General features: G+C 41.0%; 10 protein-coding genes and 1 long non-coding RNA gene across 12 annotated transcripts; 5 read left to right on the forward strand and 6 right to left on the reverse strand.

Annotated features, from left to right (window-relative positions):
• Nucleotides 1–24,117: 24,117 nt before the first annotated feature.
• LOC139290531 (zinc finger protein 436) lies at nucleotides 24,118–27,432 on the reverse strand. The gene is made up of 2 exons (XM_070912334.1): nucleotides 27,063–27,432; nucleotides 24,118–25,502 (listed from the first exon to the last, which is right to left on the reverse strand). The coding sequence occupies exons 1-2, from the start codon at nucleotides 27,430–27,432 to the stop codon at nucleotides 24,118–24,120; spliced, it is 1,755 nt and encodes a 584-aa protein (XP_070768435.1).
• Nucleotides 27,433–30,208: 2,776 nt separating this feature from the next.
• On the reverse strand, nucleotides 30,209–48,095 carry megf8 (multiple EGF-like-domains 8). The gene is made up of 44 exons (XM_070912328.1): nucleotides 48,072–48,095; nucleotides 47,143–47,332; nucleotides 46,868–47,031; nucleotides 46,565–46,774; nucleotides 46,211–46,391; nucleotides 45,889–45,977; nucleotides 44,972–45,185; nucleotides 44,670–44,853; nucleotides 44,041–44,186; nucleotides 43,840–43,950; nucleotides 43,565–43,716; nucleotides 43,271–43,372; nucleotides 42,972–43,119; nucleotides 42,422–42,585; nucleotides 41,828–42,031; nucleotides 41,099–41,296; nucleotides 40,618–40,878; nucleotides 40,377–40,495; nucleotides 40,136–40,267; nucleotides 39,758–39,871; nucleotides 39,526–39,609; nucleotides 38,749–38,988; nucleotides 38,413–38,597; nucleotides 38,112–38,325; nucleotides 37,725–37,965; nucleotides 37,468–37,600; nucleotides 36,981–37,231; nucleotides 36,589–36,699; nucleotides 36,360–36,478; nucleotides 36,000–36,225; nucleotides 35,727–35,898; nucleotides 35,350–35,513; nucleotides 35,085–35,220; nucleotides 34,768–34,999; nucleotides 34,558–34,684; nucleotides 34,251–34,461; nucleotides 33,805–34,019; nucleotides 33,522–33,717; nucleotides 33,223–33,391; nucleotides 32,900–33,092; nucleotides 32,640–32,810; nucleotides 32,425–32,555; nucleotides 31,926–32,058; nucleotides 30,209–31,708 (listed from the first exon to the last, which is right to left on the reverse strand). The coding sequence occupies exons 1-44, from the start codon at nucleotides 48,093–48,095 to the stop codon at nucleotides 30,209–30,211; spliced, it is 8,661 nt and encodes a 2,886-aa protein (XP_070768429.1).
• A 1,264-nt stretch (nucleotides 48,096–49,359) lies between these two features.
• On the reverse strand, nucleotides 49,360–54,224 carry trim35-28 (tripartite motif containing 35-28). Its single transcript, XM_070912335.1, has 6 exons — nucleotides 53,607–54,224; nucleotides 52,201–52,296; nucleotides 51,862–52,092; nucleotides 51,716–51,738; nucleotides 51,352–51,470; nucleotides 49,360–51,051 (listed from the first exon to the last, which is right to left on the reverse strand). The coding sequence occupies exons 1-6, from the start codon at nucleotides 54,027–54,029 to the stop codon at nucleotides 50,516–50,518; spliced, it is 1,428 nt and encodes a 475-aa protein (XP_070768436.1). The 5' UTR covers nucleotides 54,030–54,224; the 3' UTR covers nucleotides 49,360–50,515.
• Nucleotides 54,225–61,946: 7,722 nt separating this feature from the next.
• cxcr3.1 (chemokine (C-X-C motif) receptor 3, tandem duplicate 1) lies at nucleotides 61,947–63,744 on the forward strand. Its single transcript, XM_070912340.1, has 2 exons — nucleotides 61,947–62,333; nucleotides 62,449–63,744. Exons 1-2 carry the CDS (start codon nucleotides 61,956–61,958, stop codon nucleotides 63,172–63,174), a joined length of 1,104 nt encoding a protein of 367 aa, XP_070768441.1. The 5' UTR covers nucleotides 61,947–61,955; the 3' UTR covers nucleotides 63,175–63,744.
• A 2,521-nt stretch (nucleotides 63,745–66,265) lies between these two features.
• LOC139290534 (C-X-C chemokine receptor type 3-like) lies at nucleotides 66,266–68,847 on the reverse strand. Its single transcript, XM_070912337.1, has 4 exons — nucleotides 68,811–68,847; nucleotides 68,372–68,560; nucleotides 67,545–67,898; nucleotides 66,266–67,288 (listed from the first exon to the last, which is right to left on the reverse strand). Exons 3-4 carry the CDS (start codon nucleotides 67,887–67,889, stop codon nucleotides 66,533–66,535), a joined length of 1,101 nt encoding a protein of 366 aa, XP_070768438.1. The 5' UTR covers nucleotides 67,890–67,898; nucleotides 68,372–68,560; nucleotides 68,811–68,847; the 3' UTR covers nucleotides 66,266–66,532.
• Nucleotides 68,848–70,442: 1,595 nt separating this feature from the next.
• cxcr3.2 (chemokine (C-X-C motif) receptor 3, tandem duplicate 2) lies at nucleotides 70,443–72,491 on the reverse strand. The gene is made up of 2 exons (XM_070912336.1): nucleotides 72,453–72,491; nucleotides 70,443–72,137 (listed from the first exon to the last, which is right to left on the reverse strand). The coding sequence occupies exons 1-2, from the start codon at nucleotides 72,489–72,491 to the stop codon at nucleotides 71,043–71,045; spliced, it is 1,134 nt and encodes a 377-aa protein (XP_070768437.1). The 3' UTR covers nucleotides 70,443–71,042.
• A 3,594-nt stretch (nucleotides 72,492–76,085) lies between these two features.
• cnfn (cornifelin) lies at nucleotides 76,086–77,159 on the forward strand. The gene is made up of 3 exons (XM_070912342.1): nucleotides 76,086–76,203; nucleotides 76,295–76,431; nucleotides 76,581–77,159. Exons 1-3 carry the CDS (start codon nucleotides 76,086–76,088, stop codon nucleotides 76,668–76,670), a joined length of 345 nt encoding a protein of 114 aa, XP_070768443.1. The 3' UTR covers nucleotides 76,671–77,159.
• Nucleotides 77,160–78,729: 1,570 nt separating this feature from the next.
• tlr21 (toll-like receptor 21) lies at nucleotides 78,730–81,711 on the forward strand. The gene has a single exon (XM_070912330.1). The coding sequence runs from the start codon at nucleotides 78,730–78,732 to the stop codon at nucleotides 81,673–81,675; it is 2,946 nt and encodes a 981-aa protein (XP_070768431.1). The 3' UTR covers nucleotides 81,676–81,711.
• A 4,755-nt stretch (nucleotides 81,712–86,466) lies between these two features.
• Nucleotides 86,467–89,970, forward strand: pafah1b3 (platelet-activating factor acetylhydrolase, isoform Ib, gamma subunit). Of its 2 annotated transcripts, XM_070912339.1 has the most exons (6): nucleotides 86,467–86,494; nucleotides 86,799–86,893; nucleotides 87,424–87,513; nucleotides 87,656–87,772; nucleotides 87,939–88,061; nucleotides 88,465–89,970. In XM_070912339.1, exons 2-6 carry the CDS (start codon nucleotides 86,813–86,815, stop codon nucleotides 88,723–88,725), a joined length of 672 nt encoding a protein of 223 aa, XP_070768440.1. In that variant the 5' UTR covers nucleotides 86,467–86,494; nucleotides 86,799–86,812; the 3' UTR covers nucleotides 88,726–89,970. The 2 variants fall into 2 exon arrangements, with proteins under 2 accessions (XP_070768440.1, XP_070768439.1); XM_070912338.1 differs by lacking the exon at nucleotides 86,467–86,494 and having other exon boundaries at nucleotides 86,568–86,893.
• A 974-nt stretch (nucleotides 89,971–90,944) lies between these two features.
• LOC139290538 (uncharacterized) lies at nucleotides 90,945–92,043 on the forward strand. The gene is made up of 5 exons (XR_011597539.1): nucleotides 90,945–91,095; nucleotides 91,195–91,245; nucleotides 91,349–91,429; nucleotides 91,568–91,651; nucleotides 91,789–92,043. It is a non-coding gene; the product is annotated as an uncharacterized lncRNA (long non-coding RNA).
• Nucleotides 92,044–92,046: 3 nt separating this feature from the next.
• On the reverse strand, nucleotides 92,047–102,284 carry ceacam1 (CEA cell adhesion molecule 1). Its single transcript, XM_070911807.1, has 15 exons — nucleotides 102,259–102,284; nucleotides 101,885–102,151; nucleotides 99,627–99,716; nucleotides 99,107–99,400; nucleotides 97,761–98,042; nucleotides 97,365–97,628; nucleotides 96,319–96,594; nucleotides 95,921–96,172; nucleotides 95,308–95,583; nucleotides 94,861–95,112; nucleotides 94,483–94,752; nucleotides 94,110–94,361; nucleotides 93,739–94,008; nucleotides 93,091–93,348; nucleotides 92,047–92,748 (listed from the first exon to the last, which is right to left on the reverse strand). Exons 2-15 carry the CDS (start codon nucleotides 102,135–102,137, stop codon nucleotides 92,651–92,653), a joined length of 3,387 nt encoding a protein of 1,128 aa, XP_070767908.1. The 5' UTR covers nucleotides 102,138–102,151; nucleotides 102,259–102,284; the 3' UTR covers nucleotides 92,047–92,650.
• Between the last annotated feature and the right edge of the window lie 9,531 nt (nucleotides 102,285–111,815).

A 111,815-nucleotide genomic window follows, 5' to 3' on the forward strand; every position in this document is an offset into this window, starting at 1 on the left:
CCTCTCTCCCCCACTCTCTGACCACAGCGCAGAGGGTGGCCAAACCTGGTAAGTATTGACAGGGAGCTCCAGTGACACGGAGAGAGCCAGTCAATGCCCAGACACGCAGGGCAGGGGTCAATGACAAAAGGTAGGCCGCCTGGAGAGAGGGAGAGAGGAGAAGAAGAAAGAGAAGGGGGAGGCAGTTGATAGATGGTGAGGCACAAGAGATATGCGGCGAGATAGTATAACTTTAAGGCAAGACAAATACAAGGTGAAAGAAAAAGAAGCACAGAGGGACATGCCAGACAGAGGAACAAAGAGAGATGAAGATGAGAGAATAAATGATGAAAAGGTGGTTTATATTTCAAAGATGGCATCTGACGGGCCAAACAAGACAATATTTAATGATGGTTGCATCTGACGGGCCAAACAAGACAATATTTAATGATGGTTTGGTTGCGAAGTTAAAGGCATTCAGCTAATGATAATGTAGAAGAGATCAGAGGCATGGATCAAACTAATGCGAATAGTGGTTGAAAAATGTTAAATAAAGCAGTACTTGTAGATAATCAGTTCAATTCTAATAAGTGCGACTGGAAACTGGAGAAGGCAACGTGGAAGTTCAAGACGAACTGCGACGCAGGGAATGAGTGAGATTGACATGAACGGTCCTCTGAGACCACGGATGGGACAAGTGAGATAGGATGCTAGACTAGGATTAACAGACCTGTGTACACACACACACACACACACACACACACACACACACACACACACACACAGCGTGTTTGTGTATTGATACAGAGAGAGAGTGTCAGTATGTATTGAACGGCGGGCGGTAAGTGAGCCCTCCTCTACCACCCATCCCCTCCTCCATCTCTCCTTCTCTCTATCGGATATCAGTCCTTTCTCCTCTAATCATTTCCTTCCTTTTGGCCCTCTCTTCTTTCTAATGCAATTATCCCTCCGTCCTCCTTTCCTTCCTCTTTTCCCTCTCTATCCCTCTGTTTCTACTACTTCCATCCTTCTCCTCCCATTGGTACTTTTCTGTTTAACTTTGCAAGATTTTTTGTTTCTTTTCCCCCTTTATCTCGCCAGTCATGTCCTGGCTAACAACACTGCGTCTACCATTGTCAGTTGTACTTATTGTTCCTCCTTGTTTGCTCTTACCTGGCTCTCTCCTTTGTTTTGATCTTTAGTGATCAGTCTCCCGTAGCCTCGGCGTGTGACAAAAAGGTTCTCATTAATCAATATCACTCTTCAAATGTGATAACATTCTTCTCCGAGCGTCTGCAATATGGCAAAGAGAAACATACATAATACTCGCAAACAAATACAGGAGTTAGAAAAAATAACCACCACTTTATCATAAAAGACTTTGCAGTAAAAAGGTGGCTTTTATTGGGCTGTCTGGCCATTAGCAGTATTTGTCAAAGAATAACTTGTATATAAATTGTATATGTCCATCATTTTGTGTTTTGTATATTATTGTATAGCATTGTCCAGAGTTTGAAGACTTTTCCTCAACAGCGATCAAATAATTCTGCAGTTTTGTTGACTGATACACTTCCAGTGTTTTCACAAATAACTTGCCTTCTTTTGAGCTCTGTTAGTTGCCTCATGTTACTTTGAAAACTCACAGATCAAAGCGCTAATTGCTAGACCTGTTTGATAGCTGAAGATTGCTGCTAATTGGCATTGTGTCTAACATGATACACCTTTGTAGCAGTGTTTGTAATTGTGATTAAGTTAAAGCGTAAGTTCCAGCGTTCCATAATTAGTTTGCAATATTTTGTCGAAACCCTGTAGTTTATCAGCTCAGAGAAAAGTCAAACATGCTGGAAATGCACACCTGCAAAAAGTGTCCTTTATACTGCAGCTGTTTTCTCTTTAATTTGTGTATCAAAACTTTATTTTTTAATTATGTTCTGTCAGATGGTGTTCTGAAAAAAGTTTTTGTGTCAAACAAGAGTACTGCATTTTACAAATACATTTTGCAAGGTTCATCTCCACAGCCATCCATTACATGTGGGAATTAACATCATGAAAAAGCAGTGAATCAAATAGGGAAAACCATACATATATACGATGGAGAAGGATGATGTCCTGTTCACACATAAATAGAGACCTCTTTGCTCTGCCTCAGGCTATGATCCTGTTAACACTTTCACTCACTGTGAAGTGTCTGCAGGTTCCTTTGGTCTCAGGTGATGCATCTGCAGGACCCATCACCTCACCTTTGCAGGGGTAGGAGAAAGCACGCCCCCTAAAGTGGAGATCTCATCATATTTTTGGATCAGCCCCAAATCCACCAACAGTGTCACCCTGCTAATAACAATACTCTTTAAACCACAGTGCTCGACATTTTCCCCCAAATTTGTACTTCATGCATATCCATTCAATATTTACTATTTGCACTGTTTGTATTGTTTACAGTTTACAGAAACACTTGACATGTATAGACATTGTATGTTTTTCGTCATTGTTGCTGCTTTTAATATATGAATTTATTAATTCACTTGTATGTTCTATGTTTACCTATCTTTGCTCAGCTTTGTTGTCCTTGTTTTTAGCTGCATATCCTGGACATTGTTTTTGGAACTGTGTATAACACTGAGAGCAACTTAAAAGTAAAGGAGTAAAATTCTAAGATAGGGTTAGGGTTAGAAATTAATTAATTTAAAATAAAATTAGGAACAGGCCACGAGGCAGAAGTCAAATTATCGGAATGAGATAACAACTAGAACTGATAGAGTAGAAAGATGGAAAGATCATATCCTCTCCACAGTACAGTATTGCTGCAAATGCCCAGGGCACTTCTCATCAGAGAGGTGGAGATTGGTTTGTCTCTCTGCCAGTTTACCTCGACACTAACTCTCTTCATTCCCTCTCTTTCTCTATCTCCCCCTCTCACAAACACACTAACCTGAACACCTGTGTTCGCGTGGACCTGCCCTAACTGCCATTAATAGCGGTTTACGGCAGTGACAACAGGTAACCCTATAGTGAACTGTTCCACAACCAGTTTCCCAGTCCCTTCATCAGTGATATGTCTCTACAAAGTACACTAATCCGACACTCCCTCCTCGTGCAGAGTTATTAGGTTGGTGTTCTATTCCGTTCTGCAACACTTCATTTCTCCTGTTAGGTGTACACGACAGATAGGAATTCAAGCGGAGGAGGGGGAGGGCGATATTTCACAACAAACGCATTGGCAGACAACCACCTTTCCGCGCAAATTTGTGAGCCTCGCTTCCTGCATGCCCCGCGCCCGGTGCTCTGCCGGAAACAGATGGTTCCCGGAATGTCCTCGAGCAGAGTTCTGAAGAGCTGCTAGTAGCCCGAGAGGCGCGTGAAGGAGGGAGGGGCGCGCGTTTTCTCTCCGACAAACTTAACTTCATCTGCTTCTCTCTCTGTAGCTCTCTGTCTTCCTGCTCGAGTAGGATACTTAATAATAGTTCGATATAATTAGACTGTCAAACAGTTAAAGTAGCTTAATGTAACTGTTACTTTACTCACTCACAGTGAAGAAAGTACTATTGCAAAGACTAATTATGCTGATTTTGATGGTAGGTTTTGCTCTCTTGATTATACGTATAAAGTTATATAATCTGCATTAAAAAATGTCACAAAATCCTCTGAGGCTAAGTGGCTTTTTGTGGGGGTCGTTGCTATGACAAAGCTGGGGAAGCGCCGAGCTAAACGACATGGTTGCTAGTGACCTCGTCAGGATGAATTGTGGTTTTCGGCTCGCTCGGTTACGGATGGGCGTTTATAGGCTATTTTATTAACTTAGCCTATCTAAAACTGGCGAGATGATTTACGCATATACTACGCGTTAGGAGGGGGAGTTTGTTTTCAGTCAATAGAAAGCCTACCAGAGTCCCGATGGGGGGGGGGGGCAGCAAACACGTGTCCACGGTGGCCGTGGTGCTGTGGGCCCAGCGCATTCAGCACCATGGACAGCGAAGCGGTAACACCACGGGACACTGTGCTGAAACGTCCTCGCTGCGATTAAAGTACTGAAGTTGCGTCAGTTCAGGGACATATTGTAGACCACATCCAAGCTTGGGATGATTCTGTGTAGGTGTGTGATGCAAATAAAACCTATGGCTTTGTTTAAAATGACAGAGGGCACAATATAACCAGTATAATATAAAGGAAGCTAATTTGTGAAACTAACTAACGTATAACTTTTGTTGAGACTGTATCAGAAATGTTTTGACCTATACACCCAGCTGTCTTTTTGTCTACAAACAGTGTTTGAGAAGTAACTAGGTGCAAGTACTCTACTTGTGTTTAACTGATACTTTATATTTTCAGAGGAAAATGTTGCACTTTTTACTTTATAGTTACTAGTTACTTTGTGGATTAAGATTTTTCAGAACAAAACATATTATCATCTTAAAATATGATGCATTGTTACAGATTCATCGACCAAACAGTTTATAGCTAAAATTAGCTAAAACAAAACGTTGCTTGTTAATGCGTCTGTGATAGTAAAATAACACTGAAAGGTGGCATTCCACATGAGTACTTCTACTTTTTTATACTTTTTATACCAAGTATTTTCTGGTATTTCTACTTGTAAGCAAAGGTCTGCATGCAGGACTTGCTGTGACTGTATTGCAACTTTTATTTCAGGGTTTCAGTACTTCTTCCTCCACTGCATACAAATGTAATAAGTAACCAACAACTGAATTCAAAATATTGGTCAAAAACAACAGCTAAGAAAACCTAGCCTATATTTGAGCACCCATTAATGGACTGAAAACATCCTTTCCAATTAGCCCGCTGTAATCCGCAGCTCATCCCTGTCTTACGCCCCACTTGTCCTACACCCGATACTTTGATCCAGACTTGGCGGCATCTGACGATCCGTCCCTTTGTTATAGAGCACGCCGGGGCTAATCTCACTGACCCGGCGCAACCTTGACCACCCACTCCCCCGGCATTGGGCTTGGTTCATCGCCGCCCCGGACACACAACACTTCCCGGGAGAGAGAGGGGGAGAGAGAGAGAGAGCCCTCTTGATCGTTTCATCAAACGCGTCCCTGCTGCGAGAGCATGTGCGCGCCGCCGACCTCCCACTCGTCCCAGCATCGGGGATAAGAGGGAAGTCGATGCAACCGTGCCTACGCAGTCAATGATCCATAAACAGGAGCCAATAGGCGAGTGGGTAATGAGGGACTTCATTTGAACTTTATGTAAACAATAAAGAGCAATACTTGCTGGGGAACGGGGCAGATATGAAGGTTGTAACCTAGATGGATGCACAGCTAAAGCATGAAATAATCTGACGTCTGCTTACTCCGTGAGAGATACAGAGATTAGTATTATCATTTTCTTGTGAATGCAAAAAACTATATGAAAATAAACATCCAATTTCGAGGAAGGTGCTTTTACTCCGAGTCCAAAACAATGGGCAATAAAATACACAAACACTTAAACTCAAACAGAGAGAGAAAGAGAGGAGAGAGAGAGAGAGAGAGAGAGAGAGAGAGAGAGAGAAGCACCTTTCACCGCCCCCCACCTCCCCCCTCTATCTCTCGTTTTCACCCCCCACTCCCCCAAACACCCCCTCTCCTTTCTCCCTCCCTCTCTCTCTCTCTGGAAAAAACGGCAAGGAGGCGCGACTCGCAGGGCCGCACATAGCTGATCAATATTCGATTTAGTTGCTAATTTAGGGCCTTTCTATAGCTGTCATCCCGTGATGTATGAGTCCTAACCCGAGGTCGCCGCGGAAAAGAAGAAGAAGAAGAAAAAAAGAAAAAAAATCAAACACCAGTCAACTTTTCACTTAACAATAGAGCGACTTGAATATTATTTATGGGCGAAAGACCCACTTTATGGGTGAATTGCTCCTATCGCTGGTGGGATGATGAAGCGCCTTGTAAGTACATGCCACACAGGCTCTGACACCGGCGTAAACAGACATGCAGGCAGGAGAGAAACATGTAAACACAAGGGGACGTGCACGCTGCTTTTAAAATAGGCGCAAAGCCCCGCAAAGAGGGGAAATATTCATATCAACAGACGTCAATATCTCGGTCTCTTGGAGTTCACAATGCAATTTGAACGCACACATTTGATTAATGGCGTTTGCGTGATAAAGAGACCCCCCCCCCTCCACCCCCACACTTACTCGAACGCACGAGCCACGGACTCGCACGTGCACACAGGCAAGTTGGGAATGACACAAAAGATATCCTATTTGTCATGTGGACTAATATTATGTATTATGGACCTAATTGTTTTTGCACATTGCTTTACGCACACACACACTGGCACCCATCAAATCTGAATGCGGCTGCTTTATTTTGCCACTTAATGTCTTCCCGATCGATCACTGTTCTAAGGATGTTATCAATAATTTGAAAGCTTGATTAACTTCAACGTTTCCATAACAATTCTACCACGTTTATCCTCTCTAGAATTTTTAATTAACGCTTGCTTAATTAGTTCGAGATCGTTTATGAGTGAGATACTTTATTTTAGGGGGAGGGGGGGAGGAAATTAACATAAAAATCTCTGCTGATAAATTGATATATTATCAGGAAAGAAATGTTGTAGGAATTTCTAGGCGGAACGAGTCATAAACAGACATCCATCAAAATAAGACAGCTTGAGACAATGTATAATTCTTTGGCAGTATTTTTTAATTATATAATGACTACACTATTCTAATTTCTCCAAATAATGAGGGTGTACATTCTTTCTGTCTGAATCATTCATAGACAAATAGACCGATTTATAACATGCAGCATAAACAGGAAACCAATTTCCTCAGGTGACAAAGTATTTTAAGGAGCAGTCAGCCTGGTAGCTACATATACTGCATGTATTGTAGGTCTTGAACTTGCTAAAACTGGTATCATCTTGTATAATTAAAGTGTGAGTTGTTGTAACTTTTAAAAAAAACAGCATCTGTACAAATATAAATCTTTGCCAAAAACAGGCAGTCTACTGAAATTGTTGACAGAAATTTCTGTATATTTGTGTGGCAATTGATCCTTAAATGCAAGTAGTAGGCTGCCATGTAAACCATTGAATGAATAAAAGGCATTTTAATTAGAGTGATTAGTTAAGGAATCAATGAGCTGGCACTAGCAGAGCTCACAGGGAGACCTGAGATCAGCTAATGGAGCAGTACTAAAGTAAGCTTTTCTACCCCTGCTTTGACTAGAAACTCCTTTTGTTATTGGCTAGTTCCTGCAAGTCTGACCTTCAAATTCAGGAAGTTTGGGTTGTTCTATAAAGTCAGTCCGCAAAACTAGCAATAAATAATATAAATAAGGGATGAAATCCTGTATTGTTTTTAGACTCCTTTCTCTAATGTATTTGACTAACAGATCATGCAGCTGTTTATGCTATAGGAGCTAGATGTGTGATTCTCACTGAATTCAGAATTTTTATGCAAGCCATACATCACAGATCCAGTGTGTTTAGGAGTCTCTTTGCATATAAACTAGGATATGGGGAGTGGGAGTATGTGCATTGGCTTCTGCCAGCTGCCATGCAGCCTCCAGGTTGTTTGGTGAAAGTGAAAGTGTGATTTCCCCAGACCCTGTTCTCCGGGGACGCCAGGCTCCCCCTGCCATCTCCCCAGAACCCCAACGGTTAAACGGACAGGTCATTGATGCACGCACGCACGCAAGCACACATGCACACACGCACACACACACACACACACACACTCTCTGCTTGCCTTTCAATCTCCTCTCCCTAGATGGACCCCCACTGCCACATAAAGGCCACATTTCCCTGGTCATTACTGGCAAGTCACATAGAATCTTTCACCTCACTGTATGCACGATAATCAGATCAAACCTGGAATTACCGTCATTAGAAATATTGCAGGAGGCGAATCATAAGGAAATAACCTCGTGAATAATAGCCTACACTGCCATTGAGAGTTGTAATTGTAAATCTGATTCTACCCTTCAACCTCATGCTGTAATGAGCACCCGGCATTGTTTAAATGACTCAAATGAAATTGATGCCGATTCACCAAGCATGAATGACAGCTCATATGAAGATGTGTGCTGGGAATGAGATATGATGGGGGTGTGTGTGTGCACATTTTGGTTGTGCGTGTCTGCATGTGCGGATGGTGGCGGCCCTTGAATGGGGTGTTTAACAGTGGTATTAATAATCTCCATGATCTATGAGCTCGTCTGGTGTCACTCAGCCATTAGAGAGACAGCCTCTCTGTGTTCTCCACACCTCGTTTCCTCCCCCTCGCCCATGTCACCCCCCCCCCAAAATAATTGTGTGTTAATGGGTGAGGAGGAGGGGTAGGAGAAGGGGGTATGATGGGGATTAGAGCCCAAGGAGGGAGGACAAAAGGATTATCGGGGAGATGGGTCACTGTTAACAGAAGAAATGATTAGGTGAGATGACTGACCCTTCCTGGTCACAGAGACAGTGCAGGAGATAGGTGGCCATAATTAGGGGACAAACACTGTGCAGGAATGGGAAGAAATTATACAAAATACACAAAAGCGTGAAGGGAGACACCTTTTAGAACAAGATAGATCTGACTGTGTGATAATGAGAGAGTAAAAGGTAATCCTTTGCCTGTATTCCTGTGAGATGGGGAGACCCAAAGCCAGGTGAGGTAGCCTAAAGCCATTTACAGGTCCTAATCTAGGTGGAATGAGCCGTGAGAGGAAGAAGGAACTAAAGTACACTGACTAACAGGTCTCCCCTGACCCCTCTCCAACTCCCACTCTCCCACCACTACTTTCCCTCTCCCTCGTTTCCTCTCTCCTTCCAACCCCGCTTTCCACCACTTCCATCTACAAAACAAAGTTGTCTGGCATTGACGGGACCCTAGAGGCTGTCAGCAAGGAAAGGTGGGAGTCACCCTCAGCCAAGAGAAAGAGGTAGTGAATGAGAGAGAGAGAGAGAGAGAGAGAGAGAGAGAGAGAGAGGAAAGAGGGGGAGTGAGGAGATTGAAGCGTTTCTAATTTAAATAAACCCTTTGGCAGACTGAAACTGGCAGCGAGCTTCCCCTTTGCTCGCAAGGAAAAGAGGGAGAAGAAAGGAAAAGGGGAAAAGAGGGAGGGCAAAAGGAAAGGAGAGATAGATAGATGGATATAGAGATGTCTCCATGCTGGTTTGCTTATCCGCATGGGAGAGTTAGAGGCCAGAGGATGGGGAATGGGGGAATATAGAGAGTGAAGTGGAATAAGATAGGGAGCTAGATGAAGGAGAAAGAGAGGGGACACAAATAATGGGGGAAAACACTGACAAGATACAGGGGTTAAGGGAGGGGTGAATAGGAAAGAGCTGTGAAAGTTAGGTAATAGAGAAATGCGTGTGTGAATAGATAGAGGTGGGATCCATCTATTGGGATGAGTTCATCCATCCTCCCCCTGTGTAGGAAACACACACACACACACACACACACACACACACACAGAAAGAAAGTAAAACAGGGTCTCTCAGCAGTGGGTCCGATCAGTCTCATCTCATCAAAACTTGGCTGAAGTTTTTTGGAACGATCCCAGCTCCAATCTACTCGAGCCGCCACACTCTTCTCCGTCACACTGTCTCCCCCTGTCTGTCCCTTTGGCTCGTCACAGCAGCGGCCTGCTCACCGGGCGATACACTCCTAATAGGCTGCCATGGAGAGAGGAGCTGCAGCAATACAGGCTGTAATCTAAAGTCTCACTACTGAACGCCAGAGGATGCCCATTTTGTTTGTCTGCTGGTTGTTATGTTGGATGGCTAAGAGGTGACAACAGGCAAACCATACAGCTCGGAGATTTGGAGGGGAGAAGTTGCTCAGGGCAGCCCCCCAAAAACACTGAAAAACTACAAAACAACAAATCAAAACACATAATTAGGGTTGTGTGGAGGGCAAACCCACAGAGTTGGCACATGTTTTCTGGAGATGAGTTGACTGACATCTTAAATCTATGGTGCATCAAAGTAATACCAATGTAATTATATAGGCCTATACAGATCTTTTAAGGGAGAAAATGTTATGTTATGAAAATGTCTGACAGTTTGTTTATGTTGCCTGAAGGTCAGCTAGATCCTATTTTTATTTCCCACCACATCACTTAACATAATGTTTGATTAAGTACCATGCTCATATGCATATAGACCGGCTATTACAGGTATATTACCGAGTCAACAAACGAGTCAGGGTTTGACACGCCTGTTGACAAAAAAAATGACAAAATGCGATTACACAGTCTCTGGATTAAAGCTGCGTGTGTGCGCGTAAAGGCGCGACACGCATGTTGTATAGGCCCACAGGTAGGAGCAAAGTATAGGATGGATGGCGAGAGGGGAGAGAGAGAGGGAGGGAGAGAGAGGGAGGGAGGGAGGCGGGGGGGAGGGAGACTCCCGACCCCCTCCTTCAAACATACACACCGAGAACTGGCTCCGGCTCCGGCTTCGCTGGAGTGGAGAACCATAAATCTTCATATAGCGGCTGTTTTGATTAATGCAGCCGAGTCGAGCTAGGGGGCTGGACCTATCCCATTACGGCCTAATGGAAGATGGAGCGGCGCTGTCTCCACCACTAGGCCCCTGTCATTTGTTCCACTTTGCAGTCCATTTGGCCGAGAGACTACAAGCCACTCCATCAAAAATATTTTCAGAGTTAATTTCCGCCCGCTTAATTCGCCTTGATTCGGATTGCGTATCGAATGGCAGGATCGATTTTCGCCTGGCGTCTAAATTAAATAAAAGAGAGGGGGGTATACTTTAAGTCTGCGTTTTCTTTCTTTTCTCCTTTCCATTCCATTCTTCCACCTCTTTTCCAGACATCCTTTACCGTGGGCCAGCTCATTCTTTTTTTGTGATGCATCTCATTTCCTCCTTTCTCTCAGATTTTGATAGACCCATGTTTACAGAGGAGGAGGAGGACGAGGAGGAGGAGGAGGAGGAGGAGGCACAAATCTGATTGTAGTTACAGATTAAGGGAAACCTATTGAAAGAGGAGCTCGGGTGGATGGATTTATGGATTTGTCATAAATTACAAACAGATACATAAAGACTTGGACATGGGGGAAACACCTTTTATGACAGGTAGGTTAGAAAGGAAAGAAAGAAAGAAAAAAGAAATCATATATCCTCACATGACAGCTCCACAATGTGTAGGTCCTGAAAAATAAATTTGGAAAACGTGGAGTGAAGAAGAATTGGATAGGCCTACAAGGGAAAAGTGGGGTAAATTAGGGGCATCGGGGTATCGAGGGGGTGAAAAATAATAGGGGGGAAAAGTACCAAAAAAGAAATGAAAAGAGGCAAAAAGCACAGTGACAAATTGGTCGAGTGTGTCGCGAATTCCCTTTTAGATTTAAAGCCGCGTGTAGCCTATCGTCATATCTTTCCAGAGTAATTTATTTTCTCATTTCTCTCTCTCTCTCTCTCTCTCTCCCCTCACTACCCTTCTCTCTCTCTCTGTGAATTTATCTGGTAGTCACGTGGACAGAGGAGGAGGAGGAGGAGGAGGGGGGGGGGGGTCAATAAAAGTCTCTGGCGACAACTGTTTCCCCATCGGTCTCTTGTCTCCTTCTTGCATTATCTCTCCTGCTTTGCTTTCTATTTGTTTATGCGCCGATGCTGCTTTGCTCCTCCCCATTTCCTCCTCAATCGGCTGTGTTTCCTGTTTCGGATCCTCTCTCATATCATAGGACTACAAGCTATACCTACTCCTCTCCAGAGAGGCCTATTGATTTTACTCTCACAGCAAGCCCCAACGCTTTGAAATTACAAAATCAGGAAGCTGTAGGATCCATCTTTTGTATCCACCTCAGAAATGTTCCGATAAGCGTCAGAAAGTTCTCAGAGGCTTACAAGTTGAAGATGAAGGCCAGTGAGCTTGGGCCTGCAGACATGAAGCCACGTGTAGATTGCTCAAATCAACAAAGGAATTACATTTGAATCAATTTGACTTTATTACACTCGCACGTAAAGACAATGAAGGGAGGATCATACAACATATGAGCACTTTGGAAAACCTGAGTGAGGAGTAAATCCTGAAACCTGGGCTCCACACTCAGCCACATTCATCCAATCCAAAACCACACACAATATATACTTCACATGCTGACCTGAATATACCTATATCAAACACATGGCGATATTTTGATATTTGACATTATTCTCGCTCAGCTAGTCTAAAAATTCAGAAAATCGTATCTTTCCATCACGTAACCTTTAAGGCCACAAAAAGTCAACATTTAGGCTACAGTATATCACAATACTGCAATGACAAAAACAGCAGTTTACAGCAGTGGCAGAAGCACAAGTAGACCATCACAAGTGAAAGTCTTGCATTCGAACTTATATTTGAGTAAAAGTGCATTAGATGTACTAGAGTAGAGTACTAAAGTACTAAAAGTAGATTATGCAGACAGATACTAAAAAGCACATTTTTTAGATAGTTGACTATTTTCCCTAAAAAAAAACACTGATGTTTAGAGAACCTTTACTGTTCGTGTTTTAAAAATATAATTGAATAATGCCAAATATGTGAGTTTATCTGTCCTTCTCACCTTGACAAGCATGTATAAACTACAAAAACATGAGATTAACTACTATTACTTTAAAAATACTACTATTTCCCCTGTTGCCCTGACATCCCTAGTCCGCAGCTATTGTGAAAAGGCTCCACATTATCATACATAATTATCAGCTAGAATTCCCTTATCAGAACAACAACAATAACTGCATTTTCTCATTTATTAGCCCATATTATATCGGCCATTGATATATAGTGCATGTTATAAGCAGCCTTTTAATGTTGAACCAAAATTTGTTGAGTTAATTTAAGCTATATCACATCAGGGCTAGACCGATATATCAGCCAATATTAGCTTATTTTAGATCTGTAATGACGTATATGTTGACAGACAACAAATTGCAGTAGTTTCGCCGCTATAACATAGTTTGTCCACCAGAGAGACTGACAACTTTATTTTTAACTATAGAATGCATCAGTCAGTATATATATTTTTTACAATGCTTAAATAAAACTAATTTCAGAGATCCTTATCACAAATACTTGTTTATGTTTTAAAAAAAAAAACTACTGGCAGACATATCAGATTTCTTAAAACTCTCAAAAATCCAGTATCAATTGGGCTATATATTTATTGTATAATAATGCATCATATCTATGTGCTCAAATAGGTTTTTAATGTTTTAATTTGCAAATGAACTAGTAACTATATCTATCAAATAAACATACTGGAGTTAAAAGGACAATATTTGCCACTGAAATGTAGTAAATTAGAAAAAAAATGAAATGACATGAAAGGACAAGTGACGTAGAACTGTACTTGAGTGAAAGCACTTTCCACATTATAATAATGATATACTGCTAAACTCTAACTAAAACATTTCCATATGTGATATGTGAGGCAACAACTACAACGCTATGTACAGCAGCTTACGGCGCATGCTATCATCGAGCTGAAGGGGTTGATAAAATTGAAGGGTCTCTGTGCTTTGGGTATCCTTGGGGGGTTTACACTTCCACAGCAAACAGGACTGATGGCCGACCCCCCCGGCAATATGACTTGTTCACTCAGCCCCTCCAATATCAGTGTCTCTATTTCAGTCGCCACATCTGTTATTGTCTGATTCTTAAGAAAAAAGTGGCTGAGCAGAGGATAATGAAATCAAAGCCCAACACACACAGTCAAGAAGCCCCTGGTAAGAAACACACTGTGTCAATATTAATCTCTCTGACAGAAAGTCGAAATATGGCATCTGTCACACATCATCTTCCCTCTCTCCTGTCTTTCTGCGGAGTGGAAAAAGATGGAGAGGAGGTGGTTTTGGTGGGAGTGAAGAGGGGGAAGTCGTTGGAAATTGAGGACACGGACCGGAAAGTGCAAAGGACTCTGGGATTTTCTAGAAATATTTTGTTGTTTTTGTCTCCTTGCATTTGGTACATTCAAACCTTAGGTGAAATAACAGTTGTAAGTGATGCCTGTCAAGGGCACTTCCAAAAAAACACATTTGTTACATGGTACTTGACAGAGCGACACTGAACACAAGTAGAGATCATTTTCATTAGTGTTTGAGCAGATATCTGAGAACTGGACTAACCCTATCTAAAAAAGCTCAAAGAATATAATTTGCAGTTTTAATGTCAGTCTTTGTGACCAATATCTTCGACTAAGACTCAAAAAAGCTCAATTGATTTGTTTGCCACTGGAGGTGAGCCAATAATCAAAACAATCAATCACCACAGTAACTACTGTATGTATCTCAGTAATCAAATACATCTTGTGCATTGATTTCAGCCTTTTCCTTGCTACAACTAGGAGACGCCAAAGTCATACATTTTCAAATCCTAAAAATATGGGCTTTGAACTGAACTGCTCCTTTAAAAATAATGTCTTTTTTTGGGAAATCTGTAAAAAAAACAAAAACAGTGGGGCTCAAACAACAGATAACTAATGATTTATTTTATTGCAAAGGATATGTAGGCCTTTTTCTTTATTGTGAGGAAATCTGGTGCATTTGGCTGAAATTAGTAGTGTTTTGTTTATACTGACATTTTTAACACACATAATAAAAGGATAAAACTGGTGATATTCTATATCTTTATTATCAACAAATCCATGAAAAGACCAAAACCAACAATGAATTTATCCTACTAACAAATATTGCCTGTGTAGCCAAAGCCTGGTGTAGTCCGAGTTCCTCCGAGCCATAGAGCTTCATTGTTGTACAAAACTATTAAAAAACAAACCAGTGAGCCATACTCTTGCACTGGGTGACATGCTCCTTCAACACAATGGACATGGGCACTGCAGTTTATTTTGAGTCAACCCTGATACACCGAAGAGCACCAAATTTGTGTGAAAATAGTCCCCAACAAATCCCCGTTTTACTTGTGTTTGAGCATCATTTGCTCATAATTACAAATTTGGTCTTCAGTTGGAATGAGTAGGCCTGGGGCTGAGTGAAGTTGGCAAGTTTTGAGAGATGGACAAACACAGTTGGATTTAGTCTTCTCATGGGATTTGTTGACAAAAAATGTATTTATAGTATCGCTTTAATAACATAGCATTTAACCATAATTTAAATTTAGACAACCATTACATTTTCTCACCTCATACCTAACAGGCACTTTAACTGTAACGTGTGAAAAAACATCGAGTTTGCATTAATGCAACATGACCTCCAGATCCAAGAACATATCCTAGTGTGCATATTCAAGGTCAAAATGGGAAAAGCAACAGGTCCGAGAGAGACATGAGCTTCCCGACTGCAGGGCAGGAGAAACTAATGTTCCTCTCATAACAAGATGCTTAAAGGCATCGATGACAACACAAGATCTCTTGGTGATGAGATATAAAATGTCCTCCGATATTTCATCAGTTTTCTCATGCTTGAGGTTTCTCCTCCCCGTGCACATCCACTATCCTTTATCTATCCTTCAATCATCCAGGACTCTCTCCCCCTTTTCAGCCTGTTATCTTTTTCACCCACTCATTTCACCCAGAACACTTTCCTTTCTTTCATCCTCTTCCTATTCCTCCCACCTCTCTTCTTCCTCCTCTTCCTCCATCCTGCTCTCTGTCTTTTGGACATTTCTCTTAGTCCTTTCTATACCCCTCCACCCTGCCTCTCCACCCCCTTTTCTCCCTCTTTCCCCTGTGATGAATGAGTCTGTCTGCTGGGTGCAGTTCATATTTACTGAGCAGGGGAGCGCACACTGTCAGTCTCTCTCGCCCTCCACATCTCTATCCTTCCACTAAAGAGACAGCGAGAGCAAGAGGTTACAGTGGGATGAGAGGAAGAGGGAGGCCGTGGTCAAGAGATCCACTCCGGGAGTCACCACGATAGCAGCTGGCTTGGTGGGGAACACATTAGTCTTGTCCAGCATAGTTTCTCAGTGCTAGCATTAGAGGTAGTTGAGGGAGAGAGAAATCTTCCTTAACTCTTGACCAACCTGTCAATGTGGTGATACTAATAGGGAATAAACAGCGTCTTTCCATCCCTTTATGTGTAACTCGGCAGCCCACTCTCAGCACTCAATGCAACGCAATTTAATGGCGTTTTCTCTCTCCTTCCTTTGTGTAAGCCATGCTTTTAGGCACATTTGGACTCGAGAGGGAGAGAAGTAAGAGCCGCTACCAGCTGCAGCTTACCAAAGGCCCACAAAATACCCAGTTTCATCTACACCCACACACACCAATGTGTTGTGGGGAGTCAAACGGTGTGTTTTGACCCGTGTGTTGACCCCTTCATGAATAAGAGGAGTGGATGTGGGCCTGCCGGAGCCCAAAGGGACAGGCCAAGAGCCGCTGCAAAGCCCTGCAGAGCCACCATCTCTTCCCACACACTGACCTCCGAGGCCAGCCAACACCAAAACCACTGTAGCGTGACGACACCAGTGACACCCAGCGCCAACGCACACAATGTGTTCCTCTGCCAAATTGACAAAAATATAGACAGTAAATACAAGGAAAATTGGATAGCTCAAATTACATCACAAAAAGAAAATCCCCTCAACTGGACTTCAATATGGGGTAATGTAATTCTCAGACTGCTACCTAAAACACTACCAACTGTCTGTCAAAGGGGGCAGATTGAATTTTTTTTTGCCATTTGGTTTTGGGACAGGGAGGGCTGAATAAATGTAAGGTTTCATGTTTCGATTTGTGAATGATTTCCAGTAGACTCTCAGCCATCGCAGTGTATCTATATCTGCGCTGATTAAACATAATGTCACTGTAAACATTCATATTGTGTAGCTGTATGTCAGAATCTGAGGAGGAGAGTGAAAGAGAAACAGGCGAAATAGGAGCAGGAGAGGAAGAGTGGAATGCTGAAAGGAGGAAAGGAAAGCATCATGCCATAATCATCTGAATATTAGGGAAAATTGGACACGGGAAAGGCGAAAATTGGATATGTGAAAGATTTCTGAGGAGCAGAGAAAAGCCTGAATGCATCAAATGTGAAAACAATGACCGGTATCAAAACGGATGAAACAAATGTAGGCCCCTCCGGATAAATCACTGCTGTAAAATATCCTTTAGGAGGTTCTAAAAGCCATCGTCGGCAGACAAATGACAGGGTCAGAGGTCTTACAAAGGGAGCACTATCAGCTGGAACAACACTGTTTATGATGAGGAGGAGGTATGATGTTGCTTTACAACATAAAAAATATTTTCTATATGCAATGCTGACCACAGGCTTGTTCCATATCACAGTTCTAACAAATTTCCTGAACTTCAGAGCGAGACATTTCCTGAGCTCGCCTATTCCCTGAAGCATCCTTTCCACAGCTATCCATTTCCCCCTGGTGCTTCAAGAGAGGAACTACTGCTGTTTCACTGCGGCCTCTCAGGGAGAATTCATCGGCCGACCCATCTGCTCTGAAGCTGATGTAGGCCTCAAACTGTGATGTATCCGGCTATCAACCGCCAGACGACGATACACACAGACTGCACGGAAAAGGGGGAACAGTAACACCTTTATACGTCAGGATGCATTCTCTGCCACCCTGTGTTTGTGCTGCAGTGCCCCCCCCCCCCCCCCCCTCCTCATCCCCAGATCATATTTGTCCATCTGCCTGCCACGCCGATGGAACATTCCAAAAACGGCGGCTGTGCAATCTATCTCAATTTTCCAAATCTATTAACTTTCTTTGTGTGGCCTGCCTCTCCTCGAGCCCGATCTTTAAAAACCGTGGTTGTTCAACAATTATGATAACTGCAACAGGGGGAATTAGAGAATCCACCCATTCATCTCTCTGCCCCTCCTCCGCACAGACATGACGCGGCTAAATGAAAAATGGACACGCTTTAAGAAGTATTGATTCCAGCTTTAAACAAAGGTACAGTCAATATTATTTACTACTAAATATATCTTTGTTATCTGTGCTGGAGTCGTAGTTACTGCTCTGTCCTCGTAATTGCGGACATAAAAATAATAGACCAATTCCCACTGAATTGACCGGGACAGGTTTGGTTGTGGCCCCTGTCCTAGTGATGCATATCCTGGGTGTAAATGAATGTGTGAGCAAGGTTTTCCTCTGATGACTGCCCTCCCTACTAGAGGCAAATATATACTCCGTTCCAAACAGGAAATAAAATGCAAGAGACAAAGTGAGATAGAAAAAAAATACAATACATTTCAAATGTAACCTCAAACACTAAAAAGACAATTTATCTTCTTTCCATTATTGTTTTTCATGCATTTTATTCTAAAAATTTTCCTCCTCATAGAGTGTTAGTTTTAGGATATTTTTTGAAGGATATATGAGATATTTCCTAAGCCCCCTGGGGTTTCTTTTCTCATATGGAAGATGATTTTTTTTAAAAGAGTAGACTATTTTTTGTGTGCCACTTAACCACGCAAAAATTCTTCCTGACAAAACAGGCCTTTGAGTTTCTTATGCTAGTCTGTTGTTCATCTTTTTGCAGATACACTCAGACAAATTCGATAACTACATGAAATATCATTTATTGGCAATTTTCAGAATACAATTTTCCAAAACAGGAGCATGTAAATATGTTGCAACTAAAACTTGCTTTATCTCTGTGTCTGACAGATGTTAGTACCCTGCCAGTGAATACATTTTTTTTCCCACAAATCCAACAATACAGTTTTTCATATATTCTGTATGCTATCAAAGATGATACTTAGTATTTGTAGTGCATTATGCTGTGTGAACAGTAAGCACCAGTAAAAAGGAAAAAAACAAATAGCTGCAGAACTATCAATGACATTTCTTCACACTTCACTCAGTACTGATCATATTTGTACGGTCTCTCATTAGTGTGGGTGCGCTGGTGGTTGCACAAGTGCTTCCAGCATTTGAATCTTGTTGCACACCTTGCAGTGATAAGGCCTTCCTCCAGTATGTCACCGTGCATGTACCTTCAGTGCCTGCAAGCTGGCCACCCTTAGCCCGCATTCACCACATTGGTACATCTTTTGGGGGATCCTCTGGTGATATTTTAATTTATCCTTGCTGATGAAGATCTTACCACATTCTGTACAACTAAAACCTTCCCCAGATTGCAAATGGGTCTGTTTGTGTTTGCTTAAAGCTCTTAAAGGCCTTCCCACATTCGAAACAGGTGTAAGGTTTCTCACATGAACGCGTTCATGCAAAATACTAATCTCAGATTTCTTTCTTTCACACCTAACATTCATATGGCTGGAATCTGGAGTACATATTCATATATTTACAGAGTGTATTGCTGATTCAATAAGAGCAAATGAGGCCCCTGTCCCCAGGACTTACTGGAACTCCTTTTACAGTCCGGGCATCGCACGTTTGTGAAGTTTCCTGGACGGAGCAGAAGGATGGGCCTGTTTCTTATGGACTGTTAGCTGCATCAAAGCCTGGAAAGTAGCACTGCACTGAAGACAGTTAAGTACTGAAGAGTACTTTGAGGACCGATATCTAGAGGACACATAACTATACCACAGTGCTAATCCCGGTGATGACACTTGACATGCTGCTGCGGGAAGCCAGACTGACTGAAGGACACAAGGGTGAAACTCAGGAGTCTCCTGCCGAGACAAAGCTGGAGAGAGAAAAAGAGTGTATCAATGAATAATAAGTATTTAGTGGAGTTGACAGAATTTAAATGACTGGAACTAATTAATAAATATATGGTAAAAGACGAGGTAGAGAAAACATTCCCCATCCACACACACGCATATTTATATACCTTGCCAAAAACCACACAAACACTTTAAATCCATGTTTAGTTGGTCTTTTTTCGTTTCATTATAATTCTTTGCCCAGTAGACACATCTGACTGCACTGGAAAAATAAAAATGTATTCTTAGTATGACACACTGCATATTCTTATTTCATATTATTTTGTACATTGATATGCCTCAAGACTTAAGTCAGTGACTTGTGTCAATAAAACAGCAAAATTTGAATTAAATACCAGTTCTGGTTTATAGTACGACTATTTACAAAATAAACCCATGTACATTTTCAATTTGGGAAAACTGTGTACAGTTGCTTACCCGTTGTTAATTCAGCTGAAACATGAAAACCTTGGGATGGTGAAGTGATCATGATGAGGTGCTTCAACCCTGAAGGATTTTCAGTAATTCACTTCTGATTTTTAATATGGTGGCAACAACAGGAGCAGTACGAGTCTTCTCCTCAATGCATTTTTGTTGTGTTTTTTTTTTTTACACTGCAACAACGACCTGACAAAGAATTCTTGTTTTCTGGGTCAATAACAGTTAATCAACACAGATCCATAACCCTGCTGTGACTATCTCTTGTAACCATAAAATTTAGTCAAACATCTTTTCAATAGTTGACCATTTCACCAGAAAAGAAAACATATCACCTGTCTGCTTTAAAAACATCTTTTCACTGACCACCGTTAAAGGACACCACAACCCAACATCTGTTTGGCAAATGGATTTCCATGAGAACTCGTGTAATTGTGCATGGTTCAGACATGATGAAACAACAGTTGTGGACAAGGGAATATTTTCAAAAGGTGTTAACTAAGTATTGATGACCACTAGTCTGTATTTATTCTCTCTGGTTTCATTTAAGGTCAGCAGCAGGCTCGTATGTGCCTTGTAGCCATGACAGTACAGCATATCTGAAACGTTATAGTTTTAGGTATGCAGAGATTAATTGTTTGCTACAGCAGCAAAAAAAACAAAAAAATGAACAAAAAACATTATTTTCCTGCCAGAGTTTGGCCTTTTATCAACTTAGATCGTATTTGGTGAGGGCACAAGACAGTGAAGTTATTATAATAAAACATTTTGTTTTAAAATTATCTATATAAAAGATCTATTTAAACAAAGAACACATCCATGTAAGGTTCAATAATCAATGAAAATGACATCCTCAAAACAAATCTGTACTGGTCTGAGCAAGAAATTCACATTCTAATGAATAAACTTAAAAGACTCTTCAATGAAACATCTAGAGGCACTGAGGAGGATTAGTAAAAGATTAGAGGTGAGGTGACTTACTTGTGTTGCTTTCCACTGCTTCAGCTTGTGGTGTCTCGCCATAGTAGTGTCCAGTTCAGCGTGCCTCAGTCTCTCCCTTAACAAATGCCTCCAGGCCTTCAAATTCCCAATTCCCAAACTTTGTTACATGGCATATTTCATGTGTCTCAGGGTCTGCTGGCTCCTCTCTGACTTGTTTACAGCTAATATCATTCCAACTCAAGCTCCCTTGTTCATTTTACTCTTCTCGGACTTCGTGCAGTGCAGTTTTTAGGGCGTCCTCGCCTTCTTTTTGCAGACCTAATCATATTAATAAGGGTGTGTCCCTCATTGGGCTCTAAAGTATTCATTTTCGATCACTTAGGTCCACTTTTGGCGTTCTCTCTTTTCTTGTGTAACAGTCAATTACAGTTATAGTTTATTCCTCTGGCCAAAAACAGTTGTTCCTCATCCACTGGTGTGGTTTCAGTATTCAGTATAAAAGTAAAAATCACGGTCTCTTAAACTGGACTGCTGTGTAAGCTATGATTTAATACCCATCTCTTCCTTGATGTGTCTTGTAGAAATTACCCAAATGCCACTAGAGGTCTCTGTATCTGAGGTTTTATCTTCATCTTGCTGCAAGCTTGCTTTAGAGGTCACAGAATGTTGTACTGTGTTACTATTGCTGATATCATTTTAATATTTCTATGAGATAGTATGTTAAATCATGCAAGCAGTGACAAAGGCCACTCTCACATAAGTGTGAATTAAATGTATTACTAAGTTATATAAATGTCTCACATCCCCTCAATTCATTTTAAATACAGACTGAAGGTTATTGATTATGTGACAAACTGAAGAGGCCAATTCACAGTGAACATGAGATGCACAATGACATACTAGGACATACAAAGATAACCTTAGAGTTGTTTGTCAATAAAGCATGTGAATTACATATATATATATATATATATACATAGATATTTTTTCCTGTTCATTTGTAAGAGCAATTTCAGGTGGGCTGATTGAGAAGACCGTATTTTAAGTTATATCTATCATTCTGTAGAAGGGGCATATTGTTTTGAAAATAAGACGCCAGTTTACATTAAATGATGTTGACCATATAAATTTATGTGTCAGAGTGAAAGTACTAAAACATACATATGCTAACTTCCCTTAGCCATGGAACAGTAAACTGTAAAGTCTATTGATAAACCGAAACCACCCATTTACTGTAACGTCACCAATTGCCGAAAAATGTGAGACGACTGTACTTACGAAACGTGTGTTTGGCGTTCCTTGAATCCATGAGTTATGGTGCTTTTGGTGTGCCTCTACACTTTAAAACTTAACTTAAAACCTGGCCCCAGATAGCACCTCTTGTCTTGAACTTGGCTCTAAACGTTAACTACCGCTTGTTAACATGCTAACAGCTAAATGACGCAGCAACAGCGCTAATTTTACTTACGTTTGTTAGCTAGCTAGGTTAGCGCTAGCTTGTGTTAGCACTGCACCGGCCCCATTGTGAGCGTCATTTCAGTTAAGTTACTAACAGTTAGCTAGTTGGGTCAACCCTGTTTGTGTCTGCCAGGTTATAAATGTTTAAACGTACTGTCTGAGCTCAAATCGTTGACTGTGTCACTGACTTTGTGGCGACACAGACAAAATAAATGTTTGGAAACTTTTACGCGCGTGCTCTGCCCGCTAAAAATGACAATAAGCACGTTTCTAATGTCCGCCTGCCCCTCGCGGGTGGCGCTTCTACGTTGAACGCAATGTTAACGAAAGGGTGATCCGCCCCGCCGGGATACACCGTTCTTGCCATCAACGCTCAGCTAAGCAGCATGCAAACATTAATAAGCTTTAGGCTTTATCATGAAGTCCCACAGTCCCAAGAATTTTATTGTGAATGCTTATTGGGGATTTGTCATACACGTGTAGTCTGTTTTCAATAACATGGTGGGGATCTCCCTATAGAATGATACAACTATTTATGGCTTTATTGTTTTATTTTATTATTGTTATATCAAACAAATAATAAACTCCCGACCCCAAAGTTGAGAAACCTAATGATACACCTACAATACAATTACAGTTGCTATACACTTAAGCTGCTCATTATAAGTAAGATAGTGAACCAATTAAATGCAGAATAAGTAGTCTTATAAGCTAGGGTCATAGATGGAAGACCAACAAAAGACCACTTGCTTTTCGAGTATAACAGGAAACAGGGTCAAATGTCTTTACTACGTAGTAGAAAAAGACATAGAATACATCCCCAAACAACTCTTTTTACCTGAGTCCCCTTTCCAAAGTTTTAGTCCTCACTGTTAAAAGCTAAATATATCCTGCTCCTAAGAGCTGCCCCAGGTGTGTCGTGGTAACAAAAACACCTATTAAACTATGTAAATAAATGTTAAATAAATAAATAATCTCTTATTCTTAGCATTGTTCACACAAGCCAATTCTCCAGTTTTCAGTTTCTGATGAAATATGGCCATCCTTATTGTTCATTTAACACTTCCCTACACAAATGTTTCAAATAATTTGGCCTCTCCCAGTGACTTAAAACACAGTAGCATCACACATCGTGTTCATGCATTCATCAAATAATTTATTACATTTTTACAAATAATACAGCATTGACCTACAATCCATTATCTGCATGTCCCACTGAACTCTGCCTCATACCATGTACTCACACCTCCATTATAATAGTGTCTTGCAAAACCAGTTCAGACCTTCCCTGAAAAAACAAAATGCCTGGGATAGTGCTTTAAAAAAATTCCATGCAATAACAAACATGAGTCATGTGTTCAGTTCACTTTTCATAATAAGTTAAAACAGTCACCTGGGTCACGAGGGTTACAGAAAGTTCATATAAATAATTATATACAGATATGAGTTTTGACTTTAATACACTCATTAAAAAAAATCTAGTAGTAGACTGTATACTAGCTCCCAAAATGACTACATAAAACCAGCCTAGCTTATTTACAGTCATCTCAAGAAAGCTTTTTATAATTTTTTTTTTCCCGGGCATTTTTGCCTTTATTAGATAGTGACAGCTGAAGTGAGACAGGAAAGGCGGGAGAGAGAGAGGGGATGACATGCAGCAAAGGGCCTGGGCTTGAATCGAACCCGGGCTGCTGCAGTAAGGACTCAGCCTTAGTAAATGGTACCAGGTGAGCTACCGAGGCGCCTCGCTCAGCGACATTTAGCCACGTGTCCAGAAAGATGGTGAGAGCGAGCAAACCTGCGGAGGCAGTTGGGGCAGGAGTATGGCTTCTCCCCTGTGTGAGTTAACATGTGAGTTTTCAAATGACCTGATAAGCGAAAGCTTTTTCCACATTCTTGACATGTGTAGGGACGCAGGTTAGTGTGACTCCTCCTATGCTTGCCCAGATCACCAGAGGAGGTGTAACGGCGGTGGCAGTCTGGGCATTCAAAGGGTTTTTCCCCAGAGTGTATCCTCTTATGCTTCACCAGATCGCCAGACTGAGTGAAACTCTTGTCGCATTCAGTGCATTTGTAGGGTCTCTCACCAGTGTGGGTGCGTTGGTGGTTTCGCAGATGTGCAAGGCGTATGAACCTATTGCCGCAGACTGTGCAGTGGTAAGGCCTTTCTCCGGTGTGTGTCCGCAGGTGTATTTTCAAAGCCCCGAGATCTCCTATCTTCAGCCCACAGTCCCCGCACTGGTGAGCTTTCTCATTGGTGTGGAGTTTGGTGTGAACCCTCAGGTTTCTCTGGGTGTTAAAGTTCTTCCCGCACACATTGCAGTGGAAGGGTTTCTCACTGGAATGCGTCTTCAGGTGGAGATCCAGACTTGACTTGAATCCAAACTCCTTTCCACATTCAGTGCAGGAATATTCCTTCTTGCCGGAGTGTGTGGTTAAGTGGCACTTGAGGTGGTGTGATCTTAAAAAGGCCTTCCCGCACACCTGACACTTGTACGGCTTCTCCCCTATGTGTATTTTCATGTGTTGCCGCCAACCGCTGCGCTCCACGAACCTCCTGCCACAATCCTTACAGACAAACGGCCGGTCACCTGTGTGGGTGCGCATGTGATCCTCCAGGCTTTGAGGCGTGCGTAACTTCTTACCACATTCTGGACACTGCACACCAGTGTCCAGACAGATTGGCTTATCTTCAGGTTCTGTGTTATCCGCTTCATGACACAAATGAGGCCCTTGACCCCAGGTAGCTTTGAAACTCTTCCCACAGTCGGCGCAGCTGAGATGCCCTCCTCTGGTAACCACAGACATGTTGTGCCATCGCTGACAGTGATTCTTCAGATTTTTCAGGTACTGGAAGCTGCGTGCACAGGTTGGACATGGGTGGAGCCTGCGGGGAGGGGCAGAAGGGTGGGCTTCATGTACATGGACCCTAAGGTGAACTTTAGAGTTAAAGGTGCTGCTGCAGACAGTGCAGGTGTGTTTGGGGATGAGGTTTAGTGTGCGGCTTGAGAGGCATTTTTTCAGCTTGGCAAGATACTGTTTCTGATGGACCCACTTGACATGCTTCTCCAAGAACTCCAAGTCAGTAAAGGAGACAGTGCAGTGAGGACATGGAAAGAACTCAGACGATGACTCTAAGTAGGAGAGGACACACAGAAAGCAGTGCATTAAAAAATGAAGAATTTATGATTTATACTTCCCTGTCATACTGATAATCTAAAACATAATAATTTAAAGTAATGACAAAAAAAGTAAAGCTATTATAGGTATGCAGAAGAGAAGAGGGTAAATACAAAAGTGCAAAACAGCAAATGTGTATTTCTAACCTGCCTTTCTTGTGATAAGACATACTAGTTTAACTCTGTTATATATATATATATATATATATATATATATATATAAAAAAACAATTGCAGCAAAGCTTGACACTTCTAGTAAGACTTCCACAAAAGCCAAAATACTGGCCATCTTAAAGCTGGCTACATCTGATATCCTGCTTTTGTATTAGTGCATCTAAGCCATCAACCTGTCTCTTAGACCCCAACTAGGCTGCTTAAAGAAGTTTTACCATTAGTTAGCACCTCTTTATTATATATGATCAATCTGTCTTTATTAACATGTGCCCTAGTCCTTTAGCTGTAAGTAGCTGTAATTAAACCTCTTCTGAAAAAGCTCACTCTTGATCCAGTGGTTTTAGCCAACTATAGACCTATATCTAACCTGTCCTTTCTCTCTAAGATGCTTAAGAAAGCAGTTGCCAATCAGTTGTGTGACTTTCTACATAACAATAAGTTATTTGATGGTTTTCAGTGGTTTTCAGTGGTTTTCAGGATTTAGAGTGCATCATATCACAGAGACAGCACTGGTGAAAGTTACAAATGACCTAAGTGCATCAGACAAAGGAGTTGTCTTGTTAGATCTTAGTGCTGCATTCGATACCATTGACCATCACATCCTATTACAGAGACTGGAACATTTAATTGGCATTAAAGGAACCGCACTAAGCTGGTTTAAGTCCTATTTATCAGACGGATCTCAGTTTGTACTTGTTAATGATGAATCCTCCACGCACGCAAAAGTTAGTCACGGAGTTCCACAAGATTCTGTGCTTAGACCAATTCTATTTACCTTATATATGCCTCCTTTAGGCAATATTATTATATAACACTCCATAAACCCTCATTGTTACGCAGATGATACCCAAATACATAGACACCCTCCTGGCATTTAAGAGTACGCTTAAGACTTCCCTCTTCGATAAAGCTTTGATAAGCTTCTAAAGCATTAGGGCTGCCGTCCTTTAGTTATGCTGCTAGACTTCCAATGATGCACTGAGCTCCTCTCTCCCTCCATCTGTACGCATTCTTATCCAATTAATGCACGTTACTAACTCAACATCTTCTCTCTCCTGTTGCTTTCTGCAGGTATTTCTGCCTCTAGAGCTCTAGAGTCTGGTTCTATGATTGTAAGCCACCTACTGCTCCCATTATCCTGGTCAACACCCGCTGCTACAATTATTAAGGGTGTTCTATGTGAACAGTGCCTGAGGTAACTTCTGTTATGATTTGGTGCTATATAAATTAAATTGAACTGAATTAATAACTCACCATGCTGTGTAATGGCACTTAGAATAGAGTATGCAAATAAACAAATAATAAGGGATTGTGTGTTTTTCATTTACTACTGGCTCCTACCTGTGCGAACCCCCTCTCCCTCCTCTTCGTTGTCGCTCTCCTCTTTAATCCATGACTCTGACTCCTCCTTGACAGCAGCTTCACTGAATTCATATTCTGGCTGATGGTCGGAGTCATACTCCTCCTTTATGTGTGCCTGTTGTTGGTCAGGCTTAGTGTCTGACCAGCTTGATGAGTCTCCATTGTGCTGCTCACTGATCTCCTGTAAATGTGGTTCCTCTTTGATTAGGATGTTAAGACCATCTCCATTAGTGTAAACTTCACGCGAGTCTTCCTCAGATTCAGTTTTAACTACGACCGCATCGTGTTGTTTCTCTCCTCTCTTTGCTTTGTTTTGCAAAGACTTCTTCTTGGCAGATTTCATCTTCATATAGTCACCATCAGGAGTTCGTCTCTTTTGGGTGCTGTGGACCAGAGGAACACATTATTGGGGTGAATATCTTGGAAGGCGAAGACAGCTTCATACATGGCAACGTAAGCACTGTAAAAACGAACACAAGCGGTCATCTTCTCCATCTCGGTCCTCTTTCTGTCATCTAACGTTAGCATCATAGCTACGCGACACCAACGGCAGCGTTAGCCTAGCAGCACTGTGGCTCATTTAACGTTACAATAGTTTTCTCGTAGCTATGCAGCTGTCAGTGTCATTCAGCTTTTGTTAGCAATAAAGAAAGCACTTACCGTTGTATATTACGCGATTCAGCCAAAGCAGCCGTTAAATATCTAAGCTAACGTTTACTCTGTGGGTATTAGTGTGTAGAGATAATAACACAGGAAGAGCACCTCACTTCCTGTGGCTCTGGCCAACCAGCTCGGACCAGTGAAGTCCACGTTACATCCCACAATTAAATTAAAGCGACAACAACAAACATCATCATCTTCAGACTACCTACATTACACTGCCAGTCAATCCATCACCATATTTTAATTGGCATCTATCATAGACATGCCTTTACTTTATTGTGATATTAACATTTTATACCCATCACAATTCCTTAGAGGCCAAGGTGTCATATGTCTTGTTTTGTCTGCGCCACAATCCAAAATCCAAAGAGAATCGATTTACTAATAGTTTACTCATATTTATTGGTGAAAGCTGAATTGAAATTTTTCTTTTCTATTTGATGGGAAATTATTTGTGACTGAGATCTTGCCATAAGCTCAGCCTCTCACTCCAACAGACACAATTAATTTAATAAAAATGGTTTCATTCATTCGGACCTACAGTGCTGTAGTTCTGTTGTCTTTTTTTCTGAACAACCTACAGTAGGCCTAGGCAAGTCTCAATTCTGGCCTAATTAACAACTTTTAATTATTATTTTTGTCAAACATGAAATACTTATGTTATAGCATCATCATTTGTATTAACCCAGTACTCACTGTCATTTTTAATCAACTAATAGTATCAATAGTACTAATTGGTTTTCTCTTCTGTACAAAACACACTCCCAATCACGTTCCACAGACTTTATTTCAGCTGACTCAGGACAGAGAATCATGACGCAGTCTTCTGTACAACACTGTTCCCTTCTTTGAAAACAAAAAACAAACACAACACAAGTTATGTACAAAAATAAAGTATGTTAAAAAAAACATACACAAAGATACAATACAAAAAGAAAACTGTAAATAATGCTTATTTGTGGAGGGCTGCTATAAATAGTGACAGTATTCATTTGAGCTTTAGTTTGCTTAACTATGCTGTGAGTTTTCAGTTCATGACAAAACCTCCTATGATTTTGTTCCTTTGATAAGAAGCCAGTAGCACCTTTCTGAGGCTGGACGACATCCCGTCTTAGTGTTTCACATGAATAATGGGGCTCATTGCCTCCATGCAGTGCAAAAAGGAAAACAAAGAGAAAACAAAAAAACACTAACGCCAACACCAACCAGTGAACAAGTAATTCAGTCTCATTGCAAATAAAAAAATGCCTTTGGGAAAGTCTTCCCAAAATCTCTCACCAGGAGGACTTTCTGATGCAACTCTTTCCATTATCACTGTGAGAGCAGAGTAACATTTTTCATACTGTGTTTTCTTCCACATCCAATGTTTTTTTTTTTTATTATCAAATTGTAGCTATGATTGGCTAATACAATCATCTAAGCAGGCAAGTTGCCTAGAAAAAGCAGTCCAGCAAAACTAGCCAAACACCAACATACATTTCATGTCAACAAAATGTTTCAAAAGGACACATAATTTCTTCATTTTCATGGACGAGTTCTGTTTTGTTTTACATTATTATTGTGTCAGGAACTAATATTGAAAACATTATCCTTCTTTCTTTTTTTTTCTTTTACAAAAACAACTCATAAAACAAAATGTAAAATATGTTATTGTTATTAAGTCCTTCAGGAGCTGCACCGCACATTTCCATTAACACACGTATTAAGTGTAAGCCAGTTGACTCACAGACAAGGCAAGAAGTGAAGGCAGATGAGCAGAAAAACAAATAACAATGTAACAGAGCAAGTGAATGAATATGCAAAAACAGGAGCCTGTTTGACATAAACACGTAGCTTAGAAGCCTGCCATATATTGAGTTACAATTATAAATCACTCATATCGACTATGATATAAAAACCATCTCACAAGCAACTTTGACTTTTTTCCTGCGCTGAGCTGACAATCCAAATCTTGCACATTACCAATTTAAAAGTCTTTTGTTCTCAATGGCAATTTTGATTGTCACTTTTTGGGGTATAAAGCACATGTTGGTTGCAAAGAGAGCGGATGTTTTTTTTTTGGTTTTTTTAACACCTCTGTTGGTCAATGAGAAGAATTTCAGTCCAGCTTCAGTCTTTGCATGAGACTGACTGTTGAGTGTGCCAACACCTCTTTAGTGATCACAGACAGGATGCAACATTGTTTTGTTGATACGTATAGAAGTTGTAGTGCATTCTAGAGACAGCTGGCTTGGTCGTGTGAAGCACTGAAATACAGTATAGCCATACATAATACAATAAAAGACACAGAATAATTCATTATACAGTGTATGTACAACTCTGTTCAAAATGCTCACGTTACCGGACTCTGTCATAACTCTTTCTTTTGGACTTTCTGCTGTTTCTTTCAAAATATTAATTTATTATATATCAAACACTTTACAGGTTTATCCCCGTCCTATTTAATTTATATCTTTGCTTCCCTACATAGCCATAGTGGTCAGGTGCTGATGTCCTAGCAGCCCCTTACGCCCCGCTCCCGCCCCTGGGTGCCCCCCTCCGCTGCCATGGCCACAGTATTCTTGCAGGTTCTGACGCAAAGTAACCAGAGCAGAGCCCAGACAGGCACGATTTGGAGCCAAGACTCCCCCAGGCAGCTGGAAGAGGACAGTGGCCACTCCAGCCATGCCGTCATCTGTGGGCTCTAGGGTGATGGGCCCTACCTTAAAGGTGGAATAGGAAAAGCCCATGAGCTGAGAGAGGAAGGGGTCGGAGCGGCAAAAGTGCTGGTAGCCGCTGTACGTGGATGGGTGGTGATGGTGTGAGGCCGGTGTGCCAGCTGTGGTGCTGGCATAGTGGTGGGTGTTTAAGTAGTGCAGCGGCAGGTGCTGACCGCCGTTGCCCCCTCCACCCAGGGTGAGGTGATGGTGGTGGTGGGCTGTGGGTCCGGAGGCCGGGTCATGTTTGTAGGATACAGCTCCTGCCCTGCCCCTCTGGCCCACCACCACTCCTCCTAACTTGCTCGTGCGGGCATGAGCAAGCGATACAGTGCTGCCCCCCACCCCTCCACCAGCTGAAGGCAGGTAGATGAGCTGAGGCTCCTCCGGCTCAAGATATATGGTGAGTTTAGCAAAGGGCCTAGACGCCATCTTGGTCATCTCCTGGATGTGGCGACGCTGCTCCCGACGGAAGTCCAGAAACTGCTTAACCTTCCACAGGAGGACGCAGACAGACAGGAAAAGGAAAAAGCAGGAGAAGAAAACAGAGAAGAAGACAAAAAGATCGATGTGGGCTTGGTCCTGCCGCAGAAACAGCAGGCCCTGGGATTCTCCATGTCTCCTTTCAGTTCCCACACCTCTCAGAGCAATGTAGAAGCGGCTGGATTTCAGGGAGTGCACCTCATGGGGGAATGTGATTACCACACGATCTCGAACACCACGGACAATCAGCACTGTCTGTGGTTTCCACACAGTGATGTAGCTGATGAGTCCTTCAGCCCGCTCTTCCCGAATTTCTCTCTCTGCCCCTGGGGATTTTGCTTGCAGCTGCAGTGGGTTGTGAGAGAGTACGGGACCCCCAAGACTTGATGAGGCGTTGGCAAACACCTTTATAGGGGACGGAGGTGAATCCTTATCTAAACCAGTCGTTGTCCCCCGAGTCACTGATTCGTCTTCGATCTTGATGGTGTGAATCCCCGTGTACCGGTCCACATCCACAATGAAGGTGTCATGAGAGTTGGACACATACACCTCCACCTCTCCAAAGGTAACATCAATGGTGACCCGAATGTCCACATTGGTGAACTTTGGCTGCGCAGCGAAAAACACAGTGCGCCCCTTGGGCAGGTTGCGAATGGTGGGATCATGGAAGCAGTTGGTCTGGGAGGTGGGGTCAAAGCAGCACTCGGTGTCCACGTTGAACTGACGGTAGCACTGACGCCCATTCACCGGTGTGCCATTGAAGGAGTCTTTGCACTTGGCACACTAAATAAAAGAGCACAGCAAATGCAATTTGAGGAAAACCCAGTCACAGAACATGGTTTTCTCAATTCTAAATATTGCTTTCATCAGTGCTGAGAAAGAAAATCCAAGGATATTTTGTGACACAGGCCACCTTCTTTCTGTTGAAAGATATGTTGTAATCATTTTTCAAAGTGAAACCCTTCTTCCATATTTGAAATAATCTCTAGCATGTGCATACCTGTTGCCTGTAGCAGTCTTTCCGGTCACTCTGAGGGCTGCTGAGACAGGAGGAGGTCTCTGTGTTGTTTTGGCAGGGGCAACCTGTACCATCATGTTCATTACACGTGTCTGCATGGCCATTACACTGACACCTACAATGAAGAGGAGAAAATCAGACACGAAAAGAGAAGAAAACAGGAAGAATAAAAAGGATAAAATCAAAATACTGGAGAGTTTTTATCCTATTTATCCAAATTATAGGCATGGAGAGATTTCCATCTTATTACTGGCATTTTTTTGTTGCTGTAAGACCTTTTGATAGCATGGTAAGTTCAAAAAAGAATCATCGTGTAGCCCACATAATGGTGATTGTGGACACTGCCAAAACATATAGTATACAGGCTTTTTTTTTAAAAACATTTAAAAGCCTTATATTGTTATATATAACATATAAAGGCTTTGTAATGTTGGTCACAGCATGGGAAATCATTGACTGCTGAGCAGCAAACATTACTCACTTGTCGCACTTCCCCTGCAGCAGGAAGTAGCCACTGAGGCAGCTCTCACACTTGTCCCCCACGCTGTTGTTCTGGCAATTCACACACACAGCATTCTCTTCTGTGGGACCCTCAGAAACCCAGTTCTGAATCTGATAAATCAGGATAATAACAAATTATTAAAAAAATAGTTAGCATATAATCAGGAGAAGGCCACAAGGACAGCAGAGACTTACGCTGTTGAGGTCCAGAGGGAACAGCCGTGGATTGTCAAAGGCCTTCTTATGTTCATCTCGGGATAAACACACAGCACTGTTTCCCCTGCAAAACTCCCGACATGGACGACAAGTGCCGCCCCCCTTGGCAGAGCCCACAAAGAGAGGCTTACACTTCTCACAGTGCTTACCCTAGAAATGGGGGAAGGAGAAATAACCACCAGTGGACATGGAAAAACTATGTTTTCAGTATTTGCATGTATTTTACTACAAGTACTTACTATGGTGTTATTGTGGCACTCGAGGCAAACATCTGGTTTGTTAACACCAGCACAGTTGCTGTGTTTGTTGCAGCTGCACTGAGAGGAACAGTTATCCCCCACAAATCCAAAGTGACACTGGCAAACTCCTGGGGACACGCACGTCCCGTTCACACAGCCTTGTGCACACACTGGCTCACACTGACCAGAAATACTATACAGGAGAAAAACAAGAAGAAGAGATTTGGGTAAACCTGTCCAGTTACAATGAAAAGAAATACCATATCTGCAACTATCCTCGTGTTTTCAGTGCCTGAGGCATAAATGCCGTCTCCTGATCTTACCTGCTGAGTATGTAACCCTGTTTGCAGGTGCAGTGGTATCCTTGGGGTAAGTCGTGACAGTCCTGGGTGCTGTTGCAGTGGTGATGACCGTTAGCACACTCATCCTCCTCTGGACAGTGGAGGAAGGACCAGCTGCTGTTTCTTAGGGGGCAAACGCCCTCACTCACACCTGGGAGACAAGAATGGAGGAAGGTGAGTGAATCAGGGATAAGAAAAATACGCTTTGATTAATTAAGTGAAAAATGTAACACTGAACTGGTTACATGCTCCTAGAACGCACAAGCTGAAGATTTTCTCACCATCAAGTCCTCCTTGCAGGCAGCGTCCAGCCCCGTTGCCCCCCCGGTTAGCACACCAACCACACTGAGGCCTGGCAATGCACTGGGAGCACTGGGTGAGCTGGGAGCACTGAGGAGAGCAAGAGTCCCCCCCAGAGAGCAGGCGACCACATTGACCCGCCTCACATCGCAGGGGCACGAAAGAAGGGCTCATGCACTAGAGGAAAGGGAGAGAGGTTAGCTGTATTTGAATGTGCTTTTATTAAACAAGACATTCTGTAAAGCTCAAGCAGGGCAGTCTTACCTGCTGCAGAGCCATGCTCCACACACAGTGCTGCCAGCCCCCATCAGAGCCTCTGGAGCCCAGACAGAGGCTGCAGTTATGGAGGCTGTGGCAGGGTGGAGGGCACGGCAGAGGTGGAGAAGACTCCACCTGCATGGGCGAGACGTTGAGCAGGGCGTAGCTGAAACATGTCCAGTCATAGGTGGGGTTCACACTCAGGATGCGCCTTGTCTCACCTGGAGAAATCCCAACACAGTCAATGTATTTTTAGTGGAACACTTCAGGAGAACAACAATGCCCTAAATTTAGATTATTTAACCTCACAATTATCTCCAAAATAATAATTCAACTATATGCTACTACTTTTCTAGTTTCTTTCATTTTTTTTCTTACATGGCCATCTTATCTTTTTTCAGCTATAGACTGAAATAAACAAAAAAAAACACAAAAGTCTCTATTGCCCATACCTGTGCGTTTGAATTGGCGAGTCCACATGCATTTTCCGGAAGCAGTACACTTGGGGCAGTCAGAAGCCTCACAGCTGGTCTCAGTACAGTTGCTGGACAGGAAGATCTCTCTCTGGTTGATCCGACAGTCATGTTCAGATGTACAGCTAACAGAGCTGCTGATACAGGCCCCCTCTGGACAGTTTGTGCACCACTTACACTGAAGAGCAGGCTGGGAATTTCAGTAAAAAACTGATTTTAGTTGACAGACAGTATCTGTCTCTCTTTGAGCTAGTGATTGCGCTAGAGCAGGGATGGTGTATGTTACCTGTGATGGACTGGAGAATGTTTTAGGATGTCGTGCGAGGCATTCACTGCAGGTCTTCAGTCTGCGACACTGGTCTGGCTGGCGAGGTGTCGGGGAACAAGGAGACTGGCCCGTGAAGCAGCCCATTCTGATGGAGAGGTAGGGACGTATTTTATTTAGCTCAAAAACAGACTGCTATTTATTTAGAGTTGTTTTCAGCTAATGCATTACCTCTCAGCAGTATCAGAAGAAGCACAGGTTCCCCTACACCAGACGCAGCTGCCTGCGGTGGTGTTGCAGGCCTCTGGTGTGGGCAGCAGGGCACAGGGGTCAGAGGGCACAGACAGTGTTAGGAGTCTGCCCAGCGTGACACCATTGAAGCCTCCTGACAGGAAGAGACGGCCATCCCAGCTCGTCATGGCAAGAGACACTGAGCGATTTACTGGATCTCCTACAACTGAGACTGAAAGAGAGAGATGAAAAGCGGTTAGGTTATGGGATACTAAGTTATGATTTGACCATAACTGAACCTGTAGAAAGATGGTCACCTGGTTGTATCCAGGTGTTGCAGTTGATCTGGTACAGAGACACTGAGTTACTGTAGTCTTCTGCTTCCGTCCTTCCCCCAACAATGACCATGGTGTCTTTGATCAGGGCTGCAGCGTGGAAGAAACGGGACAGGGGCTGCGTAGCAAAGAGATAAGATAGATAAGTTATATTTACGCAGTGGACTGAAAGAGGATAAATGCTTGGCTTGTCTAATCTACTGGCCTGTAAGAGGGAGATAGAGACTAGATGAGGTCGACCTCTTACCTTATTACCCTGTGAGGGGACCAGCAGAGACCAGGTGAGGTTGGGGTAGTACAGACTATAGAGCTCGCCTGAGGGCTCCACAGTCTCCACGTGAAAACGGTAGCCTCCAAAGATGTAGATGGCATCAGTCTGCTCATGGTAGACTGCTGAGTGGCCATATAAACCTGATTAAAGAACACATAAGGCAAAACAGGGTTAACTGCAAAAGAAGAAAAAATGAGTTTCCTGCATTGGCCTTTGTGTTACCTATCTTTACACATTTTCAAAATGTAGTACTGAATTTCTCCACAGGGTAGATAAATAAGTTAACTATTTATTATCAGTCAATAAGTTATTGACCGAGTAAAAACTATGTCACAACTGATAAGAAACAAAACCTGTAGGTGGTGTGCCAGTGTGGGGGGCAATGGTCCAGTTTCCAGAATGAGAGCTGAATTCCAGCAGATGGTGGTTGAAGCCGTTCTCTGAAGAGTAACCTCCTATCAACAGCACAGAGGAGTCTCGGCGTGCAGTTAAAGTGTGGCCCGCCACTGGGGGCAGCACTGAGCTCTGTCAGAGGTGGAAGACATTTTTATTATAGGAGGTAAAAAAAAAAAGACTTCAGATTTTTTTTAGATATTTTGTGTTTCCATGATAAACCTAATCCTAACCTTGTGTTCCCTCCAGACTAAACTGCTGAGATTGAGACTCCAAGTATCCATGGCAACACCATTTTGAGTGACACCGCCCACCACCAACATGAAGCAGTGGCTTCCAGAGCCAGAATCATGACTGGTCAGCAGTGCAGAGGCGTGGTGATAGCGAGGGCTAGGAGTGGAGCCTTCTTCCACAGAGCTCGTCAACATTTGGGTCCAACGGTGCTCTGAGACAGAATATCTAAACGAAACAAGGACAAAATCCGTTATTATGCACATATAGACAATACACGTCCTGTATTCATACAGTATAATTACACCTTTAAAGTTTCATGACATTAATACTACTCAGAAAAGTCTCAGGTTACACGCTACCTGTAGACATTTCCCAGAATGCCATCTGACAGAGAGAGCCCTCCATACATCCAGAGGTTGCCCTGTGGTCCAGACACCAGAGAGTGGCCCATCCTGTGAAGGAACCTGTGGGCTTGGTTCTGTGGAGAAATAGTGCATATGAATGTGTGTTTGTGGGGTGTAAAATTCATGATTTGTGCAAACTGAAACTTTTTTTTATTTTATTGTTTGTGTTATGTTGTGCCCCTACCACTGTCAGTTGTGTGTCCAGCAGTGTTTCCCACACCAGGCTGTTAGAATCCCGAGGAACAGAGCAGTCTGAGCCAGCCCAGCTTTCTGAACACACACACACTCCTAGAGACTGAGACAAACAAAATATGTCAGTTAGCTATCTAGGAAAATTTGTTCTCGCCTTAAACATTTTCAGCTGTAATTTCTTGGTAACTGGTAAAATGTGATACTGGCTGGGTAACATGATCATCAACAAGACATATTTTACAGCTGAAGATTATTATGAACACATCACAACAAATCAAATGGCAGAGAGTCAGCAACCACAATAAAATTCTTGATCTGTTTCATCCCTGTGCCCAAAGGTCAACAAAATGTAAACTTCTAAATGTAAATTGTCACAACTCTTACTATATTACAAGCTCCTCTTCCTTCTGCTATTCCACACTCCTCAGGGCACAAGGGTCGGTCGCAATGGGGTCCACCATATCCCTGAGGGCACTGACAGAGCCCCCCTTGGCACTGGGCTCCACCTGGACACACAGGGGACCCCTCTTCACCCTCATCAGAGCTCTGGTGACACCGCCGCACCCAGAAAGATGCATTGAAGCCTTGAGGTTTGTTTGAGGAGACGTTGGCCTCAAAGTAGACTGAGATCACACCTTATGGCAAAAGAGAAAATACAGTATTTATAAGATGTTTCAGTGGTTGACAGTGAAATTACTTCCCCAGTGCCCTGAGGTTACACAATCTCCTGGGTAGTTAGTGGTTAATGTGTTTAAAAGGCATGTGTGGTACCCCACAAGTACCATTTTAACTTTTGTAGTGTGCCTGTAATGGACAAAGCAGATTTCTCGAGGCAAAATGTTTATTACTGAATGAATATATGGAGGGATACCTGAGGTGGCCTCGACAGTGATAGGCTGAGTCCTTGTGGTGCCACAAAATGCCCCAATCAGGTTGTGATCTGAATGTACAACTCCATTGCCCAGGAAACGAGGAAGGCCATCAAACACATAGACAAAGGAGCTCTGCAAAACAAAACATAGGGAATGTAAGACAGAGACAGTTATACAATCTTTGATGCTACAGCACAGCTGACACATTCATTTGCATGAGTGCTTGTGTTTGTTATCAGGTCAGATTTGTACTCACTTTACAATGCGTATGGGAGTCTGGGTGTAGAGTGAGGGCTACAGGGGGACACAGCTGTCTGGGCAGGCAAGGTGCCAGGTTCTCAGTCACAGACAGGACCCACAAGCAATGAGAGAGTCCTCCTCTTCCCTCTGTGCCACTTCGCCATCCCAGAGAAGAGGAGAGAGGCATTGCAGAGGAGGAGGTGGAGGAGAGCAGAACAGAACGGCCCTGGCACTGGCGATAGCATGTGCCATTGTTCCTATTGGAAAGGGAAAGATGTCAGGATAGACAAGTCATGATGAAAAGGATCTGAAATAATACAAAAAAAGGTATTTCCAATGTTCAGTTCAGACACAAAATAAATGAAAAGTGTGATTTACACTCATATGATTAAGATCTCCTTACCTGGGGTCTCCGTAGTAACCAGGCAGGCAGGACTCACAGTGTGGTCCCTGAGTATTGTGGGTGCAGTAGCACTGGCCTGTCTGGTTGTGACAGTATCCTCGCAGAGGGTCGCCATGGCCGTTACACTCACATGGCACACAGCCGCCACCACCAGCCAGGGCTGAACCAAAGCTACCTGGACGGCAGTGCTCACAGTGGGGCCCTGTAGTCCAATCTGAAATGAAAAGTTTTATGAATTTTGAGTATGATAAATTGGCCTTATTCAGTATAAGTTAAAATAAGCCATATATTATGGTCTCACCCTGGCATTCGTCACAGATCCCTGGTGCAGTAATACAGGTGGAATGGAAGTTGCAGCCACAGTCCACATCACATTCAACACCACTGAGAACCAGAGTGGTGGGGTCAGACGTCCAGCCGAGGGAACATTCACACTCAAACCGTGGGCTGCCACTACAATGGCCTTCACGACACTCATTGTAGCACCTATGGGAGGGGGGAAAATGATGGGGGGTCAAAATGTCCCTTTCTCCAGATTTACAAAAGCAATCCTGATGAAAGGTAAAGGAGATTTTTAGGTTAAGAGAGTTGAAAGATGAATCAACAGAGGAACACATTTTTAGGTGAAGACTCTTACGTCTGGTTACAGTGCAGCGTGCCATCCCCTGTGTATCCTCTCTCACAGTGGCACTCATAGGAGGTGGGAGTGTTGATGCAGGTGGCGAAGGGGTGACAGTTGTGGAGACCCAGCCTGCATTCCTCTACATCAGGGCAGGTGGGGTAGGACCAGATCGCATCTTGCTCTTCGTCATCCAAGTGCTCCAGCTCCATCTCCATTTCTAGGGGCCGAGGCGGGGCCGAGGTCTGGGGCTCGGGGCTGGAAAAGCAGGATAAGTAGACGTGAAGTCTGACAGGTGTTTTAGTTTGCAAGTTGGTGGGCAGAAAGCAAACCCCAGCCATCATTAAGAAACAAAAAGCACTTCAATTATCTATTTTCAAATGGATATAACTGCTTACAATACACAATACTTTCAATACACAGAGTGGGACAAGTGGATTTTATTTAGTGATTAGTCTTGCAAATGTTAATCAAAATACAAATAAAACGCACAATGTGAGGTCTGTGAGGAGTTAAGAACCTGTTAATATTTGCTAGTTTTATACTCAATTCTTGCATATGCATTTTGTTATATTTAAATTGGTGAACAAGTTAAGGACCCCTTCCAAGCACTGGACAACCACAAATACATTTTCAACCTGTGAGAAACACACCACACCACATATATATATATATATATATATATAAGTATAACATTACCTATATAGCAAAAGCCCTTGTCTTATAAGAAAAAGCCATATGCTTGCAGACAGTTTACTGCATAAAGTCCTGAAAGTGTAATAACAGATATCTCACTTTGCAGCCCGTGCTTCAGCCACAGCCACACTGCAGTTATACACCAAGGGGTCATCCATTCCTGCCCAGTCTCCCCTCAAACATCTGAAAAGGTGGAAAACAATGATTGTTAACATATCAGCAATTTGATAATAAAAATGATTAGTCATTCAAATCAGGCATGTTGGCACTAAATGTACTTTCTCTGTACATTGTATTTGTCGCAGGACTGTTATATGTTTGCCATACTTACTTTCCAATTGTGGGATTGTTGTAGTCACCACACCAGCCACACTGGAACGTCCGCAGGCAGTCTGTGCAAGTGTTTAAAGCTGAACATTCCTTACACTGGGGAACCGAATGAACACTGAGGAGTAAGGGATTAAAGAATGGGAACATCAGATTATTGATCTAAGGTTAATTTCAACTCACTGACCTAATTGCACTCACAAAACTTTATATTTCAAAATTCTTATTCCTACTTTTGCTCACTTAATGTGAGTGTATTACCGTATGTGTTCAAGTTGAAATCATCAAAACTGAAAGGAAAGCAGGTAATTATGTGCAACTGGAAATGGTTATGTGTATTAAATCTCAGCTAAAAATAAAACAAAAAAGGTCCTCATTTTACCTGTCGTACCAGTCCCTGCACTCTCCATAGGGGTATTTTGTGAGGTAGGCAGCAAAATAGAAGCAGGCCTGGGCTGACTCACACCATGCACACTGGCTGGAGTTAGACAGGCACTCACCACACGTCTTTCTCCTTTGCATGACAAAAAGATGAGGACAATAAGGATGAGTGGTAAGTTCTTGTTGAAATCATGTATGATCTGTAATTACCTGTGTAAAAATAATATAGCTTTTCAACTCACTGGTTGCAGACTTTAGGACACCCCGTTGGGTCACGTATGGAACCCTCTAGTCTTCCCCGTCGACTGCACTGGTAGTCACCTTTCTTGCTGGAGTTTATCTGCCACTCACAATAAAGGTCCTGCAGGCCAAAGATAGCTTTGTATGAGTTAGGAATACAGTAGCTCCAAATTAAGTTGTATAATATCAGCAGCATAGTGACACTTTATGTCAAAACTTCTTGAGGTGTTATCTGTGATTCACCTGAGTACAAGCAGAGCAGTCTCTGTATTCTTCACACAAGGTGCAGTGCTGGGGTGCCAACAGCAGATGGCGGTGACCTTCTATCTTGCCTTCCCCCTTCTCTCCTTCAGGGCAGGGCTCGAGGTCAGGGCTGTCCCGCAGCAGGCAGCGGGACAAAGACGGGCACCAGCCACAAGACTGGTCGGACAGACAGGCCAGACAGGACATGTACCCTGAGCAGGAACCTGAGCGGTAAGGCTCCAAGAACAGGAAGGAGATCTCCTAGGAGGGCAAATTATGGGGAAAAGAGGATATGAGGTAAGATAGTTTGTTTCTACTGAAAGAAACTTATTGTGCAGAAAAAAGTAAGAAGAAATGTACAGAAATGTGCAATAAATATGCAAGGAACACCAACACTAACCACTTATTTTTTTACTTTCATTGTTTAAGCAGGTTAAACCTCTTTGCTTTTGAAGAGAAGCACATGTTCAACAGTACTCACACTCCCTCCAGGCAATGTTCTGTTCCATATCAGGGCCATCTCACTGGTCTGTCCTGAGCCCGAGTTGTTAAGGTAGCCTTCAGCTTGAACAAGATAATGGTTGCCCCTGGTCAGGTTAGAGAACAGTCTACTCCCATCTGTGCGAGCCAGCAGCTTCAACTCCTTCTCCTGCTGGGCTGCCCAACGACCCACCACCTCCTGCTCCGAGAAAGAGAGAGAAAGAGAAAGTGGTGAAGAGTTAAGTAAAAATGGCAATAAATAAATGCTGCTAATTAAATAAAGCTCTCATTCATTTAATCTACAGTACATGATAACAATCTATTGCAATATTTGTTCACAATTCCACTATTGTGCGTGGTTTGGTTTTGGGGATCCAACACTTAAACAGCAAAACCATCAAAAAACATGCATGCAGTCTTGCTGTCAAGTAAGGTAGATGTAATTTATAGCAAACACAGATCCAATCCATGCTACAGCAGATATACAGAGAGGTTATTTGTCCTGCACTGATTACTCCTGTGGGAATGCCTGCCTTCCACTAGTCACAATGTTATTCCACAAGGGACTAAAATCACTAAATTATGTCTAGTGAAAATGATATTACAAAACCTCATCTAGAAAATGAATCCCATCAATACTTTCCAATTTCAGATGAGCAATTTGTTCTAAAATAATTTACTGAATTAAAAAAAAACACAATTTGAAGTGTTGACATGCACGCTCCCTCACCAGTTGGCTGGAGTTTGGCCCTGATGCCATTCGAGCCTCAAAGTGGAGCCTCTGGATGCGAGCCCACATGGAGACAGTCTCGGTGGGTGCGGGTGCAGGTGGAGGGGCCCCCCACAATGGGTGGATGAAGCCCCTGAACTGTAGGGCTACATCCATTTCTGTGGTCGGGCTAAGGATGATGGTGGTGCTGCGGAGTATGGACACCTGGCAAAGGGGTGGGGAGGATGGAGGATAGTGGAGGATGGATGGAAGTGGAAACACATCAACAGAAGCACTATTCTCTACAAACTGCGCCACAAGTTTTACACACTACTTGAAAAAGGAATCTTGTCTATGAGCGAATTGCAAAACAGACAGTGAAAAAGAACAAAAGAGACAAGTGAGCATTGGAGTCAAGAGGTAAAAAAGCCAAGAGCACAAACTAGAAATAAACAATAGAAGAGAAAAAATCACAGTATTCAAGTTGGAGAACTGCAGTGGATTCAAAGTGTCAAAGCAATGTTGGAGGAAGGAAGGAGGGATCAGTATAAGCAGAGAGGGAAGTAGTTACAACCACAACTAGTACAGTTAGCACTTGAGATTTGGACTCCGTACCTTGTCAGGCTGGGAGTCGTTGCGGGGGTGCTGGAAGGTGAGCAGGTGCAGTCCCGGGACATAGTTCTCGGTGCGACAGGAGTGGAGGGAGGTTAGGAAAAGGGTACGCTCCCCCCACCAGCCGTACGCCCCTGAGATCTGGTCCACACGGCACGCACTTCGCTCTGTGAGACCGAGAGGGAGAGGTCAGCACACAAAGAACACATCTGACCTCTTAAAATCTCATAATACAGCAGTTTCCTAAAGTGCACTACTGTACTGAAACGCGTCTGATCTGTGACTTTTGTGTGACGTGTGTTCAAAAAGAGTAAAACGACATGACCTCACTGCACCAAAGGAAGTATGCAATTGGACAGGCAAGTCAAATCATGGTCTGAGTAGCATGTCCAATCTCAGCTGGGTGTAGTCAAGCCACTGAGCTCCATCTCTGAAACACGCCCAACATGAGTCTAGTCCCTCCCATGTCAACTCCCAACATCTTTTTTTTTTTTTCCAAGTCTGAGGCTTAGCCCTTCTCTTCTGCCCTCCTTCCTCCCTCCCTGGGTCTCACCTGACACTGGTAGGCAGGACTCATTCTGAACACACCAGCCAAATTCCCCAGGGGCACGGGCCAGAGAAGCTGGAGTGCCACTGAACACCAGACAGGACTGGCAATCAGACAGGAAGCGAGCCAGGCCCAGGCAACCAGTGCTGCCGCACTGTGAACACACAACAGGGTTTATAAACCGCAACGTTAATCCTGACAGATATTCATACGGACACATCAACAAAATGAAAAAAACGTTTTGGGTGTCTCACAACGTGGGGATGGAATTAACAACTACAAGGCTGTGCTATGGGAAGTGTTACCGGATTAGTGGGCTGGTACTCTCGACAGCGGCCTTCACACCAGCTGCACTCTGGGTTCTTAAGGCACATACTTTCGTCTAGTGCCTCAGCACAAACAGCGTCCTGGTAAAGCAACACACACACACACACACACACACACACACACACACACAGTTATTTCACAACAATTCAGTTATCCCTAGTTGCTCTTGTTCAACACAATGTTCCCATCCTTTCTCCAATCAGTCTTTACACAGTCTTCCCAATGATATGACTTCCTGTTCTTTTGTTTTGTTTTGTGACACTTTAACTCACCCTGTCACCTTGATCGCTACTGACGAACAGTGGAACTTTGTAAGCCACCAGGTCTCCACGGGCAACACCACTGTAACCTCCAGCAACCAGCAACACTCGTCCCTCCATCACAGCAGCAACATGCGAGTAACGCCCCCTCACAGCATCCCCACCTTAGAAAAAAATGAAAGTTTTGTAGCCACTGTATGAGTAACAACCATCAAGAAACTAGTTGTAGATGAAAACTGGACTGTGTGTGAGAGTTGTATCAGAAGACACAGTCTACAGGAACTCACTGAGGGACCATCTCTCCCCTGCAGACACCCATTGGTGACAGCCCAGATGGTAAAAGAAGATCTCCTCATCATAGCACTTCTCTTCTTGGTAGTGAATATGTACATTCCCCCCTGGGAGAGAGGCAGGAAGAAAATAGATAAATATGCACAGGAATGCACTGATTAAAATGGATTATGTCTGCTAATTTGCTGGATGCTCACCGTAGACCACCATGTAGTTTCCAATGACGGTGGCTGAGTGGAAAGCTCTCTCTCTGGGGCCTGTTGCTGGGAAACGGGAACGGAAGGATGTCCAGAACCGCCTGTCCACGTGGAACACATCGGTGTTGTTCACCCTCACACTGAACCTTAGAAAAATATACAGCATGTGTACTTTAAGTATCTATAAAATATGCTGTATATTTTTTTATTTACTTGTTGGATTATTCTCAAACTGTTCTTTGGGTAACCACTTTTTTGTTTTGTTATTTTAAACAATTTCTACCTCTGCTATTCTTCTCTTTATCTTTTTCTGGAGTGCTTTACTTTAAAAAGCTTACCCTCAAGAATCACGTCTTACCTTATCTAATCTAATGGGATAAATAGTTTACAATTCACTGTATGTGTATTGGAAAAGACAGAAATATCACATCTGCAGTCCCCAAACAAAGAGACAGATACACTCCAAAAATAAGCTGCGAGCTGTTCTTTTTCCTCATTAACAACCACAAATAGAAAAGTATGTACAAAATGTTGACACACACACCACAGTCTGTATTTTCACTAACTCTTCCTTCTAGCTGTGTGTTTATAACTGTATCCAGTATGCTCATGCACGAGAAGGTGTGTACCTGGCAGTGGTAGGCCTGTGGCCTCCGTAGACCAGAAGTGTCCTGGATGGGCTGTGGAACACCATGGAGTGGCCAGCGGTGGCGGGGGGCTTCCCGCCGGTGGGCTGAACAGTCTCCCACCGTCCGGAGCCATGCAGACCAAACCGATACAGAGAAGAGGAAAACATATCCTCCTCAGTGCGACCTGGGAAATAAGGAGAGAGAAAAGAGAAAGATGCTGCTTAAGTAGGATATTTCTCAATGGATGAACGTATGACAACCCAGACAGAGACTGCAAGGTGACAAGATAATGTGAAACCCACCTCCAAATACATAGAGATAACTGTCTACTACAGCTGCAGCGTGATTGGCCAGTTTAGGAGCACTTTGTGAATTCGAAAAGCCAATCTGTTGCCAGTCATCGTGGAGTGGCCGATACATCCAGACATCACTGGCCAGGGAGCCATTGGCTAGTTCTCCTCCAAAAATTACCATATTACCTGTCCACTCTACTGCTGTGTGGGAATGACGAGCCACCTGAGAACATAGGAGAGCCAAACAGTGCAGGAAGGAAGTGAATGAAAAGGAGATAAAAATGAATACATTTTACTTTGTTTACTGTTTTATAATTGGAAGAAATCAGGAAATAATTATAACACATTTCCATGCACTGCAATAACCTGATTACTATTAAAAAAAAACAACATCTACCCACTTGGCCAATGATCAGATTTCTGCCCTACCATATTTTTTAATCACATTTGGCATATTTCATTTATAAGTGTATTTGTCATATGATACTGTGGCCAGGGTATCAGGACTAACAACACAGTAAGAAAACAGGCTCTTTAATGAAAACAATGTGCATTTCTATCTGAATTTTACAAATTATCTGCTGTTCAGCTGTGGAAACCAGTTTGAGTTTAAGCCTGATCTTGGATTAAATATTTTCAGGAACACTCACTTCCTTGCTACGACTAATTATGTTTCCTTTCATTCCTCTGCCAAGAAATTAAGTTTCTAGTTCTTTAGCAGAATCCTAGCTGTGTTGACAGGATTTCTCTGAATACCTTATCCTGATTAAGGAAACCGGGTTTCTCATTTACATGACATTTAAAGGATCAGGTTACTGCAGAAGGCTGATGATGACCACCTTGCGTGCATTAGAGACACAGCATATGAGATACAAGAGCAGGAGGAAGTGTGTGTTTAATTGTGTGTGTATCCACAAACCACTTACAGGGGAGTGACCATAAGACCGGCTTTCCCATTGGTTGGATGTGAAGTTATATTTGATCAAGTCACCAAGAGCTCTGTTCAGGTCAAACCCTGGGAGTTAAACACACTCATGTCATTAATCATCAAAAACACTATCAGATGCTGGAAAAGAGTAAAAGTCAAATTAGGGACTGCAGCTAAAACAAACAGTGTTACAAGTTAGAGTTTAATAAATCTGCCGAGGAATGGACCATTAACTTACAACAAATGTGTTAAAAAAAAGAGGGGGGGGGGGGTTGTTCACTAAATATTCAATATCAGTGGACAATAAGTGTCACTCTCACCACCAAACAAGTACATGGCTCCAGTGGAGGACAGGTACACGCCAGCAGAACCCGTCCTGGGAGGCGTGTAGGGGTTTTCCTCACTCACACGCCACCACTGCCCTGCACCACTGTCATTACGGAAACCAAGCTGGCAGCTGTGACCCAGGAAGCCTGGGTTACACAGACAGCGCTCTCCTTTCTGAGACAGAACATGGAGAATACGAATAATTTAAGACAATTAATCAATCTTTCAATAAACTTCACAACTGACAGAAATAAAAGAAGTAACAGCTTTTTTAGGGAAGAGTGAGTGACCCTTTGGTTGCAGACTGTTTGCTTTGTATGTGCATTAAACCCCCTCCCTACTCTTACCTTGTCACACTGGCCATTTACAGAACAAGCCTGGGGGCACAGAGGGGTTGTACAAGCTGCTCCTCCCCAACCCTGATGGCAGTGGCACTTTAATGTTGAGAAATCACAGCGACCATGACCACCACAGGCTCCAGGGCACAAAGAGAAGGTGTAGGTTGCATTGAAGCCCAGGAGGTTGTAATTAGCATCACTGAAGAGATGAAGCAGCATCTGGAACAAGGAAATTAAACAACAGACACAAAGTTAACATTTGCCATAGTTAGAATGCTTCAGAGTTTCTTTCATGGTGTCTTAATTGGTTACCTTTCCAGACTTGGCTTCAATCGGTTGAGGCAGAGTGTTGCCACTCAGACTGGCTAGGAGAGGGCTCTGGTAGGAGTCTCCATCATACACAAACAGGTAGTCATAGGTACACTCTGTGTCCATGAAGGTGAAATTTAAGACAATACGGTGACTGTTGCTGGGAGCTGGAAGATTAAAAAGGTGGGAAATATCAGTGAGATTAACTGACTGGCTGCAAGTTACTCATTTCATCTGCAATTTTCGTGTACACAAGACAATATCTTAGCTCTTTCTACCTTTGATAAGCCACTCGCAGTTCCCATTGACAGAGTAGTTTCCTGGCCCATCTGTGATGTAGCCTGGTGGTCCCCTCAACACCTGCCTATGGCCTTTACAGTCTCCTGCCTGGCACACAAGCAACTCAGCCAACAGCAGAACCACCAGGGTGAAGGAGACAGGGAGGGGAGAGGCCATCCCTGGCACCGCCTGAATAATGGGAAGAAAAAGGTGAAAGAGAATCATTTGGTGTGGGTCCTAATAGACACGGTAGCACCACAAATATGCAGCAGCACAGTGCAGCAAATGTGGATATACCTCCTAAATTTAGTTGTCACTTGATATATCACTTGATATACCACACAAAACAATGGAACTGTGCCAGCAGGATATAGAGGATTATTCTATGGAAATCCAAGAGCCACACAATTTCGTGTGGCGCTTTACATAGTTCTCTTTTACTGACTGATTTCACTGCAAACTTAGAGTTTAAGTATGCATGGCCCTTCTGTAAACTGCAATGCCATTCAAACCGCAGAATTAAACAGACAAATTACAATGTTTGATGCGCATTACGAGACTCAGGGGCAGAAAAAATACTGAGTCTGAGGGAGCCAATAACTGTTAGCCCTGTGTACAGTAACGTTAGCTCACTAACGTCACCAGTGCACCAATCCCACAAACACAACAGTGACGTTACACGAAGGTTTTCACACATGTAGCGTTACGCACACACTATGTTGTACACCAACATAGCGTTTATTAGATGCGTTTCTTACATCCAACCAGCTAAAGGATAAACCAACTAGTATCATCAACAAGGGTCTCTCCGCAGGCTATCACAACAAAGCTAGCTAAAGTACAGGGTTGCTAAGCTAGCTACCCGAATACCGTTAACAGCCAGAGGCCGTTAGCTGGCTAGTTTGCAAATTTGCATAATCGTACTCACCAGTTCCCGTCTCTTTGGCCCCATGGTAATTTACATTTTCGGTGACCCTTTAACGCTAGCTACCACATGAGCTAACTAATCGTTTGTGAGTGCACAAAACTGACAGCTAGCTAAATTAGCTAGTAGCTTCGGGATCACCGCAGAGGACAGCCCTGGCTGGAGCTACAAGACCGAGACCTGCTAGCTTGTTCGCTAGCTAGCGGTAGCGGCTAAGCCAAATCCAGATGCGCAATCATCAGTGGCTGAAAAATCTACCTCAAATCTAGCAGGATAAATCATTCCTGAGAGTAATTCATCTTGTAATTACAGAATTATGTTTCTAAAACTCTCCCATTACACTAGAAGGAAATGCTGCCCGCTAACAACGAAACCTTTTAACAGCACCGACTCGATTCCTGCAGTCCATCTTAGGACAGATGCCCGTTGTTTTGGTGTTTATGGCTGGCTAGCAGTAACCGATGGTTGCCAACACAAAAGACAGCGCCGCTAGTGGCATGTCCCACCACTGCCATCCAGTGGAGATGGGAAACAACGTTTAAACATCTGGATATAAACCACACAAAGACAACAATGTATTAACCATGAATGCAAAAGGTTAAGAATGGCATATAGTGTCAATAAACACTAAAACATACACATCCACCTGGAATTTATAGATTATACATTTACAGTTTAAAATACCCTGTGCTTTAACATGTGCATATCATCCATCACTGTCAAAAATAGATCCTGCCAACTGTATATACTGTATGTAGACACGTATACATATATATACTGTACATAATCACCCACTTCACATATATCCATCCACTATTTATTTCTTTGCACTATTTGTAGTAAAATTTACAGAAACACTGGATTTGTATATAGACATGGCATATTTATTTATACGGCTATTTTCTCATCTACTTGTAGGCTATGTACATAATAGTACTATATTTATGTTGAGACTGTGTGTAAGAACATTTAGAGCAACAAAGAACCGGAGTCAAATTCCTTGTATATGTACATTTGGCCAATGTAGCTGATTCTACAATTTGAAAACATGGTCAAAATAAATTCGTAAGATTCACTCAAAATATATTTAGTAACTTTTACATAGTTTGTTACATCAGCTACCTACATCTACTCAATCTACTCATCTGTGAAGGCATCTTTTTCCCAATTAAGTATAGTTCCCATGCAATCTTCATTCAAGTATGTGCCGCAAATGCAGCCTTTCCTTTAATTGTAATTAGTTATGAATCGTCTTATGTTTTTCTAATTAATGAAACAAAACAAATTTGATTTTAACATATTTTATTGAGCAATTATTAATATGGAGACAGCATACACAGATTCAGAGCAGTAGTAGTAGTATATCCTACTTCAAAGTATTGCCTAAACTGTGTCCTGCTGAGCATGACCACTTCCTGACCACACTTTGTGTAGTGAATGATGAACAGCAACCTAATATAATTATCCCAAAACCAACAAACCAGCACTGATTCAGTGAACATTTTGACCACAATATTTGAGCAGAATCAACAAAATCAATAAAATAGTAAAACAATTAATTCAAGTGCATTTCCCAAGCGTAAAGGCATTCTATTCAACTGATTCCTGATAGGATTAAAATAACTCCAAATGTATAGAAAAATTACAAATAACTACAATTATAGCCCCAAAAGCTAGTGAAGCAAGCAACTTCAAATATTATCACACTCAACTTTTTGTGTTTTACTGAAGATATTAAGAGCTGAATGTCAGAGTTTATTTTATCACTTTATCAGAATTGGTCACCAGCATCAGTGATGCTGCCAGTTATTTCTGTGTCATATTTTATTCTGGTCTGTCTCTTCATAGTAAAGTGTCAGACGATTGGTCAATCCAGTTTCTTCCAGCTAAGGCAGATCTAGAAAAATGTGGTCTTCATTATCCTCTGCTGACCCTGAGAAAGTCTTTCATGCTTTTATCACATTTTCAGTTTTTGCAATTCCCTGTACGCGGTCAGTATTCAAAAAGCCATTTCTCAGCTCTAACTTATACATCATGAAGCCGCAAGGCTTTTAAACTCTGAGACCACACTACACCTTTCCTAGCCTTTCTTCACTGGCTGCCTGCATGTTTTAAAGTTGGTTTTATTATTATATTATTATTTCTGACATTAGTCACTTATGCCAATCTTTTCAGTCTTTTCTTAAAATTAATTTTGTTAACTGTGAAGCTTTTGGTTAATGTACTGTGTCTTTTCTTTTGGTAATCTAATGAAGCTGTATAGATGTTTATCTATATTCTGATTGTCTTCCCCAACTTCATAATGTTTCATCTCTTCTCATTGGCATGTTTTAATCTTTTATTTGATGTTCTACATTGATTTTTGATCAAAGTAAAGTGTTGTTGAGTTTTTTTTTTTGGAAAAAGGTTATTATCCTTAGGTCAACAATCTGCAGTACACTGGCCTATCATGAGGTGTGTACAGCCATTTTTCCTGGAGCCAGAATCATTGGCGTACTATAGAGACCAGGGCCAAAAATAGGAAACATCTTCTCATCAAACGTGTGTGTTAAAGTGACCAGGTGCTTTGCTGCTCCCCCATCCCAAAACGACACCTCTCCTTTATCTATATTCAGCTTGATGCGGATCCTTTCGGGACGCTGCTGCACCGGCAGCTCTGTACGCTCAGGTGTTAAGGCGGTGTACACCCCTTTGCTCAGTCCTATGCACCACACACCACGGTTCGTAGAGACCGTGAACTTCTTTTTACGGGCCACTGACTCTTTGCACACTCCCACAATCCATTTGGGGTTGTCACCAACAATGACATCCCATCTGTGTTTTCCAGAGGTGTAACCTTCAACACCCAGGACAAAGACGCAGGGATCAAAGCGCTCCGGGTTGTCCGGGGCCGTCAGCCGCTCCGAGCTTTCCTTCACACTGGTCAGGTCAGCGTTCAAGGAGAGCCATGGAGAGGCTGTGTTCGGGTTCAACACCACTGGATCTGCACACAGGAAGAGGCAAGACATTGTTGAACATACTGACAAAGAATTTCAAGTCATATATGATGTTTATAGCCTGAAGAATACTGGTACTCAAGTCAGTGTTCCCCCTGACCAATGTTTCAAGTACACCAATGCAATTTTAATGGACACCAGTGAGCTCAACAGAAATACTTTTTTTGTGTGCCCAATTAATATTAAACATATTGAACAAACACACAGAAATTGGTCCAGCCCAAGTATAGACTCCCAGTCCTTAAAACCACAGGCCACTCCCAACTCCTGCAGTGTAATTTACTCACTATATTTGACATGGCCTTTCATGTTCTTCCAGATGTTGAAGCTCAAAGCACCAACATGTCTGCCCATATTCAAAAGAGAGTCGTCAGGGAGGCAAGGGTCTTCACGAGTCCACTGGGCTCTAGAGCAAAGACGGCAATATGTGAGGTTAACAAGAGGAATTTGTAAATTGACAAAATACAGCAGAAACCTGAATAAGACGGATGTTCATCAGAGTTGACTGGCAAAAATGTGTAACTATGCTGTGTGAAAATGTATTTGAAATATCCAACAATCATGCAAATATATGGTAAATATATGGTGAAATGTACCAGTCTACTTTGCAGTGGATATTTTATTGTTATGGTGAGTTTTGCAGTTACTTACTTTCTTTTTAAATTCTGGAAATTCTAAAACATAAAAGAGATGAAATGAAATGAGTTTAATGCAATTTTTCTTGAAAAACGCTTTAAACATCAGAGACAAAATGAGTTACAGTCTTATAACTGTGGGGACGAGCTGCCTTCTCTTACCTGCAGGAGGGGTAGATCCTCATTGCCCATCTCTCTCTTCAGAGTCTCAATGAGCTCTTTCAGTTCGACAACATCCTTGTTTGTGTTGGAAATCATCTCCTGTATGGCAGCCACCTTCTGCTCCTCCTCAGTAGCCAAGGCTTTTAGACGCAGAGCTTCCTCTGTGACAAGCGCCTTGTGGAGCCTCTCAAACTCCATCTTGATCTGCGTCTCCCCCTGCCCAGCTTGATACTGCGTGAAACAAGGGAAGAGAGTTTACATATAGTTTATACATGTGTGCAATAGAATCTGTGAAACCTGTTGTTCAGTGAACACTGTGATACATGACAGTAACGTCACCTTGATGTATTCCACCACGTTGCTGAGCTTATGGGTCATTTTCTTGTGGGACTCCACTTTCTTCTCAAAAATCTGGACTTTGAACTCCAGCTCCCTCTGCAGGGTGAAAAAGCAGAACATGAGATAACCAAAAGCAAACAGTGTCATCGAAAGATGCTAACGACTGGTGTTGTGCTGAAATCTGTATTCATTAAACACGTATTGACGATACAACAGGGTATCAATGTTGTATTTTGTTGTCACATTATTGTAGAGGGGAAAAAGGTGACCAGAAGTTACCAGAAAGGGTGGATTAAGATTATTTGTATTACTGGGGACAGGGCGTACAAAAAGACTACACAGTGTGTAGGAAAGAGGGACAGATGAAAAGGGTAATGGAAATACAGTCAGTCAGTAGTTTGACTTGACAGAAAGTAATATTATTTCCACACGCAATCCATGTGTTTGATGCCAGATAATGGTCATGTGATCAACCTGTAGGCTAATCCCTGGTCATCTCCATTCTCCAGAGATCCCAAATGGCAAATCACAAATCATAGAATTATACCAGAGTAAATCTATATGGCAGCAACCTACTGTATCTCTTTGAGACTTGAGAAAAGAACAGGCGGAGTTCATAACATTAACACCGGCTCAGTTCGACCAGGCAGTGGCTTTAAATGGCTTACACACACACACATTAATTAATGGATTTGAGCCATGAGCCGTCATTAATGTTATTAAATACACCTGTGCTTTTCCTGCTATGACAAGTCAAATATAGTCTGCTGTATCTGGCCTATAGAAGTCACTGCCAATATTCACTATTTAGTTATAACAATCCTATAATAAACCTATAATAACTGTGTGGCAACTATTGTTATTATAATCAAGCCCATGATATCAGGGGTCCCAGGTCAGGAGCAGGGCTACTGAAAATCTGTTCACCTGCATTGGTCAACGGCCTGAGGAGAAAATCAGGCAAATCAGGACTATACCGTGTAGGACAAGGTTTTGGAGTTATTATGACGTTATTGGTGAATTTTGGAGAAAGGTCAAGTAGAGATGTCATAAGTGGAGGGGTGGTAGGGACTGTGGGATATCTCACAATATTCACATCTGGAGGAAAATATATATGTTGGATTGAGCTAACAAAGATACAGTAACTCTTGTATTGAAACATTAAAGTACAACTAGTACTTCAGTTGTAGTATAACTTTATGGGGGAAACGTGGACCTACAGTATGTTATAGTCTCGCTGTAGAGTATTTCAGTCTTTGCTTTCAGTCAACAAAAGTTGAAATCAAGTTGTTCTTTTCTTTCCTGGTGTAAAACCGAGGCTAGGTGCCATCATGGAAAATATCTTTTTCTTAAGGAAATAAATATTTGGCACTTCACCCAGTTGGTAAGTGGTCAGAGCACTTTACCTTACACATTGGCGCTCCGTCTCGCAGTGAAAACAGCCTGTGTGTGCTGTGCAGAGAGACACAGTCCACACACACAGGCACCTCATCCTTCTCACAGTAGAGCTCCAGCGGCTTCAGGTGCAGGGGACAGGTGTTCTCACTGGCACGTTTCTGGCTCGGCCGCCAGTTTTCCTGTTTGAGGAAAGACTCGCTGGCGCTGCTGAGCGCACGGTTGGAGATGTCCTGCCCTTCCTCAAACAGCTCCCTGCACAAGGGACACTTCTTATTAAACTGCAAACTTTTCTGCAGACACTCCCGACAGAAGCTGTGGGTGCAAGGCAGCAGCACGGGGTCCCGGAAGATGTTGTGACACACGGGGCAGGTCAGGTCCAGCTGGAGAGGTAAAGGCTCCTCCGGCATGTCTTCATCCATACTGTCAGCCATGGCGTCACGGGCCCTCACGGGTTTACTTTCGTTATTGACTAAACCCCAAACTGACGCACACACACACTCACTTGGCTGTGTGAGATGTCAAGGTTTCAGCAGTTTGCGCACGCTGTCAAAAGAAATGAAACATCAGTGTCGGGGACGAGCTGAGAAAGTCGAAAACACAAACTGTAGGATCACAGAGCGCAGTAAATTCGCTTCGGTCTCTCAGGCTCCTTTTCCGCGTTTCAGTGACAGGCAGCAAAACTGACCAGGGTTTAAACAACACTGCCCTCTAGTGGATCTGGAGGTTGTAACAGAAATGATTATGATCAGTTCTTGCTGTGGAGGTGTGCACATCTGCACCTGTCTGCACACCTGGCAGAGACAGGGAAACACTGCTCATCGACACATCAACATGATATACCGTGACAACACTCAAACACACCAAGGCACAGACACTTACTAATCAGTTATTGGACAGTTCATTGCCACTTAAACTCAGGTTTTGATGAAGCCATACACTTATATGTATATTTTCATTTTTTTTCAAAATGTTTTGTCTGTTTGTGTACTCTGGTCCTGAAGAAACAATTCACCATTCAGCTGTAATAGAAACAACAAGTAAACGTGACCCTGAACTTAACAGTTTGGTTTTTGAGAGAGCGAGCCAACTTGTATTCCTGCTGGTCTCAAGATAACTCCTCAGCTGCTGTATCATTATGTATCATGAGTGAGTTGAGACAATGTCCTGTCTCAGCAGAGCAGAGTGACACCAGCTGGACTCTCTAAGGGGCTTTCTTGAAGATTCACTTTGTCTTGTAGACCATGTAATGCAGGATTTCAAGTGAAGGATCAAAAGCATTCTGTTATCAGTGTCTCACTCCTGTCTGCTGTGGCTGCTAAGAGTCGATATTATGTGTCCCAGTGTACACTGGAAAGACTTTGTGCTGCAACCGCAAACCTACATCACAACTTGTCAAACCCCAAGCATGTTTTCATATTTAAATTTTTGCAGCTGTATATCCTCTTTTTAAAAAGAGCATTCTGGGAGTTCATGATGCAAGTATCCAACAGATGGAGCCACAGTGCCATTTGAGACTACTGTGGTCATGTGTTACCCTACTGGAATAAAACTGTTAAAACAAACCATGGTCACCATGACATCATGTGTGAGTGTAACAGATGTGTGCTCTTTGTTTGTGTGTCTGTCCTTTAATTGATCTTTGTAACCATTTAAAACAGAAACCAAAACAGTGAAGCTCAGAATGTCCTTGATTAGATGCATGTCTGCTGCCTTGGACTACATACGTGATGGCTACCTGAAGCCATTACTCAGCACGAGTGGGCATGGAGGAGGCTGCAGTCAGCATACAGTGTTCGTTAATCTTATTATTTTCAATGTCATTAAAACTCAGACACCCTTGAATACTGGACAGCAATGAAAAAAGGAAAATATTGCTTTATAACCAAAGACAGACTTCCTCTCTTACACCCCCTCATTTTCCATGTGTTCTATGAGTTTATATATCAGTGATGAATTTCCAGTAAGTGTTCAAAAACATCTCATTTATCAAATTTAAACAGTCATGACAACTGTTTTAGAGTTATACATATGGGCTGCTCTGCCCCTCTCCCTGTCTATGGACATCTTTCATGGTACTCATGTGTTGACTTATGATTTAATTCTGATAGCTGGATAGGGCTTTTAAATGATGCAGTTCCAATATGTAACAATAGCACCACATTATAATAGGTTTGACTACAAATTCACTTTTTAATACATTTTATGTTTATTCCTGTCAGTTTTATTTCAGTCCTACATCTTTTGTCACGCAAAAATCTGTCAGTATTTTTGTTCATCACTATTTTAGATACGCCATGCATACTGCGATGCTAAAATATAAAGGGTGAAAATATGGTTTACAGTCGTTGACAGGCGCAGTAGCAAATGTCTCACACAGGAAATCCACAAGGGTTCTTCGTTTTACAAGTAAAGTTGCACAAATCATCTGTTTTCACAGGAGTTTTTGCCCTCTCTTGGGGTTTACAGCAGGGGATGGTTAGTAAACGTTGGTGTTATAAATCTTTCAACAAAGGTTTCACGAATAAACCAAAGTGAAATTGATACTGACGATGCATCTCAATTTAAGAAATATTTTCATTGTAAAATGTAGGAATCAGTGAAATGATGATATCGGCTGAGACGATATAAACTTGTCAAGTGACAAGTGGTTTTAAAATATAGTTTATACCTAAGGTAGCTATCCCTTTAATGTGTCTTGTGGGCAATGTTGCAAATCATTGAATTGATTTTCCAAAAAATGTACTATATCCTGTTGATCAGTAGGGCAATATAAAATTACAGGTAACTGTCACAACCCAGCTCAAGGCTGAACAAAGGAGGGGAAGCCACACATGAGATGTAACTATAAGATTGTATTGTAAATGTACTGTTTGGTTGGAACAAAAGAACAACGGTAATGAACAACGTTCCTCTTAGTTCCTCTGCCTGTTAATTGTTCTTGGAACTGTGTGTAAGTAGCCTACATTGAGTGCAACTTAAAACTGGAGTCAAATTCCTTGTACGTGCACACATGAAACTGATTCTGATTCTGAAGCCAAAAGGTTGAAACGCATGTTAAATACCACGACAAAGTACACCTGCCACCAATTTATGACACAGGAACTCCTCCGTCTCGTCCACCCTCAGATGTCTGCTGCCTTGATATCGGAGGAAGCATTTTCAAAACCAGTGAGGGAACAAGATTATAGTGGATAAAAACGGTATTCAAGACAAAAGAACATGACACATTTAAACAAAAAAAGCTACCTTACCCTTTGATATATGAGCCTGATGCAACACAAAACTAAAATGCTCTTATGAAAATATGTATTAACCAAAACAAAAACAAAAAGGTTAAAAGAAACCTTGGCTAACTAACATACAACTAACTATAGCAGTAGCAGGGAATACCTATTCACTGAGGAAGAGATCAAGCTGCAACACACTCACTAATAGAGTTGTTACCAGAGCCCACTGGGAGAAAACACCACTAACCAAACGGACAGCATAAACCAAAATCCATATTGTCAATATTGGATTTTGTCAGAGGTTTGAGATATGAGCCACGTCCTCTTTCTTTCTGTTAAGCAGGAAGTTCAACCCAATTTGATGTGTCAGGACTGAAACATGTCAGTTCACTGCTGCCATCTCTGGATAGGGCCTCCAGTGTATTTAGGTTCTGATGTTAGCGGCACACTAACCTAGAATGTGGTGATACCCACCACTTTGAGTCAAAACCAGAGGCTGTCAACGGAAGGAGGGGTTCAAACTGAGGAGCACACAAGACCATTTCTGCAGGTGTTCAAACAGCGGTGAGAAGAAAATCCTCTCAGTGTGCTTTGATATTTATCATAAATAATAAATAGTTTATTGTCGTGATCTATCTCACCACCATCATCACAAGTTGATACCAACGCTACAGGACTATAGGAATCGAAACTAGCATGTGGAAATATTATTTTGGATTTTCAGTTCCTCAAGTGACATGTTTCCATGGTTTCACATTATACTTTAAACTGAACCTAAATGTAGGAGCACACTTGCAACCAAAGATGCCCTCTGAAAAAAGACACATTCTTTTACTTTATCTCACTTAACTCATATTCTTAACTAGAAATATTTTTAATAACATTTTCAGAAATTAGTTGTGAAAACGTGGTGTACTGTGGTGGAGAAATGTTGTGACAAGCACAGACGCTTGAACATGTGGTGATGAAAAATAGAATACGTAGTTAGGGCAGGAAAGACCACAGTGGGTTTTGTTCACTTTTAAAGTCACCAAAGACAAAAACCTCAACAACAAAAAAAAAGCTGCCACACAAAACTGCTGCGCAAGCCTCTGCAGCAAAATGTATAGAGTACATTTGTGATATCAAAATTAACACTTCACTGGCTGCTAAACCCACATTGACGCTATCAACATTTTCATACCTCCTTTATGCTTTCAAATAATAAATCATCCTTCTCCAAACATCTGAAAAGGAGTTATGTTTCAACACTGCAGTAAAACGTCTGGTGTGCATGCTGCTTCCGTTTTATGTAAAATCACGATTCAATTAGTTTCCAGCAATGTTCTCTCTCTGGTCGTAGGCTGAAAGTCACAAGTTTGACTTTCATGCTTGCGCTTCCATCAGCACCTGTCACCGCAAAAGCTGCAGAAAGGCTGCAGAACACAAGAGGAGAGAAAAGGTGTGAAAAAAAACAGGAACACGCTGTCCGCCATTTGCTCTGTAGATGGGGAAATAGACACACTTGCCGTCGCAGGTGTCTTGTTTGCATGCCGGTGTGTACATCTGCAATACCGAGAAGAAAGAAAAGATGTGATACAAATCTTGCGGTTGTTGAGAGGATAACTGCAACCATGAAATGGTTAGTGACAATGATTTATAGAGAGATTTTACACTGATAAGCGACATATAAATAGTATCAGAGCTTCTTGATAAGGCTGTCAGTGCCAAACAAACACACTCCGCAGGAGGCCTTTAATATAAAACCAAAGAGCTGATGAACCAATAGGAAGAGGTTCATTCATTATTTTCATTCTTATTTCTCATTCATTCTGGTTAGACAGTATAGCCCAATAACAACGATACACCATAGTGAGCTGCTGCTGTGTTTTTGTGTCAGTACGAACTGTTCCAATACACATCTGTACAAATACCACAAGAACCAACCTCTACTGTTCCTGTCAATTGGCATGTAAGACAATAAAGGTGAACAGCATGACCACAGTTTATACTCATTTCACTGCTCTGTTGTACAAATTTCCATCTCTCTCTCTCTCTCTCTCTCTCTCTCTCTCTCTCTCTTTACAGGTGAAAGAATACATACACACTGATGTAGTGGTTCCTCGCTATAAATTCAACTTTCTTAGGTTTACTTTCATGTGTATTGCCTATTTTATTTGTCTTGTTTTTAGGTGCATCATTTTGTCCTTTTATTTAATAATTGCTCAATTGTAATTATATTGACTTTTAATTTAGTGGCTAAGCAGGCTTCTAAGCTACACTAACGTCCTCTTGTCCTCTTGAAAATGTGTTACTACTGTAGTTTCACAGGTTGTCTGCTGTGACTTTGTGTCTCTTTTGCTGTTGTCATTGTGCATGGATGACCTGGGGGTTAATAAAGTTATCTCATGCAATCTAAATGTGCAATTCAGCAAATTTAATTATAGCGTCAACATCCCCATTGAATGTTACATTAAAAATCCCATTAAATTTAACACATAATCATGCCAGCATGGTGTGAGCTAACACCCATGAACGAATGACTTGTTAAACTGCACATTAGAGGAATTGAAAGGGGGATCACTCACAGTGAATCTGTTCAAATGGCGTGATGATAGTTGGTTGCTAATGTGGCTCATAAAGAAAGTTGAAGAGCATTTCTGGAAAACAAAGGCAATCTGAAAATAGTCCAAAACGTCACATACACCTGAAAGTAAAACTTTCTGCAAACTGTTGACCAGAATAAATGCATGTTCTTCTGAGCTTGCCATTGTCAAATGACAATGAACATACAGTAATGTCACAACATATTTACACACAACATATTCTACAACACTTGCACAATGTATTTCCAACGGACTCTGAAACACATCCAAACCAAACCAAAATGTTGAGTATTTTGCATATTCAGTCTGTTCAATTCAAAGAAATGTCATTCATCAGTTTCTCTGAAAAGTGCACCCAGCCTACCCACACATCGTGACCTTCTACCACACCATCATATATGTTTTTAGCATATTCATATCTTCACATTGACGTAAAGTCCCTTTATTAACACAGAACAAGAGGGCAGCATGGAGAGTTATTTAAACCAAAAAATGTAATTGAAATAACAATTTTCTCTGAATCACCGACCAGATCTCTTATTTGTTCAGTGTTTCAATGAATGAAATTAAACAAGTAAAAAAAATAAAAAAATAAAATAAAAAGTGAAATAGAAATAGAAATTTTAGGTTTAAGTCACAATAACTCTTTATCAATACAACAGCTTCCCTAAGCTACTCTAAAAACATCAAACACGCTTCCTGTTGTCAAATACTTTACGTTTCATGCGTTGGTTTGAGGCAGTTTTTTTTTCATCTTGTCTCTGGGCTTCCTCTGTGGTTGCTTGATAGATGCTGTTATGGGCAACACTGGATCACTAGAGCTCATTTCTGCTGTGTTGCGTTGTGGACATGCTCACTGAGGAGAATACAATATCAGAGGATTACGATTTGGTAAGTTATTACCATGAGCCTTATATTTTAGATGATGCATATTTACTAGGAAGATCTGAATTCACATGCACATATTGTTCTTTATTATTTGAGGATTTCAGTTCCCATCTGTGAATCACATGCGCATAATGCAATGCTTTTGTGCTGCTCTGTACAGGTGTGTGATCTTTACCTTCTTAACTAATACTGACGATCATGAATTTCAGCACATTTGCTATTTTATTTGTATCTTTGTTTACCCCTTTTTGCCATTCATTTTCACACCTTTGGTTCACAAGAAAAGGCCACAGCGTGTTTGACTGTGATGTGCTTTGTAACTGTAACCGATGAAGTCAGAATCAGAATCAGAATCAGAAACTGTTTATTGCCAAGTCACATACATTACAAGGAATTTGCTGTGGTCTGAAGATGAAATAAGGAGTCCAGGTGCTGGAGGATGAAGTGTAGAAGTGCCTTTCAGTAAAAAGTTGCAGTAGTTTTTGAAGCAATGAGACAATGATGGAGCTACAGTCAACTTTGTGTAAAAGTTAAGCAAAATAATTTACCATGACCAAATCCAATCCAGTCCAATTTATTCATAAAACACATTTAAAAACAACAGTTGACCAAAGTGCTGTACAATCAAAGAAAACCATAGAACAACACAACAAAAACACAAAGACCAGGTTAAAATACAGAAGGACAATAACATAGAAAAAGAATGGCAACCCTCATACTGAGTTAAAAGCCAAAGAATGAAAATGTGTTTTGAGACGGGATTTGAAAAGAGGCAGAGTAGGGGCCAGCCTAACACGCAGAGGCAACTCATTCCAGAGTTTGGGGGCTTCAACTGCAAAGATCATTCATGCAAGTTACAGGTTACAGATGCTAATTAACGTTGTGATTAATATTTTTAGCTCTATGCTCTTAACTTACTGCAAAGTCTAAATTTACACATGCTTCCTCTTGGCCACGTGCATCAATTTCTCTTCCCCATCTGCGGGTACGAAGCACAACTTTAGCAATAGCAATATGACTGAAGGAGTCATAACTTCAGAACTGAGAGGATGTTGATTGGTACAAAGTCATATAGTTAACAGGCAACATACCACATGGTGGTATTTCATTCTAGCTTTACATTTAACATACAACCAGAGTAGAAAAAAGGCGTTCTGCTTTCACCTTCAAAATAATGCCCACTTCTCTGTCCAGCGTGCACAGAATGACTAATGCACACTTCTGCCAAAAGTCATGAGCACAGATACAACTTGTTCAGAATGCTGCTGTGAGAGTTTTAACAAGGCCTGAATAAAAAACAATAATTAGCTAATTGTACATTTGTTTTTATTATTTTATTTCAATCGTTTAAAAAAATGGTTACATTGGTGTGTGTTGAATTGTTATCCTGCGCTTATGTGGTCTGATTCAGTCTAATTTACTGTATTGAACAGAGCATTTAATTGAACAGTGAGAAATGTGCTTTACATATAAAAATAATAGATACAGAATATAGATATATAGATAGATAGATCGATAGATACTTTACTCTTAAAGCTACACAGCACCACCATGTGGTTGAAACAGACTACACAGGTCAAATGCTCAAACCAAATGAACGTTAAGATTTCTTCTTCTTCTACTTCTTTTTGTGCAGAGTTCACTGATGGACAACGGCATGATTACATGGTCCGGAACAGGTCTCCTGGATGGTATTGATGAATTATATCTAGATGGCAACTCCTCTTTTGAAGACTATTGCTGTGAAGGGGGTGATGTGTGCGACCTGAACGAGGGCATGCGTTTTGAGGCGGTGTTCATCCCAGTTCTGTACTCGGTGGCGTTTGTTGTGGGTGTCCTGGGGAACGGAGTGCTGCTGGGAGTTCTGGTTCAGAGCAGGAGGACTTGGAGTGTGACAGACACCTTCATTCTCCACCTGGGTGTGGCAGATGTCCTGCTGCTGGTGACGCTGCCCCTCTGGACTGCACAGGCCGCTCAAGTTCAAGGATGGACCTTTGGCACTCCTCTCTGCAAGATCACTGGAGCTGTTTTTACGGTAAGAGGTGTGCAGCAGGAAAGATGCATTAACAGTCTGCATTACGGTGCATGATACTAAGTGTAGAGTGTAAAGATTTTTCACTTCTCTTCAACTGATTTCTTTGCACCCTCAGGTCAACTTCTACTGTGGGATCTTTCTGCTGGCCTGCATCAGTCTGGACCGCTACCTGTCCATCGTCCATGCTACCCAGATGTACTCCCGCAGGAAGCCCTGGGTAGTTCAGGCCAGCTGCTTGGCAGTGTGGCTCTTCTCCCTGCTCCTCTCTATCCCTGACTGGATCTTTTTGGAAGCTATAAAGGATGACAGACGAGATAAAACAGAGTGTGTTCGTGACTACTTCAAGTTTGATCAGTCAGTAAGTGACTGGCGGCTGGCATCACGGCTGCTCTACCACATGGTGGGCTTCCTGCTGCCTTCAGCTGTCCTGATCTTCTGCTACTCCAGCATCCTGCTGCGGCTGCGGTACAACTCTCAGGCCCCCCAAAAGCAGAAAGCTTTCAGGGTCATCATAGCTGTGGTGGTGGTTTTCTTTCTCTGCTGGACGCCATACAACATCACACTCATGGTGGACACACTTCATTCTGGCAACAGCAGCGAGACCTGTGGAGTCAGAACATCTCTGGAGAAAGCCAAGATAGTCACTTCCTCCGTGGGTTACCTCCACTGCAGCCTCAATCCCATCCTGTACGCCTTTGTGGGTGTGAAGTTCCGGCGTCAGCTCATGGACATCCTGAGGTCTCTGGGCTGCAAGCTGAAGACAAGTGCCAGATTCCACTCCAGTAGGAAAAGCTCCTATTGGTCTGAGTCTGCTGACACCTCCAACTCCATTGCTATCTGAGAGAGAGACACAAACCTGAACAAACTTAAAGGAAAATGACATGAAGACAGAGACATGAACAGCTGAGCGTGTTTCTGTATATTTCCTTATATAACCTGCAGGCTAGGCTTCCTTTCAATTTCCTGTAGTTCACAGTGCATTGGTAGACTAGCTGAACATGAACATGACCATTGGACAAAAGTAGTTTTGTCTCTCAGGGACTTGAGGTCATATAGCTGTACTTGTAGGCATCTATTTCTCTTGTATAGTAGAAATACAACATTTCTCTTATCTCTTATCTGCAGTGAGTATTATAACTGTAGCTATCTGCATGAAATGAAATATATTTTTACCAGTTTTTTTTGTATATGGAGTGTTCAAATACAGAATCAAATGTTTTTATAGTGCCCAAATATTTTTTGGATCAACCAGTGTATATTCAACATTACAGTACAGAAACAGTTCTGATATTCTTTAGATTAAATGTCTTAACACGTTACTGTTTTTAGGCAAAAAACATACCTGGCTTCTATAGAGAAGGCTTTGAAACAACATTTAGACATTCACAGAGAATAAACGTTAAATGGCGAAATAAAATGTGAAATTTTGTGCTTTTTTTAACCACCTAGAACATTTTACTGAGTTTGGTTTGTGACCGGTCAAAGAGGAAGTTCCACAGCAATATAAGGGAGTAGACTAGTATTATATGTAGTGATGAGGTCTGTCCTGTTTACAAATGCCTTTGCTTATTACACCCACACCAGCTCCAAATTTTTAATGACCTTTAGGGTAATGCAGCCTCCACTGTTTGCAAGGAGGCACCCAAGATGCCAAGGTTGGGGTTTATCTCCTGCTTGAATTGTTTCCTTGTGTAATTATGTATTTGTTTTACTGTATAATCCAAAATACACACGCACTTTATTCAAAAAGTCTTGTGGACTGTAACAATTGGTGTTTTACTGTAGGTTTTCTGAATTCAGAATCAGAATCAGAAATACAATATTGATCCCTGGGGGGAAATTGTACAGTACCGGTGCTCCCATTCAAGTGTAGAAAGCAGCATACATTTAGAAATAAAAGTATGTACAAAATATAAAAATAAGAAATAGAAAATAAGAATATACACATTTACAATATTTAAGTGAAAAAATAAAAGTAAAAAATATATACAACATCAATGTATATGTATGTCTATATATACATATATATATATATATATATATATATATATATATATATATATATATATATATATATATATATGTATTGCACTAAATTGAAGAAATGTAATTTTTACTGGTAATTATCAGAAACTGATATTTGCACAACTTTTCCTATACGGCTAGCAGGGGGTTTATAAAAAGCTTTATCAATACATAAAAAAAACCCTGCAAACCCACATGCAGCTTTTCAGTGGAAATATCTTAACAGGAAATCGAAACCATGTAACAAAAAGCAGTCGCACATCCGCACAAAGGTAGTTTAAACAGAAAAGTGAGAAAAAAATCGAAGACCAAAGAGCAATGAGAAATGCTGTGACTTGTGGTAGACTTCTCTAAATCAACCAATGTGCACTATAAAAACCACAAACACCACTTCTATTCATTACAACACGTCTTAGTCATAATTTATGTGAGAGGCAAACATTACAGCAGGGAGGTGGTGGTGGTGGTGTTAAAAGAGATAATTCCTTAAACTGGCAGAAGTTTGATGCCAGCAACAACCAGCGTATCTATAGTATAAACAGTTCTATGCAGCAGCTCTACTGGTTCAGACACGTCAAGCTTTGTGCGCTGTGTGTGGTCAACATGCGCTGGTTTTGTTTTTAGTCATGTACTCACTAAACTTTTGTACTTTAATGAAGCAGTGCGCCTTGTTTTGGGGGGAGGAATCAATTCCCTGTCATGTGGACCGTACAACAAAGGTTGCATTTGCACTGACAACAGGTTTGTTAGTCATTAGAGAAACGTCCTGATTAGCAGGTTGTCTCTTAGTTAGCAGATAAGCTCTAGCTGAGGCAGGAAATAACACTTCAACTTGATGCAACACTCAAGACTAATTATAACCAGTAATGCTATAAACTTGACGTGTTGCTGCTGTTATGGTCAACCAGCATTTCTCAGATTAGACCACATTTGTCTTTGGCTCTAGATGAACTTATGAAGAACACCAATAAAGCAGAAAGAGGAAGGGGAGAAGGCGCCCTGAGAGGAGGGAAACAGTTTCTCTCCTTGTGTGAAATTACTGTACATTCAGTTTCTAAAAGAATCCCCAATTGTGAAAGTACACTTTATTTCAGGTAACATTTATATGTGTTAACACTGTTGTCGTGTCTTGAACCCAGAAATCAGGTGTGCCTGGCAGGCCATAGCCTGCACAGCAACGTAGAGGTGAAACTGCAGATTTAGTGCTCAGCACATGTGCTTTGATCTTTAAAATAAAATTTGATCTTCTCTTAATTCTCCTTTCCTCCATTTGCCACCTACACTATTTCTTCCAGTCACTTTCCCTTTACACATAAAGCATGCCACTGTTCTCTCTCCACTGAGCAAACAGACAAGTCTTTAGATGTTAGTAAGCAGAGAGCTGTGAAGAGGCAGCAGCACCAACAGAGAGCTTTTTCCTCCGCTTCCGTTGGTCTCGCTCTCTGTCACCTGACTGATGACATCACCATGTGTTTGTGTCATCCTGTGTCCTGCAGCATGTTGCAACAATGAAGCCAAAAAGAAAAAAGGCAGTAGGAAATTCCCTCAATATGCTCTGGCCATACAGAGAAATCCACACACTCACTGCGCAATCGTGGAATTCACACAGTCTTCACTGCCTGACGATAACAAGATAACATGTAAAATGGAAAGTGAAACAGTTTGCGTTATGTTATCAGCCATAAAGTTATAAACGGTGTTGGACTGTTTAATGGCAGATGACAATAACACTGGCAAAGATAAGAGCTTTTATTCCTTCCAACTTCAAACAATATGGCAGTAGCTTTATGGTGTTAACAACAGTTTTTTCACTAAATATAAAATAATGGAAAAACATTTTTTTTCAATAATAATAATCATCATCATCATAATAATAATCAAACACAAAAAAACACAGTTATCTACAATTGAATAAAAAAAATGCATGATTTAGGGTGACAAGCTAAAGTTGTGCAACAGTGATTACAAAATAAAAGTACAGCAATATATGTCACTATGACGTGGCTCTGAAACCTTCACATTAAAGTGCAATGTGAGGGAGTCATTCTTTTATAAATATCTATTTCTGATCATTAGACAGAATATAGTCCTCCACCCCTTGAACCCGTGACATGACTTCACACTAAATTCCCCTCAGGGGTAGAGCGTTATTCAGGTCACTTCTGAGTCATTTGTCAGCACTGTTCAGTTAACTGCACCTGATGGTCAACATTTGTCTGTTTCAGCTCTTCCTCCTCATGACTCTGGTCAGGCAGGGCTTTCTCGCCTACACCCAACTCCCACAGCGAGCTCTCAGATTCAAGTTTAGCATGTCTCAGCATGGCCAGCGTCTGTTTCCTGAAGTTTCCACACAGGCCAAGATAGAGCAGAGGCCTGAGGCAGGCAAGAACACAGCCCAGAGCAAATGTGACCTTCAGAGCTGTTCCCAGGGAACCTTCAGGACTTCCAGATAAACCAGGTTTCTTAGAGCTGCTTCTGATGGTGTCCACAATGAGTGTGACGTTGTATGGAATCCAGCAGAGAAGGAAGGCCACTACCAGGGGCAGGATGACCCTGACGACCCTCTGCCTCTGGAGGCCTTTCGAGCCGTGCTGCACCCGAAGAATACAGGAGCAGCAGAAGATCAGGGCGGCCGCAGGCAGCAGGAAGCCCAGCGAGTGATGGAGCAGGCGTGACACCAGCTTCCAGTCAGTTAGTGACTGAGAGTAATTGTGAACACACAGTGTCTTCTCTTGTGCTGGATCTTTCCTTGCCACCAAAAAAATCCAGTCAGGGATGGAGAGGATCAGGGCGATGAGCCAGACAAACAGGCAGCTGATATGAGCTAACCTGGGCTCGTTCTCGGAGTACAGCTGGACGGAGTGGACGATGGACAGGTAGCGATCCAGACTGATGCAAACCAGCAGAAGGATTCCACAGAAGAAGTTGATCTAGGAAAAAGAAAAGGAAATCTTAAGCTAAGGACAGCCTCTTCCCAGAAATGCTGAGATGTCTGGAGAAATGTGGATGCACTTGCCCAATAACAGTATTAAGTACAATGACCCTGATTTGCCAAGAGTCTTGATTAAGCAGGAAATAAAGGCCCAAACACAATCCATCCAAAAACAACTTTCTCACGGCTTCACTGAAAAGACTTCCCTTTTGCTTTCCAGTCCCAGCCTGTTCTACACACCACCCGGTACTTACATTAAAGACAGCTCCACTGATCTTGCAAAGAAAACCCCAGAAGCACCATCCACATTGTTGAGCGGCCTGTGCAGCCCAGATGGGCAGCGTCACCAGCAATAGGATGTCCGCGACACTCAGGTGGAGGATAAAGATGTCTGATATCCTCCAGGATCGCCACTTCTGAGCCAGAACGGCCAGGAGGAGTCCATTCCCCAGCAGACCTATAACCACCTCCGCCAAGTACAGAACCGGGATCAACACCGCTTTACTGGCTTTTGACTCAAAGTCCTCTTTATACTCATAGTCTTCATCGTAGTCATAGGTGTCGTTATGGCGAAATAATCCATCAAGATCCACGTCCATGTTCAGCTACTGTCGACAAAAAGGTTAAAACACAGAGAGAAATCACAAATGCGGCAGTGCCTCTGAGGCCAGATCTGAAAAATACCATCCCTTGGGGAAACCCATCTGAGGCTGGATGAGGCAACAGTGGAGTGGATTTATACAGAGAGTACAGTTCCCCTTAGCACGCACGCACACACACACAATCTATGAAGCTATTTCATGCACAATGGCTGTGAGCTAATGTCACTTGCTACTGTTGGTAAGGTACACATGCCACGAAACCAGAAGCACGGGTGCGTGTATAGATAAGGCACATCAGATAAATATGAATTATAAAGCAGGAATCCGTTTCGAAACAAAGACGAGAAAAGGAAACAGAAATGGAAAGGCTTGAATATTTGTACAGCAATAATGGCTGCAACGGAAATTATGTATCAAGTCAACACATATATGTAGACAAATAACAATCTAATCTTGAGATATTTGCACATATTACTTACCATAAAGAGCTTCGGCTGCAGATTTAGAGGAAAATGACCCCTCTGTGCCTCTGATGACACTAAATAAGGACAAACAGCCACCTGCACGTCTCCCTTCACACCGGGGTCAACAGCCTCGGACGAGTAACTACCGTCGCTGTTTTTGGAGGGAGGGCGGACGGGGCTCCCGCGTCTGGCGCTCGTCAAGTCCTGTCGAAAAACGCATAAAAGTTTTTCCGTGTTCGCACGCAAACTTCAGGTCACTGAAAGTAGAATTAAAGGGGACTCGTATGCTGAAATGAGTGTGAATCCACCAAAACAACACCGCCGGGTAGCAGAGGAAACTAAAAAGGAGGCGATGAGAAAAGCTGCGCTTCACCAGCTGGAAGTTTGACAACATGGACGCACTTCGCGCACAGACTGTAGTCTTAAAGCCGAGTACACGTACAGAATAACTTACATGAAGTTTAATTACTTCCCCACTGGATTGTTTTGGTTCATCAGACGTCAGCCTTTTCTCACATTGCCACCTCTGCCAAATCTGCCAACTCACCCGAAAAACCGAGTCGCCCGATCAATTTATTTTTTCAAAGTAAAATCTGTGATGACATTCACTGCAGCGTCTACAAACACAAATCATCCTGAAAGAGCGTGAAATTAGACAGAGCTCTTCGATTTGTGGTGAAAGGCGCAGGATATTATAACAAACCCGGCTCATTCCTTATGGGCTAACCCTTTATTGTGGAATACAGTTGCTTTATTTTGAAGGCTAAATTACCCTACTTCCTTGTACGCACTTTCTATGCTTGACTTGACGCAACACACGGAGCAGGACACAAAGCAGTCAAACAATGCGCAGCACAAGGAGCACCACTAGATGGCGCTGTTGTGCTGTTTCCAAACTAAACATAGAAACAACCAGAGGCCTGTTACAACCAACCTAAAAAAACAAACAAAACTGCATCAGAGAAAGGACGGAAACTAAATCATGGCAAAGTGTTTGAGGTATGCTAAATAACCAAAGTAGTATTGCTGTGGAACATAATACATGTACTCAAGTATTAATATTTTAGTAATATAAAAGTACAATTTTATAATATAATAATAATGAGCTTATAAAATACAATACATTCATAAAGATTAAACTAGTGGTTCCACTTACAAAAAAAGGCAGTGTGTATTTGGGTCCACTCATCACGTTTCAGATGTCAATGAGTTTTTAGCAATTTCCCCCGCTAAACCTCTCATATGGTTTCATCAAACTATCCAACATTTCACACACAACAAAAGAGATTAGAGAAACATATTTGCGTGACAGAACATTTTTTCCTCTTCTGTCTTCATCTCACAACCCCACAGACTTCTCTTGTTGCCCCTCGAGGTTGGGAACCGCTGGACTAAACTAATTCACTGTATATAAAGCAGTTACACCTCAACCAGCTAGATAATGTCATATATATATTTTACTGCAGAACGAGTATATATTGCTGATTGTACTTTTACTCATGTAGAATTTTGAATGCAGGACTTTTATTTGAAATGCAATATTTTTAGACTGCTGTATTGGTATTTGTATTTAAGTATTAAAGGATCTGAATACCTTTCCCACCACTGCTTCTTCTGTGCTACATTCTGGCTCCATTCAGTTAGTTATTTGACAGATTTAAAATCTTAAATACAGAACATGTGACCAGTTTATAAAAAAGAAAAGGTGTACAACCCAACAGTATGTGAATAGTTGAAATGAGCGGCACCTCGATCAGCTGCAAAATATAAAAGCTGCTTACATATCAAGGTACCAGAAATACAATAAATACAAATAATGATGTAACAATATTGAAGAGGCCATTCTGGATGATGAGTTACTTTTGATGCTATAAGTACATTTAACTGACAATAATTAATATTATAATTATTGGTAATGGAGTAAATACCCCTGCATTGGATGAAAGTTGGTCAGAGTAAACTTCCAGAGAGAGAACATGAGATGTTGTGGCATATATGAACAAGACAACAATATTTTTATTCCAAAATATTTATTATAAAAATCTTTGTACAAAAATCTTTGTACGTCACAAAGAGGTTGGGTTTTTACAAAACTAAAAATGGGTCATACTGCAATCATTTCCTCTTCTGCAACACAAAGTTCAGTTTTGAAGCACACAGCTGAGAGAACACCTGTATGTATTTTCACTGTTTTATAAACTGAAACTTGTTTTACTGCAAACTATCTGAGTGTGGAATCTAATGGCAAAAATCTGAATGTGAGATGTCTGACTACTGAAGCCGCAAGCTATGTCTTAACTGCTGAACCAGCTTTTCTAGGAGTATGCAGAAATGTTGATGTTTCACAAGGTTTGACCTATGGACACAAAAATCAACTAGTTCTCACGAAAACGTTACATGATGGCGTCAGCATGTGGGATGCGGCGTTCCGTTCTACTCTATGCCCCACCCTCAATAAATGATTTTACTACAGTATTCTTGAAAAAAAAAAAAAACACACATCACAGACAGAAAATGTTTCCCCATGAGAACATTTATTCTTAGTCTTAGTCTTAGTTAACTGAGCATATATTTGTATTTTGTCCTTTCTTTCTCGGAATTCACTTTCTCTTTATCTCTCTCACCCGTACAACCACACTCACATCTCCTCTCATCTCCCTCTTTATTCCTGTTTCTCCAAACAGTTTCACGCCATGACAGAGTACGACGTGTTTTCGCTTTCTGCAGAACTGAATGATGCTGCTGTTCTTCTAGGCCTCCTCTCCCTCCATCCCTCCATCCCAAGCCTACCTTTCTGTCCCAGCAGCCCCTTACACATTCGGGCCAGCTCCCTCCTGAACTTCACCCCCACAAAGCCATACAGCAGGGGGTTCAGGGCGCAGTGCGACAGCCCCAAACTTTCAGTGATCAGAGTCCCAATGTCCACCACACGGCCAAACTGGCAACCTCCAGTCACCACACCCAGCTTTTGCAGACTATCTGTTAGCTGGAAGCAGTTGTACGGTGCCCAGCAGATGACAAACACAGACACTAAGGAGATGATGAGGCGGAGAGACTTGCGCTTTTGGCGACGAGTGGCATTGCAGAGAGACCTGAAGATGCGGATGTAGCAGTAGAGCATGATCAGCAAAGGAAGGCCAAAACCCAGAATCACACTGATTAGACGCAGCCCCACCTGCCACTGTGTGGAGTTGTCAGTGAACCACACCTGGCAAATGAGCGCCTTATGATGGCCTACAGTGTTCCCATCCACTACCTGTTTGAAGGCAATGTCCACTCCACTCAGGCCCAGGCAGACCACCCAGATGAGGGCACACGCAATCTGGGCATGGAAGGTGTTGCGCTTCCAGCCAGAGCTGACAGCATGAACGATGGCCAGGTAACGGTCAAAGCTGATGCAGGCAAGGAAAAGGATGCCACTGTAGCGGTTCAGGCAGAAGAGGGCACCAGAGATCTTGCAAACGGCCAAACCGAACACCCACTGGTGAGCCCACTGCACTGCAAACAGAGGCAGGGTGAAGGCCAGCAGGAGGTCCGAAATGGCCAGGTGAAGGAGGAAGGTGTCTGTCAGAGAGAAGGCACAGGCTCCGCCACTCTGAGAGTTTCGGTAGCGTCGGATCACACACAGCACCAGCACGTTGCCCACAACAGCCAGGAGAAACACCAGACTGTATACAGCAGGGGTGTACCTCTGTGCAAAACTGTAGATGTCCTCCTGTGAGCATGGAGCAACGATTATGCCAGGGGACCTGGTGTAATTGTCATAGTCGTAGTCAAAGCTCTGTTGACAAGAGAAGGAAAAAGAGGTCTGTCAAATTCTTGAAACAGACGGGTCATTCAAGAAAAGTGTACTTCTCAGCATTTCACAAACTTTATAATGTGGAAATCATTTTCTATTTTCTTGAGCCTCAATACAATAAAATCTGAACTTTTGAACTGAAAGATAATTGATGATGTAAATGTAAACGGCTGAGTAACTGATCAGAACATATCTGCTGAAGGAATGTGTTCTCTACAGTGGGTTGTACTTGCACATGTTATACAAAATTAAGTGCAAACAGAGACAGAAGTCTCAGTTAGGATTATAAAAACTCACCCAGTAATCGTAAGATGCAGTTGACGTGACTTCATCCATATTTGTCGCAAACAAGGAGGCAGCAGAACACCTGAAACCCTGCAACAGTTAAGAGAGCACACACTCATAAGCACATTGGCCTTTTTCACAGGCTATCTTTGCCACACTTGTCCAGATGAGGGAGGATCAAAAAGAAGAAGTCATCATTTCAGGAACTGAATCCTTTTATACAGATGCAAACATGGCTATAGTAGGAATAGATGACTGTCAGGGAAATTGTGAAATGTATTTTAAAAACATGGCTGCAGCCAGCTATAAAGCTCCGTCAGACAGACAGTGCATGACTGGGGTACTCTACATGGAAAAATATTCTATTTTCTATCATCTGGATCGTGCACCTTCATCTACTGCAGATACAAGTTATTTTTTACTCCATTAAAAAAATCTTTACATATCATAATATCGAAAGGGAACAGAATTTATGGGAATTTAACCCTCAAGAAGCAGAAACTGGTTTCATAAAACAATCCTCCATAAATGGAAGAGAAGTGAAAGTGCTTGGTTGGCAGGAATTTCACAGTCTCCACCGTGATGTCCTTTATGTTTTGCTTGTTTTTATTTATTAAGAATTGCAGTGAAGACCTTCAGGAGCATCCTTTGATTGTCACGAATTTTACAAATTTCAGAATGTCAAAATAGAAAATTGTTTACGGTAGTACAAAATACTTCAGGCCAGTTTCTGGTTTTGATTTTAGTGATTTTTAACTCCAGCACCTTTACCTTTAAAGTAGAGGTCTATTCATATGCAGTAGCATGAAACAAAGAAATTAGTCAATAATAATAATAATAATTTAATTTCACTGTAAATCAAGAGGAGGACAACATTTACTTACCCTCTGAGATCTTGCAAAGAAGACAGGGCGCAAAACTATGGGGCTAGAATAGGACGCTCTGAATACTATATAAAGAATGATTGGAGGCACTAACAAGAACACAACAGGAAATGAAGTAATTTGTTCATCTATGTGGTTAGAAATAACAACTTTTTGGGGGCAAATATGAACACGAGATGCTTTGAACAAACTGATACCAAAACGGCATCTGCAAGAGTGCACTATGCAGTAAAATTAAATACATTTAAATCTCAGTTAAAGCAACTTGAACCAGTTAAAATAATCTTGTGGTAGCGATTTGACACCTTCCTGCAGATGCCTGATATGAGAAAACACGTCAGCGCAGTAGAGTCACACACTTCCACTGAAACTGATAATCTGTCCACGTTACAACTCAGATCAGGAGTACTCAAATGCTGGTTAAGAGATTAACATGCAGTTATGAGTCACAAAGCCTTTTCTTTTTGCTTCTTCCACAGAACGGAGAGAGACAGGACGAACAGAATGTACTAAACTCCCCTTCGGTGTTACCATATGATTTCTTTTCCTGTGTGAGGAACTGAACACTCTTGCGGTTGCTTCTGTCGCGACTGAGGGTCTTCTGGAAACTTCTATTATTGTGCAACATCACTGATGTTTTGCTTCCATCTGTCACAGTGAACCTGTGTGTATGATGAACAATCGTACAATACACCACAGACGCATATTGTTAAAGTTAGTCATACAGTATATACTGAATGTCTGCATGTAATCTGGTGTGCACATGGAAGAGTGGAAGGCTATTTGTGCCTATTTGAGGAAAAACAAAAGAGATGTGTCTGTCCATAATTGCACATGTCCATGCTTCACTTTTTAAACTTGGGACACTCAAATGTATGGAATCAAATAAGGGTCATTAACATTTTGAGCTTGTGAAATGATGTTCACAAATAATTTCACAGCCTGCAGTTGTTTATCACCTTTTGTGTGTATGTGAAAAAAATGTGCATGCACATATCTGAATGTGTGAAAATGTTTTGTAGCTCTGGAAATATTTTGTGTTCGTGTAATAAAAAAAATGTGTGCAGGAATACTTTCAACAGGGAGGTTTCATAAAGTCTGAGAGACGGACACACAAATGTCCTATCTGTGAATGTGACAGGGCGAATTTCAAATTTCAAATTTCAAAATTTGTGCTTGCAACTCGCAGCTTGTAGCTTGTAACCTCACTGTCACATTCACCCTTATTTGATTCCATACAAATGCCTCTCTGGCTTGTTTAAGTGCCTCTCTGATGTGACCGAGGGCAGAATTAACCCTAGCTCTGTTTGCTGTCACACTTTTTCCTTTTTTCCCATGCTCCAAAGACAGTATGTACACACCATTGTATATAAGAAGCTATAGTCTACCCGATACTGATATTGATGTTTGGGAGTTTTAAAAATCCAATCCAATCCAATCCAAATGATATATCAGCTGATAGTAATTTCTTGAAACAAAAACATATAACATAGTCAAATAATCTTTATACGGATGCCTTAGAATAGATTTTTTATTGTGACCAAGAAACAGCCAACAACTAAGTGGGACTTTTTACAGTGTAAAAATTAACCAGTCAGTGCTCTCTGCTGGACAAACTATGCAATGGGGACATTGTTTCTAAATTACATCAAACCCAGTTTGGCCTTTCTGTCCTGCAATTTCTTCAGTCTTGTGTTTCATACTACTTGTAATTTGTTTATCATCTTATTTTATTCTATTGTTATTTGTGTTGGGTATCTGTGTTTTTAATTGTGTTTTGTTTAGTGTTTGCCACCATATTATGGTATTCACCAGTGTTTTCTAAGGACCCATGTGTACATCTTGACATAACATACAAATTCAAATATGCATCCGTCAAAAGATGTATGGCAGCACAAGAATTCAAATCCTTTTTGACATCAGTGCTTGAGGGTCACTGCTCATTTTCTACTGTACTTACTTTCCCATTCATAGAGTGGGGCCCACAGTTTGTACACACACCACACCTGCCCTAAAGGTAAAACCTGGTTTACAAGTTGCTGAAATACAAATATGCCTACTTTGTTCTTCAATTAGTGGATGCTGATAAAGACCTCGTCATGTTAGGTACAAAATTTTGAAAGGTGTGAAACGCCCCAAAACTAAACATTTGAGTTTTTATCTTTACAAGGTGTTTGCACTTGCCCTAATGGACATTGTTTGCCATGTCATATCAGCAAAGAAACTGGGCTTCAGTGTAAAACTGAGGTCATGCTGGGTATAAGAGCTGTGGCCATCTGTGTTTGTGGATTTAGCCCGTGACCGTCTACAACGTCAGACCACCTCTTCAGGAGCCATAGACGAACCTCAGGAGGTGAGACCAGGTGAGACGTGAGGCAAGATTTCCTCCAAACCAAGGCTGTCCAGTCCTGCTACACGGAAGAGTCTTCACGCATTCATGACAATTAATTACAATAGCTGACTCTACTAATTGAGCCTCTCTGGTATCTGGTGCATTATTAGTGAAATAAGCTTAAATTGTCGGTTGTTGTTTGGTTGGAATGAAAACCTGCAGAAGCTTCGATGGCTCAGGACTGGAGGAGAACTACGGGATACGTTGCTGCAAATAGGGCTAGAAAATGTTACCAGACATGAAGTGAACTGGTGTTTTTCACTTTTAATAATATTGTGACTTAGTACAACTATTTGATTATGATGACAAATCATGAAAATGAATCAATAAGATTCACTTCCTCATGTTCCTTTTCTTCTACTTGCAGCAATGACGTTCCAGTCAAATGTGATCAGTTCGCAGCCTCAGGTCACACAGTACACTGTGTCCTCCGGACTGTCAAGTTGGAGTTCAAATGTGTGCGACTGCTGTGAAGACTGCGGCATCTGTAAGCATTTACGTGTGTTTGTGGAAGCAAGCCAAAATAAGCCAACGCTGTGAAATTAATTTCAATACGACAATCCGTCCCTCATCTCCAGGTCTTTGTGCATCATTCGTCCCCTGTATCTTGGCCTGTAAGGTGGCTCAGGACAACGGGGACAGCTGCTGCCTGCCCTTCCTTCCTGGGGCCATGATTGCTCTAAGGACAAGCATCCGCAGCAGATACCACATTGATGTAAGTGTCCTAAAGTTGTCTAAACATAGATTAGACCACAAAAACAATGATACAGCAGCAGTAATGAAAATAGGATGCTATTTAGTAATATCTGTGAAATGCAGAGAACCAGTCTCTGACCATGGGTGCGTTGCTGTGCTTCTTCCCAGGGCTCGGTGTGTGACGACTGGGTAGTCATGGCCTGCCTGCCTTTGTGTGGACTGTGTCAGATGGCTCGGGAGCAAAAGATGAGAGGATAAAAAGAATGAATGAGTTGAATCTAATTTCAAATTACAAAGAAAAAGAACATGTGGAAATCTACATTCCTTGGTCTGGACACAATTTCTGTTTTTCAGATTCACATTTTAAATTTGTTGGCATGACTACAATTAGGTGCGGTGTTGCCAAACGATGTAGAACAAGGTCTACAATATATGAATAGCCTGATAATCAGACTGAATTGCCATTTTGTTTCACTGTATTCTTCTGTACTATGACAGCATCTTACATAATATATATCTATATCTATATTATATTATATTATATATCTATATCTATATTATATTTAAAAATCAGAAATGTGGGCAGCCAGTCAGAGACTTAGACCAGGCTAAATGATTTAGCTGGGAGAAAATAAGAATGCAACAAACCAGTGAAGACAATGAAAAGAAAATGCTGAGATTTACAACAACAATGACTTTTCCCTTACAAGTTTATGGTGTTGAAGTTACACACATTATTTATTTAATTGATAATTACACCTGAATACTGTTTTTTGTGCATACAATGTTATTCAATGTGCATCATGTATTCGTCTAATACTCTGTAAAAGGAGTATTTCATGTATGTTTAATTAACTAATGTATATTCATTCAAGTAACAGTATTTCAATAAAACCTCTTGGAATTATCATGTTGTGATTTAGTTTTTTTTTTAAGTGAGTTTAGCTGAACTCCAACTGAATATGGAAGGAAATGAATGGGTTGCACCGATCTTCCTCTTTCTGATTTAGTGTGTGTATTTAAGATTTGCACAGTGCAAGAAGCTCTCTGAGGAGGCAAGGTGAGGTTGAACAACTTTCATTTGAGCAGGTAAGGCTGTCACGGCAAAATTAACTTCAAATAATACCATATTTAGCAATTACTGGCAAGAAGTTTTTCTGATCAGACAGATGTGACAGATTGTGTGAAAGATTATAAGAGAATGACTTCTCACAGGATATCATTGTTATTTGCAATGTTTCTTGGAAAACATCCAGAGTAAAAATACCTTCTTTAAAGAGGTTGAATCAGGAATGTAACACAAGTAATGGGAGAATGTTTAAGACAGAAAATGTACATGGCTTTTTTCAGAGGTCTCCCTGTCTGTGGTAACGCTGCCATTACTCACTTTAGGATTGTCACAAAATGTTGCTACAGTTTCGTCGTTTATAGTCCATTCCTGTAGTAAACTCAGTGCAGGCCAAATTAGTTTCTGTTTATCTAACAATGTCAAGTCTTTCATGGCATGTTTTAATGGTATCGGGTATGGATTATATTACATGGAACAAATGTCAGGAGGAGGAGGAGGAGGAGGAAGAGGAGGAGGAACACATGGGCAGTTTGAAAAGGGCATGTGAAAAGGGTTGTGAAATCATTACAAAAGAGGAACCCAGTTAATCCTTGTTACTAAAAATTTCCAATTTCTTGTCAAAGACGGCAATTCCTCAAGTGAGGATTATGGGATGCTTTGACCTGAGGCTATTACAGGAACCTGCTGAAAGTGGAGTTTGGTTCTGGTTAAGCACACTAGCATCAGCAAAAAACTGTTTGAGTTAGTGTAGGAATACACAGTACTGAATGTACTGCAACACCATCATAAGAATAGGGCCATTTTTATTTTGGGGCTCCATGTTAGTTTTATTACGTCATACATCAGACTTTTATTCATACATAAAAGACAAAATGTTTTTTAATTAGAAATGACTCAAAAAGAATGTTATTATGCCAATTGTTGTTGTGTTTCCTCAATGTTTTAAAGGTGCATTTCAATGATTTGGAGAGCTTTACAATTAAACTATCCACCTATGAATACCAAAGACCAAAACAGACGTTTTGCTCTCTTCCTTATTTGAACATGCAACTTTCAAGTCGCCTGTACAACATGACATGTGATATGTGTTAAGTCCTGCTCTCTGTCCTCAGATTCCTGAACCACGTTCACCACCCAGACGCCTTCTTAACAGACATTCGCAACATAATATTCGAACAAACCAAACCAACAAAGACACTAATGAAAGTCATTTAAAAGGACTGTTTCTCTGGACTGCAACGAGACAAAATGGCAAGTCTAACTTATCAGCTGTTGTCAGTTACAGTTGTCCTTGGCGCTGTTCAACTCATCAGTGGTTACAGCTTTAACAACTGCATTGAAGACGCACGCTCACCCGGACAAAGCTTCAACTGCATCCGTCGAAAGGAAAAGAAAATGTCTGCTTTTATAAATGGCCTGCCGCAATCTGCCATCAATCTCACCATCTCCATGAATCCTCTGAAGCACATTCCCAACAAGAGCTTTGTTCCTCTACCAAACCTTCAACACCTCAGAATAGACAATAATAACTTGACTATCATCGACCGGTTCGCCTTCCAAAACTTACATCGACTTAAGTCTCTAAATGTGTCCTTTAACAACATATCAGAGCTCAACCCTTTTCTGTTTAAGGACCTGCACAACCTCACCTTTCTCTCCCTGACAAACAATAAATTAAAGCAACTCCCCAAGGGCATTTTCTCTACTGTTCTCAATCTAGACACTTTAATTATGAGGCAAAACGTTCTGACAAACTTCTTAGGGATTGCCAAATCTGTGTCACATCTAATGAATCTGAGGATAATAGATCTTTGTTTTAACCGTTTGACTTCTCTCAGCCACTCAAATGTGTCACTACCAAAATCCCTCACTATGTTATATATGTGTAAAAATAATCTGTTTACATTAGGATGTAAACATTCGTTTCTCAGGTTCATCCAGCTGCTAGATTTGTCAAACAATCCGAGGCTCCCTACAATGGCTTTTCAAGGCGTAGATTTGAGGCATATAAACTATCTGCGTTTGCGTTCAACAAGTGTCAAGGTAGTGGAGTTTTTGAACGTCAGCAACGTCAGTGCAGGTCACGTTGATTTCTCTGGCACAGGTCTAAAAAATGACACCCTGCTCATGGAGCTATGCAGATTGTTAAAGAGAAAGGTAAAATGGATTACAAATTTGCGCCTGGGAAGCAATGGGATTGAGAAACTAACAAACTCCACATTGTACTATTGTCCACACATCACAGGGGCTTTGGATCTATCCCGCAACCAACTGAAAAGAGTAAATCTTAACTTTCTCAGAGGACAGACACATCTAAAAAGCTTCAATGCAGAGCATAATCACCTCACCTTCCTCTCATCCTATAAAACACAAAATATGGTTTATTTCCAAAATCTGGAAGAGCTGAGCTATCGTTACAACCGCATCCTCTCAGTCAATTCTCATGCTTTCTATCATACACCAAATATCAAGACGCTAAAACTCAACATAAACACGATTGCTTTTCTCCATCGCAAGGCTCTTAAAGGGCTGAAAATGCTTGAGACACTCCGTTTGGACAATAACCTCTTAACTGATTTGTTCAATAACACCTTCGAAGATAATTTCAACCTGCAAATCCTTAACCTACGCAACAATCATATTTCTGTCATTTTTAACTGGACCTTCTTCACGCTCAGGAATCTAACTACACTCGACCTAGGAGGTAATAAGATCACTCATTTTGAGCCATCTGGCCTTGATGGCCTGAAAAGTCTGTCCAAATTCTATTTAGATGGGAACAACCTCAAACAGATTGACACTTCCCTCTATCATGTGTTTAAAGACACACTAACAGTGCTGGATTTACAAAGTAATCAGATTCGCTTCCTCACTGAAGATATTGGTCCACCATTTATGAATCTCAGCAAACTCAGGGATCTGAAATTGGACGGGCAGCAGCCTCATGGCCTCACTGTTTTACCGCACAGTTTTTTCCGTGGCCTCCACTCACTGGAAGCTCTGTATCTTACCAACAATAACATCTTTCATCTTACTCCTGATGCCTTTGATGATCTAACAAGCTTAAAATTTCTCACACTGGATAACTGCTGTGTTGGGGTGACACAACTACAACCAGGAGTCTTTAAAAATCTAAGAAATTTGTCCACATTGATTGTAGAGAATATGGGCATTCAGAACTTCTCAAAGGAGGTTTTTGGGAATCTTACACAGTTAAGCAAACTGCAGCTCAACCGCAACGTAATGCAGCACATTCCTGTCGATGCACTAGAAAGTTTGCCTAAACTCCGCTACCTTGACATACGTAATATTCCTTTAAGCTGCACCTGCAAAAACAGCTTGCTGCAAAACTGGACAGTACATGACCCAAATGTCCAGGTGGTCTATCTCTACAGTCTGAAGTGCCCACACGATGCAAAACTCAAATTATACAACTTTGATACCAAAGTTTGTTACATAGATCTAGGAGAGTACCTGTTCTTAAGCACAGTGGCTGTGATCTTTCTGTTCACGATCACTCCTTTACTTTATGTCAAACTCTACTGGAAAATGAAGTACAGCTACTATGTGTTCCGCTCCTGGTTTAGTGAGCAGTGGCGCAGACTCAAAGAGGAGGAGGAAAACTGCAAATATGATGCATTTATTTCCTATAATTCCTGTGATGAACAATGGGTCATGGACCAGTTGCTGCCCAACCTGGAGGGAAATGGATCGTCTTTTAAACTTTGCCTACATCACAGGGACTTTGAGCTGGGCCGCGATATTGTGGACAACATCGTCTCTGCTGTATATAGCAGCCGCAAAACTATTTGTGTGGTGAGCAGCAATTTCCTAAGAAGTGAGTGGTGTTCTCTGGAAATCCAACTGGCCAGCTACCGACTCTTCGATGAGCACCGCGACGTTCTCCTGCTCGTGTTTCTGGAGCCAATCTCTGAGAGGCAGGTGTCATCCTATCACCGCATGAGGAAAGTCATGTTAAAAAAGACTTATCTGCAGTGGCCTGGCTCAGACTGCACTGACCTGACGCAGGCCCAAGACCTGTTCTGGAATCAGCTACGTAGGGCAATGAGAACAGGGAGCAGACTCGAAACAGAAGAAAATGACAAAAGAAAAGGTTGTGTAACTCCTGAAAGCAAAGAAGCTGAACATCTTGAGACTCACACATCAGATGAAAACTATTACTTGCTACCTTAAAAAGATTTGACAATATTATTTGTGATCAAGACAAACCTTTCAGTACGTTAAATGAATAATTAAATTCTCTGTTGTCATTTAAATATGGTGTAAATGTGTATTGTGATGCATTGTACGTCTAATAATAACAATCTATATAAGCATGAGTCACAAATGTCATTTAATAACTTGTGCTCAATTTGATTTTGTATTTAGCAATGCTTGATAGTGCATGTCTCTATTGCACAATTGTACAAATGTCTTCTCTTGCGTTTAAATGTAACTCACATATACAACAAAATATGAAATAGCTTTCACAACAGCACATTCTTGGCTAACATTCTTGGTCTGTAAAGAATTTCCCATTATAGCACCTATGTTAAAGAAGATATGTGTAAATATACAGTTCTGCATATTAAAAAAATGCTTCAAGGATGCAAACTATACATAATTGTGTGTTTCTTTATCTCAGCGTAAATGGGACAAAAGAATAAAAGAGTTAACTCTTGAGATGACAGCTATTGCAATTACATTTAATACTGTGTTACTGTTGTTATAAAATATGGGCAGATATCTTTACTGACAGGGAACAAAAAGTCTTTATGTATGAATCAAGAGGGCATTGTTTTTGTTTATTTGTTAGCCAAATAAATGTTCACCACACATTAGTACAGTCTTATAGGAGGGAAGGACCAGTGCTCCGGGCTCGGGAAACAAGAAAGGGGAGGTGCTGGGTCTCTTTCAAGCATGTGAGATGGGGGGTAATGCATCATGTCAGTGTGGTAGGACCTGAGGGGAGGGCAAGTTGAGGGGTGACTGAATTGGCTGAAAGGCTGGAAGTGGTTGCTCTGCTGAGGATGGTGAATTTGGTAAGAGAAGGAGGGTGCAAAACAGTATCTGTCAGCTTCAAGTGGGTCTTGCTTCTGGGGAAAGTGCATTGGCTCTGCTGGTCTATCTGGCAGCTGTGCTTGGTGGGGAAAGAAAGGCTGGATGTTGCCATCACTGTATCCAGACCCACTGCTCCTCTCTGGAACTGCCCTGGTGTGGTTCATAAAGCTGTTTTCAAAAGAACCAAACATAACAGCCTCTTTGCTCTTTGGTCTGTTGAAACTGTCTTCCCCGCGCTGAGAGGCTGAGGTGTTTTCACCCCAGCATGAGGTGGGAGAGGGAGCGAACAAATGGCCAATGGCTGTAACTCCAGAAGGCTTAAAGTCCATGCAGAATTGAGGAGAGCAAGTAGGTCTGAGGATATCATCCAAAAGACTGACAGGAGTCGCAACAGGGCTTGCCAACCATTCAGCAGTCTTTACATGAAAACAAGAGAGCATTTTATTCCAGAGTAATGGAACCGTAAATCATTACTAGGATTACTGGACCATGAAATTAACTTAAACAAGAGAGTGGCAGAGTAAACTTAAGGTCTTACCTGGTTCAGGTTTTGGTGTAGCTGTGGTGTGGATTCCCAGTTAAAATGCCTACTTCCCTTCATTTTGAAAGATGTGGTTTTCTGGGTGTCAAAACATGGCTGACTGGCAGTGTTGGCATGAAATGCTCTGGTGAATGCATCTAAAAAGAAGAAGACACAACTGAAAACCTGCCCACCAACTACAATGTGTACAGTGCTTACTACTGCTTTTTAAAAACATGACAGTTCCTGTATGGATTGACGCAAATCCATGCTGTTGTGACATACTCAAAGACCACTTTAAAGGATAGTTTCACTATTATTCGTGTTTATCTTAAAACAAGGTACACATATGAAAATTGAAATAGGTTTTCCTTATTGTAATCACTCCTCCTGTTCATACTGGCCATTAAGAGATCCCTTCCTAATGTGCTTTCAAAGGAAATGAAGGGGGACAAAATCCACAATCCTCCATGCAAATATGTAGTCCAAAATTAATCTGAAGCTTCAGCAGTCTGAGCTAGATAAATCAAAATGGAATACGTTTTTGAACAAAACAAGGATTTTATCCCCTGTCACTTTGTCCCAGAGCCATGTAGTATTTCAGTGCCTACCTGTAGGCAATAGATCATCTTCATCTATCACGTTTGGCTTCTGATCCTGGACTTCCTTTGTGGGATCAGTACCAAAGCTGAGGCATCCCTGCACCTGGCGGAGGTTCTCCTGAAGCCGGGGTCCATGCCTCTCCTGAAGAGCTTTCAACAGCACCCCCCTGCTCTCTGCCACCAGGTTTCTCCTTCTCAGAAGTGGGAACTGCAGACAGTCACACAAACCTGCTGCCACTGCACGGACAGACTTAGATACACAGTCGGGATCTTGTCTTCTGTGCTGTTTGTCAAAGCAGTCAGCACTGTATGAGCTGGGGAGCTGAAGTGGGCTTGGGCTGAGACCATGAGCTCGTGTTTGGTGGACAGGAGACTCCAGAGTCGAAATCACGTGTCTCTTTACCTTCTTGTTTAATGTCTTCACATTTTCTCTGTCAACAGTGGGAGTCAGCTGTGACTCTCTGCCCTTTTCAGACATGACAGGGTTGGTCTTGCTGCTATTGATTATCATTACATCGATGGAGCTGTGTTTAGATGAGAAGATGCTTTTAAAACTTCCAGATGAAAGACCATGTTGTTGCTGTGGTCTCTGCCCTGGTGTAACATCTGATCTCTGACTGATTTTCTTCTCTTTTTCCCAGCAATCATCATGGGCCTTCGTAGCAGGGTCGGCTCTTTTTTCAAATGGCATAACCTCATCAGTATCAGCACCCAACAAATCATTAGTGGAGAATGGAGAAGGAATGCGAGATGTTGAAGATGGGTGTGAAGTAGCATTGTACTTTTCTTGTACTTGCTGTCCTTTTTTCTCCAGCTTCCTCTGCTCACTTAACAAGCGTTCAATGTCGATGGACTTCACCTCATGGTTGAACAGGCCATGGTGTCCTATCAGGCGACTGTCTGTGATGATACTGGGCTCCTGTGCGGCGGGAACGACATTTGGAAACAGTGCACCTCTTCTTGAAGGACAATGACAGCTACTACGACAGAAGTTATGGAAATGTGCCATGTCTTTACTGCTATGGCAATGGCAGTGATGGTGATGTGATTTGGACTTTAAGGCTTCTTTCCCACCACCTCTCATCTGACTCCTCTCCTTGCGGCTTTTCAGTCGCTTCATTTTGTGCTGCCCATCTGTCTTACTATAATGGTTTAAACATTTGCAGTCTGCAGTGAATCTGTTCACTGAGCAACAGTTTTTATCTGTTGTTTTTAATTTGCTTGTTGAAAACATTTAAGATCTTTTCTTTGTCTGATAAAGCCCTGCCACACCCGGGGCTCATGCTGCACCAGACTCTGTAGAAAGATAACTGCAGTTAGTCATGTATAAGCCTGTAGGGAATAGAGATAAGAGAGCCAGGTAACCGCTACAGGGTGCTGTTGGACCTCAATGAGGTTAACTCTACTACTAGATTATCAAGCAAATAACTAATGCTTCAATAACAGTGGCTGACTACAAATGTTGACCCTCTGGACTTGTGGATTGTGTCCTTGCGGACTTCAATCATACATAACGTGATTTGCCTAAAGTGCATGCCAAATGTATTTTTCTTAACAGTTCATGTCAATATGGACACAATTTATGCAAGATAGCGCAGAGTCTCTGCTTTGGATAGTTTAGCAGAGTGGCTCTTCCCAAAGGCAGGACTCACATCTCCACAATACATTCAAACTGGCTCCCTGACATGTCCTTTTGTGGTAGGAAACTTTATAGAAATAACTAGGGGGATTGTCTTTTTGAGTTGCAGAAGATGCAAATAATTCTGAAGCAACTATTTCCAGCAAAGTTGTTTGCATTTTTGCACCATTCATCCCATGGGCCATATCTTTGCAAACTGTAAGAAACAAATCCAAATTCTTAGGCCTATGCAACTGTGTGTGCAATATCAGACCTCACTAAATCAATAAACTCATACTGTCATAAAAAATAGTATGAGAGAAAACTCACTATAGCCTAACAAAACATTTGAATCTTGAATGTCCACCAAATTTCTACAAGTGAGTAGTCAAGAACAGAAAATATGGCCCTACTGTACCTACCTTTTTTTTTTTACTGTACCTAAATAAATATACAACATCCAAATATTGTCAGGCCCTTGTCTCACCACCTTGTAAAACTAAATAGAATTAATAATATTAATCACAACAACCACTTTTAGGAGTGTGACAACATCAACGCAGCGGCGCCCCCTGCAGTTCCAGAGACCTGACATTTGGATTCAGTCAGTTAACGTAGCTTAACTGTTAGCTAGCTAGTTAGGTGGTTAACAGACAGGTGACAATAACGTCAACCACCAGGTGCAGCACACGTGTATGAAGTTACAGTATTCAGCTGTAGCTGCTAAGAAACATAGTAACTAACCTTAACTTTAGGCACATGTTATGCGAGACAAACGGCAAATCTGTCAATAAAGATTTTTATACAACCTTCAAACTATTAACTAACAACGCTGCTTACCGAAACTGAAGTCCTTTTTTACCGCTTGCAAATCTGTCGTTGCTCGGCAACATGCCGCAGATGCGCTTCATTGCGCAGCAGCAACTCCAACGAACACCAACGAGCAGGGCGAATCCACTTACACAGACGAGGAGGTAAAACTGTATCTTCTTCTGTATGTTCTTCTTCATTTAAACAATGTTCTAGTTGTCATTTCTTCATATGTTATGTTCTAAAATTCAACATAAAGCTCATGGTAATAATAAACTGTCGGATTGTAAAATACATGAAAACATTCATGTTGTTGCCCATGAAGAACAATGGTACGTGCAACTATAGTGAACATTTACTTCCTGAAACTGAAATGGGAGATGACGATTTTTTGATTTCATGGTAGCTTGTGTTCAGTAATATCTTTAAATGTAGCTGACATATAAAGCGCTGCCTTTTTCCCTTTTGCACAATACAGGCTTGCATAATTTAACGTTAATAACAATCTGTGTTGCTATCGTGTGACCGGTATCTCTCTGTTAATCTACATCTATCTTGTGTTTCAGCAAGTAGGCTAGCTACTGTGGCTAATTTTACCCACCTCCTTAGATTTAGCTAGCAATTAAAGCTATAGGCTATTGATTTGTCGGTTTGTTTCCGTTGTAAAAAGTACCGAAAACCCTTCGTGACTGCCTTCCCAACACAGATAAAAGCCAAGTCATGAGTGCAGAAGAACCAAACCCAGCCGCCACACCCACTCCCTGTGAAGACACCCAGGGAGATGGACGATGGATGTCTCTGGTGTGTGAAATAATATTATTATTATAAGGTTTCTATTACTTGTTCCCTGGCTTTCACATAGTTACAGCATGACAACAGCCATGAATTGTCAGGTATTCCCAGTCTGCATTGTCGCTAATGTTTAGTTTTGTGAATTTAAAGTAAAAAACAAAACAGATATATAATTTATTCGTTTTTGCTGATGTATAACTGCATAGTCATAGTGTTTTGTAGATAAGATTGATCAGACTGACATGGGAATATGTACTGATATTTAATCCATTGATCTGTGATATTTGAAATCTTTTATCTGGTATCCAAGCTAATATCTTCCAATTTCTGTATCTAAATAACAAAATGTATTGTAGTGTAAAGATTTTTTTCAATTTGTTTCTGCATTTGTCAAGTTTCCGAAAACATGTTTTGGCTATGTTCAACTGATGTCCTTCACCTTCAAGAGTAGACTATGATGCTGCATCCAGTGGGATGCTTAATACTGTATAAAAAATATAACAGCCTGTATATTTGTCTTTTCCTTTTTCTCTTCATAGCACAACCGCTTTGTGTCTGATAGCAAAGACAAAGAACCTGATGTCCTGTTTGTTGGAGACTCTCTTGTTCAGCTCATGCACCAGTTTGGGGTAAAACACACTTTACTATGTCTGGTTCTTTATACAGTGTTTGATAGCCTGTCTCACTCTCATAGACATCTATGCATGCTTTCAAATTGTATGAACTTAGGGTTTAACATGTAGATGCATTGTTGTTGTGTTTTCTCTGCAGATATGGCGGCAGCTGTTCTCTCCTCTCCATGCCCTCAACTTTGGGGTGGGTGGTGATGCAACACAACATGTGCTGTGGAGACTGAGCAACGGTGAACTGGATAACATCAGCCCAAAGGTCCAAATCATTGCCAAAAATAGAGAATATGATCGTGCTTGTTTATTCCCACAGTAGACTCATTGTGCTTATCTTTGTGCTAGAATCTGAATTCATGAGAATATTTACCATGAATCATCAATGACGTCTGCTCAGACATGCATTTCTTTCTCTTTTGTTGTTGTAGGTTGTAGTGCTGTGGGTAGGCACTAACAATCATGGTCACACTGCTGAACAGATCTGTGGAGGCATTATGGCTATTGTCCAAGTCATCAAGAACAAGCTCCCCCATGCCCGGACACTTGTACTTGTAGGTTTTTTCTGATGCATTCCTTAAAGGAAGTGTTCATTTTCTCACCTGCATGTCTGTTGAAAATAACAAATGAAGTTCATAAAACCATCAAACTGCACCGTGATGTCCCCCCCTTTTACTTCCATCTCAGCCTTTTGAGGTTAAGTAAACAACAGACTATTGGACTATTGTTCAAAAGGGATTTAGATTGTGTGTGAACTGTTTGGAGATATGGTACTTTTCACACTATATTCAAAAGGTTTGACTTGTTTGAGAGAGGTGTTTGGTGGGGCTACATGTAGGTGAGTAGGTAAGGTCTGATTGAGCCTAATTTTCATTTTGGGTAAACAGTTTTTACATTGATGCATTTATTTGTTTGAATATTACCAAAAATCCTAAGAAGTGTTTGTTTTCTTTCTAGGGAATATTGCCCCGAGGTAAATTGCCTAACCCTCTGCGGGAGCGAAATGCCAAGGTGAACAAGTTGGTCCAGGAGGCCGTTTCGTCCCTCCCACACGCCTCTTTCTTCGATGTGGACCCAGGCTTCGTCCACTCCAATGGTAGCATCTCCCATCAGGACATGTACGATTACCTTCACCTGACCCCTCAGGGCTACCAGGCTGTGTGCGAACCTCTGCATGCCCATCTCAAGTCCATGCTAGATAAGCCAGCTGAGAACTGAGTAACCAGGGCACAAACTTACACTACCGCAGTGGTCCTCATCCCTGTTTCCAGAGAGCATCACAGTCAGCTAATGAACACCTTGACTGATGGATAGAATCAATTATTAGATTAAAAGCTGCACAAATGATTTGTCTTCTTCATGGCCAGGGTTGGTGACCACTGTTACAGATAATGGGACCATACATTTTTTTGTGTTTATGATACAGTCAATTAAATGTGCTGTGATATAGAGAGACAAAGCCTTGCCTCAGTTCCCAGTAAGCATCTTTTCCACTAGCTTTTGGGTTCTCAAAGTGTTTTTCCATAGAAGGATCATGTCACTTCTCTGCCACATGATACAACTGATGAATATGATAAGGGGAACTTCTTGTGCTTCAGCCATGGGCTGGGACACTGGAAGACACAGTTATACATAAATATGTCCAGTGGTTATGAATAAACCTTTTAAAAAGATGCAGCAACTTTTTACTCCAATGAAGATATGATATATATCTATATCAAAACATTAGTTGCTGAACCTTATTTAAAACTTTATTCATAACCAAGTGCTCCTCATCTCATCCCTTCAGCTACAGCTCTCACGAGACTATCAAAGTCTAATTTACTTTAGATCATGGACAGATATCTGCTTTTCAGAAGACATCTTCTATGACAAAATACATTGTCTGCCTGAGACTACTGGAACAGGAACTAGTAAGAAAAGGATGTGAGACTTTGGCTCCCCTCACCAGGAAATTGCTGTAATTTGTCATTTTGGTTTCTCAGTTTCACTAAATTTCACAAGATGCATTCGTTTGGCTTTATGGCTATAGCTTTACTTTCTCTGTTGTGACGTCTTATGTATTTTGTATATGTTCATTTGAATGACCAAATGTTTTTGATTGACCATGACTGTCTACTTGCTTTTTATCCTGTCACATGTTGTCTCATTTTTGTCCTTTTACCTTATTGCTTCACCTATTGTAACAGCATCAGATTTTGATGCGAGAGGCTGTGTTTTGTTGCAAACATAGATGTATTTGGGTAGGTTGTGAAGTTGTATAGATATATCTAAAGTTACTTGTGCTTCAAGTTTAATCTCAACTGCAACATAATGGCCCATCAGACCGTCTAAAAAGGCTTTACTTCACACTAAAATGCTTCTGAGCCTCTTGGATAAGGATTGTGCTGCAGAACTTGAATTATGCTTCAGGGTGGCTGATTGTTTAAGTGATGAAAGAATGCATTAAATATGAGAACAAGATGGTTTCAGTCTCCCTTGAATGATTGAAGAGATCTCCGTGCTGATACCGAGTAAGAGACATGATTGTCAGAAGACTGATCACTAAGCAGCAGGTTCATTAAGAGTGCATATACCCAGATTACGTCCACAAGAGAATTCTTGCTTTTGGTAGACTGGTTTTGTTCCGGTCTCAGCCATGGTTGTGAGCAGAGAGGTACATATCTGAAACTTGAGGAGAGTGAACAAGTCTCGCTTTGCCCTTAAGCTGCATCCAGCCACGTCAACATCAGTGCAAATCTGACACTTCTTCCAACCGTTGTCACATAATACAATACCTCATACTTACAATTCTGGCTGTTGCCTAGATTTTAGCAAGCATGATCTTACATGTGACTGTTAGTGGCCTATCCATTGCAGAGGTGTTGACAGGACTGATAAGGATCACCCATAATTGTGATTGATTGTAAGAATATCTGTATAGCATGAAATGCTTGAGCCAGGAAAGAATGGATTGTGATTCACAATGTGTTGTACACCAAATGCTAGCAGTAAGATGCATACTGAAGACTTGGATCACTAAGAAAAAGCATAGAACACAAAATGTGTATATGACACAGTTAACCATTCAAAGTAAGATCTTACAATAACAGGTTGCTCATATAATAACAAGTACCCTAACCCTCCTAACCTGTAAGAAAGGTTTCATGTGAGACTTAAAAACATGGACACATTTGACATTCCAATGCTTTTAGTGCATGTCAGTATCATGTGGGTCCCTCACTTTCTCATGACAATGAGGCATTACTCAAAAATACAGTGCAGTTCAGTTTTTTTTTTTTTTTTGCAAACATTCATACCTGCTATTATTCACAGCTGCCCACTGTGAAGGTGCTGGTTGGGCAAGACATGCTTCATAGAGCTGGCAGTTGATGAATGCGCCACGGCTATAATTTCAGACATCAACACCATCGTTTATAAGGAGGCACAATAACAACAGTCATGTCATTCTCTCACTGGGACTGCGGTTGGTGCACAGGATTTATTTCCCTGGACTTAGTGTATTGTACTGGGTTTACTACAACATGGGGTCAAGGCTGTTTTTGTCGTTGGTTCTTGTACTGCTTATATTTACTGATCAAAGCCAAGGTATTGTATACTTTATCAGAATCAGAAAATGTAATGAGTTTTAAAAGTAAGTTTACATCCTGTGCATTTTATTCTGTGATTTTCTTTAATTTGTCGAAGGTGTTCCTGAGACACATGAAAAGTACTCGATTGTCAACACATTCACTGATGGTCTGTGAGATGAATGTTTAAGAACACATTTTCCATTTTCCATATTGAGTATTTTATATTTGCATTAATCTAATTCTTATTATGAATCTATTTTAATCTATAGCCTCTGCTGTTGGAGAACCACTGACAACTGCAAATCCAATCAACACCCCAAGACAGCACAACAGACTGTGTAACTGTAAAGGTGAAAGCAAGGTTATCAAGGGTATACAGTAAACAAAATGCATATGCAGTTAGCATCTCATCAGTTTATATGTAAGCAGAGCCTCAGTATTAGTGAAGCGCATTATCCTAACCCTCTCTTTTGTCCTTGTGTATTTAGGTCACCCAGGAAAGGGAAGAGAGATGTCGAGTACACACTGCCCTTGTCAACAGTCTGCCAGACGCAAAGGCAGGCATGGAAAATGTGAGTCGTCTTGTATTCAGTAAATTCCCCTGGTCAGTGTCAATTACAGATTTTAAAATATTTTGGACAGCAAACTCAATCAGTTTTTTTTTTCTCACCCTATTGCTTTACCTGTCTGGATTTATTCAAACCACAAGTGAAAACATTGTGCCAGAGGAAAAAAAATAAGAATCTGAAGAAGTGTCGCAGCTTTTCCAAACTGAAGAAGGGCGTTAACACCAGGAAGTTCAGTCCCAGTACCCCCATATGAACAACACTAGGAAGCACTCCTTATGTGCGTGATGTTTTTGCATAATCTTTGTATACAAGTTTTTTTTTTTATACAGTAAAAGTTTATGACAATGTTTCGCTAAGACACTGTATTCTCCTCAATAAAGTCCTCACAAAATTGACTGTGTTGAATTTTTATTGATTAAGACATAAATACCACAAATCAAAGCATGATAAGACTTACATTTACTTACAGTTTTAATGTTGTCACGCATAACACAAAAAGCTGCAGCTGTTCAGAATGAAGAATTGCAATTTGTACCAAAAGAGTATGGAGGTGTTTTAGAGGAATACACTGCGTTGTTTCCCCTTGTTTAACTATGCAAGCATATTGAAGTATTTTTATTAAACTGGCTCAATGGCGGAAACAACAACAACCACCACAATAACACCAACACAACTACTTTTACTTGCTAATAATGATAACATTTCACATAAAAAATAGGCAATGCAATAATAACAATATTTGCCATTTCACTATCAGTGTAAATGTTATTATTCTGTATTGTATGTTAATGAAAATAAATCTAATAAAAGAAAATATCAAACAGCAAACTGCAATTTGAATCAAAGTCAAACTTTCACATTCTTTTCTGCCTTTCCAGCAAAACCCACAAGAACTGATAACGTGGCATCAGAACATTGACTATACGGTACCTTCCCATTCATTTTGCAGTAAGATTGTTGACGGTAGAGGGAGCAAGAGGCCTTTCAGTCTGACTGGACTTCTCAGTATGGAGGACTCAATACCGCAGTGACAGACAAAGCAAACAGACCCATCAACATCAGACCGCCTTGGGATGGGATGTGGAGGGCGGAGGCGTGACCTAAGAGGGAGAGAGGGACGGAAATAATGAGCACAAAAGTAAAATGTATGAAAGTTACATTTGGTACAACATGAGGTATCTGTAATTGTATAGCACCTATTCTGAAGCCATTTTAACTGTAATAACTGGCAAAATGATATTTGTTTTTCAAATATTCCACACTGTAAAGAAAACAAGGATTTTTCTAAAGCAAAACAAAAACGTTTTGGAGTGATCCTATCAAAATATTGGATTATGTTTCATTCATATTTTGCTTGTGAACAACCATTAAAGAACCTATTAAGGAGATACTGTAGTCACCACGTGAACAATAAGGAGAGAGGAGAAGTACGGCTCACTCACCAGTGACAGTAAAGGCTTTAGTCTGGTACACTGTGATATTGGTCACAGGGTTCCTCGCCTTACAGATGTAGTTCCCCTCATTCTCTTCTGTCGCAGAGAAAGTGATAACAGAGCCCGTCTTCAGAGGCCCTGATGACTGATTGTTTAAGAACCAGTAAAAATCACAATCTGGCCGGGAATCAGCAGAGCACGTCAGGGACACGGAGGAGCCAACTTTTGCTGAATCTGGACCAGAGATATACACACTCCGAGGGCCATCTGCAAACACACAGAGAGACAGAGAGCTGGTCAGAATTATGAGCAGTAAAATTCCAGAACCATTGTATAACAATTGCTATTATAGTAAATATTATTTTTTCACATTTTGCTAAATTTCCAATCACCATCTAAGTAAATCTGCTTAACTCATCAACGGGGCACTCGTGTGAGTTATTATAATTTGTAAAGATAGTAGCAATTATTGAGGAGGTGATTTTAGTGTATTACACCAGATCAAACACCCAAATGATAATAGGCTTTATCCTGTTGTCCTGGGGGATTTAAGTATTAAAACATTTTCATGCAATATTTAAAAAGAAAATCTTAACAGAAATGAACTGAATGTGTAAAATAAAAGAAACTCTCTCCATTGTTTGCTACAGCACTCACAGTTCACCAGGAGCGTGTGTTTGGGGCTTTCATGTGAACCAGCCTGATTGGTAGCGACACACTGATATATCCCATCGTTATTCGTCGTCAATGGAGTGAAGTACAACATGTTTCTCAAGTGGTAGTATATGATAGCTGTGGTGGTGTTCGTGTTGAGGTGGATCTTCCAGTAGATCTTTTCATAGGGCCCAGTAACTTCACAGGTGAGAGTAAAATTTTCAGAGTTTATTGGAACTGTGTTGTTTCTGATCATCACTGACTCTATAGCCTCTGTGGACACAAAACACAGGAGAAAGAAAATCAATATTTGGTCAGTTATATAGTCACATGACATCCATTGAAAGAGTCAATCCACACTTGAGTTTTCTTACCAATGACTGTGAGCATCTTGGAGTTTGTGCTGTTCTTTCCCGTCACACTATTGTAGGCCATACAGGTGTAATATCCACTCATATTGAAAGACAAAAGACCAGTTGTAAACACTGAAGTATTGCCCACTTTGGAACCATTGAACCACCAGCTGAACTGACTGGGAGGCATCGACATGGCAGAACAACGGAAGACGGCGTTATGTCCTGTCTCAGCAAAATCTGGACTATCAATCATGGGTGTTTCTGGTCCAACTGCAACAGAAAAGGAGACAGTAGGCTCTCATGGTACAGTAAGATGATGCACTACAGTGTATAAAACTGTCAGTTTAAAATAGTCAGTTACAGAGACATACATCCTTTAAATGTTACTCACAGTTCACAACTAGCTTGTAAGGAGGGCTGGTCATGTTCCCAACAGCATTAATAGCCCTACACTGGTAGTATCCGGTATTATTGTGCTCTAGTGGGTTGAAGGTGACTGTCTTGTTATCCAAAACAGTTCTGTTGTCTTCATGCAGTGGCTCATAATTTTTCATCCAGTAAACATGCTCGGCGGGTCCAGTCACATTACATTTTAGCATATAAAAATGACCTTCTATGGCAGGACTTGTCGATGTTTCTACTTGTACATCTGTTATTGGATCTGAAAACAAAGCAGAAATCCACCAACAGTTATTAAGTTCTCACCTGATCCCACCTTTCCTATTTGTATGTACGAAAAACATTTTTACAGAAACTTAAAAAGTCTCACCAACAACAGTAAGCATCGTGTATGCAGTGCTGTTTTTGCCGGTGATGTTGTTGTGGGCCATGCAAGTGTACATCCCACTCATGGCTATGGTAAGAGGAGGTGTGACATACTCAGACGTATTGGCCACCAGAGAATCATTGAAGAACCATTTGTAGAAACTGAGAGGGTTTGATGAAGCGTAGCAGCTGAGTGTGACGTTGTCTCCTGTCTTTGCCACATTTGATCCCATGATAGTTGGCATGTGCGGTCCATCTAAGCACATGGATATTACCTTAAATCACCTTCATGGAAATCATGCTGACATGACTGTCAAGACATTCATACGACGCAGAACTGTCCACACCAACAATTTGAAGTTTAGTTCATATCAGTCAGTATTTTGTGATGAATCTACTAGATGTGGCCACATAGGGGATAGTGGCTTAGGATAAACTGCTGAGTACTCACAAAAAACATCCAGCATGAAGATTTCACTGGTTGAGTTGCTGAGTGGGTTGGAAGCCACACAGGAATAATTCCCATTGTCAGAGTACATGACAGGATCAAAGGTGAGGGTGGCGTTGTCCATTGAGAGGTTTCTTGTGTTGTCAGCATACAGTGGGGACCAGCCATGCATCCAGATAATTGACTCGACACTTCCAGCCGTCTCACAGGTTAGAGTGAAAGTGTGGTTTAGGATTGGCTGAGCTCCGACAATTTTTATTGACGCCATGGTCACTGGAGCTGTGAAAAGATGGAGAATAAAAGGAATGGCGGCAATTACAGTAAACAGAGCATAAAGACAGCTAGCCTGGCTCTTTTCAAGGGTAGGAAAATCTGCCTACTAGCACCTCCAAGACTGACCCCTTATATCTCATTTGTTTAATCCATCCAAAAACCAAAGTGTAAAAATGACAAGTTGTGATTTTAGAGGTGCTGGTAGGTGGATTTTGCTACCTTTGGATAAAGCCAGGCTAGCTGTTTCCCCCTGCTTCCAGCCTAAACTGAGCTAACTATCTCCTGGCTGTAGCAAACTAGCATATCTCCCAAAATGTCGAGCTACTCTTATAGCATAAATTACCCAAAACAGTGAACATCGTATAGGCACTGCTGTTTTTGCCGGTGATGTTGTTGAAGGCCATGCAGATGTACTTCCCGCTCATATTTAAGGTCAGAGGTCCAATCACTAACTCTGAGGTGGAAGCCACCAGGGAATCGTTGAAGTACCAGCTGATGTGGCTGAGAGGATGAGAGCTGCTTGAGCAGTTGAGGGTCTCCCATGTTCCTGTCAGAGCCATAGACGGCCCCGTGATCACTGGTTTCATTGGGCCGTCTATTAATGTTGAACAATTAGGTAAAAAGTTAAAACTTTTCAGTATTTCTGCTCTTTGTTTATATACAGTATTTTATGTGTACAATATATCAATATGCAGAGAAAAGAGAGAGAGAGAGAGAGAGAGAGAGAGATTAAATACTTACAGTTTACTTCAACTGTGTGGCGGCTGCTGGTCATGTTACTCACAGAATTAAAAGCCTTACACTGATAATCTCCCTTGTCTGAATGTTGGACTGGGTTGAGAATCAGTGTCTTGTTGCCCATGCCAAAGACTGTCGTATTGTCAGCAGATATAAATTGACCATTTCTCCACCACTGAATGTTGTCAGCAGAACCAGTCACTTCGCAATGCAGAGTGAACGGCTCATGAAGTATTGCTGGTCCATCTGTACGATTCACCACAACTGCTGCTAGTGGCTCTACAGGAGGAGAAGGAAATTGAATGATTTAAATTCACACATATATGAGGGTTGAGTGAATATGGCATGTGCCACTGGAAGATTTGAAGGAATAGTTTGACATTTTGGGAGACACATACATGAATTTGTTTTCTTGAGAGTTGAGATGAAAAGATTGATACCACACTCATATCTGTCCATTAAATATAGCTCGCTATATAAGCTACAGCCAGCAGCCGTTTAGCTTATCTTAGCATAAAGATTGGAAACAAGGGGACACAGCTAGCCTGGCTCACTCCAAAGTTAACTAAATCCATGCACCAGCACCGTCATGGTGACAACAAGACTTCAGGAAGTCACTGTGCCCAGCCGGGAAATAGTCTGGAACATAACCCCTGCAAAACCACAACTCTTTATTTTTACACTTTGGTATTTGCATGGATTAAGCAAACAAGATATAACGTGTTAATTAGTGAGCTTTATTTAATTATTTTATTTATTTATTTTAGGTGGATTTAATGATATTCGAACAGAGCCAGGCAAGATCTTTCCCCATTTCCAGTCTTAATGCTGAGCTACGCTAACCGGCTGCTGGCTCCACGTTCATATTGAACGGACAAGTACGAGAGTGGTATCGATCCTCTAATCTGACTCTTGAGATGAAAGCAAATGAGCATATTCCCCAAAATGTCAAACAATTTCTATAAAATATTCTAAGTGCCTTTGCTGAGAGGAACAAAATTGAAGAAGCAAAAGAATTAACCTCTAAAATACTACAAATTCAGCCATACCCAAAATTCTGATCATTGCACTTGCGCTGCTGATCCTGGATGTGACTGTGCTGTGAAATACGCATTGGTAATTTCCTGAGTTGCTCTCGGTAACCTCCTCTAGTTGAAGCTGCGTGTGAAACTGATCCAGGTACATCCCATCAACCATCCACTGGACCATCGCTGGAGGACTGGACTCCGTTGAGCATGACAGTGTGATGTTAGATCCTGTTCTGTAGGTGTACCTCATGGGCATGATCATCATTGTTGTGTTACTTGGACCGTCTGATGAAGCAACAAGAGGGAAACTGTTTTAGGGGTTGATGTTGAGTGATTGGTTAATACATACAGTAATACATACAGTAGTGACCATATCGGATACCGGATATATATAAGCTTTCTTTAGTTAAAACTCACAGCTGATGTTCAGATGTACAGGGTTACTGATTTCATGATTGATGCCATTGGACGCATTGCACATGAACGGCCCCTCATCATAGCGGGTCACCCTGACTATGGTGAGAGTGGCGCCTCCATCGCTGAGCTGTACTCGCCCACCGGCTGTGACCACAGAGCTTCTGTCCAGCCAAGCATAAGACAGGGACGAGCCGTTGGACACAGAGCACATGAAAACTACTGTGTCATTGAACTCCACCAGGTTGGTTGCATTTGCCCTCAGAGTCACATTTGAAATAGGCACTGCAAAGAAGGTCATAACAACATTGTCATGTTGTGTGGAATTGTGGAATTACAGTGGACAAGCAATATGGTGTCCTCTTCAATAGTAAGCAGAGGTGGAAGCGCAACTCATGTGACTAGAACTGAAGTCGTTTTGAAACCAAACTTTTATTAGTCTTGGTCTGCCGGTCTGATGGTCAGTTGGTCCACCACTTCGGACCAGACCAAAATATCTCAGCAACTATTGGATGGATTGTCAATAAACTTGTCCATCTGAGGATAAATTGTAATTAGATATTCCACTATTTTGGTTTATGACTAAATACCTTAAAAACGAATTACATTCCCATCAGACCCAGCTGTACTTTGTTTTAAGTGCTAAATAGCAAATGTTAGCATGATAGCACGCTAAATTAAGATGTCGAACATGATTAACATCATACCTGCTAAACATGATTAGTCAGCATGTTTCTGAAGAATAGGATAATGAGGAACACTGACATTAGCGTTCAGTTAAAAGCACCACTGTGCCTACACTGTGCCTTAGTCTTGTTTTAGACTGTACTTCACCAGATTTGGACAAATAAGTCAGTACACTTATTGCACCAGCGCCATTATGTTTTAATATATGTTCATGCATGTTTGATGATGTAAATGTGTATAAGAGCAGTAAAAGAAAGGTTTATAATATTGGAAAAAAAAACATTTTCAGCTAAAATGTCATACTTATTTAATTTGAAGATTTAATCTAAAGACCAACTAAGGTCTCGAGAAAAGCTGACTCGATCTGCTAGCTGTTGCCAAAGGCAAGGTGACCATAATAGCTACAGACTCCCACACTATTCTTTTGTCTTGCAAATCAGCACTGCAATCAGCAAAAATAGAAGTATACATTGGAATATGCAAATCCTATCTGCTCATTGTTGTTTTTTGAATGTTAGCTGGTTTTTCAATACAGTACAGGAGATGCTGAATGGGTGTTCATGCATATACTTCCTCACATTCTACAAATGCATATTAAACAAAGCTCAATCTATATACACACACACATGCATACACATGAAAAGTGATAAAGTGGTCCTTACCTTGGACTGACAGTGTAAACTGATCACGAAAAGAATTCACTTCCTGTAAAGTGTACAATCCAGAGTCTTCCACCTGTAGTGAACTTATAGTCAATGATGAAGTGGTTGAATTGAATGTAACCCTGGCACTCCAAGTGTTACTTATGATTATATTTCCTGGGAGTATCCACACAATGATATCACTGTTGAAGAACCATGCGCCTGTAGCCACATTAGACGGGCTGAAAAGTGTGACTTCGCTGCCCACTGCTAAGGGGTTCTCAGAGGCATATATCCCCTGGCTATATGCAGGAGCTAGAAATAGAGAGCAAGGAACAGACAGTATTCACTTATAAATGTAGCACACAAATATTCCTGAAATATTGGTCAAAGTACATTTAAAAACACTAAGTGTATCAAAGTAACGCATTTAAAATGTTTTTTTAATCATTAAGATCTATATAGTGTCCAAGGCTCTCGTTGTCTGAACTACGGATCGATATAATAAAACAATGTAAAATTGAAGATAATTCAGGCTTACCTGTTGCAAAGGTGATCGTGGCCAGGATTAGGACAAACACCACTGGAAACTCCATTTTACTATTCAGTTTCTTTTTTGGTTGGAAAATTCCTTGTCAGTTAAATCGACTTGACTCTGGCTGTGATAAATACAAATCTGGCGATATTGTATGGTCACAGCAGCCTTCTTATCAGCAAATATTTGCTCTACTTCACTCCAGCTTTCTGTTCTCATGATGTAAATGCTGACGCCTAGTCTACCATCACCATGCCACCTCACAGTCCTGGCCACACCTTGTTTTGCCCTGGTCCACCAGTGGTTTTACTGGTACACACTAAGGAGTGTCCATTTACTGTAAACCTCAGTCGTCTGAGTCTGCAACTTTTAACCAACCAGAGGAGGGTATGGGGACATTTTGTAAGAGCACTGTAAGACTCGGAAGTGTAACAAGAGCGAAGACCCATTCAGGACCCAGTGGAGTCACATTCTCTCGACAAATGTTACTTAGCAGTGTTGTACACAACACTTCTTCCCACACATTAGTTATCGAATATTTAACTTGAGGTCTTGGAAAGTAAATTAAGTAAATGAAACTCCTTTTAAATATTTAGCACTCGTCACTCCACATATATACCAACAAATGTCTTGTCATTGGACAGGTTTGCTGTTAGAATTATTTGGTAACAAGCTGCATCCCTAATAACAATACTGACAGCATTTAATAGAGGATAATAGACCATCTGTCCCTCTGCTCTCTTTCTCTCTCTTTGTTTACTGCAACCAAAGACCAACAGAATGCATATCGTTCACAAACAAAGTAGATCTTTGTCTAACTAATCTAACTATGAAACTGTTAAATATGCCAAATAGCTCTAAAGAATGGTGAAAGAAAGGTGTCTTTTCAATAGTCAGTCATCCTTTCTGTTCTTCCCATTGACCAGTGCTCATTAATAATGAGCTTGATGTTTATTTTTTGGTATACAGTACATTAATAGCCAACAATGAAATAGTTTGTTGGCAGGGTAGTAGAGTTAATCTACCTGTACCTGAGGTACAGTATTTTCTGTCCACTTTAAGAACTCCTCATCAGCCAGTCGTTGTTACAACACACTAAGTCACAGACCTATCCAATATCTGACATCAGTAATGTTATCAGATTATATATCATATTTGCTTTTAACAACATTTATTTTTTCATAATTTAATTTCTGAATCAAACAAAACATTTCAACACACATAGAGATGGTTTTGAGTGCTGTATTGGACATTGCTTAAAGGTTTCGCTGTATCCAGTTTGTTTCATTGCATCAGAATCATCCATGGACTGAATGAGCCACCAACATCTGTGAAAGAGACGCAGTTATTCAACTCATTAGTCATGTTAGTTATATTACTGCTTGCATGTCTTTCATGTCTTGTATAGCTGTTCTCATCTAATACCAATTGTGGCCAAAAACATTCCTCCATTTTATTCTCTCTCCTTAAGTTGAAATATGGCTGAATGTCAGTGTCGTTCTTCATACTGTGTCTTCCTTTTCCCTCAAAATGTATTTGGCAAAACAAATTAGTTGTGTATAATCGTAATTAGGTGACGCTGTCTTGAACAGGGTTGACAATATTGGAATTGGTTAATTTTTAAATAAAAAATGCTCTGGTTCCAGATTTCAAATGAGTTTCTATTTTTTAGTCTTCAGTGATAGTAAATGGAATATCTTTGGGTTTTGGACTTGGACGAAACAAGCTGTTTGAATCTATCAACTTGGTCTGTAGAAGATTACGATGAGAATTTATCAGAGACCAAACTATTATTTTTTTAATAATTGTCATAGTGAATGAAAATAATAGGTTGTACCATTTATGTTCATTATGTCTCACCAGGAAGCAGATTTGACCTTATATCTACTCCCTGCTGCTCATATCTAACTATTTAACTCTGAATCTGATCTGAATTAATGTAGAAATGTTCCCATTTTGAAGGGATAATATACCTCTTTTTCTATTCTGAGAGAAAACTGTGGAGGAAATTACATAGAATTGAATGTCAATCTATGAATTAGAACATCATTTTGGAGTGCATATATGACAAAAAGCGTTATTAGTGCTATTGCCTGGCAATGAGAAGAGGAATCCAACCCATAATAGTAGAGACAGGAGCCACACATTGACTGCCTGTTGTTCAGTTCCTGAAAACGACTCTGCGGAGGCAAACCAAAGTAAGGATGAAGTTGGAAACAGATGGAGAAATATGGAGGTTGACATCACTATACTGTAAAACTCACCTGCTATCACGATGTGTGTGGTGATATTGCTGTTCGTGTTGGTGTGATTGTTGAAGGCCAGACAGGAATACGGACCACTCTGGTCCTCCCTGACGGTGAAGAGCTCCAACAATGGACCTGTTGTGTTCACAAGCTCTCCTCTGAAAGCCCACTGAAGCTGAGCTGGAGGATTGGACTGTGCTGAACAGAGCATGGTCAGATTGGACCCAGTTGAAAAGGAAGCCGTGTTCTGTCCATTCACTGTTAGGGCCATATTATCTGGACCATCTGAGAAACAGACAGAAGAGGAGAGGCATACTGCCTGTTAGAGCTTGGTTAGTGGATGATTATACAATTATAGCAAATTATGATTAAAATGGCTCTGTCCTACTCACAGCTGATAGTAAAGTTTACTGGATCACTGGTGCCATTACTGACGAGATTGAACACACGACACCTGAACGGTCCCTGGTCATAGCGGGTCACATTGACTATAGTGAGAGTGGAGTTTGCATCAGTGAGCTGAACTCTGTCACTGTCTGTAACCTCAGAGCTGCCGTTCAGCCAGAGGAATGAGAGGGAGGATCCAGAGGAGACAGAGCACGCAATGACTGCTAAACTGTTGAACTCCATCAGGTTGGTTTGATTCGCCCGTAGTGTCACATTTGAAATAGGCTCTGTGGAAATGGATGAGACAAGGATCAAGATGTTTATCAAACACACTGTACACTGTGAGGCTTTGTAGCAGGCAAACAATGGAGGAACAGCATCCTTACAAAAAACTATATGTTGATGTTAATCTTTCATAGACCTACACCCATAATATCTATCTTTACTAAGTTTATAATGTTCAATTGTGTTGGAAATGTGTACATTTGATTATACATATAAAGAGCACCAGCCAAATGGATTATTCACCCTCTGGCAACTCTTATTATTATATGATGCTCTTATTAAGGATTATTACTTAACCATTAATAAAGGTTAGAGAAAAGTTATAAACCCTTTCAAAATAATGTTTTATTAAAAAGTGGCATGACAACTTTGTATTTTATCTAGTGTAATGTATGTTGAAATGACACTAATCTTGTGAGGTGAAATGCAAAACACTGTATTTTCCAATACATCATTTGCATATACAACACACTGATATTATAGGGTTCACTTTGTACTGGGAGCCAGAGACGTGTTGGGAGCTGTTGACCAAGCAGAAATCTGAGGCTCTGAGAAACTGAAGAAACAAGTAACACTAAAGGGCAAGATAAAGGTTAGTGTTGACGGGCAAACAGATACAGACAGAAACACGGTCATGTGAGCAAAAGAGCAGCAAAACTAAAACACATGCAGACTGTTACAGCAAGCAGCAGGTATTCAAGTTTTCTGGTTGTCAGTCCAAATATCACGTGGCAGAAAGGTGAATTCCTTGAAATCCTTTCTGAATATTGTTAAGGCATCTTCGTTTTTCATTACAACAGGAACCTGTTCCAGTAAAAAGGGCAGTGTAAACAAGTCATCAGCATACCCCCCCACCCCCACACCCCACACACCCCTCCCATATGCCTGTACATGTTAATTGCAATGACTTGCAAAAGGTTGGACTGACAACATTCACAGTTTCTTTTATACTTCCATATGTTTATGTTCTAATTATGTTTAATATGATTCTAATGTTTGATGATCTTACTTGTTTGGCTGCTGTCTGTCCACACGTCTTTATTTGCTCATAACAATGATGCTTGTCCTGCTCTGCTGTCTCTGTCTACATCACTTATTTTATTGCATTATCTGGGTGCCTCTAAAACTGATTTCCTTCCTCACCCTACTTCATTTACTTGCATGGGTCATTCAGGTCATTAGATGCTACATTACATTACATTACTGTTACATTAGCATGGCAATCTTTGAAAAACAAAATATATATTGTAGGGAATAGATTTATCACCCGTGTGATTCATGTCACAATATATTTACTCAACATAGTTTATTCACAGCCTAACGCAATTTAATGTCAGTGATAAGGTTCAATATAAAACAGGAAATTAAGAATGAATTAGGGCTCAAATGTCAGAAAAGTGACAAGATATTCAGTCTGCACCAAGTAATAATGCTAATAATAGAAATTATATCATAATTGTGTCTAGGCAGCTGTTGGTATTACTATATCAAACCAATACTACTCTAACTGTCTAAAAGTGACTTGATTCAACACTGTTGGATTTGATCTTTTCAGCTCAGTAAGGCAGAGAGGACGCTGTTGTTACTGTTCAGTTTCTGTTGGAAATGTTTCACAAAGTAAATCTATATTTCAGTTAATGTTGCTGCTAACCAAACTCTCACCTTGAATGGCATTTTGGGCTGGGCCTGAGAGGCTATAGAGTTTCTAATAGATGAACTATTGAAGTCAGTTACTTCCAAGGTTGAATATCAGCCATTTGTTTAGTCTTACCTAGAACAGCGATGGAAGCATTGGCCTTAAGCTGGGGGTCGCTACTCTGCACTACGTAGACTCCTGAGTCAGCCACCGTGACAGAGCTCAGAGTGAGCGCTCCAGTGAGGACGTTGACTGACGCCCTGCCGCTGTGATTGGGGAAGACTGCCTGCTGGTCTTCCAGCCAGGTGAGGATGAAGGACTCTCCCACTGCCCAGCTTCCTATTTTCAGAGTCATTGAAGGAAACAGAGACAGTGTCACTGTGTCCCCGACTACAGCAGGGTTGATGGAGGGCTGGACCTCCACAGTGCCAGAGGCCAGAACACCTGAGGAGACAACAACGATAGTTATTAACTGTAATATAAATGACGTAAAAGGCCTTTACATTTTTACTAGTATAATTAAGTTATCATACTCACAAATTCATCAACTATAACAGAGCCTACCTTGTATTAAAGCCAACAATACAATAGCCAAGGTCCCTTCACTTTTCTTCTCCATTTTGTATCAATGGTCTGAGGATGTCCTCATTATTTCTCCTCTATTATACTTGAGCATATGTCCAGCCCCCTAACCATAAATAAATACAGCAGCAACCCCTGTTCTTATCTGCAGGTGTTTCTGGTTATTTGGTGTTAACTCTTGTCAAACTTACAAAAGGTGCATTACATTTTTCGTTTACCATCTTGGGTGAAGTTCTGTAAATGACCAATGAGCAAAATGACAAATTATGACAAGGTATGTGAGGCAGGATAATAATGATAATAATACATTTGTGGAGGTTGGTACTGTTTTTCTCCTCACATGCAGCAGCTTTGTGTAGTGTAGTAATCTGTTCTGTTCTGTGTGCTCAGTGTTTGTGGTTTTGCTAGCTTCCTTTTCTTGTTTTTTATCATTTGTTTCTTGTGATTTTTCTGTGTACCCTGTAAAGCACTTTGGGCTGCTTAAAATACATATATATGCTCTATAAATACATTTGCCTTGCCTTGTACTGAATACCACCCTAAATAATACCTTTAAAATTAACTTGGTTAAGCATTTTCTAAAAAATCATATTACATTTTCTCTCGTTTTGGTGGCCTGAGCTTTATTTTAAGTTGTAATTATGGCCTGATCTTATATATGTATAAGCACAACCTCTCACCACACAGGTATCTTGGAATAATAGAGACATTGTGTTTATGAACAAGTCACTTTGTTTTGAGAGGAATCAGATTCTGCTGGTGAGTCAAACTTCAACTGTTCGATGGGGAGAGGCTATTGTTCACATACAGAGAATTCTTATCTACACACAATTCCCTAGTAACCCCTGAGGAATTTGCTATAGCACCATAATGCTTTTTATGAATGTAGTTGGGCCTGCACCCAGATCCGTATATTTCCACAATCCAGCTGACTCTGCGCTGTTGAGTAGGAAAGATTTGTTTATCACTACATCCCCAAAATAATAACAGAGCCATACAAGCCCTGTTTCAAAGAGATGTTGTGTCTATTCTATTCCATATGTCACAGCATATGGGAATCGGTTTGTAAATGAGATATGATGGAAGAAAGTCTGGATGCTTCCTAAATACCTAATCGTGAATAAGGTTAAGTTATTCATAAATATTACCCCACCAATCACTACATGCAGAAATTTAAAAGAGACATAAACAAGAACTGCTCTATCTGTGATGAATATCCAGTTTTGGCATTGTTCTAACACCAAGAACTTCAGGCAAGACCTTTTCAGATTTGTCATTGATCATATTTTTAAAGATTTAACAAATGGTGCAATACCCACACCTCTCTATGTGCAATACAGTATAATTCCTTTACCTTTATTTCTTACGTTCTGTAAATTAGTAAATTATAGTTTTTTAGTTTTAGTAGCTTTTTTATAGCAGTCTTTATTGTTTTTATTTATCATATCTTGATTTTCTACTTATGTCTCTATTGCACTATCCTGTATGCTGGTGTAACAACGCAAATTTCTCCGCTGAGGGATTAATAAAGGATTATCTTATCTCTTATCTTATTTTAACATTATGAAGGATGTTGAACAATATGTGAAACTACTTTCTAGTTTGACTAACAAACTGTTACTGTTTGTATTTATATACATTCCCCTGTATACCCTATACTGTACTGTGTTCTTTTGTTAGTTTAATAATTAAAAAAATCAAGTGAATCCTGCAAGTAGGGACACGGCACTACGAGACATACATAACAAGATATGTTATATTGCATAATAAGCCAGCATATTAATATTTTCACAATTCAATCAGTGCACCTCTCATTTGTTTCAGACATTAAGAAACGCTGTCTTTTTTAACACAACATCTTGAGTCAGGCACATCATTGTACCCTTCTCAGTACCTCTCAGTAAACACCTGTGGCGTTATTTGAACTGTGGTGGTGCAAAGTTCAGAATGTGAGCACACCTGCGTATGTACCTGACACACAGGACGTGAGATTGATGGCTGGACTGCGTTATTTGTACAGCAGGAAGTTGAGCAGGAATAGCAGCATTAGGACGGATGTTCTCTACTATTAAGCTTGTAATTATTGAATTGAATGGTTGGAAATCATTCATTAGTATTGTAAGTTTCCTTTGATTATTATTTTATTTTAAATAGTTTTTTTAGATAGTTTTTCTGAGACCGGGCTTGTATTTCCTAGCTCCTCGAGTGCTTGTAAGCAATGAACAAATTGAACACAACGCAGAGACTGTTGACTGATACCACTATCAGCCATATAAAGACTAGGGTGTTAAACTGTATACTGAGGTCCAGAGCAAATTAACCCCTGTTACATGTTACATGTTGTAAATAGTGGTGCAAGAAGTACTCATGTGTTTTCTTGTAAACAATCACAAATTATCTTTACATTCAGTGTTTTTCACCATTCATTATGTGTATCCTTGAGGTCTAACAAACGTGTCGAGTGCAATTCCTTCCCCATAAAACATTTTCAAATCCAACATTGTTACATCCGTATTTAACAGCTTGCAGTCTGTTAAGTTACTGGGTTTGCTTAAATAAAAGTACAAGTATTTGCATCAAAATATACTTTAGGTACTCATTATGCAGAACGGCCTATTTCAGAATAGTATACATTATATTACTGGATTATAATTAGTGATGCAAAACATCAATTTAATGTTGATGGTAAAGGTGCGGCTAATTTCAACTACTTTATATACTGCTGGGTAATATTATAATTTATATCATAAATAGTCTGTATGAATAATCTGAATCTGAAAAGTAACTTGCAAATATAGCTCTTAAATAAATGTATTAAAGTAAAATGTTCCCTCTGAAATGGAGAAGAAGTTTAAAGTAGCATAAAATGAAAATACTATCTCAAAGTAGTTAATTTACTCAAGTACAGTACTGGAGTCAATGCACTTAATTCCACCACTAGTGACAAACAAAGTCTGTTGTAGTCCAAACTGCTTGTGGAAAAACTCTATACATTCAAATGAATATAGTTTGAATAATGCTATCACTGACATTCAAAAGGTGTGGTAATCATTAGAAGCCTCAAATAAAATGTGTGAGGTACTTTTTTCTGTCCAAGAGGCTGTTGAAAAGTTGTATTGTGTGAGGCTTCATGAAATAAATAAATACAAATAATGTATAAATAAATAATAAATACGTATGTGATAAACTAAAAGACAATTTCTAAGATAATTTAAATTTCACAGAATGCCCCTGACTCATTTCTAGTTATATTTCAAGACAAAAATAAATACAGACGAATCATGGACAGACAGCTGCTGCTCTGGTGTGGAGTGGCAAACCTTTTTAGGTTGTTTTACATAAACAGCATAGTTTTAAATAGTTTTCTAGTTTTGCTTCCCCATTCCAACTTTACCACAGGGCTAAGATTAAATGAAACAGGTGAGATAACATCCAGAAAAAAAGACAAAGGAACAAAGAGGACGGATAATATTGTTGCGTCACAAAAGGCAACTGAAAAAGCAAAACACACTCTGTCTCCCTCATCTGTTTGCTCTGTGTCATTATCTGTCTTATTTGTTCAGTTTCAGAAGGGTAACAACATAAATGTAAATGTAAGTAGATGAGTCAGTTATTTTCGAGATAGAAGTTGACTTCACAAGAACCTCTTTTCAGCATGCGAGTGAATCAGTAACACATCCAGGTCAGATGTTAACTTCAAGTCAAACAATGTCTCATGAGGCACCATTACCAATAATCGTCATCATTATCGACAGAATTAACATGTAACCATCAGAGACATTACTTATACATGACAGGACGTGATGATGACAGCTGGTTGCAGGAATCTCAGTAACAGTAAGACACTATGTCATTGTTTCTTTCATAAAACCATCATTTTACTGTATGTGTATATAATTCTGCTATTTTGGGTTTTATATGGACTATGTTTTTGCAGGGATTTCCTGAAAGCCATTCTCTTTTGTAGACTTTTACTGATTTCCCTTTGTTTTCATGACACAAAACAGAACGCAAAACGAGAAATAAAGACACCGTAAATAGTATTTGAAGCTTTTGTGTGTTTTCCCCTGGCTTCATAAAACAAATGTTTTACGATTCATATTTGCAGGATTTTATGTTACGCAGTAATTGGTGAGTAAATGAAGATGAAGATGAAGTCACCATTTTTTCATTTTCTTACCTAACTGTTCAACATTCTTTTTCAGATTTTGGTGATCAACATCAAATTGGTGATCCAGTGTATTTTAAGGAAAACGGTTCCTTTTTTAAAAAAAAAGATAAAAAGCAAAGAAATATATTTCAAAAATGGCAAATATACTCATTAAAGCAGTAAAGGTAAATAGCTTTATGAGTCCAGAAGCAGCCCCAGGCTAAGGATCATTGCAAAAAGCCCTCTGAGCTGCACCACCTCTGATCTGAGAAGGATACCTGTATAAGGGTGATGATGACAAACAGGACAAACAAGTCTCTAGACTGGATTTAACATGTCATTTGACACTGATGTGATAGTAGACACAAGAACAACTACAAAAGAGTTGGCATTACCTTTAACTTCTACCATCTTGGTGCCCTCAGCAGAGCGTCCAACAGCTGCGTTTTCTGCAACGCAGGTGAAGTTTTGGAAAGTACCAGGTATGGAAGGGGTCCACTTGAGCTCATTTTCATGGACTGGATTAACAATGTCTGCCCATGAAGCATCCATCAGTTCCTGTACAGAGACTGTTTTCTTTTGTGTTTTCTAGGCAAGTCTGGAAGAAAAAAACAAAATCTGTTGCTTCCATTTTTTTGTGGCCTAATGTAGGCTATGTTAACAGTCAAATACCTGAAAACTTCTGTACATTTTATCAAATTTTAATTAAGGAGAAGCACCTCCACTCGTCATTACTGTCATTTTGTAAACAGTTGTGGATTTATTAGCTGCAGGATATTAAGGTTTTTGGGAAAATAAAAGATCTCTGTCTGAGCACTGATGCGTATTTGCATTTGCATGTGTTTAATTTGTTTGTCTGTTATATTTTGTAACTTCAGAAGTAATTTCAGTGTGTCAGCAGAGAACAAACAGCACATACATACATATTGTATGTATGTGCTGTATGTATGTATATCTAACCCTAACAGGCAGCATTTTGTATTTTTGTGTCTTTTTTCTCTTGTAGAGGTGCCATTTCAGTATTCATGCTGTATTTTAACCGTATTGTCAGTGCATTTCTTATTTTCTACTTATTTCTTCTTATTACTCATAATCTTCATACGTGTAAGAGGCTGTTTCACGGGCCTTGCTCAAAAAATACAAAAATTAAAGGTATGACCTTGTCATGTTTCAAATCACAGCAGTGTGTCAAGACTAGTCCACAATTGATATACATCATTGAAACCTTATATACAGTAGGATACACACGAAGAGCATATTCAGTTTGTTAGCAGAATCAAAAGTTAAACAATTAGAACAGAAGATAATGTTTTTCAGCCTTGAGCCATCACCAACTTTCTTAATGAATATCACTCTAAACCATCTAAGTGATCATATATAAGGCTTTTAAATGAGTCCCTGCAGTAACAGTCTGTGTCAGTAAATAAAGTACTCTTACCCATCAGTGCCACCAGCAAAAAACAGTAAAGGTTCTTCCCGGTTCTTCTCATGGCTGCCTACACTGTAGGTTTAAACACACTAGTACTTCCTTTCTTTATATACCAACCATGAATTAGAGGCAGGAAGTTATCTTCTAAACCCGTTACTAAAGCATTAATCATTTCAGTCACTCCCAAAATGCATCATCTTGTTTAAAACCCGAATTTACTTGATGACGAAATCAATGCAACCCATGAGCAAAGGAAATTGTCCCAAACCACGACAGGAAAATCTGGCATTACAGTACAGAGGTTAAGTCAGTTTTTGTGACTTTTGCAAGTTTTGATGTGACAGAGTTTTAGTTTTTATTCTATGGATCAGTCTAAATCAGGAAACAAACAGTGAGAAGACAGCAGTGTTGAAATAGTTTTGTCAGAGCGTTGCATGAAACACTAGATGGCACTGTCTCACAGGAGTTTGCTCGGGGGGTTGAGCTGGGTACCGGGCAGGTGGGCTTTGTTAGTGGCCTCACTTCTGTGTGTGTTTTTAGAAGAGTGAAAAGCGTGATGGGGTTTTATGAAGTGCCGGCATCTTGCAGTGGTGTGCTCTTATGACGTGTGTTCTTGCATCTCTTGATGGTGGTGTGCACATTTTATAGTGTGGCCAGTTCTAGCGCCCTCAGGACGCAGCTCTCCTGTTTAAGTAAAACTCCAAGGACCCTGTTCTTGAATGACTCTAATGTAATAATAAAGACCTGTTACTTTCTGTGGTTGAGTGGTGGTTGTTCTGAGGTCTGACATTTCTTAATTCTATTACACTCATCAATAAATCAAGTTTGACATTATTTAACCTCAGGGTTGTGACATTTGAATCCTATTACATGGTACTTGATTTTATGTTATAACATTTCTTATAACAATGGTGAGTTTCTATTACAGTAAAAGTTAATTTTCACCTGTGATCGATTACTCATCCTCTTCCCAGCTGTCGCACACTAAAACCAGTCAAAATACCTTAATTTATGGCTTTCACTCATTTACACCCTCCCTTCCTTTTAGTGCACCGTAGATTTTATTGCTGTGATGACGTTGGGTTGGCACAGCAACGCAATTAATCGCACTGAACTTTGAATTTATAGCTGTAATTCAAATGCAGTGTTATGCCTGGAAATTGATTTAGGTATGTTTTCTAGTTTCTTTTTGCATCTTCTTTGCACACTTTTGACAAGTAAGCAAGCATGAAAACAACTTTCACCAGTTTGCATGGACCAATAATCAAATCATAATTTGCTACAGGGAGAACAAAACAAGTGTTTTTCTTATTTCTTCTATTTTTAAAACTATGATGCACACAGAATGTCAAAATTAAACAGATTATGTAATATATCAGTAACAAACATAGACTATCTTCCAGTAAGCAGGACCATTTTCTTGTTGTAGCAGACAGATTTATATACCTGCACTGAACTGCATTTATAGTTCCCTATTGAC

This window comes from Enoplosus armatus, chromosome 9, assembly GCF_043641665.1.
Source record: "Enoplosus armatus isolate fEnoArm2 chromosome 9, fEnoArm2.hap1, whole genome shotgun sequence".
Classification (NCBI taxonomy): domain Eukaryota; kingdom Metazoa; phylum Chordata; class Actinopteri; order Centrarchiformes; family Enoplosidae; genus Enoplosus; species Enoplosus armatus.

Excerpts from the sequence above, each read along its gene's own strand:
- LOC139290531 (XM_070912334.1), bottom strand. The coding sequence starts at position 27,432 with ATGAAGATGAAATCTGCCAAGAAGAAGTCTTTGCAAAACAAAGCAAAG. Across the intron at positions 25,503-27,062 it reads GGGAGAGGGGGTTCGCACAG|AGTCATCGTCTGAGTTCTTT; the intron begins GTAGGAGCCAGT and ends TCTCCTACTTAG.
- megf8 (XM_070912328.1), bottom strand. The coding sequence starts at position 48,095 with ATGGGGCCAAAGAGACGGGAACTG. Across the intron at positions 37,601-37,724 it reads ACTCCCATACGCATTGTAAA|AGCTCCTTTGTCTATGTGTT; the intron begins GTGAGTACAAAT and ends TTTGTTTTGCAG. Across the intron at positions 34,685-34,767 it reads TCTTCTGATACTGCTGAGAG|AATGGGCTGCTTCACGGGCC; the intron begins GTAATGCATTAG and ends CCTCTCCATCAG.
- trim35-28 (XM_070912335.1), bottom strand. The coding sequence starts at position 54,029 with ATGGCTGACAGTATGGATGAAGACATGCCGGAGGAGCCTTTACCTCTC. Across the intron at positions 52,093-52,200 it reads ACGTGGTGGAATACATCAAG|TATCAAGCTGGGCAGGGGGA; the intron begins GTGACGTTACTG and ends TGTTTCACGCAG. Across the intron at positions 51,471-51,715 it reads TTCCAGAATTTAAAAAGAAA|AGCCCAGTGGACTCGTGAAG; the intron begins GTAAGTAACTGC and ends TCTTTGCTCTAG.
- cxcr3.1 (XM_070912340.1), top strand. The coding sequence starts at position 61,956 with ATGATTACATGGTCCGGAACAGGTCTCCTGGATGGTATTGATGAATTA. Across the intron at positions 62,334-62,448 it reads TCACTGGAGCTGTTTTTACG|GTCAACTTCTACTGTGGGAT; the intron begins GTAAGAGGTGTG and ends TTGCACCCTCAG.
- LOC139290534 (XM_070912337.1), bottom strand. The coding sequence starts at position 67,889 with ATGGACGTGGATCTTGATGGATTATTTCGCCATAACGACACCTATGAC. Across the intron at positions 67,289-67,544 it reads TCAGTGGAGCTGTCTTTAAT|ATCAACTTCTTCTGTGGAAT; the intron begins GTAAGTACCGGG and ends TCTTTTTCCTAG.
- cxcr3.2 (XM_070912336.1), bottom strand. The coding sequence starts at position 72,491 with ATGGATGAAGTCACGTCAACTGCATCTTACGATTACTGG. Across the intron at positions 72,138-72,452 it reads CTGCATCTTACGATTACTGG|AGCTTTGACTACGACTATGA; the intron begins GTGAGTTTTTAT and ends TCTTGTCAACAG.
- cnfn (XM_070912342.1), top strand. The coding sequence starts at position 76,086 with ATGACGTTCCAGTCAAATGTGATCAGTTCGCAGCCTCAGGTCACACAG. Across the intron at positions 76,204-76,294 it reads CTGTGAAGACTGCGGCATCT|GTCTTTGTGCATCATTCGTC; the intron begins GTAAGCATTTAC and ends CCTCATCTCCAG. Across the intron at positions 76,432-76,580 it reads GCAGCAGATACCACATTGAT|GGCTCGGTGTGTGACGACTG; the intron begins GTAAGTGTCCTA and ends GCTTCTTCCCAG.
- tlr21 (XM_070912330.1), top strand. The coding sequence starts at position 78,730 with ATGGCAAGTCTAACTTATCAGCTGTTGTCAGTTACAGTTGTCCTTGGC.
- pafah1b3 (XM_070912339.1), top strand. The coding sequence starts at position 86,813 with ATGAGTGCAGAAGAACCAAACCCAGCCGCCACACCCACTCCCTGTGAA. Across the intron at positions 87,514-87,655 it reads AGCTCATGCACCAGTTTGGG|ATATGGCGGCAGCTGTTCTC; the intron begins GTAAAACACACT and ends TTTTCTCTGCAG. Across the intron at positions 88,062-88,464 it reads ATGCCCGGACACTTGTACTT|GGAATATTGCCCCGAGGTAA; the intron begins GTAGGTTTTTTC and ends TTTTCTTTCTAG.
- ceacam1 (XM_070911807.1), bottom strand. The coding sequence starts at position 102,137 with ATGGCCCTAACAGTGAATGGACAGAACACGGCTTCCTTTTCAACTGGG. Across the intron at positions 98,043-99,106 it reads GTTTACACTGTCAGTCCAAG|TGCCTATTTCAAATGTGACT; the intron begins GTAAGGACCACT and ends CCTTCTTTGCAG. Across the intron at positions 94,362-94,482 it reads TTACAAGCTAGTTGTGAACT|TTGGACCAGAAACACCCATG; the intron begins GTGAGTAACATT and ends TTTCTGTTGCAG.